Source organism: Solanum dulcamara, chromosome 7 (assembly GCF_947179165.1).
Source record: "Solanum dulcamara chromosome 7, daSolDulc1.2, whole genome shotgun sequence".
NCBI classification, from domain to species: domain Eukaryota; kingdom Viridiplantae; phylum Streptophyta; class Magnoliopsida; order Solanales; family Solanaceae; genus Solanum; species Solanum dulcamara.
In genome coordinates, this window is record NC_077243.1 from 11,009,075 (window position 1) to 11,150,967 (window position 141,893).

At 33.8% G+C, this 141,893-nt stretch overlaps 16 protein-coding genes and 1 long non-coding RNA gene across 18 annotated transcripts; 11 read left to right on the forward strand and 6 right to left on the reverse strand.

The window, feature by feature from the left end:
- The first annotated feature begins 10,625 nt into the window (after window positions 1-10,625).
- LOC129895397 (cytochrome P450 94B3-like) lies at window positions 10,626-12,283 on the forward strand. The gene has a single exon (XM_055971111.1). It carries the CDS (start codon window positions 10,676-10,678, stop codon window positions 12,167-12,169), a length of 1,494 nt encoding a protein of 497 aa, XP_055827086.1. The 5' UTR covers window positions 10,626-10,675; the 3' UTR covers window positions 12,170-12,283.
- A 6,898-nt stretch (window positions 12,284-19,181) lies between these two features.
- Window positions 19,182-20,833, forward strand: LOC129895546 (cytochrome P450 94B3-like). Its single transcript, XM_055971271.1, has one exon. The coding sequence runs from the start codon at window positions 19,224-19,226 to the stop codon at window positions 20,715-20,717; it is 1,494 nt and encodes a 497-aa protein (XP_055827246.1). The 5' UTR covers window positions 19,182-19,223; the 3' UTR covers window positions 20,718-20,833.
- A 6,644-nt stretch (window positions 20,834-27,477) lies between these two features.
- On the reverse strand, window positions 27,478-33,538 carry LOC129896400 (uncharacterized). The gene is made up of 6 exons (XM_055972288.1): window positions 33,361-33,538; window positions 32,189-32,234; window positions 31,607-31,733; window positions 31,423-31,499; window positions 28,096-28,193; window positions 27,478-27,826 (listed from the first exon to the last, which is right to left on the reverse strand). Exons 1-6 carry the CDS (start codon window positions 33,478-33,480, stop codon window positions 27,791-27,793), a joined length of 504 nt encoding a protein of 167 aa, XP_055828263.1. The 5' UTR covers window positions 33,481-33,538; the 3' UTR covers window positions 27,478-27,790.
- Window positions 33,539-34,645: 1,107 nt separating this feature from the next.
- LOC129893990 (ribonuclease J) lies at window positions 34,646-49,017 on the reverse strand. Its single transcript, XM_055969465.1, has 18 exons — window positions 48,640-49,017; window positions 47,784-48,012; window positions 47,334-47,457; window positions 46,875-46,931; window positions 45,753-45,944; window positions 45,556-45,633; window positions 44,368-44,550; window positions 44,188-44,268; window positions 42,034-42,099; window positions 41,865-41,957; window positions 40,676-40,801; window positions 38,677-38,790; window positions 37,598-37,693; window positions 37,394-37,491; window positions 36,866-37,314; window positions 36,156-36,241; window positions 35,791-36,069; window positions 34,646-35,376 (listed from the first exon to the last, which is right to left on the reverse strand). The coding sequence occupies exons 1-18, from the start codon at window positions 48,746-48,748 to the stop codon at window positions 35,281-35,283; spliced, it is 2,556 nt and encodes an 851-aa protein (XP_055825440.1). The 5' UTR covers window positions 48,749-49,017; the 3' UTR covers window positions 34,646-35,280.
- A 1,068-nt stretch (window positions 49,018-50,085) lies between these two features.
- On the reverse strand, window positions 50,086-52,762 carry LOC129896143 (SWI/SNF complex component SNF12 homolog). Its single transcript, XM_055971976.1, has 2 exons — window positions 50,964-52,762; window positions 50,086-50,544 (listed from the first exon to the last, which is right to left on the reverse strand). The coding sequence occupies exons 1-2, from the start codon at window positions 52,460-52,462 to the stop codon at window positions 50,472-50,474; spliced, it is 1,572 nt and encodes a 523-aa protein (XP_055827951.1). The 5' UTR covers window positions 52,463-52,762; the 3' UTR covers window positions 50,086-50,471.
- Window positions 52,763-56,223: 3,461 nt separating this feature from the next.
- On the reverse strand, window positions 56,224-58,041 carry LOC129896643 (60S ribosomal protein L17-2). The gene is made up of 7 exons (XM_055972576.1): window positions 57,935-58,041; window positions 57,814-57,850; window positions 57,665-57,705; window positions 56,948-57,178; window positions 56,735-56,837; window positions 56,586-56,653; window positions 56,224-56,439 (listed from the first exon to the last, which is right to left on the reverse strand). The coding sequence occupies exons 1-7, from the start codon at window positions 57,935-57,937 to the stop codon at window positions 56,401-56,403; spliced, it is 522 nt and encodes a 173-aa protein (XP_055828551.1). The 5' UTR covers window positions 57,938-58,041; the 3' UTR covers window positions 56,224-56,400.
- Window positions 58,042-62,725: 4,684 nt separating this feature from the next.
- Window positions 62,726-65,052, forward strand: LOC129895217 (putative pentatricopeptide repeat-containing protein At5g59200, chloroplastic). Its single transcript, XM_055970899.1, has 2 exons — window positions 62,726-64,655; window positions 64,738-65,052. Exons 1-2 carry the CDS (start codon window positions 62,767-62,769, stop codon window positions 64,790-64,792), a joined length of 1,944 nt encoding a protein of 647 aa, XP_055826874.1. The 5' UTR covers window positions 62,726-62,766; the 3' UTR covers window positions 64,793-65,052.
- A 3,011-nt stretch (window positions 65,053-68,063) lies between these two features.
- On the forward strand, window positions 68,064-72,841 carry LOC129895416 (adenylate kinase 4). The gene is made up of 6 exons (XM_055971133.1): window positions 68,064-68,281; window positions 70,866-71,011; window positions 71,166-71,285; window positions 71,398-71,565; window positions 71,892-71,981; window positions 72,372-72,841. Exons 1-6 carry the CDS (start codon window positions 68,164-68,166, stop codon window positions 72,468-72,470), a joined length of 741 nt encoding a protein of 246 aa, XP_055827108.1. The 5' UTR covers window positions 68,064-68,163; the 3' UTR covers window positions 72,471-72,841.
- Window positions 72,842-72,939: 98 nt separating this feature from the next.
- On the forward strand, window positions 72,940-75,530 carry LOC129895415 (O-fucosyltransferase 37). Its single transcript, XM_055971132.1, has 6 exons — window positions 72,940-74,057; window positions 74,121-74,289; window positions 74,383-74,472; window positions 74,570-74,853; window positions 74,927-75,185; window positions 75,265-75,530. Exons 1-6 carry the CDS (start codon window positions 73,411-73,413, stop codon window positions 75,478-75,480), a joined length of 1,665 nt encoding a protein of 554 aa, XP_055827107.1. The 5' UTR covers window positions 72,940-73,410; the 3' UTR covers window positions 75,481-75,530.
- Window positions 75,531-76,447: 917 nt separating this feature from the next.
- LOC129894643 (probable aspartyl aminopeptidase) lies at window positions 76,448-84,543 on the forward strand. The gene is made up of 11 exons (XM_055970317.1): window positions 76,448-76,577; window positions 76,663-76,798; window positions 76,900-76,978; window positions 77,083-77,285; window positions 77,876-77,945; window positions 79,087-79,209; window positions 79,360-79,515; window positions 82,485-82,658; window positions 83,599-83,673; window positions 83,747-83,887; window positions 84,107-84,543. The coding sequence occupies exons 1-11, from the start codon at window positions 76,505-76,507 to the stop codon at window positions 84,326-84,328; spliced, it is 1,452 nt and encodes a 483-aa protein (XP_055826292.1). The 5' UTR covers window positions 76,448-76,504; the 3' UTR covers window positions 84,329-84,543.
- A 2,023-nt stretch (window positions 84,544-86,566) lies between these two features.
- Window positions 86,567-88,058, forward strand: LOC129894499 (zinc finger BED domain-containing protein RICESLEEPER 2-like). Its single transcript, XM_055970214.1, has 3 exons — window positions 86,567-86,624; window positions 86,812-87,911; window positions 87,996-88,058. The coding sequence occupies exons 1-3, from the start codon at window positions 86,567-86,569 to the stop codon at window positions 88,056-88,058; spliced, it is 1,221 nt and encodes a 406-aa protein (XP_055826189.1).
- Window positions 88,059-97,438: 9,380 nt separating this feature from the next.
- Window positions 97,439-102,780, forward strand: LOC129896250 (4-coumarate--CoA ligase-like 9). The gene is made up of 6 exons (XM_055972107.1): window positions 97,439-98,577; window positions 100,263-100,452; window positions 100,770-100,915; window positions 101,026-101,093; window positions 101,951-102,053; window positions 102,252-102,780. The coding sequence occupies exons 1-6, from the start codon at window positions 97,555-97,557 to the stop codon at window positions 102,375-102,377; spliced, it is 1,656 nt and encodes a 551-aa protein (XP_055828082.1). The 5' UTR covers window positions 97,439-97,554; the 3' UTR covers window positions 102,378-102,780.
- Window positions 102,781-102,930: 150 nt separating this feature from the next.
- LOC129896251 (phosphoglucan phosphatase DSP4, amyloplastic-like) lies at window positions 102,931-112,676 on the reverse strand. Of its 2 annotated transcripts, none has more exons than XM_055972108.1 (14): window positions 112,537-112,676; window positions 112,388-112,457; window positions 110,828-110,872; window positions 110,460-110,562; window positions 109,627-109,703; window positions 109,473-109,549; window positions 109,288-109,368; window positions 107,831-107,963; window positions 106,623-106,682; window positions 106,063-106,119; window positions 105,026-105,121; window positions 104,449-104,508; window positions 103,794-103,901; window positions 102,931-103,340 (listed from the first exon to the last, which is right to left on the reverse strand). In XM_055972108.1, the coding sequence occupies exons 1-14, from the start codon at window positions 112,560-112,562 to the stop codon at window positions 103,209-103,211; spliced, it is 1,125 nt and encodes a 374-aa protein (XP_055828083.1). In that variant the 5' UTR covers window positions 112,563-112,676; the 3' UTR covers window positions 102,931-103,208. The 2 variants fall into 2 exon arrangements, 1 of the variants encoding a protein (XP_055828083.1); XR_008767927.1 differs by having other exon boundaries at window positions 103,202-103,340; window positions 104,445-104,508; window positions 112,537-112,651.
- A 7,033-nt stretch (window positions 112,677-119,709) lies between these two features.
- On the forward strand, window positions 119,710-123,406 carry LOC129896263 (uncharacterized). Its single transcript, XM_055972119.1, has 4 exons — window positions 119,710-120,237; window positions 120,424-120,855; window positions 121,293-121,599; window positions 122,963-123,406. The coding sequence occupies exons 1-4, from the start codon at window positions 119,803-119,805 to the stop codon at window positions 123,103-123,105; spliced, it is 1,317 nt and encodes a 438-aa protein (XP_055828094.1). The 5' UTR covers window positions 119,710-119,802; the 3' UTR covers window positions 123,106-123,406.
- An 86-nt stretch (window positions 123,407-123,492) lies between these two features.
- On the forward strand, window positions 123,493-126,786 carry LOC129896265 (malate synthase, glyoxysomal). Its single transcript, XM_055972121.1, has 4 exons — window positions 123,493-124,601; window positions 124,834-125,159; window positions 125,240-125,570; window positions 125,877-126,786. Exons 1-4 carry the CDS (start codon window positions 124,200-124,202, stop codon window positions 126,531-126,533), a joined length of 1,716 nt encoding a protein of 571 aa, XP_055828096.1. The 5' UTR covers window positions 123,493-124,199; the 3' UTR covers window positions 126,534-126,786.
- A 7,658-nt stretch (window positions 126,787-134,444) lies between these two features.
- LOC129896264 (malate synthase, glyoxysomal-like) lies at window positions 134,445-137,488 on the forward strand. The gene is made up of 4 exons (XM_055972120.1): window positions 134,445-134,948; window positions 135,386-135,711; window positions 135,798-136,128; window positions 136,571-137,488. Exons 1-4 carry the CDS (start codon window positions 134,544-134,546, stop codon window positions 137,225-137,227), a joined length of 1,719 nt encoding a protein of 572 aa, XP_055828095.1. The 5' UTR covers window positions 134,445-134,543; the 3' UTR covers window positions 137,228-137,488.
- Window positions 137,489-138,022: 534 nt separating this feature from the next.
- On the reverse strand, window positions 138,023-139,653 carry LOC129895252 (uncharacterized). Its single transcript, XR_008767732.1, has 2 exons — window positions 138,316-139,653; window positions 138,023-138,231 (listed from the first exon to the last, which is right to left on the reverse strand). It is a non-coding gene; the product is annotated as an uncharacterized LOC129895252 (long non-coding RNA).
- Window positions 139,654-141,893: the final 2,240 nt, after the last annotated feature.

The window sequence follows — 141,893 nt, forward strand, 5'->3', positions numbered from 1 at the left end:
GGCTGGCCGTGCTAAGAAAGCGGCCCAAAGCTTATTTGTTGCCTTAGTTGCTTGCTCGTCCGAGGCTCCTCCTGATGTTCCTGATAATTCCTCTTCCAACCGCAATCCTAATGGTGGGACGAAGAACCACAATTGAAGAAATAATGACGGAAAGTATCGAGGCAACAATGTTGATCGTGGAAGAGGCAAAGGAGCTGCCAACAGCGATAGTAATTTAGACCGTGGTGGTTAACTGGGAGGCGGCAACAGCTGCGACACTGGGCAGCAGTCAGCAGGGAAGAATTCTCCGCCCTATTTTCCATGGGTTGACGGGCAGCAGTGGCCGTGGATGGAATCTTAGGGTTCTTAGGCTATACCACAGTATCCATATCCTTCAACTTCTTGGTCCCGACCCAATTATGGACACCAACAGCCATCACGAGCGGGTGTTCTTGGCTCCCGACCTTAGAAGGCCTACAAGGCATCCCATTTTCCTACGGACATTGAGGCCGCTATGTATACTCTTAGGATCACTCCTCTGGATGTAAATTGGTACATGAATACCGGTGCCACTTCTCACATGACATCCACACAAGGTAACCTCACGTCTTATTTTAATAAGAGCAATAAATGTGGTATAATTATTGGTAATGATCAATCAATTTCAATTCATGGTTATGGTCACACGACTTTGTCTTCCCCGTATCTTCCCTTCCACTTAAACAATATCCTTCATGTCCCTCACCTAGTTAAATATTTGGTGTCCGTCCGCAAATTTACCACTGATAACTCTATCTCTATTTATTTTGATCCCTTTGAATTTTCTGTGAAGGATTTTTAGACGGGGAGGCTGGTAATGAGGTGTAACAGTCGGGGAGAGCTTTATCCAATCACCAATCCAGTCACTTCGCCATCTACTTTTGCAGCTTTGGCACCATCTCTTTGGTATGTTCATTTGGGTCACCGGGGAGCACCTATGTTGATTTCCCTTAGGAAGAATAAATTGATTGATTGTAATCAAAGTAGAGATGTTCGTATTTGTCATTCTTGTCCTCTTGAAAAACATGTTAAGTTGCCATTTTATGCTTTGAATTCTAGCACTCTTATGCCACTTGATATTATACATAGTGATCTTTGGACATCACCCGTTTTGAGTTTCTCAGGTCATCGATATTATGTCTTATTTATGGATGATTATTCTAAATTCTTGTGAACGTTTTCTTTATCTCAAAAATCACAAATCTTTTCCACATTTTTAACTTTCAAGACATTTATTCGAACTCATTTTGAGCGGGACATCAAGAATGTTCAATGTGACAATGACACCTTTTGGGAGTTTTATAAAGCTAATGGTCTGTCGTTTTGATTGTAATGTCCTCACACATCTCCTGAAATTGGGAAAGCCGAAAGACAAATCCGTACGATTAATAACATTGTTCGTACCTTATTGACCCATGCTTCCCTTCCTCCTTACTTTTGGCATCATGCTTTGCAAATGACAATTTACCTTCTCAACATCCTTCCTCATAAACTGGTAAACTATAACTAAATATATACAATCTGTTATAATCTGTCAGAATATATTTTCATATATTCTAACAAAACGATACTATAGCTATGGTTACGGAATGCAATTACCCAAATTATAGTTATGGAGCATAATTAAGGTATTTTTGAATAGTTATATGCGACAATTCCTCAAAATAAAATTCATAATTATTTTTTATTTTTTCCTAATCAACATAAACAACAAATTAATTGTTTTTAGTTAACATTTCAATAATTATTTCTTAATCGCTAATTAACTGTTTTTAATTAACATTTCAACAACTAAAAATTCACTAAATACGTTTAGTTTAATTTATTTTTTTCAAAAGTTAAAACTAAAGTCAAAGTTTAATATAAAGAGTTTATAGCTTTGATTTTCAGTAATTACAAAGATTTAATTTTCTTTAGGTTATTATTCAGTACCTTAAATCTGCAACCCGCCCCGCCCCGCCCCCATCCCGCATAACTTTAAACCTGCCCCATACCCGTCCTGCCCTGCCCCATTGCCATCCCTACTATTGAGGCACAAAATTATCTAAAAATCATTGTCACCACAACACATAAAATTCTTCATATATTGAAACAAGATATTTTTTTTCCAAATAATGTTCAAATATTTGATAAAATCGACTTTGAGTATTATTTAAATTGGAGTACATATGGATATGGATCAAAGTTGGTTTTCAGTTAATTTGTGTTGTGGATTGAATGATCAACTAAGAAGATAAAACACAGTTTGAAGCAATGGAAACATTTATCCAAATACTTTCTCGTTTTGCGAAGAAGACTTTATAAGTTATGAATTTTTGTATGAGCTTAACTAGTCTAGATTCTGAAAAAGAAAAAAATAATGAGTAAAAAGTTATAATTGATGATTGTCTCAAATTGCTTCAATGGTCCATCCTTGCTTTAATGGTTGTTGGAAATAAAGCAATAAAATAAAGTAGGTTTGAAATTTTTCTCTCTGTCTTTTCATTATGCAGTGCACGTATATATATACACAACAAAGTCATCTAACCTAACAAATTTGTACAAGCTAACCTATTAAACTTTGCCACATGTACAATATTATTTCCTATACAATGTGACTAAATAAATGCAAAACTGAAATTAATTTATGTATAAATTCTAATCCCTATTTTTTTTGTATGTTGACAGGTGTCAATTTTTTTGTCCACTTCCTTTTCTCTTTTGTTTCAATGTTCTCTGTAAATCTGAGTTTGTGGAAGATGAAATTCCAACACCCCCCCTCAAGGTGGAGGGGAGCTGTGCGACACCCAACTTGCGAAGAACAGAGAAGTGTGAAGGACCAGTTAACGGTTTGGTGAAGATATCGGCGAGTTGATGTGAAGACGGAAAAAAAGATAATGAGATCAAGCCAGAAAGGTACTGTTGGCGAACGAAATGACAATCTAATTCGACATGCTTGGTTCGTTCGTGAAAAACTGGGTTTTTCATGATGTGGATCGCCGATTGACTGTCGGAATGTAGCAGAACTGGAAGCGACGGTGAAATGGAGAAATCATCAAGTAAACGGACCAACCAGGTTAGTTCCCCAATAACTCGTCTCATAGATCTATACTCTACTTCAGCGGAGGATAAAGAAATTGATGATTGTTTTTTCGACTTCCAACTAATAGGACATCCCCCAAGAGTGATGTAAAACCCACTTACAGATCGACGAGAGTCAGGGCATGAACCCAAGTCTGAGTCACAAAAAGCCAAGAGATCGAGTGAAGGTGAACTGGAGAAGAGAAGGCCTTGGCTAGGAGCAAGTGTAAGATATCGAATAACCCGTAATCCAGCTAAGAAATGGGGAACACGAGGCTTGCACATGAATTGACTGAGATGATGAACGGCAAAGGACAGATCTGGGCGTGTGTGAGTTAGGAAATTTAATTTTCCTAACAGACGTCTGTAAACAGTGGGATCAAGAAGAAAGTCACCTTCATCAGATTTGAGCTTGTGAGTGGGATCCAGAGGAGAGTTGACAGTAGCAGAGGCCTGATTTTCAAATTCATCCAATAACTCCAAGGTATATTTCTTTTGACACAAAATGATGTTTTGTGGTTCACGAATGACTTCCATGCCCCAAAAAAAATGAACTTTCCCCAAGTCCTTTACTTTGAATTCAGAGTCCAAAAATTGCTTAAGTGAAGATAGTTCAGTAGGATTGTTTCCTGTCAATAATATGTCATCAACGTAAACTGCAACCAGAGAGATGAAATCCTTGTCCTTTTTTATAAAACAAAGAGTAATCATTTAAGGAAGAAATATATCCTTTGAAGTTTAAGGCTGCAGTTAATCTTGAATACCACTGCCTTGATGCCTGTTTGAGGCCATAGAGAGATTTCCTTAATCGACAAACCAAATTAGGATTAAGAGGCTGGATTCCAGGGGGAAACCTCATGTAAACTTCTTCATTTAACTCACCATGAAGAAAAACGTTGTTTACATCAAGTTGATAAATGGGCCAGTCTTTCTTAACTGCTATAGTAAACAAGCATCTGATAGTTGTCATTTTAACAACTGGAGAAAAAGTCTCAGTATAGTCAATTCCCTCTATTTGTGTATCCCCTCTTATCACAAGCCTGGCCTTGAGTCTTTCTAAACTTCCATCTGACCTGTTTTTGACCTTGTAGACCCACTTGCATGCTAAAGCCTTATGACCCACAGGTAGTTCCATAACATCCCAAGTCTTGTTGGCAATCAGATCTTCAAATTCAGTGGACATTGCCTGTTGCCAGCCAGGATGTAGTGCTGCTTGTTTATAACTTGAGGGTTCTGTTATGTTTGAAATAGAATTGAGTAGATGCTGATTAGTCATAGAAAGGGCTGAGAAGGGTAAAGTTTGAGGATGAACAATTGGGATAAAGCAAGAAGAAGTTAAGTTGGTAAGGAAAACAACATTGCAATAATAATCTTTAAGATAAGAGGGGGTGTGAGTTGTCCTGCCTGATTTAGTAGTAGAGATTGTAGATAGAATATTTTGTGGAGGTGGAGGAATATGTGAATGGTGAGGGGTTGATTCTATGGCAGGAGGCGCAATAGGTGAAGGAGTGTTGTCAAGAGGTAGGACAGGTGAAGGAGAAGATTGGTCAGAAGGAGAGGGTTCTAGGATAGATGGTGAAATAGTAGGAGAAAAGGAAGGAGAATCAGGGAAGAGATCAGGGTGTGAGACATCAGGGTCTGAAAAGGATTCTGAGTGTTGATCTAATGATGGAGTGGGGTTAAAAATATGAGAAAATATAGGTGGAGGACTAGAATGAGTAGAGAATGGAAATGAATGTTCATGAAAGACTACATTTCTGGAAAATAATTTTTTTTTAGTGTTAAGGTCCATGATTTTATAGCCTTTCTTTCCAGTGGGATAACTAAGAAAACCCCCTTTAATAGCTCTAGGTTCTAATTTTGATCTATGACTTGGAATAGTTGAAACATATCATAAACAACCAAATGTTCTTAGAAACTCATAGGATGGTGGCTGATTATATAAGATTTCATATGGAGTTTTGAATTGTAGGACACTAGAAGGGAATCTGTTTATTAAGCCAGTTGCAGTGAGGAGACAATCTCCCCAAAAAGAAACAGGAACTTTTGATTGGTACATTAAAGCTCTACAAGTTTCAAGAAGATGTCGATGCTTTCTTTTTACAATTCCGTTTTGTTGAGGTGTTCCTACACATGAAGTCTGATGTAAAATTCCTTGATTTTTAAAAAATTCAGAAGTGCTATGACTGCTTCCTAATTCTAAGGCATTATCAGACCTAATAATTTTAACTTGAGTTTTGAACTGTCTTTCTACCATTTTGAGGAAAGTTTTAAGAATGAAGAAAGCATTGCTTTTGGTAGTCAATAAAAAGGTCCAAGTTCCTCTACTATAATTATCTACAATGGTTAAGAAGTACTTAAATCCATCATAAGTAGCTGTTTTATAGGGTCCCCATGTGTCAATGTGAATGAGTTCGAAAATGGATTTGATTTTAATAGAACTTAATTTAAAAGGTAATCTTGTTTGTCTTGCTAAAGGACAAATATCACAAGGAAGTTCAGAATGACAATGAATAAAAGCAGAAATTGACTTGATATTTTTCATTGATGAATAGGGTAAGTGGCCCAATCTCTTGTACCACAGAGTTACATCAACTTGCTTAGCTACTACTGAATTGGAAAAAGATAAACTAACATCTTTCGTAGGAACTGGAATAACAGAATTAAAAGTAGGAACAACATCATTTTTCTTAAAACTTGGAAAACTAAGAAGGCTATGTTGTTGATGGCTGGACTTAGTGCTGGGAGATTTGAGTAGATAGAGACTTCCATGACATTCACCAAGAACCCGAGTCCTCTTCATGGAAGGGGCCTGAAAGACACAATTTGTGGAAGAGAACATTAGATGACATTTATATTGCTGACAAAGTCTGTTAACAGACAGAAGATTATAATTAAAATCAGGAACTAAAAGCACATTTTCTAGAATAAGATCTGGTAAAACTTTGACACTCCCTTTGTGAGTGACTATTACCTTTTGTGAATTTGATAGATTAACACTTAAAGGTGTAAGAAAAGGAGTTAGATTAAAAAAGATTGAGGAGTCAAAGGCCATATGTTGGGTTGCCCCTGAGTCAATGATCCAGAAATTGAATTTAATATGAGCAAAACAAGACAGAATATGGTGTAAGGGATTAGTTATACCAGAGCAGGCTACACTGTTGGCAACAGCTTCTGCTCCTGAACTTGTAGGACCTGATTGGCTAACTTTAACTTATTGCAAAAGATGAACCAATTGACTGAACTGCTCCTGTGAAAATTGTTGATTGTTCCCTGCATAGTCATTGTGTTTCTCTTCGGCAAACACTGCATTACTATGTGTCAAAGTCTGATTTCTTCTTGTCTTTGTGAATTTAAAATCTGCAGGGAAACCTACAATCCTATAACACTTGTCGATGCTATGACCAGGTTTCTTGCAATGTGAGCAAGTCAGGTTGTTCTTTCTTGTATCAAATTTTCCTTTTCCTTTTTGCTCATAGTTTCCATATTTCTGGTTATACTGATCATAGTTATAAAATTTTTGAATAGGCTGATCATAGGGTGTATATTTGTGTTGGTTTATTGCCAAAAAAGAGGATGATTCACTAGGGTACTGTTGATTTACATAAACCGCCCTTTGTTTTTCATCTTGAATTAAGATAGAATAGGCCACATTCACATTAGGGAGAGGTGAGATAATCAACATATTTCCTCTAACTGATGCATATGAATCATTTAGACCCATTAGAAAATGCATAAGTCTCTCATCTTGTATAGATTTGGTCAGTTTGTCCTTTCCTCCACAGCTACAATTACATCCACAATTTATGTCAGCATTAAGAGTGTCTAGCTCATCCCAAAGTTTCTTCAACTTGGTAAAATATGTTGCTATATCATTAGATCCCTGAACTAAATCACTTAGTTCTTTTTGGAGATGGTATAATTTAGCCCCATTTGATTGACCAAACCTTTCTTCAAGGTCTGTCCATAAAGCTTTAGCAGTTTTTGAGTATATGACACTATCAGAAATTTCTTTTGAAAGTGAATTTAAGAGCCAAGATAACACCATGTCATTACACCTGCTCCACAATTTGTGATCTGTGGAATCAATAGCAGGTTCTTTTCATGTGCCATCTATAAAACCTATTTTATTTTTGGCTGATAAAGCAATGAGAACTGACCTACGCCAGCCTCCATACCCTTTTCCATCAAAAGTGAAATTCACCAGATTCATACCAGGGAAATCTGATGAATGAAGATAATAGAGATGACTGGAACCCATTAACTTGGATTCATCCACCTTAGCTATCTCAGTTGATTCATCACTTATGATGGAATAAGAATCAAAGGAGTTTTAGCAGAAATTGAAAATATAAAAAAATAATGAAACTGTGAACAAGAACAGTGAAGAGAAAATCTGAAAAATAGCAGGATCTGAAAATTTGCAGAAGCTCTGATACCATGTTGGAAATAAAGCAATAAAATAAAGTAGGTTTGAAATTTTTCTCTCTGTCTTTTCATTATGCAGTGCACGTATATATATACACAACAAAGTCATCTAACCTAACAAATTTGTACAAGCTAACCTATTAAACTTTGCCACATGTACAATATTATTCCCTATACAATGTGACTAAATAAATGCAAAACTGAAATTAATTTATGTATAAATTCTAATCCCTATTTTTTTGTATGTTAACAGGTGTCACTTTTTTTGTCCACTTCCTTTTCTCTTTTGTTTCAATGTTCTCTGTAAATCTGAGTTTGTGGAAGATGAAATTCCAACAATGGTGTTGGCAAAAAACAAGCGTGAAAATAATAAGGACGAAGAAGGCGATGAGAGAATCCTTCTATTTTTGGTAAGCCAAGCCAAGAATCCTAAACAAAATTTCTATAATTAATTTAGAGTCAAAATTACCATATAATACTCTTTTTTTTTTTATGTTTATTGAAGTATTAATAATATGTGAATATAGTAAAAGAAATAAGTATTTTTAAAACTGAGCTGACTGTGTAATTTTCTTGTCCACTGTCAGTGGATAGTAGTTAATCTCTAAATTATATATAAAGAGTTTAAATTCTATATGCACTGTCAACAATATATATACATACATTTAAACAATAAAAATATTTTTTAAAAATAATTGTAAGCAGTTCTCTATAATCAATGGTGTATTAATTATGTGGGGCGTGTGTTCGTGTGTACTAAATATTTCTTTCCCCGCTAGTCCATCTATAACAGTTTTTCAATTGATGTTTAAAAGTACTTAAATATATATATGTGCAATCACTTAGTTTATAAAGTCATATGATGCAATAATTATTTGCTACACACCTCTATAAGTGAGGTTGGGAGTTGAAATCATATATTTAATTTTTCTTCATTTTTTCAAATAAAGTTTAAGCCACCACCTTTAATTTAGGCAATGTGCCTTTTAGTGTATGAGACTAGACCCCTATATTACATACATCTATTCTACATTATTATAAGATTACTGAAAGGAAGTAACCTATAATAATTCTATAATTTCCTACTACTAATTAAACAAAAGGAACTAACTAACTAACAACAACAACAATAATAATAATAATAATAATAATAATAATAATAATAATAATAATAATAATAATAATAATAATAATAATAATAATAATAATATTTCTTCTTATTGAAGGCAATTGTCATTTATCCAGTTGAAATGATTAATGTCTTGATAATTGTAATAGATATTAGTAGAAGGTGCTATTTTTAGTAGTAAATGCCATTTCAATTATTTAATATGTCACGTTATTGGCTTTCCTAAAAGGCTAAAACTAATAGTATTTGAACAGTTTCATAATTGTCTTGTGTGCCTTCTAGTGTTTATTGTGTTTTTTTCTTCCTTTTTGGTTTATTTTTTCATAATTCTCAAGCCAGACATATTGAAATTCCTGTCTTTTTGTCATCGTAATTCTTTTTATAATTTAACCAATTTTATATTAAAACTACTAATAGTGGAGAATGTAACGTATAGTAATAGTCAACCAATCTTAACATTCTTAACAAATAGTGTGAGTGAAATGTAGTTAATGGTTCCACTTTTCATAATAGTGTATTCATCTTCTTAATGTGTCGAATTTGTCAATGTATAACAAATATTGATTGCTAACTTGAAAAATAATAATAAATACATGATATAAATAGATAAATTGCACTATAGTACGTTTATTAACAATAGTGAACCGTCTAAATTCAAATTCTTCAAACATACTGTGGACCTCTAAATTTTATAGAATTGTACAAGACGAGTTTTATTTCAGCTATGATTTCTTGGAGGTTATTCTATCTAAATCATAATTCATGCCTATATAAAGGGTATTATATTCCTTTGAAAAAGTATCTCAAAAATTTTACAAATTCATGAAATATTCATAAAAAGATCAAAATATGTCAAACTCTTCTTGATAATCATATACTTCAAGAAGATCCACAAATCCTCTGATCTCATGGAGATCAAGTCCAATTCATTCTAGTTCGAAAATACGCCACTAATGACCCTCGAATCATGAAGAAAATCTATGGAAAAAAGAATCAAGGGATAAACATATTTGTACCCGCACTTTTTTCAATAAAATTATGTTTCTTCATATTTTATATATGATTGATTTATTTTCTATTAATTTAAAATTTATTGCAAACACGTACAAAAGACCCTTAAGTAATTTAATTTTCTAATCTAATCAAATACAGGGAATATCATTAAGTTGATTGAGTGGTCAAAATTATTGAAAGTTGACTTTAATACATGAATTATCATAAAATTGGATGGTCAAAGGTATTGAAATTGTTAATTAATATGAGGTGAATATTATCACATAAAAGAAACTTACAAGTGGGGTGTCATATACAGCAGCAGACACATATTGCTTTTATTGGTGCCACCTATTTTTTGGTGGAAAACTAATTCAAAATGGTAGGAAATCAAGATGGTTTACAAATTGGTACCTATTTAATAAATAATAGGATTTACATTTGAAATTATATAAGGATAGATTTTTAAATATTACTGATATCAAAATTTATGAGATTTTAAATAATTTATGTTTTACTCAAAAATTTGAGATAGGTACTGACACTAAAAAATTTAAATATATTATTGTGTATCTTGATCCGATTAAGAAATCTGCTGAATATGAATCTATAAATTTCAAATATTAAATTTATTTTTGATCTTGGTCATTGTCTTTTATAATTTACTTTTTCTATAATTATTTATTCAATGTCCGACATCTTCTTTGAGTTTTGACTAATACTAAAAAAAAAATGAGGTCTGATGTCGGCGAATTAAAATTAAAGTCTAGAAATGTACGGCAAAAACTCCTAATAAAGTGCAATGTTACATGTCGACCGGAAGAAACTTTCACGGCGCTAAATTCTCCGCCGTAGCCTACTTTTTTAGTTTCCGCATAAGAATCACGTGGTGAAATTGCTTAGTAGTGAAGTGTGGCAAATTTCTTCCCTCTGTCATTTTCTTCCGAAAATACTTATAAATAGAGCCACTTATATACCTCAATAAATCACACCTCCATTCACTTCTCTCTCTTCCTCTAAACCCTTAACATTCACTTGGCTAGAAAGATGTTTCTCTCTCTCTTTCTTTTCTTCATTTTAGGGTTTCTTTGCTTTAACCTAAAACATCATCTCAAATTCAGAAAATTCACTCCCATCTATGGCCCTTCCTCTTACCCAATCCTTGGATGCCTTATTTCCTTCTACAAAAATCGACATCGACTATTGGATTGGTACACTCAACTTTTAACTGAGTCCCCTACACAAACCATTCTTGTTCAGCGCTTCGGCGCTCCTCGGACTATAATCACAGCTAATCCGGATAACGTTGAGTATATTCTCAAAACCAATTTCATAAATTATCCAAAAGGGAAGCCCTTTACGGATATTCTAGGCGATTTTCTCGGGTGTGGGATTTTCAACGTGGACGGGGAGCTGTGGAGCGCCCAGCGAAAATTGGCTAGCCATGAGTTTAGCACAAATTCGTTGAGGGAATTTACCGTCAAAACTCTCGAAGAAGTTGTCGAAAGCAGGCTCATTCCATTGCTTCACCAGGCTGCTAAGTCTGGCAAAGTGTTGGATTTGCAAGATGTGCTTAGGCGTTTCGCCTTCGACACTATTTGCAAGGTCTCCCTAGGTACTGACCCACACTGCTTGGATGATCTCTCGCACGTGCCAGATTTAGTAGATTCGTTCGACACTGCTTCTCGAGCGTGTGCCATGAGAGGGATGGCGCCTGTCTATGCGATTTGGAAAAGCAAAAGAGCGCTCAATTTAGGATCAGAGAAGAAGCTGAAGGAAAACGTGAAACGAGTTCACTCTTGTATCGATGAGATCATAGAGGAAAAGAAACAAAAGATGGTTACTGAAAATATTGGAGATCACATGAAAAACATGGATCTTCTGTCCAGATTATTAATTGCTGGACACGAAGATGAAGTGGTGAGAGATATGGTCATAAGTTTCCTCATTGCGGGAAGAGACACTACTTCTTCCGCATTGACGTGGCTTTTTTGGCTCACTACTAATCACCACGACGTCAAAAACGAAATGATTGATGAAATAACGTCGATCAACAATGGCGATAGGCCGCTTGAATTCGATGAATTAAAAGAGATGAAGTATTTGGCCGCGTGCTTGAATGAATCAATGAGGCTTTATCCACCAGTGGTTTGGGACTCTAAGCACGCGGCTAAAGATGATGTTTTGCCCGACGGAACAAGGATTCAAAAGGGCAATAGAGTTACTTATTTCCAGTACGGAATGGGTCGGATGGAGGAAATTTGGGGAAAAGACCGACTCGAATTCAAACCGGACCGTTGGATAGATGAAAATGGAGAGTTTAAAAGTGTAAGTCCGTATAAGTATCCAGTGTTTCAAGCAGGTCCAAGGGTGTGTTTGGGGAAAGAAATGGCATTCACGCAAATGAAGTATGTGTTGGCTTCGGTGCTAAGGCGGTTCGAGATGAAACCGGTGAATGTAGAAAAACCGGTTTATGTGCCTCTTTTGACTGCACACATGGCTGGAGGATTTAATGTGAGAATGTATGAGCGTGATATATAGCTAGTCTAAGGGGAAATGAAAAATACTCCAGTAATGCTCAATTAGCATTTGCTGCTTGTTATATTTTTTTGCAAATGATAAATCTTGATGAAGGAGTATATAGCTTGAAGCCTACTTGTGCTGTTGTGCATTATGTTTGGGTTAATTAGGAATGATTGAGGTAATTTCATTGAGGTAGAAATGCTGCATTCTGATGGTTAGACTAGAGTGACGTGGGATATAGTTACTTTCTTACTTATACGGATTTAAACAATTAGACAAATTCAAGATAATACCTGGTAAATTAATAATTTCTTTAACATAATATTTTCCTAGACTTAGGACAATGGAAAAAATCACCCATTTCGATAATATAATATATTTTCAGAAGACCCTTATATAAATATATAGTCCCATTAATTTTATAAATTAATAATGATTAAAAAGTAAAAATATATATAACACAATTTAGTGAAATATGATTCTATCGTGTTTTGTTTTTGGTTAAAATTTTAATCTAGTTGAAACACATCTTTAACTATTTTTATTGCATCAAAAGTTTCGGCGTTGTCTTTTCGAACTGCACCATAAAATTGTGAAGAGTTCTAGATATGATAACTGCTTACTTACGGATAACTGGTTCCAAATGTATTGTACCATCTTCAACTTCATCATCAACATTATTTTTTTTTCGATGGTATCCACAATTTCTTCTAAGCTCTTGACCTCTGAATATGTATCATTTTCACTCAGGTAATCCAACAGGTTATTGACGTCCATTTTATTGCGATAATCGAGATCACTAATCATAATTTCACATTCATGAATAATGTTTTCATAAGTGGGTTCATTAAAAAAATGACGTTTTTTTATGAATTCTAATTTCTTCTCTATGTCTTGTATATCAATGTTAACCTTTAGTGAACTTAAAAATACTATTTAAATTAATACATATTAATTTATCGATTAAATAATAGCTCTATAAAATAATAATATTCTATGGTCTCACCTATATTAATTTAGTGATGTTTTATTATATATATATATATATATATATATATATATATATATATAGTAGTTGTGTTGAGATGGCTAAAGCAAAATGTCCATTTTTTTAGCAGTGAATTAGTCGAGGAAGATGTTAGGGTAGGTAGTACTATTTGACTTTCATATATATTAATTTGGCCAGTTTTGAGTTAGCAGTATCTCCTCCGAAATGGTGGCTTTAAACTTTAATCAATACCCACAAGTCAACATATTCAATTTCAGCGTATTTGAACCTCTACATATTTTAAACTTCTCCTGCAAACTATGGCCAGTTTAATTGACCATTTGAACATGTACATAAAATATTTTTATTAAACAGTTTCTACTGAATTGATTTTTTATTAACAAATCTACACATGTTCTTAAATATTCATCAGGTAAATAAGTTAATTAATCTTAAATACTGATTTTTTTTGTCAAGGTTCAAACTAGGGATGGACGTTTGATTTTTTGGTTCGTTTTTATCATCTTTGGTTCAATTCTTCAATTTATAAAAAGTGTCCACCGAATATCGAACCAAACTATCTCGATTCGATTTAATTTTTTAAAATAATTTTTTTGGTGTGAATGAAAAATAAAATGAGGACAAAATGAAATTGAAGAACACTTAAAAATTTAAAACCATATTTGTTTTTGTCAAGAACATTGTGCCTCTAACTATTGCTCGAGGAAAACAAGGACGAAGATTGATTCTTTTACATGACGAACATGGTTTTTAGTAGTGGATAATGTAAAGACCCGTTAAGTCATTTTGAGAACGAGTTTTCCTCCTTTTATAGAAGACCCTTTTCATAAATTTAAGTTGAAAATTTTGGACCTTTCGATAATTTCGGTTAATTAGTTGAGGGATAATTTTAGAGAATTAATTTTATTGGTAGTCTAAAGCATTAATTTATTTAATACTTATACCACTTTTCTTATATTTAATAAAATAGGTTAGTAGGATTTGTCACTTTTAGCACATGATTAATTTAGAAAAGAAAAAAAAGAAAATAAATAATAATTAATTAAATAAATAAATATATATATATATATATAATCTGATGGCATTAAGCCATCAGATGTGAGTAGAAAGCAGGGGCGTGAAAGCGGCGGCGTGAAAGCGAACGAACAAACTGGAAAAAAAAACATACAGGGGAAGAAAAAAAAGATAGGGGAAAAGAAAATAAAGGAGAAGAGAAAATAGGGATTTTCATTCCAAAGCGTTAAGATAATTATTCTCATCCTTTCCATTAAATTTTAATGTGATTATTAACATAATTTTAGGGTATATTGGTGGAGAAATAACACTGAAATAAGAAAATATGACCTTAGGGTTCTTCACATAAAATCTTGATTTGGGGGTCGAATAACGATCCGTTTTAGCTGAAATTTGACATTTGAGTTTATTTTATCATGAGTGAACATAATCGGAAAGAAAATTTTAGATTTGACTTCAATGACTCGGGATGACTTTTTGACCCAATTTTTTATCCGAAAATAAATATAGCAATATGGGTGTAATTGGATTCGTATTCTTATAAAGATTATGTATTTGAACAGATTTTGATCGTTCGGAAGCGTTACGAAAGGCTCAAGTTTTAAAGTGATTATTCAATTTAATTGAGGCAAGTGAATTTCTAAACTTCAGTTTAAGCTTGTAGATGCTTGTATTTTCGTGTTATGTGTACTGGGAGTAATGAGAATTGGATTGGGTTGTTGACTGTATGATTGCCTTAAAAATAGAGATGAGGGGTATAAAATGGTGATCTAATGACATGTATTAGTGGAATTGATATGTTGTGATTATGAGTTTATTTTGGACATGTGAAATGACTATGTTGATGTGAGATAGGAAAAATTATTGTTGTTGTCATGTTATTATTGTGAATCATATGAACATGAATTGATTGCATTGGTTCTGACATACCATGCTGAGACTGAAAATGATATGAAACAAAGGGGTCGGGCCACACGCTCCGTGGCAGGTATTATGAAAAAAAAGGGTAGAGCCACACGCTCCGTGGCAGAATATGTATATTGAGGGGACGGGCCACACGCGTTGTGGCAGGTAATATGGACAGAAATGTCCCCCATAGATTCCAGACTGTAATTCAGCAGATGTGTATCGATAGGACATACATGCATCATTTCATTGCATTGCATCGCATTTTATTGATATTTGTAAATTCGTGTTTACCACTTATTTCTCTGTATATATTGAATTTGACTTGATATGATTCACTTGATAAGACTACCGATGAATATTCGTGGACTGTATTGTTATTATTGTGTAGAGTATAGAGTTAGACTGATTTTATGCAGGTTGTAATTGAGGAGGTTTGATTGGGATGACAGGAGTACTTGTATCTATCGAGCTTTGTTTTGTTTTAGTTATCCCCTTGCTGAGTACCGTGTTGTTTGGTACTCACCCCTTGCTGCTACACTTGTGTAGGTTGTGAGCCCGGACCTGCTTGATCTTCTACTGTTTTCTACCACATCCGAGGCTATCATTTCGAGTGTTGAGGTAGTTGTTACATCCATCTAGCGGATACCTCTTACCCCTTTAATATGTTTTAGTCCTATTCTACAGACAAAAACATTGTGACTGTATTTTATTTCGTACTTTGATAATGTATTAGTGGCTTGTACACATGACAACCAATCTTGGGGGAATTTGAGTTTGTTTTATGTGTTTTTGATTTATTTTGTTTTCTTCCGCATCTACTGTTCGTTGGGTATTAGGCTGACTAATCTCGGTGGGTTGAGATGAGTATTTGGATAGTGACAGTATAGAGGGATCATTACGCTCGACCTTCATTCTTCGGGCATCGTCGTTATCTTAAAGATGACATTAAATAACCTAGTCAACCACTCCAAACCTACCGTATTCGCGCTCTTTCAAAATTCTCCAGGAATCTCGTCAGGTCCGATCGCTCTTCTCCAGCGCATCCTACGCACAGCACCCTTAAAATTAGAATAAGTATTAACTAATTGTGATATAATAATGAGAGTATATATGTCATGTATTTATAGAGTCACCGTCAATTTTGTGTTCGGATAAAAATTTTTACCGTGACGATCAATATTATTTGCAGATAATCATTCAATAACCTCATGAATAATAATTTGTTAAATTTATTTGTAAATTGTAATAGCATATTCCTTTCTTGTCAATTCAGTATATTACAAATATTCATATATAATTATTGGTATATTTGTCATGATTCCTCAATTTGAAAGCGTGGAGCACGACTTCACTTTACTCTTATATATATCAATACTTTCATATCAGTGTAATTCCAACTAATAAAATATGATCATAATTGATGAATAATTAGGCACGTGAGTACATTTTCAATAATGATTTATAGAAAAAGTCCTTACCCCACATGACTTCTTTCATCAGCATAGTTTCAACTTCTAACTTTCAAATAAGCAATATAATTCTCAATCCACTAAAATCAAAAACAGATTACTCCCTCCGTCCAAATTTTAAAAAGAGAAAATACTTTTAAAGTTTGTTGTCTAAGATAACTTATAGATATGTGTATAAAATAAAGTATTTAATATTTATTAAATTTAAATAAAGAAGTATAACTTTTTTAATTAAAAAAACTAAAAAGAAAAGCATGATATATTTTCTTCATCCAATTTATATGACATAATTTGAATGTTGAGAATAGAACTTTAACAAAGCTCTTCATTAGTTTCTTTCCTTCTCTTCCCCACCCCCAGTGGATGGGTGGGTGGGGGGTATTATATAAGTTAAATTTAAAACTGTTAACTAATGTCCAATTGTTAATCCATGAACCTGGTGGCACGAATGAATTCTTGAGAAATTCCTAAGATGGTGATGACTGATGTAACATTAAAAATCACAAGATTCATATTTCCTGCTATAATAATTCGATGTCAATGAAATAAGCTGCTCCTGTCGTACAAATTTCGGCGCTGTTCTTTCCGTAAAATTACGAGAAAACATGGAAAATCTTTGGATTAAGCTTTTCTTTTTTCTTGATGAGACTTCCACCGTCCAATTTCAAAAGGAAAAAAAACCTGTTCATTTTACAACTTGTACAATTCATGTGATGTAACATCCAACTAATGGGATACTTATCTATCCATTTTGAGTTTAAATTCTATTTACTTTAATTTTATTTATAAGCTATATTTAATAACAAGGAAAAAAAATCTATCATAATTTGTTATTTTGCATTCTCTTCATCTAATTTTATTTGGAATAGATTAATTTGACATGAAACTTAATAATTAAAAAAAATTATGATCTTAAATATATTATAATATATGTGTAGCTGTATGCAACAAATTTTAAAGTGATAGAAAATAAATTGCAATCACAAATAAAATATGAAAAGACATAATTTTATTGATAAAACATAAACGTGGGTACAAATCTATTTATCATTTGATTCTTCTCTCTTAAGATTTTTCTATGATTCAAGGATCGTTATTAACATATTTCTTCAAATGAACATATTATCTTTTATATAAGCATGAGTTAGGATTTAGAATAGAATATCATCCAAGAACTCTAACTGAAATTAAACTCATCTTATATAATCTCATAAAATATAGATATCAACAGTAAGAATGTGTCTTTTTTTAAAAAAAAAAGGGATTAATAAAAAAATAATTTCAAACAAAAACGGCATGAAGGGAGTGAACTAATAGAGTAAACTATTTTTTTTTATCACTTTCTGTATATAACTTTCAGTTGCAAAATAATTAATTGCTCCAATTATAACGTGCACCAAAATGCACTTAGTCTTGGACCACCCATGGTGGGATCGGAAAAGGCTTTATAAATTATGGTGGCTTCTGATTCTCCAATTAAAATGAATTATTAACTATTATTTTATTAATTAATACTTTCTCAACTATATCACTTTAAAATTAAAATTGATAGTTGTGAGATTCTTTGACTAATATCAAATGCAGTGGACTTCTTTGATGTCGACGAACTTATAGTCATAATTGTGAGCATCCAGAATGGGTCAAAAGGGTTTTTTCGTAAAATAATTAAGCTAAAGTCTTGATGAGGTAATTTGAGCTGAAAATCTATAAATTGGAAACTTTTGGCGTTTGTCAAACATAAATAAGCCAAAAAAGCGCTTTAAGCCTATTCAAGCACACTCTTAACATAAATCAATATTTGTATAAACATAATTATATCACTTAATCATAAAGTTAATTAATATTGAGTGGTCAAAATTGTTGAAATTTGACTTTAATACATGAAATATACTAATAAAATTGTATGGTCAAAGGTATTGAAATTATTAGTACCTAATATGAGGAGGTGTATTATCATGAAAAGAAAGATAAGCTTACAAGTGGTTTTAAGGTGTTGGTCTTTGTCAAATGTAGAAGAAAATTTCATAGCCAGTAGCGGACATATATTGCGTCATTTACTACGCACACTTCTAGGTATATATATCAATATCAATTAAAGCCTCTTGAAAATGTTGAAGGATTGTGCAGTGGTTAATATATTGCAAAATTTTATTAACGCTGCGTTTTCAATTTTAGCTAGCAACGTAATTATAATTTTTTGATATTCCTTAATATAAATTCGATCTTTGTTACTTTGTATATAGTAATAATTTAATAAGAAAGTTATATACAGTATAAGACACTGCTTTAAAAATAATCCATTTAATAATATTCCTATGACATTATAGTTACTAAAGCATTATTAAGACAGAATTGATCGTCATTAAATCCTGTAGATAATAATTAAATAATAATAGTAGCACTCTAGAAATAAAGAAAAACCTCCTTGTAGCGGACAATGTTACACGTCGATCGGAGAAATTTTCTCGGCGCTGTGATTTTCAAACTCCGCATAAGAATCACGTGATGAAATTGCTTAGTAATAATAACCAAGTGTGCCAAATTTCTTCCCTCTTGTCATTTTCTTTCCACAAATACTTATATATAGAGTCACTTATATTCCTCAATAAATCACACCTCCATTCACTTCTCTCTCTTCCTCTAAACCCTAAACATTCACCTTGCTAGAAAGATGTTTCTTTCTCTCTTTCTTTTCTTCATTTTAGGGTTTCTTTGCTTTAACCTAAAACATCATCTCAAATTCAGAAAATTGACTCCCATCTATGGCCCTTCCTCTTACCCAATCCTTGGATGCCTTATTTCCTTCTACAAAAATCGACATCGACTATTGGATTGGTACACTCAACTTTTAACTGAGTCCCCTACACAAACCATTCTTGTTCAGCGCTTCGGCGCTCCTCGGACTATAATCACAGCTAATCCGGATAACGTTGAATATATTCTCAAAACCAATTTCATAAATTATCCAAAGGGGAAGCCCTTTACGGATATTCTAGGCGATTTTCTAGGGAATGGGATATTCAACGTGGACGGGGAGCTGTGGAGCGCCCTGCGCAAAATGGCTAGCCATGAGTTCAGCACAAATTTGTTGAGGGAGTTTACCGTTAAAACTCTTGAAGAAGTAGTCGAAAACAGGCTCATTCCATTGCTTCACCAGGCTGCTAAGTCTGGCAAAGTGTTGGATTTGCAAGACGTGCTTAGGCGTTTCGCCTTCGACACTATTTGCAAGGTGTCCCTTGGTACCGACCCACACTGCTTGGATGATCTCTCGCACGTGCCAGTTTTAGTTGATTCGTTCGACACTGCTTCTCGAGCGTGTGCTATGCGAGGGATGGCGCCTGTCTATGCGATTTGGAAAAGTAAAAGAGCGCTCAATTTAGGATCAGAGAAGAAGCTGAAGGAAAACGTGAAACGAGTTCATTCTTGTATCGATGAGATCATAAAGGAAAAGAAACAAAAGATGGTTATTGAAAATATTGGAGATCACATGAAAAACATGGATCTTCTATCTAGATTATTAATTGCTGGACACGAAGATGAAGTGGTGAGAGATATGGTCATAAGTTTCCTCATGGCAGGAAGAGACACCACTTCTTCCGCATTGACATGGCTTTTTTGGCTCACTACCAATCACCACGACGTCAAAAACGAAATGATTGATGAAATAACGTCGATCAACAATGGCGATAGGCCGCTTGAATTCGATGAATTAAAAGAGATGAAGTATTTAGCCGCGTGCTTGAATGAATCAATGAGGCTTTATCCGCCAGTGGTTTGGGACTCTAAGCACGCGGCTAAAGACGACGTTTTGCCAGATGGAACAAGGGTTCAAAAGGGCAATAGAGTTACTTATTTCCAGTACGGAATGGGTCGGATGGAGGAAATTTGGGGAAAAGACTGTCTCGAATTCAAACCGGACCGTTGGATCGATGAAAATGGAGGGTTTAAAATTGTAAGTCCGTATAAGTATCCAGTGTTTCAAGCAGGTCCAAGGGTGTGTTTGGGGAAAGAAATGGCATTCACGCAAATGAAGTATGTGTTGGCTTCGGTGCTAAGGCGGTTCGAGATTAAGCCGGTGAATGTAGAAAAACCGGTTTTTCTGGCTCTGTTGACTGCACACATGGCTGGTGGATTTAATGTGAGAATGTATGACCGTGATATATAGCTAGGCTAAAGGGTGAAATGAAAAATACTCCACTAAGTACTGTTCAATTAGCATTTGCTTCTTGTTAAATTTTTTGCAAATGAAAAATCTTAATAAAGGAGTATGCATAGATTGAAGCTTAATTGTGCATTATTTTTGGGTCAATTAGGAATGATCAACTAATTCTGCCTTCTAATATGTTTTTGGACAATCCTTGAAATTCAAGATTTGAATTCAAATATTCTACTTCGAGATTAATTTCTCATTATCCATTAGTTTACCATTGAATTATTTAATCGAGTAAGAAGAAATGTTCATTTTTAAGTGTTGGGTTAGGTAGTGCTATGTTTGATTTTCACATGAGTTAGTTTATCCAGTATAAACATGTTTTTCTGATTAATAAATATAGCTGGTCCAGTTGTGTATTAGACACGTGATATATATAATTTAGTGCTTGTTCCAGTATTGTTTAATGCCTAACTAACAAGGACTTTTATTACTCTCTTCACTGATTTACTTGGCATATTTTGAATTTTCAGGTTCAAATAAATTTTTCTTAGATTTTATCTTAATACTTCGTCATTCTGATTATATTTGTAACGATATTCCTTCGCCACTGATAAATTAACTCTTTAATTTTCTTTACCTCTTTTTCTTGCCAATACAGTGCTATATTATTGTAAATATTCATTAATATTGATACTTAAATCATTGCCCCATTTTGACTACGTGGTAGGATTTGCTTCACTAATTGGAGCATTATTATGATATCATTATTAATTAGTACTGTATATGATTTATGAATTATAAGAAAAGTCGTTACCCCACTTCCATAACACTTCTTTCATATCACTGATCAGTGTAGTGCAAAGTGCCAACTAAATAATTCTCCATCCCCTATAATCACAAATCAATTATTCCCTCCGTCCAAATCTTTTGGAGATAATTTATTGGGCATTTAGAAATTATTTTAAAGAAGAAATATATTATTGATCTAAAACAAATTATAGATATTTATATAACTATAAATCATTTTACTAAGTATAAAATAAAAATTTTAAATTAAATTATTTCTAAATAATAGTGTCTGGTATTTCTTTTGCACTAAATTAAAAAAAGTATGACATATATATATATATATATATATATATATATATATATATATATTAATTGGGATAAAGAAAGTAGTACTTTAATAACATCCTTCATTATTTTCTTCTTTCATTTTCTATTTTTATGTGATATATGTTCAATTTTGAGCTAACTTTCAACTATAATATTTCAATTGTCAAGATGTGATCGAATGGATCAAATGATCATCAACTATTAATCAAAAGTCTCGCATTTAAGACCTGAGAATAAAGAGGATTTTAATAAATCAAAAAATACTTATATTCGTATATCGATGAATCGTACATGCGATTGGAAAAAATTCTCAATTCGGATACACAACATTAACGACTAGTACTACACTCTACTACCATACAAGAAAAGAGCAGCTGCATGCATGACTTTAAATTACTTCATCAGTGAATATATATATTTCGAATACCAGCCAATGAAATCAAAAACAGAAATCTACAATATAATATTATTTCTTCCTTCTAGTTTTATTGCCCATTATATTATAAATAAATAGTCACTTTTATTTGTTTAATTTAGAAAATCAAAAAATAATTTATTACTTAGTTCCTAATTTTCTCTTATTATTAATTAATTATAGTCATTTTAAAAATAATAAATTCATTATATTCAAAGGGTTATATAATAAAATTATCATTTTATTTATTATTGTGTATCAAATCAATACTAGACAAATTAAAATAAAGTTAGATACTTTAAAAAGCACATGATTCACATTACTCCATATGACAAAACTCCATTTCGGCGCTGTTCGAAAAATAACGAGAAACATGAAAACTCTCCTTAGTCGATATATTATATATTACTATCCGTTTTATTTTATGTGATATTATTTGATTTGATATGTAAATCATTTCATTAAGTATAAAAAGAGAATTTTATAGTTAAATTATTTCTAATTATAATAATTAAGGTGACATTTTTTTTGGAATGACCAAAAAGAAAAAGTGACACATAAAATAGAATGGAGGGAGTCAGTGGTGGAGCCATATGCACTTGAGGAGTGTCAACCGACACTCCGTTGTTTCCTCGGTGGGATAAAGTTGAGCCAAAAAATCTCGATTCAAGATAAATTCTTTGTCGGAAAATTACAATTTGTGCTTTGTGGGTAGGAGTATTTTTTATGTATGTAATATTACATATATTGATATTCCCTGATTTTTTCGTAAATTTACTTTTTATATATATTGACGTCATTTAGTGAAATTTTTTGTTCTGCCAGTGGAGGAAGTTCTACTTTACTTATGTCCTGTCACGACAATACTAAAACACATGATACTAAAAGAAAAAATGAAAAGAAAGTTGTCTTTGATAGTTTGGATATTAAACTTTTTTCTGTTGGAGTCCCACCGTCCAATTTTAAGAGGAAAAAAACCTGCTCAATTTTCTAAGGAATACTTAATATTTTTAAAGCATCAAATTACAAAGAGTTTAAATTCTATTCGTTGTTTGTATCCAAAATACTATTTGATGCAAAAAGAATATGCTAAAGAAAACTCTTTATATATGACATGTCTTATACATTAAATCAATGCCGATTTTAGTACTTTTAATATTATAAGATTTGTTTAATGTCTCCTATTTTTTAAGACTATAGACAGTGTCTATTAGACACCTCAATTATGAATAATATTAATTATTCAAATATAATTTATTTTAATTAATATTTTTAATAGACGTGAAATAATCACGATATATAATTTGAGACGAATGAAAGTAGATTACTGCTGAAAAGGTGGCTATAGCAGCAACAAGCAGAAATTATTGCCATTAATGTAACCTTTTGGGATATTATTGTTATATTTTTGGTCGAGTGTCAAATCTTGAATTATATGATGACAAAATAAATAAAAAAATCTTCAATTATATCATTTCATGTCGACATCCAGACATAACGCCACACATTTATCGTAATTAATTTCTCCCACTTAAAGTCAAATCTACGTCGACCAATATAAATTGCATAAAAATCATGATATTTCAGTTATAGTAATTTGATATTTGATATTTATATTATTCGATTAATTTAAATTTAATGTTTAGTATATTTATTAGGGACTAAAGCGCTCCTTATTAACAAGTTTTTTAATCTCAAAATTTTTAATTGAGAATAAAGAAATTTTAAATATCTTATCACATCTAAAACATCGGTGGCTCAGAAAATTCTACGTACTCATGATGCAGTATTAAGGATTACTCTCCAGGATCTATTTTATTTTATTTTGCTCTTATATTAAAAATAAATGTTTCTTTTATTTGTCATTTTAATAAATCAAAAGAGCTTTATTACTTTTTTTTTCCATACTAACCTTAGCATTAACTAACTACATAAAGTAGAAATAGTAATAGTAGTCAAATTTAGAGTTTCAAAATATCATTAATAAAGTTAGTTTTGTGAAATACACCTCTAATTAAAGTTTTCTTAAGGGGCGTATCAGATTAACAAGCGGCTAGTAATATGAAATAGCTGGAGTACATATTACACCCTTAGTTTTAAATTGTTTGTTAGATTTGACTTGACATGGAGTTTAAAAAAGAAGACTTTTGAATCTTGTGTTCTTAAATTACATATATGTAAAATGTACCAAAATGTCACTTAATCTTATGGTCTAAAACATGTCTTGTGGAAAGTTAAAATTAAAAAGTTGTTAAAAAATCAACTAGAAAAAGTAAGACAAACATATTGAAACGAAGGAGTTATCATAGTCTATACATATGCGTTATCATATAGGAATTGTGAAAAATGATTTCTTAAATATATAAGTTACTGATAAGCTCCACTCCTAATCGATTGGGCCATGTAGGGAATGAGCTTTGTTCGAAGTGGTGTAAGGTGGTGTTTTATACTTATTATTTCATCAATAAAATATCAAAATTTAACCAAAAGAAAACAACTGATAAGCTCCACCAATACACCATTCTATTGCATTTCTATCAATTGATTAGTTATCCAAATTTTTATCCTTATTCGTAAGGTTCGATTCCTCACCTTATAATTTCTTTATCATTTTACTTTACCCCATCCACAACTTTTGTTTCTTTTTAAAAAGAAAGAGGTAAAACAAAGTCTAACAGACACTAACAATTAAAACCAAGTACTGAAGTCACCCAGATGCACTTTCGCCCTAGTTCTTAAATTTTTGTCTCCTCGAATAAATAATATTTTTTACTAATATAAATTTATATTTTTGCATCATAATATTTTATAAGTTATGTTGTACTCTCTTAATGAACTTATACCTATTAGATATAAATTCAATTTTCGAGGACAATTTAAGGTCATTTAATTTGAAGAATAAAAATTAAAGAAAAATATATTTAAAGAGCTAAAATTGAAGACCAATTAAAAGACAATTTTTGCAATAAAATAAAATTAAAAAAAAAGTCCAATTTTATCAATTAAAAAAGGAAGAAAAGATCTCACATTTAAGATGCACTTTTTGCAGAAGTAGTAGCTTTCATACACATTTTTTTTCCTCTGGAAGAGAAAAGCGACTATAAGTCGACTTAAATAATCAATTGATTTTATAGTTCTTTATAGATTTTAGAAAATATATGTTTAATTTATTTTTACTTAGAAATTTGAAAATGACATACAAATTTTTTTGTAATCATTTTTTTTTCTATTCAAATTATAAAGAGCCCAACTGATCTATATCTACACTTTAAACAATCCTTTTCTTTTGCTAAAAAGATTTCAAAGCATTTGCTAATAAGTAGTACTTCCTTCATCTTAATTACCTATCTTGATTTTTAAGAATAATTGTCTGACACTTTTATTTAATAAATGTCTCTTAAAAATTAAACAATATTAAAAAGATGAAGTATAAAAGTATCGTTAGAAAAAAACATATTAATTTTTGCGTTTTGAATTCCTTAGATTATACCTATTTTGAGACAATATAATTTTTTATTTCTTTTTATTAAGATGACACTTATATTTTGGAACGGAAGGAGTATTATTCATCGTTTTATATGTTTAAGATAAAATTATCTCATTTTACTCTTGAAAATTATAAACACCTTAATTATGGGTATCAGCAAGCAGAAATTATTGCTGTATTTTTTGTCGAATGTCGAATCTTCAATTATATCACGAAAAAAAAAACTTCAATTATATCATTTTATATCGACATGCAGACATTAACACATTTATCGTAACTAACTTTCCCCACTTAAAGTCAAGTCTATGTTGACCAATTGCATAAAATTCAGGTCATAGTTTTTCTTTTTAAAAATAAAAATATAAAACGTGATTCTCAATTCATAGTCATTCAATATTCACAGTACTGATTAATTTGAATTTTGATATTGGATATGTTCACTGGGAGTTAAAGCGTGCTCCATATCGACAAGTTCTTCAATCTCATGATCATTATTCATTACTTAAAGATAAAAGAAATAAGAAATTCTAACTATTTTATCACACCCAAAATAGTGGTAGTTTCAAAGTTTCTATTTATGATGCATAGAAAGTGTATCAAGTATTACTCTCACTCTGTTTCATTTTATTTGCCCTATATCAAAAATAGATATTTTATTTTACTTGGCATTTTAATTTTGTCTCCTACTAACAATAGTATTAAAGTATTTAATTTAGAGTTTCAAAGCATTATTAATAAGGTTAGTTTAGTAAAATACAATTCTAATTAAAACTTTCTTAGAAAGAGTGTCAGATCAACTAGGGCGAAGTAATATGAAACAGAGAGAGTATACACATACTCCATTCGTTTCAAATTATTTGTCTGACCTTAATTTGACACGAAGTTTAAAAAAATTAAAAAAAACTTTTAAATCTTGTAATTTTAAACTACCGTACCAAATTTAGGTACCCGCAATAAAAGGTGAAGCTTTTATTAGAAAAATTCACGTATAAAATCAACTTTTCAAGTATTAACATAAGATGCAGTGCTAAATGGATTTCAGTATATTTAAAATATTCAAATTCCTATATGAAAATACTAATTGTGTAAAATATCACTCTTTGCCTTCTGTCATTAATTTTTTTGAGTTTAATCCTACAGGTAGCATGAGAGTTTTGGAGTTCAATCATAAACATAAACTAAATATAACGGAGGTTCACCCTTCCAATTGCCGACATGACTCGAACCAAAGGTGATAATCTACCGAGCCAGTTTACATGCATCTTGACAATTCTATTGAATACTCGATACCTTCCACCCGTTTCTTTTCGAAGAAATAAATATAATTTAGAAATTTTGATGTCGTTTACCGAATGATTGCTTTCAGTAACTTCTATGAAGAACACAATAAATTATTACTTATTAGACCAGCTAATCAGATAGGAATTCAGTCGAGCAACATTCATGCTTAGAGCAATCAGAATTTAAAATGCATCACTAATTGAATCAAAAGGGGTCAGAATGGGAATACAAAAATGAAGAGGTAAGGTTACCAGTTTCAAAAAAAAAATGAAGAGGCAAAATGAGGGCAATCTAAGTAGTTCAGTTGGTTAGCTAACTGAACTTTCACCTAGTTAGTAAGGTTCGACTCCCCACCTAGCAATCCCCTCCCTCACCTGCAATTATTTTATTCTATTTTTTAGAAAAGTAGGTAAAATGAGAAAGTCCAGCGGACACTGAAGCCAAAATTAGATTCAAAAGCTGACAAGAGTAGATTTTGAAAGACCAGTTTCATTGCGAATTTGCAAAGACTAGCAAAACTTTGACATGCAGTTTTTTCACATATTAGAAGTATGATACAACTATTAAGGCACAAGTGGAGTGCACCCTCACAATTTAACAAAATGCTATAGCATACAACAAGAACAAAAAACGTGCAGAGAGTTGTAAGGCCATAGGTTGACTCTTTAATTAGTTGTAATTTGTAAAGAACCCATCATAGAGAAGCAAAAGACTACTTCGCCCAGCTGCTTGGTGTACAAAACGGAATTTGGAATCAGCTGCCTCAAACTCTTGGAATATGCTAAGTCATGTGTCTCCCCTTAACCGAGCAATTAGTTCATCCTGCTAACAGAATTACATAGTGAGAACGTTAATTGAAAGAGAATGACATGCTACAAGAATAGGCCAAATATTCAACAAAACACATCATTTACAAAATCAACAACTACGCCTCAATTCCAAACACGTTGGGGAAAACACATCATACAACTACTACTTATAAAGTGTATGATGTCCTTAAGGAGGATAAGTTACGGAGTAAAAGTATAACAGTGGACCGCAATGAGAAATTCAAAACCTATATAAAGAGAAAAGGTTATGCAAATACTTGCCTTCCTTCCTCTCAGTGAAAGACCTTTCTCCTTTAACAGAGCCCGTAGCTTCTCAACAGTCAAATTTTGTATTTCAGGTGTACGAGTTTTTGAAGTTTCTGCAGGAGTTGAGACCAAGTTTAATACATAAATATAAATGATAATGCCCATTAATTTATTCTACAAAAAATAAGTAGTTTCAACAAAGACTTCAAACAAGTAAATTTGGACAAAGACAGAGTAGGAAATTTTTACAATGAAGTTCTACCAGTGTACATCTGATCTGAAAAAACATGGCGGTGTCTAACTGAGAATATACTACTTCTTGTACCCTTGCATTTACTTTTCAGGCATGACATGGTAATCAAATTAACACCTCATTGTAAGTGACTTCCACATTACCAACGGTTTGGGAATATGACATTCAATGTCCCCGGAGGAATATTTACAGAAGTTAGAGCTAAGGTGTGTTAATCGCCTTATTTCATGTCACTCAATGTCCTGAAGACACATTTCTCGAAGAAGCCGTTATTCATCATCTAGTCTCATTAGATATAGTTATACATGTACTTGATACTTGATAGTAATCCACACGACATATTATTGGTAGCAAATGGTAGGAGTATGATCTTTATCTTCTCATCCAAAATAAATTGGTCATAAATGTTAAGATCTTATAATCAGTCCAAACAAGCTTTCAGCAAATTCCTAGAGTAGTTGTGAAACCCCATGAATTTTTATAACTACTTTCGAGTTTAAGGATGCAATTTAATTAATCCTGAGTCAGGTGGGACCCACTCAATAATAACAAAGTCATCAAAACATTTGTAGTTAATATTGGTATAGCTTGAAATAGCTAAGAAAGGGATGATAAGAATTAAGGAAAAGACAAAATGAGAAGGAGAAACTGAAAACAAGGACTTTCATTTGCTGGACAATGGAATAGATGATGAAATAAAAAGGAGCGGAAGGAATTAAATTACTCCCTCTGTCCCATTTTATATGAGTTAGTTTGACTTGTCACGGAGTTTAAGAAAGAAAGACAGACTTTTGAAATTTGTGGTCTAAAATAAGTTGTTTGTGTGGGTTGTATATCATTTCATTAAGGGTAAAATGGACATTTCAAAATTGAATTATTACTAAATATAGAAATGTGTCATTCTTTTTGGGACTGACTAAAAAAGAAAGTGAGTCATATAAACTGGGACAGAGGGAGTAGATCTTAATAATAGAGACAAAGGGCAGCCCGGTGCACTTAAGCTCCCGCTATGCGCAGGGTTCGGGGAAGGGCCCGACCACAAGGGTCTGTTGTACGCAGCCTTACCTTGCATTTCTGCCAGAGGCTGTTTCCAAGGCTTGAACCCGTGACCTCCTGGTCATATTGGAACCAAAATAACCACTACTGGTAGTGAAGTCCAGAAATTAGCACCAAACTCAGCATCATTTTGCAAGCTGGACAGGTCGAACATGATGGTGGAGCGTTGTGTCTGTCCAAGCACGATACAATTGAAGCAGCCTTTTAGAGGCATTTTGGGAGAGAAAAATTATTTGTTTGGAACAAGTTCTTGGGAATTAGAGAGAAGGGAGAGCTTCTACTCCATAAGTGCTACTTTAAGTTGAGTATTAAATGCCTTTCTTAGTAGATTTGGTTCACTAAATGCATACCCTAACTCCTCAAATCATGGAAATTATAGATTTTTGAAGAAAAACTCAAGAACTCACGTCTTGAAAATTCTAGGGTTTGATAAAGAGGTAATCCTTTTACTCCAATCTTGTATATTATGTTCCATGGATATCATAAACTATACCTTTGAAGTAAGATTTGAATTTAAACACCGATTCTTGAAACCCTAAGAAAGCTAGACTTGAAATTGAAATGTTTGTTGGTAAGGGAGATGAATAGTGTTGGGTTTGCTTGAACGGTATCGTTTTGAGTTTCTAAAGGAGCAACTAGGTTCCATAACACGTGTAATGGACAAATTGGAGTTAAAACTCAAGGATTTGACTTTCGAATTGGAAATAGAAACTTTTGCTAAACTAGTGAAGTTGAAATTCCCCACTTGTAGGATTACACTGGGTTTGTTGTTGTTGTTGTTGTTGTTGTGAAGTTGGCCACATAGTTGACTTAGTTGGTAATGTTGTGAAGCATTATTGATTTATCGGAGCTCGTATATGTAGACTGTGATTGTTGGCATCTTTGGATCTTTCAAGGTAAGATTTGCAGTTCTTAAAATTACATCCCCCTCTCTTTCACTGCAAGCCCAACCCTTCTTAACTTTGTAACATATACTAGCCCCTCCTGCCCACCTATTTTTTCTTCAATTACAAACCTAGTATTCTCTCCGTATTCTGCAAATAATATTTTAGGTTAAGATTTAATTCATGACATTACCTTAAAATATCAAGATTTGACTTTTAAAATGAACTGAGGCTGTTTGAATTTAAAAAATCAACGATTGGAAGTCGTTAGCACTTAGCCATTTAAATACTAGGGCCTCTACCAACCTATATGAAACTTTCCATTTTAGGATGTCTTACAATATTCCAAGGCAATATACCTAATAAGTTATTACACATCCATAAGAACTTCTAGAATGTCAATTAAAACTTAAAACTTGATGTGATGTTCTCCAATCAAGATAAATTTTCAGTATATATGCAATATATCCTTCTACTGCTCCAACTAATGTATAATAATCAAGTAACATCTTAAATTCCTTTTTGAAACTTAATCAGTCAGTAGCATTCATTGAATCATGGCAAATTTAAGAATCAGTCAGTAGCATTCATTGAATCATAGCAAATTTAAGAAGCCTGAGACCAGACTTCATCAAAACCCGACTTACAAAAGAACCAGCAATACTAATTTAACAAAGCTATATCTCCTACCGGAAGCATACTAATTACACCACAACAGAACCACCAACCCCAACAGAAAGCAAAGCAGAACCCCCTATCTCTTAACAACCATTATGATAATTGTTCTTTTCATCAAATGGAAGGGAAGGAGCAGTCTTTTTGCAACAATAATACTGTTCTCTTTTTTGTGGACCCAAAAGTATTAGAGCTGGTATTTAAACAATGTAATAAAAGTTAAGCTAGAATTTAAGAGTCAAATTGGACAATTTAAACAGATGAAGTAATGGAAAGCTAAGGGATACTCACTTGCTTCATTCTTTTTTCAATTTACCAATAGGATGCATGAACAACGACAATAATTCAAGTACTTTTTTATGAAGACAATAATTCAAGTATCTATTCGATGAAAGACCACTTCTTTTTAAAAAAAAATTACATTTGAATGTGCCACCTACAAAGACTGCAAGTGATCGTTAATAACAGGCCCACCTTGGGTAGAGGCAACGTTGTTACTGGTGGTAGCCTTCTTGGTTGATGCCCTACTATCCAATGCTTTATCAGCAGCTCTGAAAATTAGGTGGTGGCAGGAGATACAAATATGTTAACTGGACAGAGGTACACTAGCTAGTAAAGGATAGCAATAATACTGAACTAAGAAAACATGGACAATTACCTTTTTCTACCATTGTCACTTGAGGAAACCCCCTTGCCATCTTTTGAACTATAGTCACCTCTCTGCTTCTTAAGCATGAGAGACCTAATCAATATGTTTTGCTGGTTTGTCTTAATAAGCTGGTCCTCTGAATATACAACATTTTGTAAAACATACTAGCAATCCAAATAGATGAAGAAAGCAATCTAGCCTTGAGGAAAAGTGATAAATGAGGAAAAGAATAAAATTTAAAATCTTAAAAAGAGAGAAAGATAGAAAAAAGAGACATTAAAATTGCATCAAGACTCAAGATAGAAGAGATATTTCTATGATTTAAACAACCATGTACTAAATGAGACACAATGAGAGGATATCAATGCTTTACGATGACTTAGAATAGAAGTGTATATGAAAAGTCCAAGAAACCAAAAAGTAAGCAATAAAATAACCATATGCAAGTAAATCTGTTCAAAGGAAAAGAATAACAGGAGAATTAGAGGCAACATGAATTTTCACCATATAAAAGGATTGCTCAGCTAATTTGTTTATATAGATTTACAGCTCTTTAAATAATTTAAAAGGCATCAATATACAAAAACAGACCCGGAGGTGACGTTTCATGATCGCAAACATATACTCGCATTCCACCCTGCATAAAGTTTCTAAATTAGTAGAGATCAAAAGAAAATGGAAGAAGCATTATTAAACATTTCCTGATAGCATCACTTCGCTTTCGATAGCCAAATTCTTTTTCAGCTAATGCTGGTCAGCAGATATGATGGTAGTAAACACGTAAGAGGCTAAGGCACATGGATAATATAATCTTAACGTGAAGATAAAAGAAGGAAAGGCAAAGCTGATTGTTACTCTAAAAGGTGCAAGGAGGCCGTTGAACTCAGATAAGAGGTACCACCTATTTTTTTAATCTTGCGAAGACCTTTCTGATCCTACACTGATTCATGCAGTGTTTAGCATCACCAAATAGTCATTTCTTTTGGACGTAAAACCTTATTACTGTCTAGGCTAAGCCGCTGAGGTTTAATAGTATTCCAACCAAAAGGCAAGAAGGGCCAGAACAATATCTCAATCAAAATGAACCCTTTTTCAGGTAAACATACTACTGTGTGCATAGTTGTGCTTGTTTCACCATGTTGATTAAAGACCACATACGAGGAGTTCTGTTAACATGGAAAATCCCTAGAATTGAAGGAAGACTGAATTCCAGAATAAGGATAATGAAGACCAAGTCCTGTGCAGTTGTTAATTAAAACTTCTATTATATGTACTAGTATGCTTGGTACAGGTACCAACAGAAGTAGAGAAATCAAATGAACAAAATTTTAAACTCCCCCTATCATCTCCCTCTATACAGATTTAACCTTCAAGATTATTAGCATTGAATCCCTTATATTTCAAAACTTACACGAACAGACCTACTATTATTGCAATCTTTATCATTTTTCACACATAAACTTATACTCCGCCTTGAAAGTGAAAAGGTTTTATCCGCCTCTGATCTCCCAGAACTCTATATCCAACATAAAACCTAAACTTGTTCTCCAGAATTCATCCCACCAAAGATGGAAAAGAGATAAGTTTGTCCACAATTATACAACAGTTATATCTACTCCAGAACATTAAAGAAAACAGTTATATCTACTCAATTATACTGTACAGTGAAACGCTACACTGCAAGAAATCAGTAAAGAAAAGGGGGAAGAGGGAAGGGTGCAAATGTAAATTAGGGTTTTTGGGAGGGAGAAAGAAAAAGTTACCGGAGTAGAGGAGAGTACGGTGGAGGAAAAGAGGCCTCGAGAAGGGAGGCCGGCTAGGTATTTGGCCGCACCGGAAGTTGACGCATTGTTCGGAGGAATGGATGATGAGCTATCCTCCATAGTTACCGCACTGCAAAATTGATTCAAGGCGAAAATATTGTTCCCCCCTTAATAGTCTTTCCTTTGGGGCGGTAAAATAGAATACATTAATTAGATTAGATTACTGTAATATCATTTTTATAAAAATAAAAATTGTAAAGTGGGCGTAAGTGATCATTTTTTTCTTAGGGATCTCATTTGATTTATTGAGACTATAAGTTTGAGTAACCTATTATATTATTTATATGGAATAATGTATTAAATTTCTGTTATACGTGAAATTCGAAAAAGAATTGGACCTCAAGAATCTCTTGTTCATAGTCTTATTTTATCATTTTGCAAATTATTATTTTCATAGTTCGAATTCGTGACTTTCTGATTACATAACAATAACTTTATCAATTACGTCGAAATTCCTAAGCTATCCCATGATTTTAGTATAAAAAATAATGTCGGTTTTAGCTATCACTTGGTCTTGGTATATAATCTCACTTGCTAAAATTTTGAATTTAAGAGAAAGACATTCAATTTCACTTAGCAGTGTTGCTTCTTAATATTATTAAGATGGAAAGTAAGAACCCAACTAGTTTAAGGTCTAAGGACTTAAGCTCAAAACATGAATGCTATGCATGCTTATTCATCTAATTCATTATTTATTTTAAACAGTTATATTACAAGAATATTAAATACTTTATTCTTCTGAATGACAACTTTTTTAAGGCGGGAAACAAAGTAACTCTTTCTATAAAACTAATAATTTTACAAAAAAATGATTTTTTGTCAAGCATAGTCAAACTATTTTGGGGAGCACGGAGTTAGATCTGATGGAGATGAGAAGCATAAATATGACTCAGAGTGATGATTGATGGAGTTGTTCTTTTAGCACAAAACAACAATGAAAAACTCTTTAACTGTCTGATGCAAGGAAACCTTAAGAGTAAGATAATACTCCTTCGTTTGGATTTACTCGTCAAATTTTAACTTGACACATTTTTTAAGAAAACAATGATAGATATAATGAGTTTATCATTTTACCTCTATTAATTGATAGGGTCCCAAACATATTTACTCACTACATTTTTCAAAGACATTAACTCAATATAAATAAATTGAGGGTATAATAGAGAGGAAAATTGTATTTCCTTGATTTGTCAAAAAATGACAAGTAAAAAGTAGAAATCAGTGATAAGTGAATGAAGGGTGTATATTACTGTACCAAGAAATAATTAAGGTAATTTGGAGGAATATTTCTATAAATTTATCGTCTTTTACCTTTTCCTTGATGAAGCAATGCTCCTACATCTCATCATCAAGGCATTCAATGCTATAGTTGGTGGTACAAATGCAATACATAATCAATAAGGTCTACTACCCTACAACAACAACAACAACCCAGTTTGATCCCACAACGTGGGGTCTACTACCCTACAAGTACCCCAAATCAATCGTTTGCCAACTCTTACCATCAAAATCTCAGACAACTTTCGAACCACTTTTAACTGTATGTATCCATCCACTTGAAAAGTATTACCAGCATGACAAACCTTCCAACCCCTAAAATCACTCAAAGAAAAATTGCAGAATTTACCAGTCCTTCCCCAGGCTTATAAGGACACTTAATAAATCAAAACCCTTCCCTGCCTTCATCCAAAGAGCTTGCGCAACAGCTTATCGACCAGGACAAATGATGAAGTCTTGATCCGGATTCTTTTACTTTAAGGGCGAGTTAGTATTTTTGGATAAATCTCAGTGTCCAAACGCCTGTATCCCGCCAATGAAGAATTGCCCCCACAAACACTACCCTCAAGTAGACATGGCCAATCATTTCTGGGCCGTTGCCTCCAAATCAGACAAGATTTTACTCATCTCCTCAAAGTAAGGCCATTTTTCCTGGCTTTTCTTGTCACTCTTGTTTTCCTGTTACAGAATGCCAAACCATTGTTAAAAGGAGCCTTCCAAACAGAAAATGTTCGCACAAGAATTTCAACAGGATGAAGGTGAACGGGGCAAATCTTCAACAAAAAGGAAATATACAAATATTTCATGTGTCTATTTTGATAAAATCTTATTTCTCTTGCTCTTTGCCCTTGAGAGGTCATAACACACCATAACAAAAGAGTACCTCTATCCTATCCCTGTTCTCATTTCTATGTCCTCAGATAGAATAATGTGATATCCTAAAACAAAGTTCTGAAAAGGATAGTCAAAATGCATGGTTTATGGTTCTATTGTGAAATATTGTTTCTTCCAATAAAGTTTGAGCATGCTAATCAGCACAACCAAGTAAATGAACACACACTCAAGGAGGAAACAAGAATCAGAAACACTCACCTCATACTTTTGAACCAGAGAAGCCCAGAGAGATTTACACTGTGCAGGACTTCGATCAACTCCAATAGATTGTAAATTTGAAGATATCTCTTCCCATAGTGCCATTCGTCCACGAACAACTTGGAACCTGCTGTGGAGTTCCCCGCGCAATGTAATTAATTTCTTTATCTCATCATGTTTCCATCTGTTTCTCTTCAAAGGTTTGGAAGATTTCATCATAGATTGTGGAAAGCCAGAATCAATTTGAATGCTCTCTTTTCTGGACGATTCTGATTCCTCCTGTGTTAAAGCACCAAATCTACATTCTTTTAACTGACCAAGTAGTGATGATGATACAAAGACTTTGAAGAATCATCTGATAATACCTCCGTGGTAAAATATTCATCCAGTGAGTTTGAGCTTGAAGTAGTTGCTCCGTCGTGCGTAAGTCTCTCAGTCTCCATATCATCACCTGCACTAACAAGTTAGGGAAGAAATGACAGCAAAATTTAAGCATGCATTGGATGCTTAAGATCTAATCATATCAGAAGACGAACATCAACAAGCAATTTCCGATGTAATATCTATCCACCGAATAATGAAATTGCCTTCTCCAGAAAAGAAAAGGAAACTACTTTCACGATGCAAAAGCATACTTAAAGCCAGCAATGCATGCGATTTAGACATAGGAGAGAGCAGAAATCAAGCAATCAGATTTTTCATTGTGGGGGGTGGGGGTGGGGGGATTCTGTTGAAGCCCAAAAAGGTCAAGTAGTTACACCGTGTGAAGGAGAACCAAATCTCTTACTTTTGAGCCACTAAAGGCCTTCTAACTTTCAGCACTTGTTATGCACATGACAAATATTAACCAAATTCTAACTGCAGTACAATATGTGACCCCTGACATATAGATTCAGTTCAAGTGATGTGCCAGTTCTACTCAAAATTCCTACTAAGATGAATTAACAAGATCACAAGCATACCAACCCAAAGATGATTACTTTGCCTAGCATCTTATTAGATTAGAAAACCACGTAATGCATTGGAAAGAATTACTGAATTATTTCATTGTAAAGAAGCATGAAAGGAACAAAACCTTTCACTTGCTCAGCTGCATCATCAATTGGATAGCCATGGCCATTGCCTTCTGCACGTGCCCCACTTGCCTGTCTTCTTTTCTGATCTTCATCCAACACATTTCTCAGTGATGAAATTCCAAAACCTACATGTGATTTTCCAGAAAGTTTTCCATTGATTTCATCAGCCAGGACTCCTGCAGGATTTTCAAAGGCAATGGCAATAACCTCAGGTCTTTTACTACTGTATTTCCTGACCAATTTCCTAAGAACTTCAGACACAGTTCTTTCCATGTGGGGCAATGGGCAATTCAATGGACAGCTTGAAAGTGAAGCATGTGCAGCTTTATGGAGCGCATCCAGAAGTTTCCCTTTGTCAAGCCACAAGCAGCGTGTGGTTATTCTTATTTTTCCTTTCAAAGCTTTCTCTGCCATACCATCCGTGGATTGAGGACGTAATATTTCCATACTGTGTTACAGATATCTCACACAAATCAGTATCACAAGGTGGAAAAATAAGTGATGCATCACAAGCTTAAGAAAATTACCTGACCACTATAATACCATCGGAAGCAATTCTTAGTCTCTCATCAATACAAAGTTCAGCAGCTGTACCAAATGCTTTGTCGCCATCACTATACATCAACTGCAAAAAATAATACTAGATCAGTGTCATGTCTGCACAGACCAGCTTGAACTAGAAAACAAGATGAAAGACTGCAGTCATTTTTTACACAATGAGAGTAAGAAACCTGCAACTTCTCCTTCCCTAGGGAAATGAAACCATTGGATAGAACTTTTCTGTTCCTCAAATGGGAGATTCCAAGCATCTCTCCATTCTTGATAACCTATTCACACATATTTACAATAACAGAGATCACTTAAAATCAGCATTGAGAATGAACTGAGAAGGCTTGACTACAATGCTTATTTTGAGAATGATTTTTTTTTTTGTGGAGAATGTTGACAACAATGCTTATAGTGCAAGCGATTCAACTGAATCATTCTCTCACGCAGATAATTCCAAATGCTTGGAGCCCTCTCATCCCCTTAATCATTCTTCAAGTCTATATATTCATGTATTTTTGAAAATTATCAAAATAAATAGGATTGCACTTCTTGCATCCCATAGGGAGAAGCTGGAAACTGAAACACGCGTAACAAAAGCACTGAGTGGTTGGTCAGCTTAGATCCAATTCAGTTAACTAGAAAATCAGTCGAAATAGTTGAATCCTTTAAATAGAATCTTTAGACATTAGGACCATCGGTCACAGAAAAGCTAATGAAGCAGAGAATAAATTAGAACAATTTGGAACAGCTCTTACCTAAACCTTGAAAAAAGAATTATAACATATACGATATTGGACAAACTTTCCTCAAACACTATATCTAGCTTTGAAAAAAATCTGTTCTCTGTCAAGGGAGGTATAATCTAGTGGAAAGGGCCATCAATCTCTAACCATGACGTTGAGCTTCAATTCACCAAGGAAGCAAAGTGGGAAAATCCATTATTTGACTCCTGGGCTGGGTGGGTCTGGGGGTGACGTTTACAGAATCTCAAAGAATAAGAAAATATGTGGGAAATAAAAGGACAATCTGCCACATTCTGGGCCTAAACCAGTGAGATATCTACATCTGACCATCATGATACAGTTTCCTAAACTTACAAGAATAGTAGAATACCAATATGGATAAATTCTTTCCCTCATTGTCTCAAGAAGATATGCCCCAACACACCATAAATCCAATGGCTACATGTCTATACAATTTGAAGGTACTTGAAGCAATAAGCATTATCAGTCAAACAGCGAAATAAAACCATACTACTTACAGCTGTATGCCGAATTCCAGTTGATTTCCCCAATAATTCATGCTCTTTAAGGAATAAGAGCTCGCCATGGACTGGAAGAAAATGTTGTGGCTTCACAATCCTTAAAACCTCTTCCTTCAGAACGGGAAATCCATCATCAATATTGCAGCTTAGAACATTGAGCGTGAGAATGTAAAAAGTGATTAAAAAAATTGGTAAAACAGATATACAGAATCAGAGCTGTGTCATGCTCTGGCATATAAACTGGAATTCTAGAAATGTGACACAATTTCTTCTCCCTTTCTTTCTTTATCTAAAGCCAAAAGATGCATAAAAATGAAAATCATACTCTCCCTGCCCTTCTGCTTCTCTCTTCAATATGTCTTTCATCCACGGGCCAACCATTTGGAACTTATAAATTTAAATCAGCTTAGAAAAAGTTCCCACAGTGTGATTCACTTACCCGTCCCTCAAAATTTTCCCTTTTCTTGTTACAATATGAATCTTCATTTTCTTTTCACAATATAAAACAACAACATACTCAGTATAGTACCACAAGTGGAGCCTGGGAAGGGTAGAGTTTACACAGACCTTATTCCTACCTTGGCAGGTAGAGAGGTTTTCGATAAACCCTCGGCTCAAGGAAAGCAAAAACACAATAATATGGAGATATAAGCAGTAACAACAACAACTTAGTAAGAAAACTAATGCATAAAAGACAACAAGTAGTAATAGAAAACTAAGAATGAGAAATACGAAAAATAATAAAAATACTGAAACTTATACTAATACTACTAGCAGGAGAGACAAGACGCGGACTATATACTACTAGCCTTTTACCCAAATCATCGACCTCCACACCCTCCTATCAAGGGTCATGTCCTCGGTAAGTTGAAGGTTTGCTATGTCTTGCCTGATCACCTCTCCCCACTATTTTTTCAGCATACCTCTACGTCTCCTCAAGCCATCGGATGTCAACCTTTCACACCTCCTCATTGGGGTGTCCGTGCATCTCCGCTTGAGATGTCCAAACCATCTTACCCTTGCATCCCACATCTTGCCATCGAGGCCACTTAATGGCCTGAATATCTTCATTTCTAACCATATTTCTCCTAATAAACCCACACATCCATCTCAACATCCTCATTTCCGTAACTTTCATCTTCTAGACATGAGAGTTCTTCTCCGCCCATACAAGAAAGTCAATCTAACCAATACTTTGTAGAACTTATCTTTAAGTCTTAGTAGCACCTTCTTATCACATAAAACACAAATGATAGCCTTCATTTGAACCACCTCGCACCAATGCGATGTGAGACATCCTCGTCACTCTCCCCATTGCCTTGGATAATAGCCCTAAGTACTTGAAACTCCCTTTCTTGAAGATGACTTTGAAAATCCAAACTAACTTCTACATCAGCTACACGAGGCACATCAATGAACTTGCATTCACCTCTGTCTTAGTCCTATTCTACCTGAAACCTTTAGACTCTGGGATATGCCTTCACACCTCCAGCTTTTCGTCAACTCCACTCCCGCATCTCATCAATTAGTACAATGTCATCAACAAATCACATGCACCAAGGTACCTCCCCTTGAATGTGTCGCGTCAATACATTTATCGCCAAAGCAAATAAATGCAGGCTAACTTTCTTTCTTATCACAATATGATGAAAGAAAATGCACATGATCTGATAACCAACTTTTTATTTTGCTTCTATTAAGTGGAAGCAAGAATGATACTCAGATCACCAATAAGTTAGTGAATGAGAATCGGCCAATGAAGATCTAACAGGTACAACTTCTACAAGCTTCTACCAGCAAAAGGAATAACTCAGGATAAAGTCATGACTAAATGGGACTCGAGAGGTCAATGAAATGAACCATTATCATAACAACCATCATAATGCAGTAAGATTGAGATTAGAGATTTACAACCACCCACCCCCACCCCCACCCCACCCAAAAAAAGGAGCCTTACTCTTTAAAATATAAGTGTTCATTTAAAAGAAGATTTTACCAGCTCTTCACGATGAGCATGACCAGATGTATGCAGCAGCTCATTCTTTCCCATCACTATAGTTGATCCTATATCTGATATACGGTTCAACATTTGGATTACCCGCGTATCATTACCAGGAATCACCTATAAAAAAGATTGTGTAGCTGATTATGGCAGTCCAACAACATTACCAATTATCTTTCTGCAAACATAAAGACTTCCAATGAACACCTCAAGGAATATTTCTCTAAAATAGATTCAAAAGAGCCAAAAAGCTATTAACAAATTCAGGAAGATATGTTCCTTTTACTTTACCTGATCCAAAAAAAAATATTCAATAAGATATGTTCCTAAGCATTCATCATATAAATAGGAAAGAGAAATTAAAGAAAGAAAGAAAGATATTCAAAGTTACCAAATATTGATTATCCTAACTAGTTCATCACGCAAGCAAAGGAAATAGTGCAAAGATACAAATCAAGACGACATTTGCTGTCAGCCCTCCTTCTATAGAAATTTATTCCCAATAGGACCTTATTTTGTATCTCTTCCTTACGTTTATTTCACTTTCACTATTTTTGTTTGATGTTGAAAGGAGACTCAGCAGCATGATACTATTCAGCTCACAGAGTGGGAAATTTATATTTCACATCATCTAGAGTAGATGCTCTTTGCAAAGCTACTAAACAACAAGACCAACTCCTTTCATATGGCAGAGATGTTGTAAAGCAAATAAGCTCTATCAAAATCAAAGCATATAAATGAAAGAGATGTTGTTAAGCAAATAAAATATATTAAAATCAAAGCATATAAACTCTTTAAACTAAAACATGGCTGATCATGAGGTAGTGACAGGAAGCATAAAATGGCGACAACAAAGCACAATAAGAGCTATCTAGGGAGAAGCTACAAACACCAAGACCAAAAATTCATAGACCATCAGTACATTGGCTGAAAGGAAATAAAAAAGTTGGTAGCAGAAGCAGAAGAGTGAGAATAAGATTCTTCTCTTCTGGTTGGTATGCATGTATCAAATAGTCTCTCAATAGAGTCAGAACTACAGCATTAAAAGATTAAAGCTAACATGACAAAGTCAAGACATGGATGATCTTAATTGATCAGATACTTATCCGGAGAATAGGACTCCTGAGAATGAATTTGTTATGAACGAAAAATCCATGTTGCCTTGAGTTTTAAAATACAGTACCTTGGCTGAATATAAAACTAGATCTTCTTTGTTTAATTTGAGTGAATGACTACTTCCATAAGACGCAAGATTCAACGCAGCACGTGGTTCTGCCTGACACAACAGAGACTAGGTTACACATTCTGTAATTGAAGCTTACAAAGCTGGCAAACACATCAACAATACTTACTTGAGAACCTGTTGTCACAATCAGCAAATCTTTTGGGGCATAAGCATCAATATCTTCCACCTTTACCTGAATTAGATATGTACTTATGAGTGGGGAAGAAATTAGAATATGAAGAGTAGATTTATAAGGAAGAAATTAAGGAAAATAGGCACTGTTACAAATTGAAAATATCCTTTCCGAATATCACTAGTTACACTACACAAATTAGATGATGATATCATACAAAAAATTGAGTGATAATCCTCACTCAATAAATGCCCAAGGTGTTTTCCTCCCTCTATCCTCAGATTCTAATTGAGCAAGACATTTGATCTGGATTCTTCAACTTCAAAAGAATAGCAGATCCAAAGAGAAGACAAAATTTAATGAAGTTGTACGACAAGGAAAGGCAGGAAACTCCACCTCCCCCTTCTTATTATCCTCCCTCCCCACCCACATCCCTGGTCCAGAAGATCAGAAAAGAAGAAAAAAATGAAACAAACAACCTCAAAGTGTTCTTTTTTCCCGTCAGGAACTTTTGGTGCTTGGCTAAAAAGTCATGCTGGTCTATCATGAATCAAATTCCACGTTATGGCCATTTGTTTGTACTTTTGGTGTATTGTAATAAAAATCTGGTGTAATCTGGGGGTGGAAAAATTTGTCCATTAAAACATGAACCGCCCAACATGTAATGACCTGCCCATTTATTGGCTTAGCCCAATTCAATCCATCTAAAAATTGTGGACCAAAATATTATCACTGACCATTGGCCTTGGAAGTTAATTTGGAAGACCAACTTCCACCAAAAGTCATATGCTTCAGCTGGACTGCAATCTATGAAGCCTGTTTAACCCAAGACAACTTAGCCAGAAAGAAGATTCAGATTGTGAACAGATGCTATATGTGTAAAAGAGCAGCCGAATCACATAGCCACCTGTTTTTGCAGTGCTCTGTAGCAGTAGATTCATGGAACATGTTTCTCACTCTTTTTGGTCTTAAGTGGGTAACGTAAAACACTATTAGGGAAGGTTTACAAAGGTGGAGCCTTTGAAAAGTTGACAGAACCATCAAGAAGATTAGGAAGATGATACCTGCTGCCATTTTTTAGAGTAACTGGAACGAAAAGGAATAGAAGACGTTTTGATGGACTCTCAACTTGTAAACCTAAGGTCAAAGCTAGCTGTCTTGTGTATTTATTTAGTTGGGGAGTTTTATCCCCAACGGATTCCCCTGATAGCTTTGAATTTTGTTAGCTCACTGGTACTATGATTATACTGCATCAGAGCTAGCATAGTTTTGTACACTCTTTTTCTAGATAATGTGCATCTTTTTTATGCCAGCAATGAAATCAATTACTTCATAAAATAAAAAAATGGGTCGATACATAGTCCAAATTGACCCATGAGAAACCCTGTCAAGATATTTTCAAAAAGACATTCTTTTTGTTTGATACATTACATACAACAACATACCCAGTGAAATCCCACTAAGTGGGGTCGGGGAAGGGTAGAGTGTACGCAGACCTTACCACTACCTCGAGAAGGTAGAGAGGTTGTTTATGAAAGACCCTCGGCTCAAGAATTGATGGGCCGGGTTATGACTTGCTTTTTAGCCCATTTCAGTCAAAGTAACTTTTGGGCAGGCCAATAACCTGCCTATTTATTAACTCGGACTATTTTGACCCGCCCAAACTACAGCCCAACATGTCCATTAGACACCTCTAGTGTAATCACAAAACCTTATACAATCTATTAAGCCACACCATTAAGGAAATGATCCCTGGATTAGAACTACTCTCAAGGCTTTCAGATGATCCAAGTGTCCTTCGCATATGATGTCAATTAATATAATTCAGGGGTAATGGTGGAAACAAAGTTAATTTCACTGCATAACAAATATTAGGTAAAATTCTGAATATCTCATCGTAATACAAATGAATAAAAACTATTTTTTTTAATCTCGCCTTATCTTGTAACGATTTTACACAGCACTCTACAATTTATATTTTATATCATGGTTAACACTTGCAACTATGGCTAGAAAAATATGTAAGTCGAGACTTATAAGCTTAACAGTCTTGTACAATTGTGCATGTCAATTGGCCTATCAGGTTTTTTGCCAGCAGATAAGGTATGTCCTCCAGTCAAAAGAGACAATGACAATTTAGGCCATTACCAGAGTTGATGGGTCAATTGGTGCCTTCCCATCTTTCCATGCAGCATCAAGATATGTCCTCAAGGACATGCCAACAAACACCTATCAAACAATCATGCTATAATCTGAATCTGGAAAACAGAAAAGATAGTCTAAACAAAAGATTATAGCACTCCATGTCCTCTGAAAGAAACCGGATACCAGCTTTCTGCCAGTCAAGTCAGCTGCAGCTTTCACACTGCCAAGACGATGGATATTAGATGCAAACTGAGTAGTGATAACCCTTCCTTTGGCAGCTGAAATGTGCCTCAGCAACGAATCTGCAACTACAGTTTCACTGAGCGTCCTTCCAGGGGAGAGGACATTTGTTGAATCACTCATCATCTGGAAAAAAAAAATACACATCAATAATTTCTTTTAGGTTTGCTTCAATGAACAACATATCCTCCATGTTTTTTCGTCCATGAAGTTAGACATTATAGAATGATGAAAAAATAAATTGAGGTGTATGCACATAAAGCAAATAGGGATATAGGATTAAGATAAATTGGATATCTGCTCCTGTCCCTGGGAAAAGAAGATCAACACCATATGCAAAAAATACATATATGTACACAAACATGAGAACAAGAGATTTTATAAACTCGAGCATTATCATAGTTAAGAAAGACATAACAAATGACGCATGAGAGACAAGACAGAAGATTGCAGCTCAAGAATGTAACAAGGGGTGAAAGTAACACTACATTTGAGGCAAGCGATGAGATAATTTCCAATTATGGAGCAAAGAACTAGTACAATCAAGAGGACATGGAGTGATATATGCATCACATGTTCAAAGTAAATATACCAAAATATAAAATAAAAAAAGACATGTTTTTTTCTACATAAGACATACTATTCATATCACAGAAAAGTTACAATTACGAAACTGTGGTGTTAATTTAATTCAATAGGATTTTTCAACACTTCTAGGCAAATCTGCATGTAAAGAGAGAGAGAAAGACTGAACTCAGAGCACGGTTGGAGAATATACATCATAGATATACATGTAAACACTTGATAAAAGAACCTAAGAACATCCAAAAATAACACATAATATAAAGCTGAATATTGAAAGGAAAAATAAAGGAGTTCACAGAAGATGTATCTAAGGATGTACAATTCATCTAACTGAACAGCAGTTACAGATTACTACTAGAGAAAGTAAATAGTAATTCATTTGCCGACCATACACAAATAGTAATTCATTTGCCGACCATACACTCTTCAAGACCCTCAATATGTATAACTTCACACATTACTTCAACAGGTTGAACTGAGTCATTCTAAAAGTAATACATCTAATTGAAAAAAAAAGTAAATTCCACAATAAGATACTATCCGTACCAGGGTAACACCTTCTTTGGAGAGTTCCTCAAGTGCCTCACGGTCAAAAACCTTCCCATCGAGTGGCGACTCATCTATCTGTTAAAATACAGAATACTCATAATGCTACCAATCAAAAAAGAATCTCATAGGCTAGATACAGATCATAAATCTAAACATTTTTAAGGATGACTTATAAGAGGGGCACAGTGTAATACCTTCCAGTCACCTGTATGGAGGATGGTACCATCAGAACAACGTAATACTATTCCACTACAATCTGGAATAGAATGGGTAACCGTTATAGGTTCTACCTCAAAGGGCCCAGCCGTAAATTTCCTTCTTGTTTTAAATATCTTAAGCCTAGATGGAACAAATATCCCAAACTCCTTCAGTCGCTTCTTAATTAGCTGATTACAAAACAATAGAGATACTTAGTTCAACAGAAATTGAAATGTAACACTGTTGAAAAGTTTACAGCAAAATGAACACAATGCGCTAATTAATAAGTATGCAACAGTAAGTATTGCCATATTGGTGTCTCAATTTATGTCCTATATGGGTTTTGGATCATACCCCAACAAATTAAATTAGCCTTGTAGCCTATGAGATAGTATACCAACTACTTGACCTTGTTCATTTTTTGAAATGGACCACTTGACCTTGTTCTTTAATAACAACAATAAGAAAGCCATCCAAGCACTTATAGAAAGGAGAAAGGAAAAGAAGAAAAGAGAAAAGAACAAAAAGGAAATTCCAAAAGAAGATCAGAAGGCTGGAAAAAAAAAGAACCAGAGACAAAGGTAGAGAGAGAGAGAGATAAACGATGGGCAACCCGGTGCACTAAAGCTCCCGCTATGTGCAGGGTCCAGGGAAGGGCCCGACCATAAAGGTCTGTTGTACACAGTCTTACCTTGCATTTCTACCAGAGGTTGTTTCCAAGGCTTGAACCCGTGACCTCCAGGTCACATGGCCAAGGATAACAAATAGAATAAATGAGAAGGAAGTCTCACTTATTCTATTTGATGAAGATAAAAATGGAAGACGGATGAATGCAAAAAATCAAGTAATTTCAGATTTGCCTTTGCTTGGTAGGAGAGAGAAGATAAAAAATTTGTTGTGTTACTGGATCTCAAGGATAAGCAGATTCAGTATGCTTTCAACTATTTCTCAAGGAAATATTTTCCACTTTGATTTGGGATCTTCTCCTTTTCTTATTTTGAGATAGAAGGCAGAATTAGGTTTTATGGATTTAGACTTCAAAATCCCACATATCCTTGTGAACACAGGATTACTATATAATCAAAAGTAATCAAAAAACTCATATGATCTTAACATACCTCCATTGTAAACGACGATGCAAAAATCGGTGTATGAGAATCCAGAGCAGGAATTACCTGTTAGGATAACAAATGTCAAGGCAACATAAACTGTGCAAAATACATACAAACATATTTGGATATTAAACAAGAGGAACTGGAACATCAAGGAATATGCTCCATGCATCAGAAAAGGCTAACACCAACAAAGGGGAGACAATCCATAAAGGGGCATGGCACAGTAAAGATGAGAAAATTCTTAGTAAACCTATCAAATAAAGGACCTTAGAAACACGACCTCTAGACAGCAGGATAAGTTTTGTATGACATACACTAGTTGCTTAGAAAATGTTACTATGTTAGAAGTATGATTCTTTAACTTAGATCCAGTGTGTGAGTACATTGTCACTGAACCGACTATGCAAATATATTTCCATCAATACACATAAAAATATGAATAGATTAGAATAGAAACCTTACCCACGGCAGCGCACCAATGTGGTCTTCATGTCCATGGGTTATAATAACTGCTTCAATTTTGTGGCTCCATTTCTTAATGAATGTTGTGTCAGGAATAATCTTCTGGACACCAGGCTCGTCATAGCTGGAGAGAGAATCCAATAAGATCCCAAGTCAGTCCATGACAAAGAAATACGGACAAGGTAACTAAATTCAAAGCCGAACGCAGCTAGTAAGAACTTCTTTGAACAGCTTATCATTCCCAGTAAGAACTTTTAACTTATACATAAAAGTTTAGAGAAGCTTTCAGTAGGAAATGATGACAGGTCTTCTGGACCTTCACCATTAGATTAATGACTAAAACAGAGAGAGTAATCAAAGAAGATTCATTAAAGGGATATTCCGCAAAATTTTCTACGCAGCGATATCATTGTTAAAAAGTTGCACGAATGGCCAGTTTGTAACACCTACCCTGGGAACATTATTCCAGCATCAATAAGAATATAACGATCATAATTTCCAACAAGCATGCAATTCATCCCAATTTCTCCCAGACCACCAATAGGAAGAACACGTAAAGGTGGGCCATCAGGCCCTTCATAGAATTGTTCCATCCTTCGTTGGACAGAATCATCGATGCTTCTACCAGCACCCTCCATTTTATCGGGTCTTTTACGAGGACCTTTTGATCCGCGTACACCTGAAACGACACCGACTTTCAGCAATAAATAGAATAACCAACTTTCAACGAAATTCTTCCCAACAGCATCTTCAAGAAAGCAAAGGGATGTAACAACTCAGAAGCAAGGAACATCTCCAAGCTAAATCATTTTACATTAATACTGCATAGTGTGTGTATGTGCGACTCTTACATACACGTAAGCATACAATTTACTCACAGGTAATGCAAGAAAAGATAAAATATATGTCTGTAAGTGCATTCGTAATCAGGATACATCAACTGACTTCAACAACAAAACCAACTATAACTGTAAAGGACTTGAGGGCATACTGCGAAAATCAAGGATAACATTACAGAGATTAAGTCAATCTCAAACGATACGAACTACAACCAGGAATTGGAACCAAAATATTTATTACTTATAAGGCAGCAATTCACCACTAAAAACAGTCAAGCGTTTAAATTGCTATTACTTCATTTCCTTCGTAGTTTTATTCATCGGGAAAAAAATTGTTTCATCAAAGTGAACAGATTACTTTCGAATACTCCAAAACTTCTCATTGCATGACTTCACTCTTATCATTTTTCATTACCTCAATTCAAAAATAAACAAAAAAATGAAGGCGAAATAAGAATGTCACGTACCTATAGAAGAAGCAGAGGGAGTGAAGCAAGAAATATAACTCTTTCTAGGGTTTAGCTGATGGCATAGTTTGTACGGACAGAGTGAAACAGCGCTGAAAGCTGCGGCCATTTGGATGAATATTCGGCCACTGGTTAAGAGTAATACTGTTAAAGGTATAGAAATGGCTGTTTATAGCTAACAGAGAAATCTATGAAGGAATTCGAGAGCTTACTGCTCCGGCAACTGCTGAGGGTTTCAGGGGGAGGAGCGGGAAATAGAGAATTTGCGTTACCAGATAAAGGGGAAGAGGATTTTGTTTGCTGAAACTGACCGTAAAAATATCTTTCTTATCGTTTTGGCCTCTCGTATTTGCATTCGCTTCTCGGGGAAAGGGATGATGGAAGGCACGTGACTATATGGTGTTCTATTGTATTGTTAGTTTATATACAATATTTATTTTGATTGTTACGTTAGGTAACAATGAAAGATCTATTTTATGTAATAATTGATTTGGTGTGATCCATGTCTTTATCTTCATATATTTTTTCTCATTTTGTTTTTCATTATTATTTAGTAATTTTATTTATCATTTACCTTACCTTTTTCACGCTAGCTCTACCCCGTATCCTATAATTTCTTGTAGGTTTATCACTCAAATTATGTATATGTGTTATTATATAATAATGGAAAACGATAAAATCTATCCAAATATTATATTCAATCAATATAGTATAATATGATACAATACAATACAATATGATATGATACATTATGGAACAATATATATCAATCATCCAAACAAAGTGTATGCAACATTTTATTTATTTCTCATTTTATATTCGCTTGCTACGTATTGAAGTACTACTAATTCAGACTCAATATTGCATGATTCATTTAGGTGGTATGTTCTCAACAGGATTTCTTCTATTTTCAGGAGTTTGAACTAAAAACCTCCGTAATTATTCCACCACTAATTCATGTTAATTCATTAATATTTACTTGATAAAAAAAATGCCTAAGTAACTAATCAGTGTTCGTCTACTGTGGAATATATACGGTTAGTTATTACACATGAATTCTTATTCGTCTGAACATATAAATGATTATTTATTGTATTAATAGGACAGAATTCGATCGAACTCACTTGTTTACAGACTCTATTCTATATTTGTATTTTAAAAAATCCCTGAAATATATATATCCAAAAGTTTGAAAATCAGTAAGTCATACATATCACTGGATTTTAAGAACGAAATCCAAAATTATTGAAGTTACTCACTAGCACGTACAGAAATAAATATAGGATATATGTTGCCTATAGGTTATTTTTTCCCTTAATCGTGATTAACTAATATGTATTCACGCTTTCATTAAATAATTTCACTCTGATAAAATATTTAGTGCGAGCACCTTAGTGAAATATGTAATGCTCACCGGCATTTGAGGCAAATTTATAAAGACTGAAATCACACAGTACCAATTGTCTGTCCTCCCATTGAAAGGATAAAGTAGATATCAGCTGCTTCTACCAATCACAATAAGTTGGACTACAATTTAGTTCAGTAGAAAGAACTTCTGGTTACAATTTCCTATTCCACCAGCATGCATCAAACAAAACACCACAAAGTCAAGAATGGCTAATTACAAAATGCTGACAGACTGTGAATTCTACTCCAGCCATTAACAATCAAAGCATTAATATCCATCTTCGGGTGCAGTTGACAAATCCCTAACATTCAAGCCCTGCTGAAATACTATATGCTCTTGTATGGTCTTGAGCAGATTACTGGAATGCTTATTATCTATATAAGATCCCCTAGTTTATGTTGTCCAAAAAATGGCCTGACAAGTCCTATTTTCTTGCAGAATGGTCAGCACCAGAAGCATGATTACGGTTTAAGTAGCGGACAACGGCGTCTTCAGTCCTAAAAGGTTCACAGAAAGTAGATTAGATGATCTGAAAAGCTTGTAAGGTACAAATAAATGTAGATTATCTTATAGACAGATCAACCGAGACACTTTCGAAGTTCAAACAAAAACATAAATCATAATGATCGCGAATAAATGGAGATCATGTTTTAGCCGGCTGCATTCTGATTAAAAAAAAAACTTCATACGTTAGATCAGAGATGTTCACAGCATATTCTGATTAAAAAAACCTTCATAAGTTAGATCAGAGATGTTCACAGCATTAAGGTAACATGATAACATTATATTTTTTTCCTTTTGGAAGATATAGTGACCATAATATTGAACAAAAAGAATATCATTATAGAGCATTGTGAACACAGTGAAGTTTAAGCCCAACTAATCAATAATTAGAATACTTAGGAAAGAAGCTTACCAAGTCTGATTGTAGAATTCGGAACGTCTCTCCATTTCTGAATCACGGATTGAATCATCAGAAACAAGCTTAAGATCCCTGGCTTGAGATGCAACTAATGCATTAACAAAATCGGTAGGTGACTGACTAAATCCCAGGAAGAAAGCTCGCCTTCTCTGATGTTCATGGATTTTCTTTACAGCAGTGGAAATAGTTTCATCATATGCATCAATCTCCTTGTTCTTCTCTAAATCAGATAAGAATGTGGACAATTCCTTCGGCAATGTGAAGGGAACATCAACCAGTACATCATAACAAGTGTTCCCAGCTGGGCTACTACCAGATAGTTTAATCCTGTGCTCCAAGTGAATAGGTTGAGGGGCAGTCAGATGCGGATTGATCTTTTGGGAAACCAGGGAAAATTTCATCTTTTCTTCTCCAAAAATCTTCCTCAGAGGAGGATCACAAGTGAACGAGGAGGTTTCATGGGATATCTGTAGCTTTCTAGTTTTTATGTAGTACCATAGAGCAGCTAAAACTCTAGCTCGTGTCTCAACCTCAATACCAAGAACCTCTTGCAAAGCTGGTGATAGTTTAAATTTCTCAGGCATATAATTCATTTCCAGTCTGATGATTGCAGTAAGCTCCTTATCCCCTTTTCTCTTAATCTCAAAACCCTCATGAAGTGCTGGTGATCGAGAACTATCCCACAAAATTACATGGTTATCAGGATAAAGACTCTGATCCAAGTAAACTGTTACTTTCTTGAAGAAAGATGAAAACTTTGGGCAAGAAACACCCAATTTCTGCTCCCTTTCAGATGCTAGAGGACCCGGCCCACCCTCCAAGATCCTCCCGATAATCTTAAGAGACCATGAAGCTGGCTCAGCAGTAATGCTATCAGGATTAGTTGGTGTCTGATTCGCAAAAGTGTTGAATACATAAATTCTAAGGGTTTTTTGGAAACGCGGAGGACTCTTAAGGGATTCCAACATGTCAATCTTCTTTCTACAAAGAACAGCATCAACGCGACCCTCAATTTCAAGCAACTGAGAGTAAAGTGCTGACTCAGGGAAGCTCGCAACCACCTTATCAGGTATAAACTTATCAGAAACTTTGCGCTTCTTCCTGCGCACAGCAGGGGTTAATTCCATGGTCTTTAAAGGTGAAGCAGTTGCTTGGCCATGGCTAGAGGAACCAACGGTACGAGAAGGTGGTCTATGGAGCACTTTTCTAGCACCCCCAGAAGCTGTATTGGGTGTAGGGGATGAGACACCAACATTGGTGTTAACCCCTGAAGTGATGTAATGGCTAAAGGCCTGTGCTTGACCTTGGAATTGGGCATGAGAGCGTGATTCAGATAATTGAAAATGACCAGGGAAGTGGGAAGCACGTTGTGCTGGTGATTGGGAAAAGTGACGCGTTGCTGGTTGATTATGGTTTATCGGTATAGATTGAGGAATTTGCATTGGCCCAGAATTTCCTAAACTAACATTCTTGACTGGATTATTGTTATTCATAGCAAATATCTACTTAACAAAAGCTACAAACCAGAATGCAAAATTAGGGTTCCTTTTCAAGTTTTACAAGCAAGGGCGGCTCAATCCTAAAGCAGTGGCTTTAGGCCCCAAAAAATAAGAAGCAAAAATCCCCCAAATTCAGTTCGCTCAAATATACCGAAGATGCACAAAAAAGAAATAAATTCGACCGATTAAACGAAGAACCAAAAGCACTGAGCAGACATAAGAGGAAGGAGATACATACATATATAAAGGAGAACCAGATCTGATGAAGACGATGTAATATGTTAATATTAATTGTGAGAAGTTAACAGACCATTTGTATTGGCTTATGAGTAAATGATTTTCGGCTATTTTTGAGTAAAAAAAAAATAAGTTGAGCTATCCCAATTTAATTTTTGATTTATAAGTTGTTTTAAATAAGCTAAATCAAACAGGCCCTAAATAGAATATTAAAAATGCATAATACATAAATTGGATTTTACTTGGCTTCAAATTATGACTTTGACCATGCACAAGTAGGTACTTTAATTACGCGTGATAGGCAGATGCTCTGACGTGGATTAATAAGTCAGTCAGTCACTATCAACTAAGTAAAAATTTTACCCGTAGACTTCGGTATTGAATCAGGTGTCATGCAGACATATATTAAATCGTATACCACATCGTTGCATATGGGATCGGATGCCATGCTTGTATAAATTGGATCGGGTGTCACGCTGACACACACTAACTATTGGAATGAGTGTCACGTTGATACACTAACATTTTGGGTGTAAGTTCCATGAGAAGACCATTATTGACTGATTACTTGTAAATGAATATGATTTCATGTGTGATGATTGTTGTAATTGTAATCGACACAAATGTAATTAACCATGTCCATTAATTGTAATTGACACAACTCTAATTGACCATGTCCATTCTATGTAATAATTGATGCGAAAAGACTGATAATCTGAAGGTTATTTGTGTTACTATATTTGTGGTGGTTAGATGTGTTTCCGTATTCCATTTATAGAAAAGTATGGGTGTAAGAAGCACAGTTGGTTGATATAGGGATGAAGTGACTAGGTCATGCCTTGTGAAGAAAGTCCAGTCTAGGATAATTAGTGAAGCATTGCTATAGAGCCCGTTTGGATGGGCTTAAAAAAAAGTAACTTTTATGTATGAAGTGTTTTTAGAACTTTAAAGTGCTGAAAGTTATTTTTATAAATAAGCAGTTGAGTGTTTGGATAAAAGTGCTTAAATAAGGAAAATTATATGAATTTTAGGGTTAAAAGAATAAAAATGGTAGTTTGGGAATTTAGTTAAAATATGAGGGATATAAAAGAAATTTTCATGGTCAAAGAAAATGACTTTAAGCACTTGAAAAAAAAAGGTTAGGAATCCTAACTTTTCATTTTTAACTGACTTTAAGAACTTTCTGGCTTAAAGTTAATATTAGGCAAACACGTCCAAAAGCTGAAAAGGGGCTTTAAGTTGATTTTGACCAACTTAAAACCAATCCAAACGGGCTCATAGTATATTATGTGGTCAAGAACTAGATTGTGGTAAAGAGAAACATGTATGAGTATAGTGAGTGGGTTAGACGGATTTGGGGTGATGTGTAGTCGAAAACTCCTCTATGGATGATAAGATGGGATAGGCCATGATTTGTATTAATGTTGGCAGTGGACCAAGTAGAAGGTTGATATCATGATATATACTACTCTTGTTATGTCACTTGGCATAATTTGATTGCAGGATCAGTGATATTCAATATGTGAAGACAAAAATGATTCTCAAACAGCTTCTACTCTTCCTTCCCATTGGTGGGAGCTGTGTCGTTATTCTATTTATATATTGTACTCTTGGAAGTTCTTGTACTTGTTTAGACTAGTATCCTTAGGTGTTGGAATGTTTTTGATAATTAACCTTAGAGTTTTAATTTAATATCTAGTGACTCCATAATTCTTTTAGGCTGTTATATATTTTATATTTTGTTAAACTTTCGCATGTTATACCGTTTAGGGGACTGAGGGTTTTCCTACTTAGATATTAGAGTAGGTGCCCGCAAACCTATCTGACTCCTAAGAAGTTGCTGGCTTTTCATCAGCCGTTGCGCGCTAGCGCGCTAGCCTTTTCCCAACCTAGTAAAGGGGCCGAGACAGCGACGGGTTCTCTGCCCCTACGGGGATGGTGAAAAGTGTTTGTAGCGTCAATTTGTCATCTCTGCAGCTTTCCAGATTTTGTATTGAACGCATGGCTGTTGGTTCTTTCTCAGTCAGGCATGTCTGTGCTGCGCCAACGGGGATGGAGGAGATGCCCCGTCAGGAGGTGTTAACTCCTCGCGCCGCTGCCGCCGTTTCTAGGACCGACCGACGCCTCGAGAGCAGATTTCCTCCATCTTTCAACTCTTTTTTTTTTCATTGTTCCCAGGGATTTTTTGGGGAATCTTATTTCCTCTTATCGACAAGCAAGGAGTTTTCTCACCAAATAGCAGTTGCACCGATGAAACAAGGGGAAACCTATAGTTTGTTTGATAGGCCCGGAAATGCTTCTTATTGGTTCCCTGCCCCCTATCGATGTGAATGGATTTTTAGACTAAACCCAAGACTTATTTCCTAACAATAAAATTCTTTTTTTGAAAGGCCAGTAACAATGCGATATAGATGTGTGAACCCATGATCGAAGTATTATACAATGTGGTGATACCTACTAGATACACTAAGTAAGGTTTGAATTTAAATCTAATATTTATTATTCATTTCTAAAATTGGTAACACCTCTCTAAGTGGATATTAATAACATTTTGGCGTTCTAATTAACTTACTTTTTTGAAAATTTCAAATGTATCACATTGAAAATTTCTAATGTTTCCAGCATTATAATTTTCTTAAATATAATTAAACCAAATGTATATATTAAAACGTGTAGTACTGAATATAATATCATACAATCAATGAAATCAAATAAATTTATATCTTGAATTCAAATTTTCGTAAAGTTCACTCATACTCTCAAAATCCTAGAAATGCCGCTAAGGCGAACAAAATAACCTTAAGCAAGAAAATTCTTCAACGCGATTTGCTCTCCAAATTTTTGGGAGAAAATGGAAGGATGATAATTTGATCTAAAGAAAATTTCTCTATAGAATGCTTTCTAGTGTATGAACTAAAGGATCATTTGGTTGGGGGAATAAATTATCTAAAAATTAGTTATTCCACCAAATAAAAATATCACTAGAATTTTGAAATAATTAATTTTAAAATAAGTCATACCATAATTTTTTCAATCAAACATAAAATAAACTCATCTCGTAAATTATTCCCGATATTACTTATTCTTTATTCTTCGTGCCAAAATGAGCACTAAGAGCGTCTTCCAAGTACACTCGTGCTCTTCAACTACAAAGGCCTAATTTCGAAAAACATGGCTTTTAAGTCACATCCTCTTAACAATTTGAATACTCCTTCATAATAAGAGTGTTTTAGGTCCTAAAAATCACCAATTGAAATGTGTATCCTCTTAACAATTTGAATACTCCTTCATAATCAGTGTTTTAATTTCTAAAAATCACCAATTGGAATGTGTATTTGGCAATAGCATATACTTTACGCGCGTTAAATACTAGTGTGGTAGAAGGCAACTCCTTGAATTGGTAATGCAATAGGGCACTTAATGAGCTAAATTACGTCATTACTGCACGGCCCTAAAACAACAATCAAACTACTCATACTTAAACACACACAGACGAGTAGGTATAGGAAATGAAAAACTGAGATCCAAAATTTCCAACGTTCTAAGATATAAATTAAGGTAAACAACACAAGTTTCGGAATAGTAAGAATAGGCAAAACAGCAAAAATATCTGGAGAAACAGCTGCTGGAATTGTTTCATAACAGACTATAAGGACATGAAAACTTAACACCTTCTGCATTCTAGGATTCATTGCTCACGCCTTTGTCTTTCTAGGAGCCAACTGAGTCTCCGGCTGCATCAGAATGAGGATATTTTAGGCAAATTTCCAAATAACTGGTATCCAGGTGGCAAAGAAAAACAAAAGGCAAGCTATATGCAAGTGCAAGATTACACTGCATAGGCAAGTCGTAAAATAAACAGTGACGGGGAGTAGTTTACCTCCTTCTTGACGGACTCTTCCTTCTCAGACAATACCAACTCAATATGGCAGGGGTGAGACATATAGGCTGCAAAAAGCAAAAGTGGCTCAGATTGAGATAATAATCACTAGATACAACAAGAAGCAGTAAGAAAATAAGAAAACTTGCGGTTAATTCTTCCATGTGCTCGGTACGTGCGACGTCTCTGCTTTTGTGCTTGATTTACTTGGATGTGAGATATGTAAAGTGAATCCACATCCAAGCCTTTAACCTAAATAAGTTCGAATGAACAACAAAATCAGCTTAAGGAGGTGTAGAACAATCAAGAAAGTTGTGATTACTCCTCTTTCTAGGAAAAAACACAACCTAATCAGGCATTACCTCAGCATTGCTCTCAGCATTTTTGAGTAAATCTAGAATAAACCCTGCAGATTTGACGGGCCAACGTCCTTGGCCATTTGAATGGCGATTCTTTGCCTGAGCAGTACGACCAACCCCACGACAAAAGCGTGTGAAGGGAATGGCTTGTTTGTGGGCAAGAACATCCTCTAGATATCTCTTGGCCTTGTCCAATGGCATCTTCCTAAGAGCATGTGCTGTCTCTCGTGTATTCTGTAAGTAGACAATGCATATATATATATTTAGGTCACACACTTGGGTGCAACGCAATAGGCAATCTTGCTAAGTTCAAACTGAAATTTGCCCCCACCACCCCACAATTCAATCATATATCTGCTTAAGACAAAAGTTCAAACTTGTAAATCTTTTATTTATCCATACCAGTTATTGCTCGATACTCATCTTGACATTGTACTATGGCAAAATAGAATCCAAAATTGTATGTCGTTTACTCATGCCCACTTGCTCAAATCATCCAAGTTAAGGTATAGAATAAAGTTACCCCCAAAGTGCAGTTGATGAGTATGCATAGCTTATCTACTTACAATACATTGTGTTAATCTTTGGGTCAAGTAAAGTCTAGTTTGTAAATAATTATTGTTACTTAATTACTTTAAAAAGGCACCAATTCTTACAATCATATATGTAACAAAAACTAAAAGCTCCAAGCAATCGATAATGAACAGAAAAATTACGCACCTTGAAATGAACTCGGAGACTTGAACCCCTGGATTTGCAAGCTAATGCCAGAACACAAACAACCCTCAAAATTATATTTAAAAATAACTCGGATCTACACATATGAAGATATTATAGCTTATTGTATGCAAATCAAATTAGGTACTCACATTTGGTGGGGTTATCGGGTTCCTTCGAATACTTCACCTACATTAACCAAATGATTCCCACGTAAGTAAAACTTATAAGGTTATTCCACGGAATGATTCGACGGTGAATTTGTTGGCTTACCATGGCTTCCGGCGATTGCTGCTGCTACTCACCTCCAGCTGCTTCCGTAGGTCCTTTCTTCGTTAACCCAACAAGAGAGGAAATTAACAATAGGGTTTTCAATTTAAATTAGACGAAATAGGGTTTTACATGTCAATTGGGCTATGCTAGTCGGCCTTTTAAAGTAATGGGCCTTCCAACTTATTTGTTCCCCAAAGTAAATCACAAAGTAATGGGCCTTTTAAAGTAATGGGCTATGCTAGTCGGCCTTTAGATATGCTGAGTATTCCTAAACTAAAGTGGTAGAGAACAATAGTCCTTATCTAAGAAAGGTAATTTCATTTCTAAAGGCTTAAACGCATGATTAAGAAGGGGTGTCTCGCCTATTTAACTTATGTTCCTGATGTTGTTATTGATAATCATCCTTTGGAATCAATGTTAGTGGTAAATGAGTTTCCAAAAATGTTCATTATTAATCTTTCAAGCATTCCGCCTAATGGAGTAATGGTGATATGTATTTGGTATTAATTTGGAGTTAGACACTCAGTCAATTTATTCCCCTTCATATCAAATGGCTCTCACAAAATTGAAGGAGCAGATGCAAAATTTGTTAAGTAAATATTTATCAGGCCAAGTGTTTTCCTTAAGGTGATCTTGAAGAACAATGATGACACCATGAGGTTTTGTATTGATCAGAGATTTAAAAAACGTTTTTGGGGCGAGTTTCGGGGCGAGCTCCAGGGCGGGACGTATCAAAAACGCTCCGAGTGCAAATTAAAGGCGTAGATCCATAGGGCGTAAGTCTTAAAATTAAAATTTGGGGCGTAAGCCTCGGTCATAAAAACGTAAGTCCTACGCGTAAAAACGCACACTCCGAACGTTTTGTTGGAGGGGTTTAATCTATTTTTGGTTTAAATCACTTTTATTTTATTGTTGGTGGAATAATATTTATATTTTATGTTATCATGTTTTTTTAGGTTGTAGTGATTATTCTAAAATGTATAAATAAACTCGTATCGAAAATGACATTGCTATAAAAAAAAATTTAGATAATCATGTCTGCAATTAATAGGATATATCTTTCATAGCATTATGTTCTTGAGACAAATTTATTCATTTTTTCGTCACTACTCTTACACTTTTTATCTTTCTTCTTCTTTAAAGTATATAAATAATAATAAGTGCAAATATTAATTGAGGGTGAGAAGAACTAGTAAATGTGAAGATGAATAATAATTTAATTTTATCTTTAAAGATTATTTTGGCTATTATCATTTTTTGTTTGTTGTTAGTTGTTACCTTTCACAAATAGTAATTATCATACTTTTGTTTTCTATATTAATAATTATGAATACCTTTCTCAAATAATAATTATGATATTTTTTTCTATATTATTGGTTATTTATTAAAAAAAATTTGTAAAATCATTGAAAGTTTTACTTTTTCTTATTTTCTAAGTAATAAAATTATAAAATTGAATATATATGAGATGTACGCCCCATGGATTCATGGGGCTTATGCCCCATTTTTCATGGCTTACGCTTTGCTCCATACTGCATAAAACACCTCATCATATGCCTCCGTCTTTTAAAACACTAGTATTGATTATAAACAATTGAACAATGTGGTCATTTAAGAATAAGTATTTCATTTTGTCTATTGATGAATTGTTTGATCATCTCTAGGAAATCTCGATTTTCTTTATGATTGATTTGAGTTTTGGTTATTGTTAACTAGGGATTAGTGTAGATGATATCCATAAGGCGACCTTTAAGAACCATTATGATCACTATGAATTTTTGATTATGCATTTCAAGTTGACCAACGCCGTAACAATATTCATGAAGTTGAGGAATATGGTTTTCAATCCTTATTTGACTTCACTTGTTATAGTCTTTATCAATGATATTTTGAGAAAAGTATGTGCAACATTGAGAACTGTGCTCAAGACTTTGAAGAAATGACTTTGTGCAAAGTTTTCTAGTGTGAGATCTGGCCTAGTCGTGTTACATTCTTAGAGCATGTGGTTATCAAGATGGTATTATGGTAGGTCCGACGAAATTTGAGGTTGTTTGAGATTGGGCTAGGTCATTTTTGCTTATCATGATTTAGGATTTCATGGGATTGATTGGTTACTAAAGGAGATGTATAGAAGGTATCTCTTTTATTGCATCTCCATTGACTAAACCAACTAAGCAGAATGCCACTTTCGAGTGGTCTAAAAAGTGTGAGATGAACTTTTAAATGATCAAGACATTGTTGACTCTAGCCCCGATTTTGACCTTGTTGGTCAAAAGTGAAAGCTTCACGTTGTATTATGATGTTTAACCTATCGGTTTTGAGTGTGTTTTGATCCAAAAGGGTAAAGTGATAGCATATAATTTGAGATGGTTGAGGGTTCACGAGAGCCTACTCATAACTTGAAATTGGCAATGATGGTCTTTGTTTTGTAAACTAAAGGCACTACTTATATGGGGTGCATTGTGAGGTGTTCAAAGATCATCGTAGTTTTTGAATTTATTTTATATTTGAGATATATAAATTTGAGGTAAAAAAGATGACTAGAGTTGCTTAAGGATTATGATGTCATTGTCTTGTATCAGCCGAGAAAGATAAATATGGTAACAATGTTTTGAGTTGAAAGTTTGTTAATACGGGTAGTTTGCTATGCTACAGGAGAAGGAGCGTCTTTTGACCATGAAAAAATGTTTAGTTCATGGCTAATAACTTCATAAGAATAAAATATTTGGAGCCTGATACTCATCATGTAAAGTATGAGTACGAAAGACTAGGTGGTATTGTAAACAATAAATTTTTGAGCCGAGAAAAATAAATAATCGAGATCAGAAAATTGAAGTAACAAATAGTAATATTTGATTTCAAAATATAGTACGTGTTACAATCTTTATGATAATCCTCTGATTCTTCAAATAATATGGAATATGTTGAACTTGAATTTGATTTAGAGTCAAGGGCTTAAATAATTTGATCTTGAATCTTCGTCTTCAAATTTGGATTTGAATTATTCGTCACGAACACTTGTATGGTTATGACGTATAATAAATATGAACAAGTAAATTGATCTTGAACTTTTTGATAGTTTCCTTCGTTCTTAATCTTGAACTTGAGCTTGAATTTGATTATTTGAACTTTGTAGCTTTGTAGAAAATTTGTGACATTTGATCCACGAGCTCTCTTTTTGATTCTTGTTCTTTTAACCCCCCCTCCTCTAAGAATAATGAGAACTCCTATTTATAGTTGTAGGGAGTGGTATGAGAGTGTAATTTGATTGGTTGGTTTGACTGACCAATCAGATTTCCTTGGTGAAGAGCTTTAATTTGATTGGTCAAAATATGCCACATATACACATGACATTATTATAGTGACTCATTTAATTTGACTTAGATTGCCACATAACTTCGACACGTGACATGATTTTAGTAGCTTATTTAATTTGATTTGGATTGCCACATAATTTTTATTTAATTTGACTTGAATTATTACATCGTTTGAATTATTTTCTTACATTTAATATAATCCAAATTAATTTACGAATTTAAATCAAATATAATTTTAATGTTTACAGGTACAACCCAGAGTTTGGTTATACCTGAGTGGCAATAGAAGCGAATTGCTGTAAAATTTCAATTGAAATAATACAGAGTTTGGTTGACTATATAACGAAAAATTATCGCCATAATCCACATAATTAATTTAGTGTTTTATTGGCAATATTAAATAATATAGTGCGTTAAAATATGCATTATTTTTTCGGGAAAAATATAAAATAAAAATATTTTTATTACAATACAAGAATTAAACTAAAAGAATACCATTTTAAAAGTAAGATGTTAACGTACACAAATAATTTCAGAAACCTATTTTGTTTTTATTGATTTTTTTAAAAAAAATTGAACCAAATTTTACAAAATTCAAAAATCATTTATTGTGAACATTAAGTAAGCGTTTGTTCATGCAATTTTATCTCATGATTTCAAATTACGAGATGAAATCAACGTTTAAACATGCAATTTTACGTTAATTTAATCATGAGATGAAATCTCAAATTCACCAAAAATCATGATTTGAGAATTTCAAATCATGATATGAGATTTTTCAAATACAAAAATTGACCACAAGTTTATATTTTGTAAAAATAACTCATATTTATTTTATATATATCTACTAGGCATTTGTTTCATATGTAAATAAAATTTATAATTCATATCATTACTTTTAAAACCGTTATATCTCATATAACGATTATTCTCTCCAATATAAAATTTATTTTTACTTCAAATCAATTCTTGATCAAATTTATTACTACTTTATTCAAACCGATGTTTAATAGAGTAATAAAAAAATATCATTATTATATTGAATGGAGAAGACTAATTATTGTGGTCAGTGACATTAATTACAAAAATAGTTTCTTTAGATACTAAGAACTTGAACACTACAGCTTATGTTTAATTTTATTTTTTATTATTAATTAAAGTTTAATCTATAAATATTGTATTGTTTTTAAAATAGCTTTGTAACAATGTATAATGCGATTTTATAAAAAATTTCTTATTTGACAAAATTATATTAACAATTAAGACAATTTTAATAATTTTACAAGATTTTTATATTCATAAAAAAATATATAACATAAAAAATTCAAATCATATATTCAAACAAAACTTTATCTTCTTCAGGTAATTTCATTATGATAATTTCATTTATATTGCATGGCCGACAAACGGGCCTAATGATGTTTTCTCGTGAACATGTTGGAAATGCTGTAAGGAGTTAACATCAGTTTGTTTTCCCTCAAACCACCAGTCTCCTTTCGGATAATTAGCTCCTTCATGCTAGGCGCCGCCGTCACCGCGGCGTTACCACCTATTTCTCCGCCATACCCGAACTCAAATCCCGTCAGTCTCCAAAATCGAAAGCAGCTTCTCTTCAAGTTACAGAAATGCAAAAGCATTCAACACGTCACTCCAATTCATGCTCATATAATCAAGAACGGCAACCCCAATGACCCCTTTATTCTATTCGAGCTTCTTCGCGTTTGTTCCAGATGCTTCTCCATCGAATATGCTTCCAAGATTTTCCGACAAACCCCGGACCCGAATGTATTTCTCTACACTGCTTTTATTGAAGTGCTTGTGTCTTCAGGGGCTTACTCTAATGGAATTAAAACTTATTTTCAGATGATTAAGGATTTCATTTTACCTGATAATTATATAATCCCTTTGGTTCTTAAGGCATGTGAGTCTGCATTAGATTTTGAGAGCGGCGAACAAATCCATTGCCAGGCCGTGAAATTGGGATTGAGTTCGGACAGGTTCGTGAGGGTAAAGCTAATGGAACTTTATGGAAAATGCGGTGGGTTTAATGATGCCAAAAGGGTGTTTGATGAAATGCCTCAAAGAGATATTGTTGCCTCCACGGTTATGATATCGTGTTATCTTGATCATGGATTAGTGGGTAAGGCAATGGATGAATTTCGGCTGGTTTCTACTAAGGATAATGTTTGCTGGACAGCTATGATTGATGGGTTGGTTAGAAATGGTGAGATGAATTTTGCATTGGAGTTGTTCAGGGAAATGCAGATGACGGGTGTAAAGCCTAATGAAGTTACGATTGTTTGTGTTCTATCTGCTTGTGCGCAGTTGGGAGCACTAGAGCTCGGTAAATGGGTTCATTCGTATGTGGAGAAGTATAACATTGAAGTTAATCATATAGTTGGTTCAGCTTTGGTGAACATGTATTCAAGGTGTGGTGATATTGATGAGGCAGCTAGCCTTTTTGAAGACTTGAAAGCTAGAGATGTAACCACTTATAATTCTATGATTGTGGGATATGCATTGAATGGGAAGAGTACAGAGGCAATCAAAATATTCCAGAGAATGAAACATGAAGGAATTAAACCGACGAGTATTACCTTTTCTGGTGTTCTGAATGCGTGCAGTCATGGCGGGTTGGTGGACATTGGATTTGACATCTTTGAGAGTATGGAAACTGAATATGGAATTGAACGACGAATTGAACATTACGGATGTATGGTTGATCTTCTTGGTCGTGTAGGACGTCTTCAGGAGGCTTATGATTTTATACAAAAAGGCAATATTGCTCCAGACAATATAATTTGGGGATCGTTGTTAAGTGCTTGTAGAATCCATAAAAATTTCGAACTAGGTGAAAGGGTTGCTAAGATTCTACTGGAGTATGGTGCTGCTGATTCTGGAACATATATTCTTTTGTCTAATGTCTATGCTTCGCGGGGTAAATATAAGGAAGCAGCACAAGTGAGAGCAAAGTTGAGAGAAGAAGGTGTCCAAAAGGAACCAGGTTGCAGTTCGATTGAAGTGAAAAATGAGATTCATGAGTTTCTTTTGGGAGACATTAGGCACCCAGAAAGGGAAGCAATATACAGTAAATTGAAGGAGCTGAATCATATACTGAAAGAGGAAGATTATGCTCCCGCAACCGATGCCATCTCACAAGATATCGAAGAACACGAGAAAAGATGGGCCTTGAGCATACATAGCGAAAGACTTGCAATATGCTATGGCTTGATCTCAACCAAACTATGTACAACAATAAGAGTTGTAAAAAATCTTAGAGTTTGCAATGACTGCCATTCAGTTATTAAGCTATTATCGAAGATTACACGGAGAAAAATTGTTGTAAGAGATCGGAATAGGTTTCACCATTTTGAAAATGGTGTTTGTTCTTGTGGTGACTATTGGTAAACATAACATGTTTTTTCTCTCTACATTCTTGATATGATGCTAGATTGTCGATAATGGCCATTTTTGAGTCCATTTCAGGACTAATCCAGGCAGACAGAAGTTGAGAAGTAAGAGTAGAAGCTGTAACTACTGAGGTCATTGGTACAAGCAAAGTGAATGAAGAGAGTAGCATGAATATTTTATGTACAGTGTTGCTCAGTTACTGGCAAATAGGCCAAACATATTACCCTTCTACATTGCATACATTGGGGAGGATTTGAGCCTGTTATCTCTGTATTCAAAATTATATATTGAAAACAGATGAAACATTAGATTAATTAAGTTTCCGAGTCCAATGAAAAACTATATTTGCTTAAGGAATTTTATCTCCCCACAATTATCCAAGATTTGGATTAATTCTTCCAAGGATAGAACTGAACACTATTCTGCAATATGGAGTATCTCTTCTCAACTCCTTAAAAGCTAGAATGAGTTCTTTTATATTTATATATAAGCAAACTAGTCTTTCTTTCCCTATCCAATGAAGGACAAAATTCTCATGTAAAAAGAACTTCATTCAAATTTAATTTCTCACCATTTCACACTATCCCATGACTTTATTACCCACCAAATAAGGGTCGTGGTAAAGTAGTAAGTACTCCTTTATTCTTAACCAGATGTCTTAGGTTCGAGTCCGTGGAGTCGCCTTATTAGGGAGTGCTTTTACCTATCAATGTGGGACTTCTCGACTCGTATTTAGATATAATTAAGCTCCAATATCGTACGCCAAATTTCTCTCTTTGTGATGACGTTGTACCTTGTACTGTAAGATTACGTGCTGAAATTTTGCCTTATCCATCCATTGCTTCTGGTGTTTGCCAATGTATTGTGATTCCTTATTATAGTAGATTGTCTTTGCTTGAGTTATTTTAGAGTAGTGTTCTGTTATTGTTAAAGAATACAACAATTATAGTTATTCTTTCGTACTAAATAGTTGTTTTCAATCAATTAATTTGTTATCATACAAATTTCATATTCAAAACCAAGTACGAATGAATCAAGATTAATATATAGAGCTTCGTAGAAAATATGTCATATATATAATTTTAAAAAGGTCAGACGAATTGATCCGTAGGGACTTTTAAATGTATATTTTCTATATATTAGTTTATAATATAAATATTTTATATATAATTAATTTATATTTGATACATATTTGGCTAGTGAATGATTTTTGAAAAAATTACACAAATTCCATAGTGCTAAGATCTAATTACATCCTATCCCTACTCTTTTCTAAATTACAAAAATTCTTTAAATTTGGTGGAATCCGGATACATTCAAAACGTCCTGGTATATCACGTAAAGTGATGTATATGACTGATAAATCGCGTAAAGTGATGTATCTGACGTTCCTATACATCGCATAAAGTGATGTATCTGACCGATACATCGCATAAAATAGTGTACCTGAAAATAGGAAGGAATAAAAAAATTTATAATTTTTTCAAATAATAGAATTTTTTAAAAATATAACAAAATAAATCATGTATTTAGATAATTTTTCCATCGGGCCAAATATGTTAAACCCCTTGATCAAAAGCATGTTACATTGAATTATAAGAGCCGAATTTTTTGGGACCAATCAATAGAAAAGTGCACTTTTTAGTTGAACTTCAATGTTAAATTATTATTTTTGTCTATGCCAAAAATAATTTGTTATCTATTTATTTGTATTTATTTGTTATCTATTTGTTATTTGTTTGTTGTTTTTCTCATAAAGCTTTTAATTTTCTATTCTTATCTAACATTTTTTATGCATTTATGCTTTTACTGAGCCGAGGGTCTCCAGGAAACAGCCGTCCTACCTTGGTAGGAGTAAGGTCTGCGTACATTCTACCCTCCCCAGACCCCATGTTGTGGGATTTCACTGGGTTGTTGTTGTTGTTGTTGTTGTCTATGCCAAAGTAGTGTCCACTCTTTTAAAAAAAGAATCTTCCTAAAGCATATAATACTCACAAAAAGTTACCATATGAGACTACCTTTATGCTTCTATATCTTAACTTTTTCTCCATATATGCTCTAAAGATTAATATCAAATGTGACCCTACATATTTTCTCGATTTTGAAATTTCCAATTATCAAACTTACTAAATTAAGACCACTCGATACAAAGAGAGAGAATGATATATTGTGACAAAACATTGATTTTATCCTTGGGGTTCAAAATATATTTTGATTTTTTATTTGTCTTTGATCAGGTCCTTCCTCGAATCTTGCGCATAGCGGAAGCTTTAGTGCACCGAACTGACTTTTTTATTTGCCTTTGATACTCATTTTGAATCTTAATTAATTATTTACATCAAATAAAGTTTATTTAAAAAGTAAATATTCAATAATATTTTATTTTGAGAAAATCATACTATATAACTATTTAAGACATAATATTACCAAACATATATTTTTCCATATTACCTAACATATATTTTACCTAATGTACCATAATTATAAAGATCATTACTCAATCTTTTGTCGTTGCCATTCACATTCACATTCAAACTCACGTTCTCTATATCCAACCCCATCTGTTGTTGTTGTCATTATTTCACTAATAAATTATTGAACTCTTTTAAAAGAAGTTCGAGCACTCTCTACATTATCGCTGTTATTGTTTCACCAAAAAGTTAGCATAATTTGTTAAAGGAAGTTCAACGACCAAATAATTGAGTTACTTGACGTATAAAGTCACAACTTTAACATTATGAAATTGTAATTATTTGATGTGCTATCCATATGAAACTTGTTTCCCAAACTCAAGGCATAACTTGAAACAATGATTCAATACATAGGCTATAAGATTTAATATTGGAGAATCGTAAACCGTTGAAAAATTAAAATTTTAAGAGAATTTTCGCAAATAATCACTATAATAAACTTAATCAGGCTCTTTAGCTATAGTATGCATATTTACGTGCTGTAGTTATAGTTTAAGTTGTCTCGTTTATATAATTTGCCGATTTGTATAATTTATGAGTGAATTTGTATAATTCGCGGGTGCGTTTATATAATTGAGCTATTTTTGTATAAATTCGAAATAACGAATTTATACAAACACAAACATCTGAACTTTAAACAGTTATACAAATTATATTATACAAAATTACATTATACAAAAGTTATACAAATTTCAAATTATACAAATGTTTGAATTATACAAACTCAAACCGTAATTTATATAAATATTATGAATAAATTGTATAATGTATCTGGTCTTTTTTCTTGCTTAATTTTTATTTATTGTATGAAAATTATTTGTAATTTGTAGCCTGATCTACGTAATTAAAGTGGTAAACAAGGGCATAATAGTCATTAGGATAACACCTTACGTTGGTTCGCTTCCATTTTCTCAAGCGTTGGAATCTCCGAAATCCAACACCCGAAAGTGTCTCATCTCTCTGTTTTTTTTTTTTTTTTTTAAAAAGCTCAAAAACAGCCATTGCAGAGAGTTGGTTGAGGAGAGAAAAAATGTCGACATCTGCTGCGTCAGTGAACTTAGAAGATGTTCCCTCCGAGAGCCTTATGTCGGAGCTCCTCCGCCGCATGAGGTGTTCTTCAAAGCCTGACAAACGTCTTATTCTCATTGGTAATAATAATAATAATAATAATAAGAATACTTGCAGTTGTTTGTCTTCTTTATTCTTTACATCTGCTTTCTTTGTTATGATTTGTTTGTGTATATGCGTGGCGTTCGCTATCAAAATTCTTTCTTTTGGTTGTTTATATGTTTTTTTCCATTCAAATGGCTATCAGATCCACATTTTTTGCCATGTTGTTGGAGTGGGATTTTGTGAATGATTAGCTTATTACTTTGTTGGGTTTTGCTTTTTGCCCCAAAATTGCTATCAGATCTACAGTTTTTTCTAGTTTAATGGAGTAGAATTTTGTAAGTGGGTAGTTTATTTCTCTGTTGGATTTTGCTTCTTGGGGTTCTGGGTAGTGAGGGAATTTGTGTTTACTTGGAAGCAAGATGAAAGTTCTGGAATTTAGGGGGATTTTGTGGTTTAAAGGATGAGGAAGGTTTTTCTTGAAAACAGTGAAGAAATTCTAGAATCTCTGCTTAGAATAGGTTTGCATTTGTTAATTTTGTAAAGTGAAGAAGTGATGGACGAGTAAAATTGCTTGTCTTAATGGGGAGAAAATGGATTACTGAATCATGGATGTAAGAGTTTGAAGCCTTTGGGTTAATATTTTTGTAATAATTGAGAAATTCTTTGTGGTTTGAAACTTGGGAGACGATGGGCCTTCCCTCTTACCCTGCTCCCACTAAAATACCAGGCTCCTTATTAGTGGCAGATTTTGAATTTGTGACGGGCGCCTTATCTATACCTCCTGCATTGATTCCTTACCATTGAGCCAAAGTCCTAGGGGCACATTTGGGTTAATATCCTGTTTATTTGGGAAAACAAGTTGACATAGAAATAAAGGAACTTCTAGGTACTATAGATGCGTCTGATGTTACTTATACAAAAATAAAATTGTCTGATGTTGAAAAGTTTAGAAGATTGGTTATGAGTACTAGGGAAGTAAAAGAAAGATACTATAAAGTCAGAAGCAAAAAAATAAGGAAATTGAGGTTGGCACGAGAAAAAAAAAGTGATACTAAGAGGCATCAAGATGATAACTATAATATGACAAGCCAGTAGAAATGCCACGCTTTGCCTTTGTATTGATATAGGAATGCAGAACGCTTCATCTCAAAGGTGTGCGCCTCCTTCTGCAGCATTTCTAGAATTGGTTTGGAGTTGGATGACATGGAGGATATTGATAGAAGATTAAATATTACGAAAATAAGAAAATTTTGTGTCTCTCACTCATTCTAGCAAGTGCTTCTACATGCTCTGAGCTTGTACATAATTATGCTTATTTTTAATATTTTTGAATTCTTGCTGTTGAATTTGGTTTCAAGTCTAAACAAATAATATGCATAATCAAGCTGCAATAGTATTTCTTAAAAGGAGTAACGAGTCAACCATGCTTTCAAGTTAAAATAGGTATTCTATCAGAGCAACTGGTTTCTTGACTATTTATTGGTTATTTGAACAATACAATCCTAGCTTTCACGATACAAGACAATGAAAGTTCCAGTCAAGTGTACATAAATCTGAAGGTGATTTCCATATTCTCTTGTTTAGTTTTTGCTAATATTGGGAGGAAGTAGCAATACCCTTCTCCAGTAAAGCACTCTCTCTATATGCTTATATTCCATGGTGATTTTCCTTTTTGGAATCTCTTTGTAATCCAAGTTATTACTTGCTCAACCCTTGCAATGGTAAACCTGGGTTTCAACATACCCAGTGAAGTCCCACAAATGGGGTCCTGGGATGGGGATATAGCCAGACCTTATCCCTACCTTTTTGGGTAGTGAGACTGTTTCTGATAGACCCTTGGCACAAAAGAAGTGTAATCAAAGCTGGAATGTTAATATATATTCACGTATGCTGTATACAAAAGTATTCCGGTCCACTAGTGTTTCCTTAAGTTGACCGATGGGGGTAATTGTTGCTCATCCAGCGTCAAAAGATATCTCCAAAAAAAAGACCTCAAAAAAATAAATTAGCTGTTATGTTTTTGCATTTCAATGATTAAAGACTTGGATGTCTTCTATGCATAACAGAAAAAGTAGCTTACCTGGTTGGTAGCATATGACCTTTTAGGAGCATTGTCCGCAATAATGTATGTAGAAAGGAAAAAAACTTTCCTATGGATTCCACATGCTTCGAAAAGGAGACTAGACAATAATTGGCCTCCAATCTCATGTTGGGTCTTTTGGTCTTTTTTTCTTTTCTAAGCTTTTTGCATAATGCTCGTAGGGGGCTGATGTGTTGGTGGTTCGAAAGTTTAGCCAAGGATTTATATTTGGATCTGGGTTTGGAGCTGGTTTTTCCTTAATGAGTTATAACATTTTCCTTTTCCCAATTGCCTAGTATTTATTTCATGGCAGTAGTGTTTTAAATTATTGTTGTAGTTTCTACGGACAAACAATGTCATCCATGCGCTCAAGCTGAATTCTTTTGGGTGTTGACTTGTCATCATATGGACTTATACATCGAATTATGAATAGTTCTGTCATGCTTTGCCAGATTTTTGTGATAGATAAATCTATAGATTTTTCTTCTCTCCAACTATTATAGTGTTAAGATCTCTAAAAACTTAAAAATATTCTGCAGGCCCACCTGGATCAGGGAAAGGAACGCAATCTCCTATCATTAAAGATGAGTATTGCTTGTGTCATTTAGCCACAGGGGATATGCTGAGAGCTGCCGTTGCTGCCAAAACACCTTTGGGAATTAAGGCAAAGGAGGCCATGGATAAGGTCATATTGAGTGTTCTTTAACTTATTATTATTATTATTATTATTATATATTTCTGACTTATCCTGCTTCGTTCAAGTTCCAACTAGAGAGTATAAGGGAGAACACAATTGGTTTTCCTTTTTTCAGTAAAACTGTTTTGTACTATCTTTTCAGGGAGAACTTGTTTCTGATGACTTGGTTGTTGGGATCATAGACGAAGCATTAAAGAAGCCATCATGTCAAAAAGGATTCATTCTTGATGGGTTCCCTAGGACTGTGGTGCAAGCTGAAAAGGTTATTTTCCTGTTAATCCTTATTTATGTTTATGTGAACTTTATGTGCAATTCCTGTCAGCTTCGATTGAACCCTTGTAGTAGGATTATGACGTCTCTCTCTATTATTGCAGCTTGATGTGATGCTTCAAAATCGAGGGACTAAAGTTGATAAGGTCCTTAATTTTGCGATCGATGATGCCATCTTGGAAGAAAGAATTACCGGACGTTGGATCCACCCAGCTAGTGGTCGGTCATACCATACAAAGTTTGCACCTCCTAAAGTACCTGGGATAGATGATGTAAGATAATAGAATCAAAGTTTATTTATTTTTATCTGTTTCGATAATACTCTCTTCCCCTGTCACTTGTCAAAAAATAAAAAAAGTACTGTAGTTTTTGTTTGCTGAAGGTAGTTCATTGTAATGTGTCTACATACACTAAACAACTGATTATTTTACAATTTTAGCAATTTTTTTGTCTGCTATGCAACTTAAATTCTGTCAGACAAACTTAGCTTCACAACTTTCTCTATCAAGGACTTTGTCAACCAAAAAAAGGAACATTCTATATTAAGGATAGTTCTCTGACATCTGACTCTAATTCAATTTTATTTGTCTACATGAAGGTCACTGGAGAGCCTTTGATACAACGTAAAGATGATACTGCTGCTGTTCTCAAGTCAAGGCTGGAAGCCTTCCACAGGCAAACTGAGCCGGTAAACAGCTGTTATCTCTTACTTATTGAGGGGAAAGGGAAAGAAAAAAAGAAGGAAAAACGTGTGTGTATCTAGTTTGCTCTGGTAGAGAGTTGGGAAAACTAGGAAATGCATTTGGAAATCTGACATAATCTATAAGATGTTTGGCAACATTTTGCGACTTTGACATTCAAAGTGTTGAAAAGAGATTTTTCAGTTTGCAATTGAAATTTGAATATAGCCCTTTCACTTTAGGACAAACATTATATACACGGTATAACTGTCATTTGACCTAATAATGTTTATTTGATTTGTTCCAAAGATGTATAGCCAATAATCATTTTTGTAGTCTGTTTGGGCTCTTTGTTAGTTTATGTCCTTCATGCTAAGCTGTATTGGATTAATGTACAGGTCATTGATTACTATGCCAAGAAGGGTAATGTAGTGAATCTTCCTGCTGAGAAACCACCACAGACGGTCACAGCTGAAGTCAAGAAAGTTCTCTCCTAATGGAAGGATGCCAACTTATTGAAAATGGAACTCTGAATTTTGGTCAACCAGTTATATTTCTATTTCACTTTTATGGCACTAGCTGGTTCAACCCATTTTGAACATCAAGAAGTGTTGGTGAATTTATTTTACTTTTGACATTTCTATTTAGTGAGTTTTTGCAGAGCATGCACTAGGAAATGACACAAAATTATTACCCTTACCCAACCAGAATGAATTCAGAGGAGACACAATCAGGAGCCACCATTTTGAGTGTGTAGGAGGGTAATAGAAGCGGTTTCTGGGTTCTGGAAATGCTATTTTCATATGTCGGAAACATTAGAAGAATAATCCATGTTATGAGAAGAAATAGAAGACACTTTCTGGTTTTATACTAGTCGTCTCGTGATTTTTAAGCTTCTTTAGTGATTAAATCTTGTAAGTGCAAATTGAGCATTCGAAGATAATAGCTGTTCCGCCACATGCTTTATGAAACACACAGAGATCTTCTAAGTTGGAGAATGAAATAGATAAATAAAGTGTATGTTCCTATTACTAATTCAGCGACAAGCCGAAAATTGAAAACTCCCACCATCTTAATAAAAAAATCTTGACTTCGCCACTATTTTATTCCAACTTTTCAATCGGGACTGATAATCCCGGATGATAATGTCTGGGCCAGGCACTGCAATGAGCTGAAATCTCACTCACGGGCCTAAACGACGAGCAGCAGAGGGATCTCTCTGCAATTTGTGGGAAAAAAAATAAACAGAGGAAAACTGCAATATACATATGTTTGAGTTCTGGCGGGAAAGGACGAAAAGAATATTGTAACCAACTTTAACTGTTTATAATATCTCCCCCCTTCATCACTTCTCTGAAAATTTTCGGTTATTTCACAGTTTTCTCTCTAGAAAACCAAATCTTCCATTGAATACACAGAGAAAGCTCTCAATCTTCAATGGCGCGAACAAGAAATTCTAAGAGCTCATCATTCATCTCTCTGAACCCATCATTTTTCATTCATTTGTTCTCACTACCTCCATTCAATTCCCTCCATCACTACTCACCCAGGAAGAACCCAAGAATCACCCAAACATCCCCATTTCTCTCTTTTTGTTTCATATCTCTCCTCATTACCCTCACTTTCTTTGCCATTTTGTTTATCTCATTCACAACCCTTTTCCAAAATTCAGTCTCGTGCTCCGATACTTCTTCTTCTTCGTCTCCTCTGTTCTTAGCCTCTGTTTTGGCTGCGGCATCATCAAGATCAGGCTCTGTTCAAGATGAACCATTTACTCTGTCCACCGGAGCGATGGTCCCCTTACCATCTCATGGGGCGGTTGGGAACTTTTCTGAGGAGGAGAAAGAGTTCTGGAAGCAACCAGATAATCAGGGGTACATCCCTTGTTTGGATTTCAGTCTCAAGTACCGAAAAGTCTCTGCAAAGATTTCGAAAGAGAAGATGAAATTTTTGGTTGTTGTGGCTTCTGGAGGATTGAACCAGCAAAGGAACCAGATTGTTGATGCAGTTGTTATAGCAAGAATTCTTGAAGCTGCTCTTGTTGTTCCTGTTCTTCAAGTGAATCACATTTGGGGAGATGATAGGTAACTTTTGAATTTCACTTCAAGATTTTGTCATTTCACTGATCTAACTTTGGCTGTCTGCAGTGAATTTTCGGATATTTTCGATGTTGAGCATTTCAAGAAGACTCTGAAAGCTGATGTTAGAATCGTGGCGTCTTTGCCATCGACACATTTTGTTTCTAAGCAGACCATCAACCGTGAACTTCCTTTTCACGTATCGCCACTCTGGCTTAGAGCCAGATTTCTCAAGCAAGTAAGAAAAATTGAACTGCTCCTTTTTCTGTATTACTTCAGTTAACTGTCTAGAGAATTGGTTAAACTTTGTGTTAAATTTTTGTTTGTATAGCTAAACCAAGAAGGTCTACTTATATTGAAAGGATTAGATTCTAAGCTCTCCAAGAATCTTCCACCTGACTTGCAGAAGCTCAAATGCAAGGTAATATAAAAAACTGCAGCTTGTTTTCTAAGCTAACTGTTTGACAGGAAGTTGGGAAGAAAAGTAAAATCACTGTTTTTTGTTGCAACTTGAACAGGTTGCATTCCATGCACTAAGATTTGCAACTCCAATTAGGGAGCTAGGTTATCAGATCGCTAGAAGAATGTGGATTGAGGGTCCTTATGTTGCGATCCATCTCAGGTTAGAGAAGGATGTGTGGATCAGAACCGGATGTCTTACCGGTTTAGGCAGGCAATATGACAGTATTATAAGTAGTGAAAGGGATTCTCATCCTGAATACCTCTCTGGCAAATTGAACATGACTCATGCACAACGGCGACTTGCTGGAATGTGTCCCTTAAATACATCAGAAATGGCTAGGTAATACCGTAAAGTCCTTGAACATATCTTTTGTTTATGAAAATCAAATCTCAAATGGGGCATTATGTTGCAGATTTCTGAAGGGGTTAGGAGCACCAAGCAGCGCTCGTATATATGTTGCTGGAGGAGAACCCTTTGGAGGCACACAAGCTATGCAGCCTCTACAAAAGGAGTTCCCAAATTTAGTGACAAAGCATACATTGGCACGAAATGGAGAGCTCACTCCATACTTGGAGAAGTCTTCTACATTGGCAGCCATCGACTACATTGTGTCTCTGAGCAGTGATGTTTTCATCAATTCCCATGGAGGTAACATGGGTCGAGCTCTCGAGGTATATATCAGTCAGTCATACCTACTTACAGCCATGAATGAACTTGTTGTAACATTGTACAATTCTGATTGTTGGTCAGGGACATAGGGCATATGTAGGACACAGAAAGTACATAAAGCCAAACAAGAGAATGATGCTGCCATTCTTTGAAGATACATCTGTACCTGAGCAAGAATTCAAAAGGTTAATGAAGAAACTGCATAGGAAAAGTCAGGGGCAGCCTGAGCCAAGGGCAAAAAAGATTGATAGAGATGTAATTGCATACCCTGTCCCTGAGTGCATGTGTAAGCAATAATATAAACACTTTTTGTATGCAAATATTCATACTATGGTGAGTTTGTTTCATATTTTAATCTTTCCACTTTACTATACTGAGCGAAAAAAAGATCATTTGCAATCACCCCAGAATATTGTAGAATCATAGAGTAAAACATAGATGTGAGAAATATTTTAAACTTAGCCTATCAACTTCTAAGAGCATATATGCCTAAAGATGGGAAATACCTATAGTGGCACATATGCTTAATAAAGTGTATTCCATTCGATTTTAATCTTTTACCATAATCACATTGCACTAACTATAGCAAAATGCATATATTCTTGGTGTCAGAAGAATTAGCAAATAGAAACGAAGTGACTAAAGTATCATCTGTTTATTCAAAATAGTAAGATTTGGGCAGCCGGATAAACTAAAAGTTCCGCTATCATATGGAACAAATTAGTAAGACATGAACATATGAGTTATTCATAGTGAAACATCTAATATTTCGAATTCTGAGTTTTTAATTTCTTTTTCTAATGTGCGTAAGTGATTGCAACCAAAAAAAATAATTAATAATGAATTTTATTAGTATCTTTTTTCCTCCTCCATTATTGTAATTCTCCAAAGTAACAAGTGAAATTAAAAGAAAAATAAAAAAAAGAATAAATAAAAGAAGAAAAAGAGAGTTGCGGGGAATTAAAAATGTCAATTACAAACAATTAAGAGACGTTTGGTAGCCGATTAGAATTATGCAATTATTAATATGTAATATATGAATTAATTACGAAAATTTTTATATATTATTTTATGTAGAAATTAGTCATACAATATTACTTTTTTTTTTTGTGTAAAAATAATATATAAATTACTTATTACCTTAACTTATACATATATTAACCATATAATCAAATATGGTATTAGTTTTTACTCATGCAAAATTTGACAGCTACCTTAACTCATTTCGAAATAGGAAGCCAAACAACCCCTTAAACCCTATGTAAATGTGATAAAAAGTCTTGGTCCAGTAAAGAGTGTGCAACAAACAAATCAGAGAAGAATGGAGAATTCAGCAGTAGCAGCGGATCTTGTGGATTTCTTGAATACTTCTCCTACAGCTTTTCATGCAGTCGGTATGTACAAATACTTGATTTTGTGAAATCAATCTTCAGTTCGTTAAATAGATTTAATTGATTTTTCTTTGTGGGGTTTCTCTAGATGAAGCAAAGAAGAGACTTAAAAGTGCAGGGTATGTACAAATAGATGAGAGACAAGACTGGGATTTGAAAGCTGGGAACAAGTATTTCTTCACTAGGAACTACTCTACTATTGTTGCTTTTGCTATCGGTAAAAAGTACGCCCCCAATTTTTTATTATGTTTTTCTATTGGTTAAAGAGAAATGAATCATGAAATTTTTGTGTTTATTCTTAATAATGGGCATGAATTCTTTGTAGATACGTTGCTGGAAATGGATTTCACATAGTTGGTGCTCATACAGATAGTCCTTGTCTGAAGCTGAAGCCGGTTTCAAAGGTAATTATGATTCTTTTCCGGGACGAAAAAAAAAACCAAATTTTGAAGCTTGTGGCTTGTCGAATCTTTGTCTACGCCTTTTATTTGATTGGGATTGTTTCTAGGTAATTAAAAGTGGATTTTTGGAAGTGGGTGTACAAACATATGGCGGTGGTCTGTGGCATACTTGGTTTGATCGTGATCTAACAGTTGCTGGAAGGATGATCATAAGAAATAAGAAAGATGGTTCTGAATCCTACTTGCACAAGCTTGTGAGAATTGAGGAGCCCATAATGCGAATTCCAACTTTAGCAATTCACTTAGAAAGGTAAAACCATAAGAAGATGAACTCTTCTTCAGATGGTTGCATGTTTGAAAATTCATCTTGGGTGTCAGAGGTGCTTGGAGTTTCAATTTCTATTAGGAAATAAATAAAGTTTTGAGCATCTCTTTAATGTGTGTTATTGTCATGGTAGTTATGAACTGCAGTTCATACTACTGATGTATTTCATAAGTTATATTACTTCTCGTATCAGTTGTAGTTTCATCAAATTTAGATGTACTTATGATGGTTCGTGGTTTGGGTGTTTGAGTAGACTTGTAGAGAAAAGATCTTAGCTTAGCTATTGAGTTTTATGTAGCACGGTTGTGCCGTTTTATGTGAAGTGACATACGATTGGGATTATAAGAATAATTTCCATAGGTGCTAATTGTTTTTTTCTTGTTGTTCAAATCTTCTAAATCAAAAAGAGGGATTTGTATCACTGTATTATGTGCTAACCATATTCATCAAAACACATTATCTGGTCATCATGTGCATTGTACCTTCAATGAGTCGGAATATCTTTTTCTTCTCCAAAGTATCTTCACCCATGGCTTACGAGAGTATTATTATAGTCTTTTTTACTATATTTACAGAGGTGTGAATGATGGATTTAAGGTGAACACGCAGACCCATCTTCTACCAGTATTGGCTACATCAATTAAGGTAATGGTAAATTGCATATGTTTGATTGATGCTCGTATATTTTTTGTTGTGTAATTCTTTGTTTCAAGATTGAGTGTGACTGGAAGTTTTGTGATAACAGATTATTTCGTCTACTTTGACGACACCTTGTCCTTTTCTCTGTATTACTTTCCTTATCAATTAGATTCCTTTTCTCTCTGAAAAAGCATTTAATGCATGAAGACTCGTTTGTGATATGAACTAATTGTTTTTCTCCTCTATTTACATTAGTAATTTGTTAGGATCTTCTAGAAAATTCTAGCTCTTGCCTACAGGCATATGTACCGTCATAATTCATATCTCGACTATTCCACCATGTGGCTGCTACCTCCCAGCAACACTGGTACTGGGTAACACTGCCCATCAAAATTTGGACATATGTGAAGAAATCACAATGTTTTTTATTTTTTTTGCTTTTGTTGGAATGGGAACCTTGAGATCTCATTGTTCTCCACCCACTTCATTGACCACTCAGCTAGACCCTGACCCTTGAGTGCTTCATGCATTCTTCTATCAACCCTTATTCCAGAAATTCTTTGGCTTGATAATCTTTTGGTATGTTGATGGGTCTTCTCATTTACATGCTCTTCAGAAGAACTTTGGATTAAGTATACTGTTTTATTGGACATAATGCATCCACAGATATAACCTCCTTTTTATATGCTTGCTTGAACTTAGTTGAAAACCCACTTTGGACATTACACATTAAATGAATTGAACTCACCACAAGAAAATAGAAAAAAAAGAAAAAAACGACTCTGTAGTTGCATTTATTTGACAGTATATAACTTTATATGGAGTTAATGGGTGAAAAGTTAGTTTGATAGAGAAACATTGCACGAAAGTTTAAAAGTTGAATAGTTAAATGAATTTGTAATCTTCTTTAAAAGTTCAAGTTGTGCCAATCCAATGAAAACTTGGGAAAGTTCACTAGAATAACATTATTAGTGCAATGGAGTCATATTTCAGGACGTCTCAAATGGAAAGAGTGTCATGTAAATTGGGTCAGAGGGATTATTATGAAACAGTAAAATTATTTATAACTTCGTGTGATTCCTTCTTTGGAATAAGCTTGTGTCCTGTTAAGATACACATTCATTATCTATCTGACATTGGTTTGCAGGCTGAACTTAATAAACCAGCTTTCATTGATGATTCTATTGGAAATGGAGCTCCAAATGATGGAAGTAAGTCCAGTAAAAGGATAAATCCTGGTGGTGTGCAGCATCATTCCCTTCTTCTGCAGGTACCATAAATTGCTAAATTGCAATCATTATCGATGTTAATTTTCATGAATCTGAGTGCTAGATGATTTACTTACATTGCGTGAAGTATATTTTCAAGATCTTTACCGTGCTACAGTTTTGTGTTCATGCTATTTTCTTTTTTCTTTCAGCTTCTTGCTGCTCAGGCAGGATGTGAACCAGGTGACATATGTGACTTTGAGCTGCAAGCATGCGATACTCAGCCAAGTATTATTGCTGGTGCCATGAAGGAATTTGTTTTTTCTGGAAGACTGGACAATTTATGCATGTCATTTTGCTCTCTAAAGGTAAAGGATGCATGGATACAGAAAGCTTCATTGGAGTTATTCATTTTATTAGAAGAAGGCATCATATTTGCAAAGTGTCTTTGCTTCATTGCTTTGCTTTATATTTTTGGTTCACATTTTTGTTGCTTTAGCAAAACATTTAGTTCAGGTCTTAGTGCACGACTATGCTTTTTTGCTCACCTTTGAGGTAAAACACATAATGCCATTTGTAGCCTTTTGCTCGTCATGTCTTTGTGTTTTTAGATGTAAGGTTGTGGGTGATTGAGATAAGTTACGGTGTTTGATTGCTTTAATTCTGTTTATAAGTCTCATCAGGATGTGAACAAGAAAGCTTCGCAGTGTATATATCTGAACATCGGTTTTGCTTATTGCTATATGTTTCTGTGAAAATGCTCTTGCAAGTGTTACATATTTTCAGCCTCTGATAATTCTATCAACCTAATAATTAAGCGTTAGCTCACAGTATTCTCAAATTATGCTCCATAAGCTTGTAGTGAGATTGCGACTTGCTCTTTCATCTAACCAATATTTATTAACGTGCAAGTAATGAAAACCACCATGGCGTAGTAGTATGAGACCCCCTGCAACTGAACTTTTATGTTCTAGTGCATAACTAGTGAGAGGGTAATTTTCAAATAGCAGAGCAGTGGGACAATAATTCCTATAGCAATTTTTTTGTTGTTAGGGAGTCGAGCTCCTTTCTCTACTGGACTGGCCCATTCAACACCTGCTACAATCCTGCCAACTGTTACCAGGAATATACAGATTAAAAAACAGAATAGGTTTTAAAGCAGTGTTACTTAATAACGTGTCTTTTACTAGGTTATGTCTGCCTTTTTCTCTCTCAAGTATGGCAGGAGGTGTGATATGGAATTGATGGTGGATACTGATTTACAGAGGTCCACTTACCCTTGAGTGTCACCTTCTGCTTGCTAAGGTGCAGCGCTGCTGTGAAGAGCAACTTTCCAGTTCTAGTAAAGTTCTAAACAATTTCAGAAGAAGACATTAGATTGGAAAACATAATTACTTTTCTTGTGTGGGTTCGTCAGAAACCTAGTAACAGTACCACAAATAGAGTAATGGTCAATATGTAGATGCAGCACAATCACAGATTTGTGAAACTGCACTTGTAGTATAAGATCAGTATGTTTAAGAAATGGAAAGTGAAAACGTTTGAAGGCAGAAAGAAAAGTTCAATGTAGTCACTTTTTGTAATTGGCAAGACTTCTTATCCTTACCTTATTTTCAAACATATAGCTATGCCTTTAATTGGAAAGCTGAAAATTTCTTTTTTAAGTTCTCCACTACTTTTCATTTGTTAGAAATGGGCTAAATACATAGACGGCCCCTTAAGTATCTAATAGGTAATAACCTTATTAGAGGTTATTACCTATTAGATACTTAACGTATATTCACTTTCTACCTATTGGACACCTTACTCTAACATGGTGCATGGGGTGCCCTTCACCTCTAGGTGAGCGCGTGATGAAGCTGTAAATAATTTTTTTTCCAAATATTTTTTCTACTTTTTCCTCCCTATTCTCTCTGCTTTCATTTAGCTTTTCTTTCCTTGCTGCTGTTTATTCTTTTCCATTTCTCTTCTTCTTTTTGTCAAGTCTTTCTCTTCGATTTTAATAGATAATAATCATCTCTAGTTGACAAATCCGAGAAAAGGAGTCTGCAACACTTGTTCGACTTACCCTTCTTTTACTGCTCCATTGAGCTGAAAAATGAAAACGCATTTCCTGGGAAGGCTCAAAACCTGAAACAGTGATTCCTTTTTTTATTCTTTCCATTTAATCTTTTTGCAATAATTATGGCTTCACAAGTTTCGGATATAAGAAAAAGGGATTGAACGAGAAAAGTGTTATTAAGGGTGATAGTCAATTCATGTGGGGATTTTTCTGAGGCAAAGCTTAATCCCAAGACCATTCCAAATTTTCAACGTCAAATGATTTCTCCCCGTCCAAAGATTCTGACCCCCACCCACAAAAAGAAAAACAAGGAACAACCTTTACTCCTCTTGAGCCTCAAAACGGAGAGCACCATGAATCATACTGGAAGTAGGGGATGCGGAGGTTGGTGTCAATGTGATTAAGGAGGTGAGAGAAGCGGAGATGGCAGCTTTAGCTTTACTTTTCTGATCAAGGTGGTGGTGGAGGTGAGGAGGAAGATGAGAGAGACGAAAGGGGGAGTTCGTGGATTAGTGGGTATGTTCTGGAGGGCCAAAGTGCTTTCCTTTTTCTTTTTTTTTTTTACCACTGACGTGGCTTTCTTTCATTGGTTATGTTGCCAGCTAGTTGGCGTTTCACACACCTATTTGGTTTTGGGACTGAGCTTTTTGTGTTCAATAGACACACTTTAACAATAATTTAAATGTCTAATAGGTAATAGCTTTAATTGCAGTGTTTAAATGGAAAAAGTGAGACAACTTTACGGGGCCGCCAACGTATTAAATACTTCCTGGAAAAGAGAGTAGGCAGGTCATGCTATGTGCTTTCTAGTTGGAGAAAAAATTGAAAAAGTTTAAGTGGAGACTGGAGAGTACATTAAAACAGAACAAAGCCTTAGATTTCTTTTTTTGGGGTTTATTCAACTTCGTGATGGTGTATATTGACAAAACAGCAGCACAACAGGAAGTGGTTTTACTTCAAATCATGTTTAATACCCTCGTGTATCGAAGGAAAATGAAGGGAAAAACCTATGAAGGGTACTTTGGCGAACTAGAAGTCAAAGAGAATATGAAGTGAAAAGGCAAAATATTGTTAATCAAAAAAGTTGAGTACTCACTAGTTGTCTATTGTAACATGATTACTAACACATTTAACAGGAATTTGTTTGTCCCTCTGTTCCTGCATCAAATATTATGTGAACTTGCATAATTTGAATGGATCAACATGGAATGCAATAATGGTTCTTCTTGTTTTAAAATTCATGCAATGAAACTACTTTGGTGGTGTTGATGTCAGGCACTGATAGATGCTACTTCTCTCGAAAATGGTCTTGAGGACGAGGTTGGCGTAAGAATGGTGGCTCTGTTTGATCATGAAGAGGTTGGGTCTAATTCAGCACAAGGAGCTGGATCGCCGGTCATGTTTGATGCTCTCTCACGAATTACAAGTACATTCAGTCCAGATTCAAAGGTAGTTAGATAGATCTATCTCACTACTCCATATTGCTGCAATATATTCAACTGTCTATTGTTGTTTCATGGACACAGAATATGTTTGGTACCTGGTAAACAGAAGCAGTAGTGCTCCTCTTTAGATAACTCTATCCTTTTGAGAGAAGATGTGGAAATTTCTGAAGATATATTGAAATTGGACTTGCTTTTTATTCCTAATAGTACAACAACAGGTGCTTTACTTATATTCTGTATGAAGATATTTATATTTAGTTGAGATTAACACGTCTCTTTATTGTAATGTCTGCTATGTTTCCCATCTGTCCACTTATTTGAAAAAATATAAGATAACACTTCTCTTTATTGTAATGTCTACAATGGTTTCCCATTTGTCCACTTACCTGAAAAAATAAGGGCGGGGTCTTGCCAAAATCCAAATTGTGTCCACAACTAGATTGTCATGTTGGACAAAAATGCCCCAATTTTAGCCTTTGGCCCTAATGAAATACTTCGTAAAATGATAAACCAATTTAGTTTCAATTCCTAAACCCTAAATTATCTGTCAGAGAATTTCTTTTTATAGTATTCTCTATTGAAAGTAAAAAAAAAGTGAAATATGTGGATTTGAAATATTCTAATAGAATGATAGAGATGGATAGCCTGCTTTTACTTCAATAAAATATTATAATGCTTGAATCTTCTCGCCATAACTTTCTCTTTGTTAGTTCTATAATCTTATGACAAAAAAAAACATTTATCAGAGCTTAATTTAGTAATTTTATTTTCAGAGCTTAAATTAGTTTTTTCTTTCCGGAGGTTATTTTAGTGAGTGCATGTAAATGTTGTGTTTCATGGATAATTGACAAAGGCTTATCTGTAGTTATACCTTCATTACATTCTGGTAGCTTGACTGAACTTTATTCCTTGGTTTGCTGATATTGTTGCACATGGCACTTCAGTTAATACAGAAAGCAATCCAGAGGAGCTTCCTGGTCTCTGCTGATATGGCACATGCCTTGCATCCTAATTACCCGGTAAGTTTTTTCGTGTGGTGGTCTACAATGTAATTTCTTTTGGCTTTGATCTTAATTTGAATTCTTTTTTCAGGACAAGCACGAAGAGAATCATCAACCCAAATTTCATGGTGGGCTTGTTATCAAACACAATGCCAATCAACGCTATGCAACCAATGCAATCACTTCCTTTGTGTTCAGAGAAATAGCTGCTAAGCACAACATTCCTCTTCAGGTCAGTTAATTATGGTGGACCCTAAGCAGTTCATAACAAAAACTGCTTAATATGAAGATATCATGGTTGACGTTTTTCCAAAGATCAATCTGTCTCTTTCTGAACCTTTTTGTTTGTCAAATCTTTACGTTCTGTTATGGGGCTATCTGTTTGGTTTTATATCATCACATATAATTAGCGTAGTTTTTTTTAGATGTTTGAGAGAGACTTGTTTTGCAGGAGTTTGTGGTACGCAATGATATGCCATGTGGCTCAACCATTGGACCTATATTGGCAAGTGGTGTAGGTATTCGAACTGTTGATGTAGGAGCACCACAGTGGTCAATGCACAGCATAAGAGAAATGTGCGCGGTGGATGATGTGAAGCATTCGTACGATCACTTTAAGGCCTTCTTCCAAGATTTCTCACAACTTGATGGGAAGATTGCTGTTGACATCTAGGCCATATATGATTGGTAATCCGTTGTACTGTTGAATTACATAGGAAAATCAAACTTATTCCCTCAGCTAGAATTCAACAATCAAAGGTTTGACAATGGACAATGGTCCAGGAAGTGTTATGGAGCTGATGCTTGTTATTCACCTTCTGAGAACTAATTTATTTGTTTTGAAAACTAGTTGTGTGGGAATGGGCAAGCAGCATAGAGTTAGGTTGATTATTGTCTAACAAATATAACATATCCAGTGTAATTCTACAAGTTGGGGCTGAGAGGATATACACAAGTTAATCCTACTTCATACATATAAAGTGGGTATTTCTGATAGTTTGAAGTTGACTACTGTCTAACTTCAAGATATAATCCGTTTTATGTTTTTGACAAGCTTTTTCTCCGAAAATATTTGATTTTTTTACAACTCTATTACTGCTCTTTCCAAATCTGTCCTTGCCGCTCAAATTAGTGGTGTGTTAGTTACATCATAAATGCTACCCTCTGTCCCTAATTAAATATAACTACAGTAAAAATGTTTTTGTCCCAAAATTTTCAATTATATTCTTATATTCTATTCTATCTTCTTAATAGTTTTCAATTCTTAAGAAATATTTATTATATAAGAATAGTTTAGTAAACTATATATTATATTTTTATTAAATTTTTAAGGAACGTGATTTCTGCTTAAGTCGATATTTATTTTGAGATGGAGGAAGTATTAACTTGAATAAATACTCTTATTAATTAATTATTTTTTTTGTATAAATAGCAAGGATAAAAAATAGAAACTTATTATGCTAGGACATGAAACAATCAAACACTAATGAGCATCCGAATGTGATGGATCTACAAAGCTAGTAATCTATTTTTTACATCTTGTGAATTCAACAACGATGTAGCGTCATCTAAAGACCATCTACTCCTTGTATAGTTTATTTTAAGTAATGCACGTTTATCTTTCTGGGATAAAAGAGAGGAAAAGTTGGTCCCGTCTTTCCTAATTGTTTAATTATTAAATTGGCTTGAGGTCGAAAAACTGATCCGAATCGATAAATCAAGTCAAACCGATTTAATAAATTGAAAACCGGCTCGGTTTGATTTGGTTTGATTTTAGATTTTTAAAAACCGATAACATTTGGTTTGATTTGATGTTACCCATAAAGAAAACCGAACTAAACCGAACTGAATCGATAAATATGTACATTTTAAAAATATTATATATATTTATATATGTTTATTAAACTTTATCTATTTTTTAACTTCTTCATAATTTAGGACCATTCCAAGAAAAAACTCTAGCCCATGTTCCCAAGCCCATTTACGTTTAAAGTAAAATAAAAAACTCTTAAGGAATAATTAGCATAAATAATTTTTTCCCTCGTTAGATTTTCAGTTCCCTCTTATTTTCTTCCAAACCCTATAGACCTCTATTCTACTTTCAGTCTCTCACGATAACAATTGAGTAAGTCAGTAACTTTTACTTTTTTGGTTACTTTTTGTATTTTTTCTACTCTTTGTTTGTGTAATTATTTTTGTGTCTTTGAAGTTTTACTTGAATGAATTGCTTCTCTAGTCTTTCATCTTGTATATGTTTTTTATTTTATTTCTCCGTTATTTTAGATTTTCTCCACTGATTTAGGTTTTTTCTGTTGATTTAGTTTTTATCTAATGATTTTGGATTTCTTTAATTATTTAGATTTTCGAATATTTTTTTCAGATGAAAACTACAACTACTCAAAAGGAAGTGGAGCCAGTGGAGGTAACCAACAAAGTATCTCGAATTATTTTGCTGGAACCTGAGCTTGACGGTGATAAAACTCGTGATATTATTCTCAATCATGCTAAAATGCGGAAACAAACAAATCTTTGCAACCCTGATCGTAGCCTTGTGAGTAGTGATAGGAGAACATCCGGCGTTTGGAAATACTATACTGAATATCTTGATAAATAGGATAAGAAAAAGGCGAAATATAACTACTGTACTAGTAACTTTGCTTCTGAAAATACGAATAAGACCTCAACGCTATGCCGACATTTAAATGAGGTATGTCCTAATTCCCCTCTTAGAATTATTGACAGAAATCAATCAAGAATCAAGGTAGTTAAAAAATGGGAACAAGCATATAGTACATGTATTATAAAAAATGTTGTGATTAACGTTAATGAGATTAAGAGAGCGATTGTTGAGTTTGTCATTATTGACGAATAACCTTTTAAAATTGTTGAAGGGAAAAGTTTTAGGAGATTAATGGCAGTTGTTTTGCCTAATTTTCAATTACCTTCTCACTTGACTGTTGCTAGACAATGTTTGAAAATATATCAAGAAGAAAAAGAAAAGCTTAAAAAGCTTATTCATAATCAACGTGTATGTGTTACTAGTGATACGTGGACATCACTTCAAAATCTAACTTATATGGTTGTCACTGCCCATTGGATCAATCGATGATGAGTGGAATCTGAAAAAGAAAATTCTCAACTTTTTTCAAACATCAGATCATAAGGGTGAAACAATTGCTGAGTGGATTGAGGCGTGCTTATTTGATTGGAAAATTGATAACATATTCACGGTGACCTTAGATAATGCAACTGCTAATGATTCTGCAATTAAACACTTGAAGAGAAGAATTGAGGATTGGAAAGGAGGCATCTTAGGAAATGAGTTCTTACATGTTAGATGTAATGCTCATATTCTAAATTTGATCGTGAAAGAAGGACTCAGTGAACAAAATGAGTCTATTTCTCGGGTAAGAAATGCTATCAAATATGTTAAGTCCTCAGCTGGAAGGTTTGATTCCTTTAAGTCATTTGTCGAGAAGGTTAAGATTGACACTCATGGTCTTTTGACTTTAGATATTGAGATTAGGTGGAACTCCACATATATGATGCTAGATACAACTGTAAAATTTGAAATGGCATTTTCAAGAATGTATGATGATGATCACAAGTACCTCAAGTATTGTTTAGAAATAAATAATGTGGGAGGGCATCCATCGATAAATGATTGGAAGAATGTTAAAGTTTTCATTAAGTTTCTTGAGATTTTCTACCAGGTAACTTTGAAATTCTCAGAAACTTCATATGTTATTTCCAATTCTTTCTTGCATGAGATCTTTAATCTTCAAAAGATAATTTGTAAATATGTTCGTAGTGAAGATTCTATTTTGAGTGGCATGGCTAAAAAGATGGAGCTTAAATTTAACAAATACTGGGATACTTTTGAAAGTATGAACAAGTTATTATTCATTGCTGTTGTTTTGAATCCTCGATACAAGTTAAAATATGTGGAATATCTATTTAAAAACTCTTATGGTTGTTTGGTGGGAGCCGAAAAATCAAAAAAGGTGATGGATACTTTGAGTCGCTTGTATAATTACTACATGAGTTCTTTTTGTGAGACTCATATCGATAAAATTGATGGTCAAACAAGCTTGAATGATGAAATTAATACCATGCATAGTGACGAGATGTGGCAATCACAATGGGAGAAATATTTGGCAGATGAAGACTATACTGAAAATAAATCAGAACTTGAGAAGTACTTGGTAGATGATTTGGAAAAGACCAAAGAGTTAGATATTTTGGCTTGGTGGAAAGTTTCTTCGGCTAGTATCCAATTATTTCTAGGATGGCAAGAGATGTTCTTTCTATTTCTATTTTTAATGTTGTTTCTGAATCAGCTTTTAGCACCAGTGGTCGGATTCTTGACTCTTATCGAAGTTCTTTATCTTCAAAGACAGTAGAAACTCTTATTTGCACTCAACAATGGTTAAGATCGACTTCTAAAAAATTCAAGCTTGAAGATCTTTTAAAAGAAATTCAGAAACTTGAGATAGTTGAAAAAGATAAATTTACACATTTAACTCTTTATGAATATGTTTTTTATGTTTTAAAAAGTTTTAATGCCTACTTTGTTAAACTTTCTTCTTTCTTTTTTCAGAATATGCTGGCACAACCTTGAGCATTGATTAGTTTGGATGTTGCAATTGAAATTCGTAGTGCAACTGTTTTGCTCTTTGATAGTTAATTTTCAGGTTTTTGTTGTTGCTTCACTTGAAGTACTTTTGGATTATGCTATTGACTTATTTTTTGTATTTAATCACACTTTTATGTAAGCAATTAAGTGATCTTTCTCTGGTGACAGTTGGGTATGTGGTTCTTTTGTGTTGAATGTTGATCATTCGGAGGACTGTTTAAAGACCTTGTTATTTTTCTCAACTTGATTAATGAAAAAGTAATGTATATAATTAACCTTTTATGGGCTAGCCTTCTTAATTTTATTGTTGTGGAGGTTGTACTACTATGCATTAGTTGTTATCTTCCTCGTGGTAGAAATTTTGTAATTTCTTTTTAGGCTATTTTTGCATATACTGTTGTGCTGATCCGTGCTTTCAGTTTTCTTTCAAATAGTTTCATCTTGGAGCAAGGTAAAATAGCAAGTTTTCTATTGGCCACGACTTGAATGCTTCAATTACTTCATGCAATAGTGAAAAAAATGATGCTTCTTGAAGGACTTCTTTTTGTTCTGATGGTTCCTCTTCTCAGATTCGATATCGAACTTGGACAGTCAAAACAAGCTGTCAATTCTTTATTTTTGAAGTCATTTCCTTCGTGGACAGTAGGAGTTGAAAAATCCACCAACTTATGGATTTATGTTGCTGATATTTTGCTCTTTTTAGAGCTTATCATTTTAGTTTATATACTTTACAAGAACATCAGACATAGTTTCATTCAGGACATATTCAAGTTTGTTATTATTGGAACCATATTTGCTTCTCTCTTATAGCTCTAGCTTGGACTTTAGATGATAACTTATTTAGCTTATATATTTTTCTTCTGACTTCACTATCTCTGAACGAGTTCAGGTATCTTTAAAAATTAATGACAGTTATTTTAAAATTCTATTGATTTGCAGTATGAAGGTAGTAAATAAGTTTGTCAATTTTTTTGCATTATAAAATATATTATTTCAACTCGTAAAAAATAAACCAAACCGATAAAATTGACAAAATCAAAACCGATAGAATTATACTATAATGATTTGATTTGGTTTGAATATTAAAAAAAATTGCCTTAATTGATTTAATTTAATTTTAAACAAAAATCCAGACAAATCGGACCATGAATACCCCTACTCACCACCTACTACTACTACTATATTATAAAAAGTTAAAAACTTTTTGGCTATAAATTTTGTGAGTTGAAACATAAATATTAATTAAAATTAGTAAATAATTGGTGTTTTTATAAAATATAAAAGTTTGGGATAATTTTTAAATTTTTAAAACTTTTCAAATATTAGAACTTGATCCAAGTTCTAATTTTTTCTACAACTTGAGATGTTTGCCAAATAATGGCAAATTATATGACTAAATATTAGTTGCCAAGTTTTTTTTTAAAAAAAATTTCCAAAAATTATTTGGGATCAAATGACACCTTAATTTTCTTTCCAATCAAAAGAAAAAATAAAATAAAAATAAAAATGTTAAGAACTGTTCATCTAGAGTATACTATTTTATCAAGTCTTGTCTTGTCTTGTTGTCTTCAATTATTGAGAAAGTTCACGTGCCAAAAATAGTAAAACACTTTATACCTGACTTTTAATCGACCTATTTATTAAAATAATTTATTTTGACCCATATATTTATTAACACAATTCACTTGCTATCCTAGAATTGACAAGTGTAGTATTGGATAGAGCACAATATTCAATGACAATGAAATATTAGGTACACAAATAGCAAAAATGTCTGCGCAGTCCAAGGCAACAAAGTCTGCAATGTAATTGATATGAGTTAGTGGTGTATTGATAAAATTATTTTATTTTTAATTAAATGTTTCAAATATAATTTTTGGATATAAATTTTTTTATTATTAGGAACGTCATATTTGAATGAGTTTTACAATGTGCAATTTAAATTTAATCGAAGTTTCAATACAAGCTTTGAGCACTGGATTAAAAAAAAAATCTGCAATGTGGACAAAGCCAAAATATATCTGCACAGCCCAACTTACATCGGCATTTTAATGTGAGTGGGTCACACTTTGGAATTTATGGATCTTTTGGCAGGAAGTATTAAGAGAAATAGTTCATATATTATTGTAGGGTACTTTTTTTATTTTATTAATTGAATTTGTGAGGCAATATATATATTAAAAAAATATTTAAGGACATAATTTGAATTATATTTTTTATTATTGTTCTTTGTAAAATCATAAATATAATTTTGCAAGTAGTGTGATTTATCTTCTAAAAAATATAAAACTTCAATAAATGAAAGGGCAAATATGAAAAAAGTTTCAAACACCCACCTTGAACTTTGAACAATTCAATTATTTTGAACAAGAAAAAATTCCTCAAAAATTTAATTAATATGAAATAAAGGGAGTATTATTTAGGAAAAATTACCCAAAAAAATATTTTTTAATAAATAATTACTGATTTTAACGATATTTTTTATTTATTACCATTTATAGCAATACATAACAATATTATGATATATCTTTCATGTATTAAAAGTAAATTATGCACGCAATAAAAATGTATTATAAGTGTTTTAAAATATATTATACTTGTTTGGTAAGAAATTGACACAATGTATTATAAGTATATTAAAGTATGTGATAAATATATTATCCATCAATAAAACTTGTATTATATGTGTTTTATAAATTATTTTTGCTAATATATATTAAAATTGTATTAAAGCTGTATTATAAATGTATTATAAGTGTCTAGTGAAAAAAAATATTATCGCTACAAATGATAAATATTTTCTTAATATAGTATATTTATATAAGTTTTCCTATTATTTAATACTATACTTGATACGAATTTTTTGCCTATGTATAACTAATTCATGGAACAAGTATATACCCTACATGGTATTAAATGATGAATAACTAATTCTTGGTACTAGTAATACATAAATTTAATACCATGAGATTAAGCTATGTAAAGACAAAAATACCCCTCAAATCCTTTTAATCATTTTTTTGTTTCTTGATTTTATGTTTTATGTTTGTACTAGTTAATTTATTTAAATAAATTAGCTTGCAAATTTTATTATTTAGAGAGTTTTGTTTGTTGCTACATAAATCAAATAAAATTAATATAATATTAGAAATGTGAGTTATTTAGCATTTACTAATTGAAAAGGCAAATATATCACCACACACATGACATTTGTGATTTTATTTGAATGTATTATTTGTTGATATATATTTGGTTTTTTAATTATTTATATTTTGAACAATTTATAAAATTGCATACATATTAAAACTACAACTTATAATTTTTAGGTGTAAACATAAATGGTATATTCGATTTTACAGCCATTTACCATTTTTTAAGTTTCAAAAGTAGAGGGTCTATCTTTTTTAAATTGAAAATTAACGTTTTGTGAGTGATCAATTTATTAAGATGACAATTATTTATCCTTATATAATTCAAGTGAGAAAATAACAAATATAACAACAAAATTATTTTTTTCTTAGCTAGTTAGAAGACCACAAAAATAATAATCTAATTCAACATTTATTTATCTTGACTCAATTACATAAAACAGTGTCACACCTCAGGAGGGTACCTTAGACGTGGCCGATACTTGAAGATCATTGTTGCTATGTTCTGTAAGTGGATGATCTTCTGAACCTCCTGCTCACATATGCAGATACGTGGATCAAAATGAGGTAGTGATGAAATATTTCATGCAATTTCTCTTACGGAGTCCTTTTTCTCTCCCCCTAATAGCGGAAAAATTATTTCTTCAAACCGACAATCTGCAAATCGAGTAGTAAATAAGTCTCCTGTTAACGGTTTAAGGTAGCGAATTATGAAGGGTGAGTCAAACCCAACATATATGCCCAACTTTCGTTGATGGTCCATCTCTGTACGTTGTGGTGGTGCTACAAGCACGTATACCGTATAATCAAAAATTCATAGATGGATTATATTTGGCTCATGACTAAATACTAGTTGTGATGGAGAATATTTATTATAATATATCTGTCTGAGACGTATAAGTGTTGCTGCATGTAAGATAGCATGACCGCAAACACTAATTAAAAATTTTATTTTCATTAGTAGAGGTCTGTCTATCAATTGTAGGCGCTTAATAAATAACTCTGTATGGCCATTTTGAGTATGAAAATGAGTTGTTTAATTTTTATCCCAATTAATAAGCAATAATCATCAAAAGCTTGGGATGTAAATTCTCCAGCATTATCAATGCGAATAGTCTTAATTGGATAATCTAGAAATTGCGCTCTTAATCTTATTATTTATGCTAACATCTTTGCAAACGTCAGGTGCGAGATGATAAGAGGCACACATGAGACCATTTTGATAATGCATCTATTAGGACCATAAAATATCTGAAAAATCCACTAGGTGGATGAATAGGTCTACATATATCTCCATGTATACGCTCTAAAAAATCAAGAGATTCGATGCCAACCTTCAGGATCGATGGTCTAGCAATTAATTTACTTTGATAACAAGCAGCACATGAAAATTCATCATGTGTAAGAATCTTCAGGTTTTTTAACGGATGTCCAGTTGAATTTTCAAGAATTCGTCTCATCATTATTGATTTAGGACGACCTATTCGATCATGCCATAGCACAAATGTATTTAGATCAGTAAACTTCTGGTTTACGATCATATGTGCTTCAATTGCACTAATTTTTGCATAATATAGGTCAGACGACAAAGTTGATAATTTTTCCAAAATATATTTCTAGCCTGAGACAGTTTTGGTTATACCAAGGTATTCAGTATTCATTTCATTTAGTGTCTACACATGATATTCATTTCTGCGGATATCTTCAAAACTTAACAAGTTTCTTGGATTTAGAAGAGAATAATGCATCTTTTATAACAATTTTTGTTCTATTAGGCAGAAATATAGTAGCTCTTCCGGAGTCTTCTATCATTTTTGAATTACTAAAAATTGTAGTAACATTTGCTTTTCTTCTAAGCAAGTTGAAAAAATATTTCTCGTCTTTAAAAATGACATGAGTTGTTCCACTATAAATTACACAAATATCCTCGTGATTGATCATTGATCCAAATAAAATTTGAGGCATATCCATATTTTTCTTCAAAAAGAAATAAAGTAAATATTATAATTAAAACATGGTCCATTATATAAATTTTATTTATTTACATGAATTAGAAAAATACAAACATATCATTTAGTACAGACAAATAAACATGGAATTATTTAAATATTATTAGGCTTATCAATAATCATATTGTCTTTTGAAAAATTAAAAATATCAGCTACATCCAGATGCATACGCTCAATATTATCTTTAGAGATAAAGTTTGTCACTGAATTATTTTTTGTCCTCTTCAACGATGCCTGATATAGCTAAATCAGCGTTTTGATGACCGGCATGTCCATAACCAGTGCCCCATACCTCCACATCTATGACATATACTTTCTGAATTTTTCTTTGGTAAAGCTTCTGGCTTTTCAGTCTTCTTTTTATACTGCTAATCATTTCTCGGTGCCAGCCGAGCATCATGATTATAATTTCTTCTTCGACAATGACCATGACCACGATTAGGGTCATGACCTCTTTCTCGTTGGTTATAATTTGTCTGATTCACTTCAGAAAGTGGCAAAGAACCAACGGACTGATTATCATAATTTTTTATTAATAGTTCATTTTGGCGTTTAGCAATAAAAAGGTAAAAAAATAATTCAGAATATTTTTTAAATCCCTTTTCGCGATATTGCTGCTGCAGGAGCATATTCACGGGTGGAAATGTGGAGTATGTTTTTTCAAGTTTATTTTGCTCCGTGATTTCTTCTCCGCATAAATTTAACGGAGCTATAATTCTAAATAAGGCAAAATTATATTCAGTTATATTTTTAAAATCCATCAATCTTAGATTTAGGCAATCATGATGTGCATGTGGAAGGATGTCCAACTTCAAGTGACCATATCTTTCTTTTAGATTCTTCCACAATTTAAGGGGATCATTTAATGTAAGGTACTGTAATTTTAATCTCTCATTAAGATGGTGACGGAGAAATATCATGACTTTGGTACAGTCTTGACTAGATTCCGTATTGTCATCTTTGATGGTGTCTGTCAGACCCATCGATTCTAGATGTATTTCAGCTTCTAGTGTCCATGATGAGTAGCCTTTTCTAGATATGTCAAGGGCAACAAATTCAAGTTTAGAAATATTAGACATTTTAAGAAAATAAAATTCTTACCCTTTTGTTACCTTCTTAAAAACATAGCTCAAAGCGATAGAGACTCGTGCTAATAACGTGTTATAATATAAACTAATTTAGCAAATTAAAGAGAAGAGATAGTAAGAGAAAGAGAGAAAGGAGAAAATGCAGAGAACTAAGTGCATCTCTTTTTATTTTACACTGGCTTATTTATAGATAGAAGATAATAATTGGGAGGACAACGATGAGTGGAAGGAAGGAAAACAAGAAAGAAAAATGAGAAAAAGGGGAAAGGGACCCACTTTCATAACATATTCTTGTTTTTGCTCTTGATAATCACTGCTTCCTCCTCCAAGCTCTCAGAATTATCTTTGTTAGGGAATATATTAACCCTTAATATAAAATTTTCTGTATTTAAAATTAATTAAATTTCAATAAATAAAATGATAATAATGAATAGCATTAGCTTTAGTGCATGTGCATCATCCAGAATTGCTGTAATGTACAATTCCTTTAATATTCCCCGAGAAACTTGGACCAATTTTAGTAAAATACTCATTTTTATTTGTTATGTTTTATTACTCTATAAGAATCATCTAATTTTAGAGATAAACTAAATTAATAAATATTTAAAATCTAGATATTCAAAAATTATATTAAAATACGTATATGTTATAATATTTTTTATATTAATATAATAAAAAATACATCTTAAAATATCGATCAAATTTCATATAGTTTAACTCTCGATAAATGAAATGTGACAAGTAAAAATGAACACTGAAAGTAAATCTGTTACTTTTAGAAATTTGAAGATATTATTATTCTTTCTTTTCATTTTTACTTATCCATTTTGAATTTTACACGCTCCTTAATAAAAAATAATTAATATAAATATTTTAGTGCAATACTCATATTAATTAATATATAGGTTTAGATCTTAGAAAATTATTTAAAAAATAGTAAATAAATAATATATATCTTTTCTTGATATATTAAAATAACAAATAAAAATAAAAAATATTTTAAAAATACTAAGTGTCTGTTTGACTTAACGTATTTTAAACAATTTATAAATTGGAAAAAATAAGTTGGGATACCTTTAGATAAACTAAGTCAAACAAGACTCAATTATTTTTTGAACTTATTTTAAATACATAATAACTTTATGTTGATTAATTAAACATTTCAAAAAGCTAAAAACAGACAACTTATAATCCAATTCAAACTAGGGCTGCTTATCGGACGGATCAGACGAATTATTATGCTTAACGGTTTGACTTAACGGTTATCGGCTTTTAAAAGCACTAATCCGCTAGCCAACCTTTAAGATATCGGTTGGTTCGGTATCGGATTAGCAATTATCGGACGGTTATCGGGCGGTGTATCGGTGGTACGGTAACATGTAAAATTTCTGCCATTTACTTCAATTCCCCTTCTCAACAGGAACAGATTAACAACAACCCGCCACTTAAACTTCACAGTATATTCATATATAACTACAACCAGTCATCCACCATGGCAGTCAAGAAGAGTACACACAACTTAACACTCATCTTGGTAACAGTAGCTTCAATAGAGAGGAAAATCTTGACATTAATATAAGGCTTGCGGCAAAGGTAAACTATACTGGCAAGGTGAAGCACTAGAACAGATTGAGCTTTTACCACACCGACCAAGCCATGGCCCTTGCTAGAAAACATAAGAAGCAGATATAGCGACAAGCAGAAGGAGAGTACAGATATATCCCAATGCTAAATCAAACATAGCATATGTAAATAATTAGAATTTCTGTTCTACATGACTAACAACCACATAAATTAGTAGGAAATGAATTTGAACTAGAAGCAGAGTGAACGGAAACAATAAAACTGAAAAAAACATATATGAGCTCAAGCTTAATCTCCGAAAACAACAGCACAATGAATCTTAGTAACATAACATCCGGTAGGAACAGATTTTGAACTGCTGTTATCCCTTCTCTCCCTCTGTAGTGTTTATACCCAGCTTTTGGAAAGAGAATAGAGGCGGAGGTTCGGCGGCCTAAGGAAAAGGAGAGGAGGTCTGGTGGAGGAGAAGACAAGGTGGCGCCACCTCTTGGCCTCGCAAGAGAGAATGAGAGAATGAGAGATGGAGAGTGTGAGACAGAGGCGGCAAGTAGCCAAATAGGGTTGCTTCTCTTATTTAAGTTTAGGTAAAATTAGGAATTTAGATTTTAGGGTATAGTAAATTAGTAATATAGTCTAAATGGGCTTGAACTGTGGGCTTGACCTGTTGAAGCTTATTTTTAGATTTGCAAATTATAATTATCAATATCTTACATATTTTATATGTTTAGGGATAAAATATATTAAAATATAATAATTTTTTAATGGATTAACGGTTTACCCAATAACAAAATTGAGTAATCCGTTCCCCACACCGATAAGCCGTTAATTGTAAAATTTAAATCCATTCTCCACCCGCTAATCCGATAACCCAATACCAATAAGTCAATAAGCCAATTTTGCGATTAGATTATTGATAACGACCGATTTTAAACAGCCCTAATTCAAACGGCCTCTAAATAGGTAAGTAAAATTGAAAGAGGAGTTTTTTCAGAAGCCATTTATATATCTAAAAAAAAAGAGAAATGAAAGATGAATATTACGTGTATTATAAGGATCCACTGCTTTATTCAGTCTAAACTCTGCATATACTGCCAGCAGCAATCAAGCCAAGTCATACTTCTTCTCCTCCTCTCATATTTAATACGTAAACTTCATTATACTCTCTTCAATATCGTCGGCTTCTCGCTTCAATTTATTTGTTTTATTTTTTAAATTTCAAAAATTATACACATCCCAAAATAGTAGCGTTTTAATTTATTTGTTTTATTTTTTTAATTTCAAGAATTACAACAGTAATTAATATCTGTCCATATTAGTAGTCAAAAAAATCATAATTTTGATCCTGCAAATCTCTCCTATACATATCCTCCTCCTCCTCCTTTCTTGGTATTTGAAAACAAAGTTTGAACAGATATAGAGTTGTAAAAATATCCATGGATCCAAAAAATGGCTATTGCCCGGATACTAGAACTTTCAAGAGCTTAAGACCATCTGTTCCATTGCCGCTATTAACGGAGCCTCTTTCTATCGTCCAATACACACTCTCTTTCCTCAACTCACCCACTACCGGAATCAATGTTAACGCCACCACTTTCCTCGTTGACGCCACCACCGGCCACCGCCTATCTTACGTCGATTTCCTTCGCCAGACCCAAAATCTCGCTTCTTCTATCCAAACTCGTTTCCCTTCCCTTTCCCAGAACGACGTCGCTTTTGTTCTCTCTCCTACTTCAATACATGTTCCAGTTGTATACTTCGCACTCCTTTCCCTAGGCGTTGTCGTTTCCCCTGCTAATCCTCTATCTTCCATTTCCGAGTTAACTCATATGGTTCAACTATGTAAACCCCTCATTGCTTTCGCTACTTCCTCCACTGTTGGTAAACTTCCTTCTTCGTTAATTCCCCTCGGTACCATTTTACTCGATTCCCCTGAATTCCTCTCTATGATTCAAATCTCCGTTTCTAATCCCATCTCTTACCCAATCATTCGTCAGTCCGATTCGGCAGCGATTCTATACTCGTCTGGAACTACTGGGAAAGTAAAGGGTGTAGAGTTAACTCACCGGAATTTAATCGCATTAATGGCTAGTTTGTACCACAACAAATACTCAGATATCGTTGATGAAGGTGAAAAGGCGGAGCAAGAGGTTTCCTTCATGACGTTGCCGTTGTTTCACGTGTTCGGATTCTTTATGCTGATTAGGCTGGCGAGTATGGGGGAGACGATGGTGATGATGGATAGATTTGATTTCGAGAAGATGTTGGCAGCGGTGGAGAAGTACAGTGTCACGTACATGCCGGTGTCGCCTCCGCTAGTGGTGGCAATGGCGAAGTCGGATTTGGCCTTGAAGTATGATCTCAGCTCACTGAAACTGCTGGCGTGCGGCGGAGCGCCGCTGGGGAAGGAAGTGGCAGAGCGGTTCAAGAGCAGGTTTCCTAACGTGGAGATTTTGCAGGTATGCGTTTGGTATCACGCGCTAGAGTTGGAGAGTGTGAGTGTGTGTGAACGGAAACTGTAACCTCTCATGGGATTTTTTTCTTTTCCCGGAAATATTTTGTCGTGAATTAAAACTGTCCTTAATCAATATACGTAAACAAATAATAAACGTCAGGATATTATGTTTTTTATTGAAGTACTACTTAAAAAGAAAAAAAAATAGAAAGTTAGGTGGATTTAAGCTTATATAACTAAAAAAAATAAAGTGCTACTTATGCTGTCTTGACCATGTGAAAGCTTTTGAAAAGCTCAAAAATTTTTGTGAACAAATTTGAATTGTGTATTAATTGTTTCTTATTTTTTTAATTATTTATGATTAAAAGTAGAGTATTTTTTCTTATATAAATCTATATTATTTTATTTCTCTTTAATCCTTTTCAATTAAAAAAAAATACTGTGTCTTATATTTTGTCCGCTAACACTCACATTATTGTATTCTCTTTTGTATACTTTATATAAATCACATAGTGTAAAGGGCTAATTACCATTTTTCCCTATCCTTTTTCAATTTATAGAAATTTCTTAAAAACATGGTAATCCGGATACATTAATTAGGATTTTATGTATCAAATGTAACATTTAAAGCATGATACATTGAACATAGAGATAATTTATGAATTCGAATTAATATATCCGGATTACTGAATTAATGTATCCGGATGGAAAGAAGAAATTTTTGATTTTTTTTGAAATTGATGGGAGTAATGAAAAATATGGTAAATAAAATAGGATAATTAGGTGATTTTTCCTTCTCTTTAACTCCTTCCGTACTCCCTTTCTTCAAATCTCTATTAAATTAGAGTAATACTATGAAAAATAAGTGTAATTAGTTGAAAAATATTGAACATAATGAATTGCAAATTCTTATTTTGTTTCCTCTTGGGTTTTCAAGCATTGCAACAAACATATTTAAGTGGGGTATACAAGTTATCAACTTCTTGAATAAGAGTCTAGAATTTTAACTTCATCATTTGTATCTAAAATTGTCAGCTTATTGCTTATAAAATTATGTTCACAGTTTCTGTAACAATTGACTCAGTCGAAGGATATTTTTCAACATAGATAAAATTTTACCTAAAAATTAACAATTTGGAAGGAAAAAATTATTCGAAGAAATCAATTATAAAAAAATATTAAGTAATAATTTTGTATCTAAATAAAGTTTAAAAAATAGATTTCATAAAATTTATATTAACTTTAGACCTCTAATTAAAATTTTGATTTATGCTTGTAATTCTGTTGAGCCACTCCTATTGGTGCCTTGCCAACCAAATGATCTTTGACTGCTTGAACCTCTGTAACTCCAATGGCAACATTTAAAAAGTTGTTTGTATGGTTCATTTGCTCATATGGAGGGAACAACTACTAATACTCTCCAGATAAAAATAAGAGAGTATATACGGTTTTATGATAATCGCAAAATCTATCATTTCCATTTTTTAAACTGGGGATCTGCCCCTTTGCACTTCTCTACTTAACTATCTCTTAATTTAGGAGGGACCGGGTACATCCAGAAAATACTTGTACAAGTAATCATGTTTGAACTTATGTTAGATGCCACACACTGTATATACATTTTGTTCCTGAATGTAATGATTTGACACTACTTTCTGTTTAATTGTGTTCAATTGTGATACATCATAGGGATATGGTCTGACTGAGACTACTGGAGGAGCAACAGGGATGAGTAGCCCTGAGGAATCAGACCGGTATGGATCTGCTGGTCGCCTTGGTGTGAATGTGGAAGCTAAGATTGTTGATCCTGAAAGTGGAGAGACCTTGCCTCCTGGCCAGCGTGGAGAGCTTTGGTTACGCGCTCCAACAATCATGAAAGGTGATGCATGCATATACTCAATAACATACAACTCACAGCATTGAGCTTTGGTTCCTTTAAAAATTTTACTAGCATAGTTTACTACTATACCACAGATGAGGTTTCCTTCTGATACTTTGGATTGATATTTCATATGAGTCAGTCTTATTGATTTCATTCGAGGAGCCAAATATGTAAAATAATACTCATAAGAGATTGCAAACATTTAGATTCTGAAACATACTGTTATATGATTACTGGTAAATTTGTTTCCAATTTGGCCTTTAGAGTACTCTTCAGTCACACGAATTCTGAAAGAGAATATTGGTGAATGGCAGGCTATGTTGGAGATAAACAAGCTACCTCAGCAACACTTGATCCAGAAGGTTGGCTGAAAACTGGCGATCTCTGCTATTTTGACGAAGATGGGTTTCTATATGTTGTCGATAGGTTAAAAGAACTGATAAAGTACAAGGCTTATCAGGTAATTATAGCTGTCCCTTAATAAATTGTTACCACTACTATGCAAACTTCTTATCTCACATCTCTTACTATCTTACTGCGTCATTATCTTACAAATGGATGAACTTTCAGGTCCCCCCTGCCGAACTTGAACATTTACTTCAGTCAATTCCTGATGTTGCTGATGCCGCAGTTATTCCGTATGTGTTCCTCTCTGTCTTCTTCCATCTCCCTATTCTCATCACGTTAGAATTCATGTATCATTATGATGGAAAATCCCAGTACTAATTTTTTTTTGGTACAATTTACATTTGATGTCATAAATACTGCATTTCCTGCAAAACAACTTAACCAATGTACATTGCTGTACAAAAACTTGCAAACCAGTCTTCCTCTACAAAGAGGCTACTTTTTTGTCATATTCCCTCACTAATATATAACTAGTATCTCATGTGCACTGAAATTTTCTTAATGCTTGCAATCTCTTTACAAAATTTTGGTCTGGAAAATTCTACTTTCTCTTCGACAATCCTCATGGTCGTATAACTTCTATTTGTCATAGCATGCTTTTTAACTTTCTGACCCTGATGCTTCAGAGAGGCTTTTAGAACATCAGGTGTATCTTCAGTCCACTGTGTAATTGCATCTGTTTCTTAGAAGCCTGCGTTGTTATACTTATCTCAATGTTATTTCTACATTTTTCGTACTTATAAATGATAAAAAAAAAAAGTAGAAGCGTAAGATTAACATTTTATAGACTAATTCAAGACTAGTATTTCAATATGTGCTTTGTTGTCTCTGACATGGGAATACTGTCAACTAAGCAATGACATAAGCAATATCAACAAATTGTTCTGCCTTTTCAAATGCTCTTTTTCTAGCTCTGAAGGTGACAGTAAAATATAAATGAGAGACTGATGTATAGTATTATAGTACATATTTGAGTATTTTGGCAGCCGCGGAAATGATAAGCTTCCCAAGCAAATCTTGAGTCTCAATTTCTGATGATTTTTTGACATTCCAAATCTTAATACACTCTTTTCTCACCTGAATCCAGATATCCTGATGAAGAAGCAGGGGAGATTCCGATGGCTTACATAGTCAGAAGACCTGGGAGCACTATTAGTGAGTCACAAATTATAGATGTCATTGCTAAACAGGTACACCTCCAAATGAATAAACCAAAACCATTTTGCTTGATCATTGCATTAGTGTGTGTAAGAAATATATAAATTCTTTGATTGTTCATATCATCTGTTTATCCTATTTGCTTTGATGTGCTCTGGCATAGGACTGTTCTGAACTCTCACATTCAAATAAACAACAGATACATATTGTAACCAGAAAATACCTTGCAGGTCTCACCATACAAAAAGATACGGCGCGTTGCATTCATCAATGCAATACCAAAATCTCCAGCTGGAAAGATCTTGAGAAGAGAACTCGTTAATCATGCGACAAATGGTGCTTCTGCTAGATTGTGATGGAACAATTAGAGATATCTACATAATCTAAACTACCAGTTGAATATGAACGTACAGTATGTTGTTTTAAGTCTTACACCACCTTATTTGCTTCAGTATATTTTGCTATGAAGCTCATGGCATCTCTTAAGCGGGTTGAACGAATTATATTTTTATGGGCTGATTATATCGCCTTGCGGCTTATGCATTTCGCCCAGTTGGGGTGTGCGTTCTTCTAGAAACATGTTATATTGGTCCTAAGTTTATAAAGTTATTCCAGAGGGAATATACAAACTTTTGGGTGGTAGGTAGCTTTAGCAATGCATAGGTATTTTTGAGGTATAATATTCTAGTTGCAAAATTAGAATTTAGGTACCTCCCATATATAAAATTTACCCAATTATATTTGGTCGGGTTTTTTAAAGTCCTATTGCAGATGTGGTGTGTTCGATCTGTGATGGTTTGATAGATTGTGCTATCATCTTTTCCTCATTTATGCCTAATTTATTTTCATTAAATATTTACGAGGTAGAACAATTATTATCAAGAATAGAGTTATCCTCGTTAAGTAGTGTTTTACCCAAAGTGGGACTTTCTCACGCGCAAATCGTGATTAATCATACGCAAAACAAGTAGAATTCCAATAGAAAAGAAAAAAGATGGAGCATGTTGCTTCACTACAACATATATCTAACTAGTGTTTATTCCCTGTAAACGTATCATACTACTCTTATTGATACTACAAACAACTACATCCTAAATACACTGCATGAATTATAGCAGATTATTGGCTTTGTTTACAATTTGTGTATAGTAGTAGTAAGTAATAAGTATGCTGTGCATTCATTTCCTTCATTCTACGTCTGCATAAGCTTCGAGAAATTGTCCAATTATGAGCCTTTCATTTGAAGTAAGATCAGGGTCATCACCGGTGAGCCTCTTCCATACCGCTGCACCAGAGATGTCTGGATTTTCGTCAAGAACCTGTTGGAACGTCCAAGTTGAACATTAGAGGAAGAGATGATAACCGTGAAGCCAAAGAATAGCAGCTCTAGATTGAACGGTCAGTGTCAAAATTAGACATAAAGGCTAACCACCCTTAGTGTAGCACAATGAGATGTCCTGTTTAAAGTATGGATAACACTTCTAGTTATCAGTCGCTGATTTGTGTTTATGTCTTGTTCCTCAGAAGAAGATATGTTGATGGGAGAATGAAAGTAAGTTTCTAACGAATGAAACAACAACAAAAAACCCAGTACAGTAGTCCCACAAGTGAGGTTTGGGGAGGATAGAGTGTACGCATACCTTACCCCTACCTTGTTAGGTAAAGAGGCTATTTTTGCGCAAGACCCTTGTTGGAATAACAAATGCATAAGTAGGATGAAACGACAGGAGAAAGGCATGACACCTCCCAACCAAGTGAAATTAGTTCCTTACCTCTACATAGTTGTTGACATGTCCATCTTTGTTGGGAGAAGCAATCGGCTCAAACTCATTGCATATCCATTCACCGTCAACAATGTACTTGTATTCATAGTGTCCTTCCTGTAAATGGAGAACAAAGGCGGATTCAAGAGGAATCGAACACCTCATCAAAGAGGGTAGCAAAGCTTCAACAAGTTCTATTTTTATCACTAGACCAAAGAGACTACTTTGTTAATGAGTTCCCAATAAATATTTTCTTACATATTTAATAGATTTCTCAACATAAATACAAGATATGCATGAAAATTATTGGGTTCCCGGGAACCCACTCCCACCACCCTAGATCTGCCCCTGATGGAGGAGACATTAGGATTTACAATCTTTACGGGAAACATTGGTTGTAGGTTCTCCAATTAATTTATAACAATGTATTTTTTGTTGTTATACATCTACAGCAATTTCTTTAGATTGTTAATCCTTGCTAATATAAGGGATTGAACCATATAAAGATACACAAAATGTGTGGAGTAAAAGATATATATTAAGATCATAAAAAAACGATATTACACCATACATGCTGCAGAACTTTCCAATTATGTTTCTACACAATTTCCATCATTGAAAGGAAAAAGGAAGAAACACTGCAAGCCTAAAACAACTTACTTACAGGCAAATCCCTCTGGAGACTCCACAAACCTCGTTCCTCGTCAAATTTTAAGGGTATTCTCTGAAAACATAATAAGAGTTTTTAAATGAGCTCTAATATTAATCATGAAACAAAACAGAGTTGCATCAAAGTGAGAAGAATAGTCCATGAACCTTCTTTACGAACATGTAAAAGGCAATAAAACGCTACAATAATGGAAACCCATTATTCATACTCCAGAATGTTCTTTCCCAAGTAGTAAGAGCTCTTACCAAATCGAGGACAGGGAGTGTGGTTGTTATAGAATAATTCTACCTGTAACCAATGCATTGATATTTGGTAATTTAAAAGACTTAACATTATTGAGACAATTTTCTCAAAAATAAACGGTAACACTCATCTGACAATTTAAATTATTTATTATTGTTTTAAAATTATTTGACTTCATTATAAAACAGTCGGTATATCCTTGTGCCTCCACTGAAGTTTATTAATCAGGTTATGGGCAATTGACAGTCGAAATTTGAAAATGATGAACTTCAGTATATTATGGTCAGCTGAAAAAACCGTAAAACATTCTGAAGAACTTGACTATTACCTGGCCCCAGCCAATATCAAGTCCAGATAATTCCACTGTAGTACAATTATCACCATGCCATGTCAATGTGACAGGCATCTTTTTAAGGCCTGTAAGCTTTAAACAGGAAGATACTCGGTCGTGAACAGAAAAGCTATATGAGAATGACCACCAATCATAATTAGAAAGCATGCAGAATGTGAAATGAAAAATAGATGTAAAGGTAGATGGGGAACAACACTGTTTGCAAAGACATATCAAGCTAAAACAAAAATGAGAAGTCGTCCATGCTCCATGGTGTTGTAAAATATTGTTTCTTTCTGCATGTCATAGAAGGATTGACCTGATTTTTGTTATTTTATCTCCAAATATCTGATAAACCACCACGTTCTTCCAATATTTTCCAATTTGACTACAATCACAAGAGATGCATCCCTCTATAGAAAACAAATGTACAAGTGAGCATGGCAAAGACTGTGGGGAAGCATGGATTGCATCTCTTCTTCAATTTTCAAAAGTTGTTTAAGAATGGAGAATATGCAGAAAAGCTTGTTTTATTCATATTCCTACCCTATTAAAAATTTACTATCAACCAACACGGTGAAATAAACCCATATGTAGAACAGTAATTAATTACAATATAACAACTCGAGAGTCTTGTACACAGTTGCACTAAATATTGACATATTTGAGAGGACGAAAAGAAAATTTAGATGTATTTGCTATTTGTATTTTTGGACTAAAAGGAAAGTAGCTAATGACATTGAAGATAATCTGCTAAAGAAAGAATCCGTTTCAGGTTTAGAGGTACACTAGGAATCTTAGTAGAGACACAGTTTCTCCTTGAATTGGTTTTTATTTTTTAAAAAATTGACCTTTAAACAAAATATGTTGTTGTCAGCTACAAGTAATAATATCGACCCTAACTAACAATACAAATTTCAAATTCACTTTACTAAGTGACAAAGTGCAACACATATACCATGCACCCCACATCAATGCCAAAAGCCACAAGAATTATGGGAATGATAAATTGTTAATGCGATAATAGAACTCACGATGTCTGCTGTTGCACTTTTTATGGCATCTAGTTTCGGAAAGCAGGAACGTTTGCTCTGCAGGAACATACAAAAAGACATGGTCAAGATACACAAAATCAAGTTCGAGTTGAAAAACAAAAAATAGAAATAGAATAAGCTAATATAAAAGGGGGGACTAGAAAAAAGAATCAGACAAGTTTCAATGGTTATATCTCATAAAATATTGCGAGGAGATCTTTATAGCAAAAAGCTCTAAAACATGTATTACTATATCTTCAACTGGCAATAATCAGCTTTAAAACTTTGCTACAGATGCGACCACATAAACTCTTTACCAGGTCACTACCATAAGGATTTTTAGTGCAAAGACCAAACGAACATCGTCGTCTTCAACAGATGATATCAACTTCATTGTTTGGCTACTGCCTACTGGAACCAAAAAGGCGAACTCTTCTTCCTCACGGACCATAATTCATGGTAAATATTCTCAAAGAGCACTTGGTGTAATAGCAAGCCAGAGAGAAACAATAATATTTTCAAAAATTGAAACAACATAGCCATAATAGGGGGTAAATTACCATGAGTAAACTGAAAGCATCACTAAGCTTATAGCCTTGAACCCAGAACATATATGTCAACTGCAATTCAAATTTCCAAAAAGAATATAAGTTCAGTCACAATGTAAATGAAATAAATAGAAAAAAATACTTCCAACTAACCGTGACTGCATTTCAAGTCCAAGACACTTTTTCAAATAAGAAATTACAAAATAAATTTGATAAATAAAACAACATAGTGTTCCAGGGAGGTGCATATCTGTAGAAATCTGACAATTTGCAATTTCTTATCAAAGATTGCTTTCTCCTTAAGTACTATAATAACACATGGTTTTGCTTGCATGCAAAACCTCAGTACCAAAAAAGTCCAATGCCTGCTAAGAATTGTTACGAATCGTAAGCAAAGTGAAGTGAGAACATTTTAGGAATCATTCTGCAAGTCCTAGTTCATTGAGGACGTACAAGGAAAACAGTCGATGACTATGAAAGAGCTTTAGCCGCAAATGCTTCAGGCTATGCCGCACGCTCACAAACTCAACTTGTAAATGAGATGCAAGTTCACCAATTACGAATAGTTACACAAAAAGTAATATTCCCCTGATCAAAGCAAAGAACAAACACAGAGATGAAATAATTCAGTAAACAAAAGTGTACCTCTATAACAACTTAAACTTTGAGATAGGTGATTCAGTTCAACATGTTATCAATAGAGGTACTAAGTTCAAGTCTCACTAGCTTCCTTAATTGAAAAGAAATTTTCATATGCTCGACTCATGAAAGAGAATCTAGCTAGCACGTGAGGGAGTGTGCTGAAGACATAAGAAAGAAAATAAATGTGTCCTCTCTAACTGCTTAAACATTTGAATGAGGTGTGCACATGGTTCAACACTGACAATTGGCCAATGTTCTAAAATGGAGTATGACCAACCATTGAATGGTCTGTTCTCCTACTTGTTTTTCACTTCCCCTGCTTAATTGTACCTGCAACCAGTGTGCAGCCAGCAAGCACCAAAGAGGCCATTGTCCAAGACGACTAATCACCACCCTACATCTTTGAGGCCTAGATGAAGCCAGAACATGGACCAATGCACACAGAAGGACTGTGCTATAGTTATAGCAACCTTCTTCAATTCAACAACACAATTTAAGATCTTCCCAGAAGCCAGACAAATAAGTACTTCAATGCAATCGCATCCGCCAGGCGACATAAAGAAACTCAAAGCACATACCGCAACTGCAGGAGCTCTGCCAAGTCCAGCTGTGCAGTGTATGTAAGTCACACCCCCATTTCTATTGATGGCATTGTTCAGTATGCTTATTACAGCTGGAAGCCGCAATCTCAAATCAAATGCATCAAAATCCCTGCTTCATCAAGTATCAACACACTTAGGAATTAACTTTTGGAAATGCCGCATGCATCACATATTGTAAAAATCATATATTTTATAAAGCCATAATGCAAGCTGCTTGTCGAATATTTGGAACTTGTATGCACAACAATTGACTTGCAATCGGCAATCACTGAGATTTTCTCTTCAATTACAGCATATTGACACTTTCGGAAAAACGTTTTCTGTTTTCACCTAAGCTTGAGGTACATCAGACCATGCAATGAAGAACCACTTTTCTAACATCAGCAAGTGAGGTAATGTACATTAAGCAAATATTGTTGAAAAGGAAGTAACTTCTTCATCTTTTAGTACTCTGCACATATTTCTGCTCGGAATCAAATTCCAAATCCTTTTTATTCCTTGTTCATATGGGTTTAAGATAAGAATGCGAAAACAAAATTATCTCACACGGTATAATATTATGTTGAAAGTCTGGTAGACATAACGTACTTATCACAAAAAGTGTATACACCCTTGCAGGTATATTTAGCAGCCATAATAAGAAGTTTTAACAAGTTTGGTATCTGTAAAAGATTTCCAACTGCCCATCCAGCGATAAGGAAACAAAGAAGTGTGTTTACCTTTAGTAATTGCATTTCTATCAATTGAAGGAAGAAAAGGAATTGATTCATGGCCTATATTTTCCATAATAAATCTTTTGCACATGAATGCAAAACTTAGTCCAGTAATAGATGTTCTCTTTCTTGTCCTTTAAATTTGCCTACCCATGTTCCTAGGTTCATATAACCTGTTATTTCACGTTCAAACCAACTCTAATCTTTGATTCATTTCTTTTAGAACTAAAAAGTAACAGAAAGAAAAGCATTGTCTTTCTCAATTGCATAAACTTCAGCACTATTTGTAACATCACAGAAGTGATTTTTTTGGGCAAATTCCACCCAGTGGCCATTCGACCAAATTAATTACCAAAAAAATGGCCATTCGCTGTATAGGCATGTATAGTCAATGTATATTTAATGTATAGTCAAGCTATATTCAGTTTTTGAGTGTATCATAATGTATATTCAGTGTATAGCTCATGTATAAGTAATCTATATTGTATAGTCACTGTATATTTCCTATGATTTTGGCTATTTTTTATTTAACAAAACATGGCTATATTTATTGTAAACTAATTAGTTTATTGTGTATATATTTGAAATTGTCCCATTTTTTTTTAAAAAAAAGAAGTGGTAACGTTACATTAAATGAAAGATAGAGATAGGAATACAGAGAGAAAGAGAGAGTTACAACCACAAAACAAGGCACTGCTGACTTTTTTCTCTTAAACTAACCTTATTTCGGCACGCAAGTGTTCAATATCACCACATTTGTTGGCATATTCAAGAATTGCATTGATATCAACCCCAAAATATCTAGAGAACACTAATTAAGGACTTAAAAAGTGTCTTAGATTGATGGTGAAACAGATTTGTTGATCCGACATGAAATAAATAATCATGACATGTTTCATGGATACTCGAGATCTGGATTTTGTTGTAAGCAAAAAATAGTTTTTACTCCAATGCTGCGAAGCTTGTCCACATCCTCAGGAGTCTGCCATTTTATTGGAGTCGAAAGAAAAAAGGAAGTGAAAAGAATGATATGTTTAAAGAAAATGAATTACTCATTACCTGTAGACATGAACCAACAATCAAATCTGGACGGATGAAGTTGAAGTTCATTCCTAACTCATGCCTATAGGTTAAGACTGCATTAAGAAAGTCAGCGACGATGTGAGTGCCACACATATTTAGTTAGTTAATAGGTCTATGCAAACTTTTCTTGATTAGTTACTCACTAAAAGTGTATGTCACTAAGTTAGATAATCTGAAAGTTATGCTAATACAACTAAATCATGTTTTTACATAGAGCAAACTTGGCTTTGCAGTTTGCACAAAGAAAGGATGTTCTACAACAAAGGGGAAGGCAAGAAGGAGAAACAAAGAAGAGTAAATAGTAGAAAAAGATCTGCATAAATTAACCTATTAGCTAGCATGTAATGTAGTTTTATAAAATTGCTGGTGAGTAATAAGGACCCGTTTGGCAAATTATTCACTTTTTTCCGGAATAAATTTCACTTTATTTGAAATTCAGTGTTTGGCCATGAAAATTCTAAATTCAGCTTGAAGTTGTATTTCAAATTTGTAAAACAACTTATAACATGTTTTCCAACTCACTTTTCACTTTTGAAGTTGTATTTAAGTACATTCAAGCATGAACATTAATCCAAATATTCTTTGCAAAAAGTATAACCAAACACAACTCCAACTCCATAAATTCCAAATAAAGTGAAAAATATTTGGAATCTATGTCCAAACACCTAAGTTTTCTTTGATAAGTCAAGCAAACTAATAAGTTTAATAGCTTTCTTGTTCACATAGGAAAAGTATATACCAGAAAACTCCTCAAAGTAAAAGAACATAAAGTTCACTGAACTAAAAAATGTGTAGGAAGATAGGCTAACCAGCTCCCATAGCTGCAGTCATGTTATGACTGTATGAATCAGATTTTCCTGCATCCTTCTCTGTCTCGTCCTTCTCCTCAGTAGATTCAGGACCAGATACTACCTAGAAAGAGAGAAAGTAAGCTAATGGCAATTCAGAAATGGATTTCATATATTAGAGAGAGAGGGAAAAGGAGACACAAAGGCAGGCACATTTTTCGCAATTTAAGCTATTAATGTGCAAGACCAATTGACATTGTACAGAAAAAGAGTACCATGTGCATATAAATAATATGATCAAAGAATGTAGAATTCAAAAAAAGAACCCCAGAAATAAACAAAAAGGAAATACCAATGAATGATTCATCAATCGCTATTTCAAATATTACCTGTGCCACAATACTTAGACGCTGATCAGCAAATTTTGTCATCCTCTGTAAACGAAAAAAGAATGATCATGATAAGGTTCAATATCAATCACAACCAGTGAAAGTACAAATTACTGCTCCTGCCATTTCAATTTGTATGACATTTTCTCTAGGATGTCTCAAAATGCTTGACACCATTCAATTTATATACCACTTTCTCAACTTTGAAGACATGTTTCTCCATCAAACTAACTTTACAACCGTAAAGATATGGCACTTGGGCCTAACTCAACCTCAAAAGCTAGCTCAAGAGGAGAATTGTCCCAGATCATATAAGTAGATCGCCAGTCCATTCCCCAACTAATGTGAGACTTAAACCCACTCTAACACCCCCTTCACGTCCAGGTCTAACTGAAGCGTGGACCGGGAGTCCAAACAGGAATGGACCTGACTTTGATACCATGTAAAGATATGGTACCTGAGCCTAACTCAATCCCAAAAGCTTGCTCTTGAGGGGATTGCCTAAATTCATATAACCAAACCACCAGTCTATTCCCCAACCAATTGGGACTCTAACCTACTCTAACAACAACCATTACTTAAATATTTTATTGTGAATAATATCACCCAGAAGATAATACTCGCAGTAACTAATAGCAATATAAACAAATCACCTTGCCACACCAAGATTTTTAACGTGGAAACTGCGGGTCAAGAGGAGCAAAGTATAAGATCTTAGGTTCAGGGAAAAACAATGTGATTTCCTCCATCTGTCCAAGACTTGGTGTACTCAGTTATATGATACTTGTGTTGGTGGGAGGTCTCAGTTAACCAGCGAGTAGTCGAGGTGCACCAGGACACCACAATTATTAAAAAACAATAGCCTCTTTTTGATTCACACATATCTCTGCTTCTTTTGCTTTTGTGCAGTAAAATGAGAAAAAGAGCTACCCCTTTTATAGGAGCAAAACCATGAGCTCCCAAGTAGTAGAAAAACAAAAAGAAAAATTGCCAAGACTTTCTCGACAACACCAACCAAACTTGGTCCCTAAAGATAATTCCTTTTTCCTATAACTATAATGTTTGGATCAACTTACATGCATCTCGACTAATACCTCACAGATACATGCTAGCTCTCACCAGCACAAATACCGAGTAACTTTGTCCAATCTTCAAGAAAGTAATTTGATTTGGTATAGCCAATTTCTACCAAATGTGGTATTCGGACCAACTTACATTCACCTTGACTAACTCCACATGTACCTGCTACTTTCCACTAGTACAAGTACCAAGTAACTCCGTACAATCTTCAAGAAAGTAATTTGATTTGGAATAAACCAATTTCTACCAAATGGGGATGGATGTAAAGATATGACACTTGGCCATAATTCAACCCAAAAGTAGCTGAGAGGAGAATTGCCCCAGTTCATATAAGCAGACCTTATTCTTACCTCGTACACATGGAGAGGTTGTTTCCATACACTCAGCCTCAATATCACTAATATAATACATAAATCAAATTAAGGGTGGGGTCCAACCAATTCTAATGACACAATACCCAGAAGCGAAAATGATCATTACCAGTGAAACAACAGTGGGATAAGGCTTTCTTGAATTGCCTGTTAAGCTTCTCAGTGGTAAACCAGAGGATCTGAGAACCAAAATTAATGAGGAAAAAATTGGAACTTTAACAGAAAAAATTCAAAAAAAGAAAAGAGATAGAGTAAAACCTGGGAAGATTCTGAAGGCAATTCATTTTGGAAAAAATGAATGGATTTGTAGAATAATAAGAATCTGATGAAGTGTGATGCAGAAGTGATCTGAACAATTCTTTTATCAATTCAGTCTATTGCTTTATATACTGTTGCTGATGCTTTTTTATTTTGCGTTGTTTTAATGGCACAAAAATAAAAAACATATTTAAGATCATAAAATTAAAAAATATTTTAATATATTTTTATTTTTTTAAACTTTCTAACAATTCATTTTAAGTTATTCTTTTTTAAACAAAACAAACGAGTAACATATAACTAACTTCCAAATCAGAACACGAAAGAAACTTTTTCAAGATTCTCTATAATACCCTTCAGATATTTATTTTTGATTTGTTGGAAAGCAGCTTGGAATTATTATAAATAGAAATTGCAAAATAATCACGTTTAAAGTGAAAAATGAAAAAGCTAAAGTAATCACCAGTTGTTATGAAAGTGGATGTCAACTCTGTGACGTCCCTTTCTCCTTTTTACTTTTTCATTCGCAATGGTACAATAACATAGAATTCTGAAAATTCTTTTTTTTTTATTATCTCACTTTCTTATTAATTTGCTAAGTTTGTTTATTTTATAATACGTTATCAGCACGAGCCTTCATTGCTTTGAGCTATATTTTTAAGAAGGTAACAAAAGAGGTAAGAATTTTATTTTCTTAAAATGTCTAATATTTCTAAACTTGAATTTATTGCTCTTGACATATCTAGAAAAGGCTACTCATCATGGCACTAGATGCCGAAATACATCTAGAATCGATGGGTCTGGCAGACACCATCAAAGATGACAATACGGCATCTAGTCAAGACCGTGCTAAAACCATAATATTTCTTCGTCACCATCTTGACGAGGGATTAAAATTACAGTACCTTACATTAAAGGACCCCCTTAAATTGTGGAAGAATCTAAAAGAAAGATATGACCACCTGAAGTTGGTCATCTTTCCACAGACACGTCATGATCGGCTAAATCTGAGATTAATGGATTTCAAAAATATAACTGAATATAATTCCGTCTTGTTTAGAATTATAGCACAGTTAAATTTATGCGGAGAAAAAATCACTGAATATGCTCCTGCATCAGCAATATCGCGAAAAGGGGTTTAAAAAATATTCTGAATTATTTTCTCACCTTTTTATTGGTGAACGCCAAAACGAACTATTAATGAAAAACCATGATAATTGGCCCGTTGGTTCTTTGTCACTCCCTGAAGTGAATCAGACAAACTATAACTAACGAAAAAGAGGTCATGGCCCCCAGTAGTGGTCGTGGTCGTGGTCATGGTCGAAGAAGAAATTATAATCATGATGCTCGGCTGGCACCGAGAAATGATCAGCAGTATAAAAAGAAGACTGAAAAGCTAGAAATTTTATCAAAAAAAAATTCAGAAAGTATATGTCATAGATGTGGAGGAATGGGGCACTGGCCGCGGACTTGCCGGTAATCAAAACGTCTGATTCAGCTATATTAGACATTTTTGAAGAGGGAAGAAAATAATTCAGAGACAAACTTTATCTCTGAAGATAATATTGAGCCTATGCATCTGGATGTAGCTGATTTCTTTAATTTTCCTGAAGGAAATATGAATATCGATAACCCTGAAAATATTTTTAAAAAACAATTATGTGTACTAAATAATATATTTGTATTTTTTAATCCATGTAAATAAATAAAATTTGTGTAATAAGTTATGTTTTAATTATAATATTTACTTTATTTCTTTTTGAAGAAAAATATGTATATGCCTTAAATTTTGTTTGGATCAATGATCAATCACGAGGATATTTGTGTAATTGATAGTGGAACAACTTATGCCATTTTTAAAGAAGATAAATGTTTTCCAACTTGCTTAGAAGAAAAGGAAATGTTACTACAATTTCTAGTAATTCAAAAATGACTGAAGGCTCCGGAAGAGCTACTATATTTCTGCATAAGGGGACCAAAATTGTTATAGACAATACACTAATCTCTTCTAAATCCCAAGAAACTTGTTAAGTTTTAAAGATATCCGTAGAAATGGATATCATGTTGAGACACTAAATAAAATGAATACTGAATATCTTGGTATAACCAAGAGTGTCTCAGGTCAGAAATATATTTTGAAAAAATTACCAACTTTGTCGTCTGGTCTATATTATACAAAAATTAGTGCAATTGAAGCAAATATGATCGTAAATCAGAAGTTTACTGATCTAAATACATTTGTGTTATGGCATGATCGAATAGGTCATCCTAGATCAATAATGATGAGACAAATTCTTGAAAATTCAACTGAACATTCGTTAAAGAATTAGAAGATTTTTATGAATGATGAATTTTCATGCGTTGCTTGTTATCAAAGCAAATTAATTGCCAGACCATCAACCCTGAAGGTTGGCATCGAATCTCCTGGTTTTTTAGAGCATATACATGGAGATATATGCGAACCTATTCATCCACCTAGTGAATTGTTTAAATATTTTATGGTTCTAATAGATGCATCATCTAGATGGTCTCATGTGTGCCTCTTATCATCTAGCAACCTGGCGTTTGCGAACTTGTTGGCACAAATAATAAGATTAAGGGTGCAATTCCCAGATTATCCAATTAAGACTATTCGCCTCGATAATGCTGGAGAATTTACATTCCAAGCTTTTGATGATTATTGCTTATCAATTGGGATAAAAATTGAACATCTTGTTGCTCATGTTCATACTCAAAATGGCCTTGCAGAGTCAGTTATTAAGCGCCTACAATTGATAGTCAGACCTCTACTAATGAAAACAAAATTGTCAATTACTATTTAGGGTTATTCTATCTTACATGCAGCAGCACTTGTACGTCTCAGACCGACACATTATAATAAATACTCTCCGTCACAACTAGTATTTGGCCATGAGCCAAATATAACTCATCTACGATTTTTTAATTATGCGGTATATGTGTCTGTAGCACCACCACAACGTACAAAGATGAGCCATCAACGAAGATTGGGCATATATATTGGGTTTGACTCACCCTCTATATTTCGCTACCTTGAACCATTGACAAGAGACTTATTTACTGTTCGGTTTGCAGATTGTTGGTTTGATGAATAATTTTCCTGCCATTAGGAGAAGAAAAAAAGAACCCCGTAAGAGAAATTGCGTGGAAGGTTTAATCACTATCTCATTTTGATCCACGTCCCCGCACATGTGAGTAGGAGGTCCAGAAGATCATCCACTTACAGAACATAGAAAATCAAATGCCAGATGCATTTACTGATTTGAAACTGATAACTAATTCACATATTCCTGCAGTGAATGTGCCTATCCAGATTGATGTCCTAAAAGGACCATCTACTAGTATCATAACTTCTGAATCTCAAACACGCCTGAAGCATGGTAGACCATTGGGTTCAAAGGATAAAAATCCTAGAAAGAAAAGCGTAAGGAATAACAAAAATGACAATACAAAAGAACCCCCGAAGAAGGTCAAGATTTGAGTAATCCTGATATTTCTGAAAAAATCAGTGAACCCGAAACTCAAGTGAATGAAAAAATTTCAATAAGTTCTACCGGTGATGAGATAAATTTAGATCGTTCAAAAATTATGGTGGATAATATTTTTGCATATAATATTGCAATTAACCTCATACAAGATAGTGAAAGTTTTGAGCTTAATTCCATCGAAGAATGTTGACGTAGATATGATTGACCAGAATGACAAAAGGCAATTCAATCAAAATTAGACTCACTTGCTAAACGTGAGATTTTTTGACCTGTAATCCAAACCCCCGAAGGTGTAAAATCAGTTGGCTATAAATGAGGTTTTGTGCGAAAATGAAATGAAAGAAATGAAATTGTAAGATACAAGGCACGCCTTATTGCACAAGGATTCTCTCAAAGACCCAGGGTCAATTATGAAGAAACATATTCACCTGTTATGGATGAAATAACATTTCTATATCTCATCAGTTTAGCTGTACATAAAAATCTTGAAATACATCTAATGGATGTATTTACAGCTTACCTTTATTGTTCACTTAATAATAAAATTTACATGAAGATCCCAAAAGGATTAAAATTGCCTAAAGCATGTACTAAATCTCTGGAGATGTACTGAATGAAACTGCAAACATCATTATATAGTCTGAAAGAATCAGGGCGTATGTGGTATAATCACCTTAGTGAGTACTTGATAAATGAAGGTTATATAAATGATGTCATTTGTCCATGTGTTTTTATTAAGAAAACAGAATCAGAGTTTGTTATACTCGCCGTTTATGTTGATGACATAAATTTCATTGGAACTCCTGAAGAGGTCCAAAAGGCGATTGAATATCTAAGGAAAGAATTTGAGATGAAAGATCTTGGAAAGATAAAACTTTGTCTAGGTTTGCAAATTGAACATTTAGCAGACGGGGTCTTTGTCCACCAATCTGTCTTACACTGAGAAAATCATAAAAAGATTTTATATGGACAAAACACATCCATTAAGTACTCTGATGGTTGTTCGATCACTTGAAGTGGAAAAAGATTCATTTCGACCTCCATAAGAAGATGAAAAACTTCTTTGTCCTGAAGTACCATATCTCAGTGCTATTGGTGCACTTATGTACCTTGCTAACGCAACCAGGCCTGATATAACATTTTCAGTTAATTTGCTGGCAAGGTATAGTTCATCCTCAACGCGAAGTCATTGGAACGGTATCAAACATATTTTGCGATATCTAAAAGGTACTATTAATATGGGTTTGTTTTATATTAGCAAAGATTGTGTAGACCTTATTTGTTATGCAAATGAAAGTTATTTATTAGATCCACATAAAGCTCGATCTCAGACAGGCTATCTATTTACACACGGAGGAACTGCTATATCATGGCGATCTATAAAGCAGTCTATTGTTGCTACTTCTTCAAATCATGCTGAAATAATAGCAATTCATGAAGCAACTAGAAAATGTGTGTGGTTGAGATCGATAATACAGTTCATTAAAGAAAGATACAGCCTAAAAATGATGTCAAAGTACCCACAATTATATTCAAAGACAATGTCGCGTGCATAGCTCAATTGAAAGGTGGTTTCATAAAAGGAGATAGAACGAAACATATTTCACCAAAATTATTCTTCACACATGATCTCAGAAGAATGGTGATATTGATGTACAACAAGTTTGTTCTAGTGATAATCTTGCAAATTTATTCACAAAGGCATTACCAACATCAACTTTTAAGAAGCTAAGATATAAGATTGGAATGCGTCGTCTCCAAAATATCAAATGAAGTTTTCATCAGGGGGAGTAAAATACGCGCTGTACTCTTTTTTCCTTAATCAAGATTTTGTCCCACTGAATTTTCCTGGTAAGGTTTTTTATGAGGCAGCACTCAAGGCGTATTCCAGATGTGTGTACTCTTTTTTTCTTCACTAGGCTTTTTCCCACTGAGTTTTTCTTAATAAGGTTTTAATGAGGCCCAAGATCTATGAGTGTTCATGATAACTATGTATATTGTTTCTTGTAAAAAAATTTAATTAGGCACACTAGACGTGGACATCCAAGGGGGAGTGTTATGAAAGTGGATGTCCACTTTGTGGACGTTCCTTTCCCCTTTTCACTTTTTCTTTCTTTTCTCCTCATTTTCCTCCACCAAATTTTGTCCCCTCCCCCAACTCGTATACTTCTTTCATTCGCGGTGGCTATAAATAGCCACTGCAGTTATACAACAACAACATAAAATTCTGAAATCTCTCTTTCTTTCTCTTATTATCTCTCTTTCTTATTAATTTGTTATGTTAATTTATTTTATAACACTAGTATTATACATGTGATATCCAAATGTTAAAAGTCAAATATTGAACCATCAACACTTGATGGCAGGAGAAGAACCTGTGCCTTTTTGTTTTTTTTTAATATAATATAGACAAGATGATTTGAAAATTAAAATATAGAAATTATAATATAAGAAGACATTACCAAAAGAAGCTGGAATTATAGCTTGTAACTAAACATTTTGTTTAATTATTGGATATGTGTTCTTGCCTTAGTCGTTTGAACGGTGTAACTGATATTCGATGTATGTTCTTGCCTTAAGTCGCCTTAGTCAGTCAAGATGTGATGTGTCATCGGATCCTGTCCAGCTAGTTGTTAACTCATGTCAGTTATTCTTTTACGTATCACAATCTCAACTTTGCGATTTAAAATAAATATATTTTTATTAAAGAGTCGATACATCATATAAATTCTTTGATTGTTTATGGCACAAGGAATCAAAATAATAAAACTATCAAAATATGTTTACCATCTTTGCTTTGATGTGCTTTGCATGGGATTGTTTCTGACTCATATTTAAGTATACAACATATACATATTGTAATCAGAAAAATTATACTCTCATATTTAAGAATACAACATATACATATTGTAATCAGAAAAAATAATTTTTAGCTAGGCATAAAAAAAATTAAGAACAAAAATGTTTCTTTTGAACTTCGTAATATATTAATAGAGCATTTATGAAAGCAATAGAATTATCTTGAAAGTTGAGTATTTATGTAAAATCTAAAATAAATTGTATAATAATGTAATATTTATGTAATTGTATTTTAACAATGATTTCACTAAAATTTGAATTGTTCGTTAATATGTATAATATATAATATTTGCTTGCAATTTGTTATTTAAAAATTTTTGGTAAAATATTATTTTATATTGCATGAAGATTTTGAAAAGAATAAGAATTATATGAGATGATTATTTGGAAAACAAAGAAAGAGTTTATTTTATGAAATAAGAAAATATAAATAAAATAAAAATAATAATATAATATTAATAAGAGAGAAGGGTTTTTTTTTGAGTGTAAAATAAAGAATCGGATTGAAGCTGATTGTCTCCAAATATAAAAGAAATAGAGGATTTGATTGGAGATGCCCTTATAGTTTCTCTTATTTTTAATATTTTTGTATAGCTTAGTTAAACTTTTGATGTGCAATTTTAGGTATTTTTCTTTATTTCTATAGTCTAGTGCATTCGTTTGTGTTGCATTTTTAAAGATTTGACGAATATTTTTTGGTGTTTAAAGTTAAACTTTTTTACTGTTTTCATCAAATTTAATGAACATAAATTATTAAATATTTAACGAAAATTAAAAATGTCATTTTTGGATAAATTTAAAGAACCATTTTTGAAAAAGACTGACGAATCCAGAATTTTGTCAAACCTCCTCCGCAATTACTGATTCAAATCTTGCACTTTTTCAGCAGCTGTCTCCGGTCATGGCCGCCGCGGAATCCCGGCCGGCGGAGCCCGGAACCGACGATGACAACTCCATTCACGTCTCCCTCATAGACGCTATTCAAAACTTCACCGATCTCGATATTTTCTTAAATAAGCTCGAACGCTTTCTGCGATTTTTGGGTTTCTGCCAGTATTCCATCTTCAGCGCTGCCTTATCCTGGCTGGCTTTTGTTGTCTTCTCCATTGTTGTGCCTCTTCTCGTAACTTACTTTGGTTACTGCTCTAACTGTGAGCTGTATCAGATTAATGACTTTGAGCGCGAGGTTTTTGTATGCCAATCTATTGCCGCTTTCATATCGCTGCTGTGTATCTCGCACAATCTCCGTAAATATCGCATCAGGAAATTGCTTTTCGTGGATCGATACCATGGTCAACTGACTCAGTTCAGTGAGCTCTATCTAAAGAAGATACGTGTAAGTGTTCAATCTCACATCAATTGTTTCGCCTTACATTGAATCCAAGTGAATGTTCATCAGCTATATATTTGTTTAGCTCCTTCTGTAAAATCAAAATAGTTACGGCAGTGAAGTCCAATTGGGGATAATTCCCTTTTTCTTTAGTCTTGCAATGTCTGATTTTGGGGAACTTGTTGCTTTCAGGTCTTTTATTATTTGGTGGTTTCGTGGATGACAATTTTCTTTTTGATGAAGATTGCTCGTGAAGTCACTAGAGCTGTGTACCTTTATGATGGTTCTATATGGTGGTCAATTGGAATTGTGGTTGCTTCACTTGTATCATGGGCATATTCTACCATGATCTTTCTAGTGGGAACTGCTCTGTTTCATCTCGTGGGCAATTTGCAAGTTATACACTTGGAACATTTTGGCGAGCTTTTGGAAATGGATATGGATGTCTCAGTTTACATCAATGAACATATGCGTCTGACCTGTTATGTGTGTAAAATTAGCCACAGGTTTAGGATGTTTCTCCTCCTGGAGTACTTAATTGTCACAGTCAGTCAATGTATAGTTCTATTGCAGGCAACAGCAAATCAAGGAATCGTCAACTTCGTAAATGCTGGTGATTTTGTGGTAAGCATCAAGTTCTTAATTGTCTGTACGCATCTACAGATGCTCTAGACTTTTAAGCCTCAGTTTTGTAGATCTTCATGCGTAAAATCCATGTCATGATTGGCTTACAGTAACTCAATTGTACCATGTCATGATTGGCTTACAGTAACTCAATTGTACCATGTCATGATTGGCTTACAGTTACTCGATTGTACTGGCATTTGGTCTTCTATTCCCAGGTGAATGGTTCCATGGTGATTCTACTTTTGAGTTTCTCGCCAATTTAGTTTATATGAAGGGCTGAAAAGTGCATTCGATATCTTTGAGACTTGTGTATCTTGACCATCAAATCTTGTTCCTGTGTCTTTTCTTTGTGATGTTAGTGGATATTCTCTATCAGAGCATTATTAAAGCTGTTATTGACTGATTGTATCATTTTCATCGAACTTCATATTCAGGTAATATCAATTGTTCAACTGGTTGGACTACTTATATGCCTGAATGCAGCTGCAAAGATATCGCATAGAGCACAAGGCCTGGGATCAGTAGCCAGTAGATGGCATGCACTAGTTACTTGTAATAGCAATGATGCTTCTGTCTCCGAATTTTCATCTGATGGTAGAAATGTTGAAGCACCAAAAACAGTGGGCGAGTTATCTGTAAATTATTCAGAAGGTGATTTGGAGTCCATTGATTGTATGCCTCCACCTGCAAATATACAACTCACTTCTACTATGACATCATATCACAAGAGACAAGCATTTGGTATGTAAACCAAACTTCTGCTGAAAGTTGCACTGCTTATGCTTGTATTATGTTCCTATTATTCCCAAATGGCAAGATAATTTTTTTGCTACTTTAATTATTTGATTCACTGAAGCACTAATATTTGTAGTACTTCATTTTCAACCATATAGGATGTCTGTTTGTTCAACAAATAGTAAACTGAAATAGTAAATAGTCGAAGTTGTTAGAATGGTTGATATACCTGTATAATGCATATGCCATAGTCTTTTTGAGATCCATTCCTTTGTTACCTTCCTGCATTTGATTGGCTGTGTGAGTTCTCTTGCTGGAATTATCTACAGATGACAATACAAGGAACAGTGTTGGTGTGCCTAGTTCATTTATTTATTTCACATGTTTCCTGCCCTGAAATCTTTATATCTCTTAGGATACGAACCTGTCCTCTGAAGTGTCTTGAAATGCCTATCTTGGTCTTAAAAAGACATAACACGGTTTTCTGATAGTCCATACCTTCTCAAGAAACTTCAGCTTAACTGTTTGAGCTCCTACAATAGAACCACTTCGGCAGTATCTCATCTATCTACCTATTAGTAAAGTGCTACTCTGATGCTTTACATCTAATTCTACATTTTTTGGGATGTCATATTTTCACAGTTTGATGCTTCTTACTGAAAGTGCATTTTCACTGAACAATTACAAGATCATGTAATCTTCTTGCATCCTTGTAGCAAAGACACTATTTTGGCTAGAACTTGTTCCCTCATTTAGATAATTTTGGTCAAGTATCTTCTATTGCTTTGGAGTTTAAATCCTGCTGATCACGAGCAAAGTCAGGTGAATTGAGGTTTTATACTGCCAGAAATACTAGATTCTTCAGGACAAACTGCATTTAGTAATAATCTCTATTGTCTTTACTACTCCAATACAGATTACTTAGTTATCAGTACTAGTCTCTTGTCAGACAGGTGGGTGAAGCCTTAGGCAATGGGAGTCTCATAAGATTAAACACTTCAAGTTTTTTAGAGTTGGTAATACAAGCGCAGTGGGCATAATATTTATGATCTTATAGATGTAATGGGACTGACAATGCATCACTTGATTTATGGCCGTGGGACCTCTAGAGAAGTAGATTTGGAAGCATGGTGATATGCTATACACAATACCGGCAATTGTATTTTATGTATCTTATAACAAGTGACCATTTTGATTCATCTTCTTAGATCACCCAATCTTCCATTACATTCTCCTTTTTTTTTGGCTTCATATGCATATCATTCTTGTTATGTTTCCATCACATCTACACGAAATTCTGCAGTACAGTCTCTTAACATTCTTTTCCACACAGACAGCAAATAATGTCTACTTTGCTTCATCTTTGCAGTGGCTTATGTGGAGTCTAACCCTGGTGGTTTTAGCATTTATGGATGGAGGGTTGATCGATTACTCATTAACACACTTTTCTTCGTTGAGATGACATTGGTCACTTTTCTACTCGGGATGACTCTAACAATAAAAGTTAGGTGACATATACCAGACTGTAACAACAGCTAAATGGCACATACTAGTAACTCCAATTGGTACTTCACAATGCATTGCAGCTCTCCTTTGGTTTCTCTTCGGGGAATGGCTAGAGCCTGTAACCTTTATTTCTTCCCAATGAAAATTAATTACTCCCCTGATTCCCATATATTTTGGATATCACTTGTCATCATGGTCCAAAAACATGGAGATCTCTGTATGAACACTACAGCTAAGTTAACATTAGCTACATTCTTGATAAGAGCAATGTTGTACAACCTCTGTAATACAAACACTAGCTTTTATAGATTGCCAAGTGTGAAACTGCAGCAGTGCTTTTATTTAAAAAGAGTTGCATTAACTTATTTTTTTCATGTCAGGCACAAAATGGTTGTTATTTTCCTTTTTGCCTGTCTGTCTTGTCTTTTTTTAACACTTTGGGGAGAGTGGGAGTGGTGGTTGTTTATGTGATCCACATACTACTCAGTTTATGATCCAAGTTGATGGCCTGATGAGTCTCTTATACTATGAACCTTTGTTCCTATCGAAACAATCTACAGTTCACCTTTACCTCAAAAACTAAAAGCTCCGATATTTCCAATAAAGCAAGGCACTGTAACTAACAGGATCAACCTGGTTAGTCTTATTTATTTCTTAAAAGATTTTTCTAAACTTGGCTTTTTCTTAAATTTCGTATCGAGATATAAATTATAACCGAGGGAGTAACATAAACTATGCCACTTGTCAACGAAGTGATTATAATACTTTCAATATACCTAACAAATTGCAGCTCCCGAGGCTGGCACAATTATCAAAAAACCATTATCCTTGTTTTGAACATATCAAGAAGGAAGAAAGGGGGAGATTATCTGCAGCATGATCCTTTTATCATCTGACGCACATAGCGCCATGGTATATCTAATTTTAGACCCATAACGATAAGCTTTACCCCCATTAGAATATACTATTCCATTAATTAAAAAAGAAAAATCAGTAGCTATCCACATACTATAAATTTCTCATCAATCTATAGCTCTTGTATTGCAGCCAGCTTGCTAACTGTCCGTTGAAATTACCAATAAACAAAAGAAGAGAAAAAAATGGTCAGCTTTGAGACATTCCTTCCACCCAATAACTCTGTTCAAAGAAAGAACAGTGGAATTATGGGTTATGATGTACCTGAAGGAGTGGACATTAGGGGAAGATATGATCCTGAATTTTCAAAGATTTTAACTAGGGATGCTTTGCAATTTGTAGCTGATTTGCAGAGGGAATTCAGGAACCATATTAAGTATGCTATGGAGTGCAGGAGAGAGGCCAGAATGAGGTATAATAATGGCGGTTTGCCGGGTTTTGATCCGGCAACCAAATATATTAGGGAAGGAGAATGGGTGTGTGCTCCTGTGCCGCAGGCGGTGTCTGATCGGAGGGTGGAGATTACTGGACCTGTTGAGAGGAAGATGGTCATCAATGCCCTCAATTCTGGTGCCAAAGTTTTCATGGTACGTCAATCCTCTCTCACGAGTTTAATTTTTATGTACTGACAGTGTAAAGTAAGGTAAGTTACCTGCTATAACGTGTTAAAATAATGATAAATTGGACCTTTAGCCTTTAGGTAAGTAATTAACCTCAATTTGGAGTGGAAGTATATACAGAATATGTGTATTTTGTTTCTTTCTTTAAACATATCAGAGTGATGGAGTTCATAAACTTCACTGATCTAATATTCCACAGGCGGACTTTGAAGATGCACTGTCACCAAGCTGGGAGAATTTAATGAGAGGCCATATAAATTTGAGGGATGCAGTGAGTAGAACAATAACATTCCATGATCAAGCTAGAAACAAAGTGTATAAGCTGAATGATCAGACAGCTAAGTTGTTTGTGCGCCCAAGAGGGTGGCATTTGCCAGAAGCTCACATCTTCATTGATGGTGAGCCTGTCACGGGTTGCCTAGTCGATTTCGGCCTCTACTTTTTCCACAACTATGCCAACTTCCGTAAGACCCAAGGACAAGGATTTGGACCCTTTTTCTATCTTCCCAAGATGGAACATTCTAGGTTAATGGTCTTCTTATTAGTAAGTAGTTTTGAGAATTATATTTCAAGAGAATTTAACAATTCTTGTTTTGTTTGGCCAGGGAAGCTAGGATATGGAACAATGTGTTTGAGAGGGCAGAGAAATGGGCTGTAATTGAGAAAGGAAGCATTAGGGCCACTGTCCTGATTGAAACACTTCCAGCAGTGTTTCAGATGAATGAAATCTTGTATGAATTGAGGGACCATTCTGTAGGCCTCAACTGTGGTAGATGGGATTACATTTTCAGCTACGTTAAGACTTTCCAGGGTCACCCTGATCGATTGCTCCCTGATAGGGTTCAAGTTGGCATGGCTCAACACTTTATGAGGAGTTACTCCGACTTGCTCATCCACACCTGTCATAAGCGCGGTGTCCATGCTATGGGAGGCATGGTATGCCAATATTAACTCCTTTTTACCATCTTATGTTCTTTTAGTTCACTGTGGCATGTTGATCCGTGATTACTAACGACTCCAACTTTATGTTTCCGAGTTGCAGAAACAACCTGAACTTGGGCAATATTTATGGATTAGCTTTAACTTTACATATTTTTATTACTAAGACTATGAACTCAATAAAATGACATAAATGCCAACCATATGGACAAGGAAGCATTAGCATGCATTTGGTTAATTTGGAATCTTTTTGGTATCATGATCAATTTGATGCATAATGGCTTTGTTGTATCTTTGAAACAGGCAGCTCAAATTCCAATCAGAGATGATCCAGCAGCTAATGAGGCAGCATTGGAACTTGTAAGAAAGGATAAGCTGAGAGAAGTGAAGGCAGGGCATGATGGAACATGGGCAGCTCACCCTGGCCTAATTCCAGCCTGCATGGAAGTCTTCACTAACAACATGGCCAATGCTCCTAATCAAATCCATTCCATGAAGCGTCAAGATGCATCGGTCCTAATTGAAGACGACCTGCTGCAGAGGCCAAGAGGTGTCCGAACCATGGAGGGCCTCCGGCTGAACACCCGAGTGGGAATTCAGTACTTGGCAGCTTGGCTGACTGGGGCTGGTTCCGTCCCACTTTACAACCTCATGGAGGATGCTGCCACAGCTGAGATTAGCAGAGTCCAGAACTGGCAGTGGCTGAAATATGGTGTGGAATTGGATGGAGATGGGCTTGGGGTGAAGGTGAACTTGGACCTTTTTGGAAGAGTGGTTGAAGAAGAAATGGCTAGGATTGAGAAAGAAGTTGGCAAGGAGAAATTCAAGAAGGGAATGTATAAGGAGGCTTGCAAATTATTCACAAGGCAATGCACTGCAACAGTCTTGGATGATTTTCTGACTCTTGATGCCTATAATAACATTGTCATGTATCATCCTATTGGATCGTCCCGGCTCTAAATTTCGCAGCTTATGCTGTGAGATAAATCAGGTGGCTCTGTATTGTGACTACTGCTATCTTCCCAACAATAATGGTAGGAAATGGAATTTTTCCTTTGGGGAGAAAGCCAATTATCCAAAGGCTCTCTTATTCAGCTTTGCTTTTTCAATCAACCTGTCATCAGTATTGTGAGTACTGCTATCTTTCTTTGTAATAATAAAGACGATTGTTTCATTTTTTGTCCTTTTCTAGTACATGTGAACCTTCTATTTCAAGGGCCTTGTCTTCTATATGTGCATAGAATAAGCACATGCATATGTCTTCTTTGATACTTGTGTTAAATTTCTGGCCCAAATTTGGATTAATCGAGCCTCAAATAGGTATCGGAACAGACAAGAAACTTAAGTAAAAATAAAAGCATAGTAGGGGCTTTGGATTTCTTTGAACCCAAATTTTAAAGAGTTCTAAGCAAAGTCATGAGGAAAATGTAATTGTAAGTGGGGAATATTTTCAATTCATAAATCATAACTTGATCATTATGTGTTAATGTGAGATTCACAGAACTTTCGTCATTTAATTATGGCTTTAACACATCAACAACCCTAAGTTTGTCGATAAATTCATTTAAACATTTGAACTATGGCTATTTCAATTGAGCACATGACCACATGGTAAAATGTTTTTACTAGACAATTTTAAATTAAATTTCAGAAAATTTATTGTGTGTGATCTCAAGTGTCCATTACGTAGATAAGTTAATCACATAATATATTACCTCCTAAATTATACACATCATTCTGAATTAGAACATATTAAGATTTACTAAGACTGATTTGTGTAATTAAAGTAGCTAACATGTTTTATGTTAACAACTTATCTACGTAATGCGCATTTGAGAACATGCACAAAAAGAATTCAAAATTTGAATTAAAAATATTTATTTGAAACACTTTATCATATGGTCAAGTGCTCAATTAAAGAAAGCCGTAGTTCGAAGTTTAAATAAAATTTACTGATAAATTTAAGGCTTATCGATGAGTCAAAACCATATTTAAACGATAAAAGTTTTGTGCATCTCATGTAACACTGTGATCCTATTAAAGCATAATGAATATAGAAGATCATCAACTATTATCGGGTTATCGCTTAATCTATTAAGAAAATACACTAAATCGTTATGAAATTAATAACTCAAAATAATATAAAATTTTAATTGTTATCGAACTAATAAACCAAGAATATTTTTTTATTCCGAGTCATCAGATTCAATTTGATTTGTAACAACTCTATATATAACATGTTGTAATAAGATCATCTCCAACTCAACACCATATTTACATCAAATTCTATTTTGAGGTAAAATTTGGTGTTGTTGGCTCCAATCCAACACTATTTTTTACATTATTTTAGTGTGTGAATAGTGACACCAAATTTGGTGCGACACTATTCATCAACACTAAATCACTTTTCGATATTTTATTTATTACTATTTTCATTATACAAAATTTTTAATTTTACATTTTATAAATTGTATGTTTTTAATTAAGTCCCTAATATACTTAATTATTTTTTATGTAATATTTTTATAATATTAATTTTAGATCTTAAAGTTGGCATATAATGTTTATAAATTAACTTTTGTATATATGATGTGTGGGAAGGTCCAGCTACAACGGTAGAAATGACAGTAGATGAAAATTATCAATTTAAACAATTTTTAGCTCGATATAAAAAAATTAAAGACAGATGCTCATTTTGAACTTCGTAATGCATTAAATAAGCGTTTATGGGAGCAACATACTAATTTTGAAAGTTGAATATTTACGTAGAAATTAAAATAAACTTTACAATTACATAATATTTATTTAGTTGTATTTTCATCAATTATTTCACTTTTATTTCTATTATCCATATTATGTATAATGTATAATATTTGCTAGCAATTTAATTATATTATTTAGAAGATTGTGGTATAAAATAATTTTATAATTAATGACTGTATAAGAAAAAAAGATGAATTATATAGGATAAATATTTGATTATAGAATTTTACACAAGTGCATCTTTTTGCACAGTGTGGCTAGTTATCGAAAGTCAGATACATATTAAGTAATTGGTTATAACAATAGAGTGTTCAGAAGTTTGTAAAACATGTCCAATGGATCAAGAGAAGAAGATGGGAACAGTTCCAAAAGGAGATAGTAGCATCAGTCTGGGGGCAATGATATACTACACAAATAAGTGTACAATCTGAGCTTGTCATCACACAAATACAAAGGGAAATATGTCAAAGGGTGTACATGTTGAAATCAACATGCACAAAGATGTCAGAGTTTGATTTCAAAATTATGTAACTAGTTGGTTGTTTTCCTGAGATCTAGAACCTGTTTGGATGGGCTTTAAGTTGATCAAATCAATTTATAAGTTTCTTTTTAGCTTTTGGACGTGTTTGATTAATATTAACTTTAAGCCATAAAGTTCTTAAAGTCAGTTAAAAATGAAAAAATTAGGATTTCTAACTTTTTTTTTCAAGTGCTTAAAGCCATTTTGTTTGACCATAGAAATTACTTTTATATCCCTTATATTTTAACTAAATTTCCAAACTACCATTTTTATTCTTTTAACCCTAAAATTCAAACATTTATTTTCAACATAAGCACTTTTATCCAAACACTCAACTGTTTATTTATAAAAATAACTTTCAGCACTTCAAAGTTCTAAAAGCGCTTCATACATAAAAGTTACTTTTTTTAAGTCCATCCAAACGGGCTCCTAGTCATTCAGGTGGCCGAAAACACTAGAGACTCTTTAGGTTGTAAATATTTGTGTTGCTACGGTAATATTTCACATTATATGTATATAAATGAAATAAAAAATATTAATGAGAGATAAGAATATAAAGAGAATATTCATTGTAGTGTAAAATTTAGTATGGTTGCTCATGGTTATGATTAAAAAATTAAACTGAACTGCAATTCAAGCCAAATAGATTAAAAAATCGATATTTGATTTGGTTTGGTTTTAAATTTTAAAAAATTGATATTTATTTTAGTTTGATTTTTATTTTACTAAAAACAAACCGCAAACATAACCAAATTGAATTGAAAAATTATATATATAAATTTTATAATTATTTATATATTATTCATAAATAAAATATAAATATTTTGTTAAACTTTAATTAACTTAATTCTTTGATTTTATCATTTTCTCAAGCCCAACAATTAAATTTTGATATATAATTTTCTTGTACCCCTCCTTCGGGTAGTTCCTCAATTGTTGAGCTTGGGTTATTCATTTGGTATAAAGATTTGATCTTTTGATCTTTGGTGTATAATGACTTTAGTATTGCTTAACTAAATCATTTTATTCGTGTAATAATAACTCTAGTATTGCTTAATTGAATCTACAATAACTTTCCCGTGGATTAATTGTTCATGTACTAGATGTTTGTGTCTATCGAGATGCGTATGCCCTCAACAAACTTATTATTTTCAAACTGAAAAAACAAAAAAAAAATGAACCAAACCGACAATAACCAAACTTATGGTTATTTTTTTGGTTTGGTTTAAGAAATTTTAAAACTGACTTAATTGATTTGGTTTTAGTTTTAACCAATAACCAATCTAAACTGAATCATGAACACCCCTAAAATTCAGTGCAGTGAATAAAAGTTAATTTACACTAATAATACTAATATTGTTTTAATATAAAATTTAATGTTATAAGTTGGAGATGCCCCAACAAATCCATGAATATAAAACAACAAAACCTCAAAATAAAGTAGTAAATGAAGAGGACAACTGAAAGAAGACAAGGGTCTTTTGAACCAAGCACACATTGATAAGCTTCTGGTCTTTTGTACCAAGCACATGCCGATAAGCTTTGCCAAATATATACTTATAAAGAAAATCATGACATTATTAGCTATCTATCATACTCTCTCCGTCTCATATTAGTTAATTATTATACTAAAAATAATTATTTCATATTAGTTGTCCACTTTACTAAATCAAGAAAGCTTTAATTAATTTTTTTTTTATATTACCTTTACAATTAATTCTTTTTAAAAATGTTCACATTTATTTGTAAAGTTTTTCAGAAGTTTTTTAAGGGGTGAATTAGTAAAATTATTTTCTTATTTATGATTTTTTTAATTACCATACAAAATTAAAAGTGATCAACTAATATAAAACGGATGGAGTATTATAAAGAAAATTATGAAATCATTAGCTATCCATATATTATAAATGGAAGAACCGGACACCCATAATTAATCGTCTATGGTACTTTTGTTATCATAAAGGATTGAGCTCTTAGTTAAAGAATGAATTAATCCTCCACAATATTCTGTCAGTATAAGATATATATTGAATTGTTGTCATAAAGGACTAACCTCTTGTTTGAAGGAATGAATCAATCATATAAAAAAAACCCTGTGAATATCAGGTTGTTATCATAAAGGATTGACCTCTTGTTTGAAGGAAATAAATTAGTCCTCTATGATGCAATGTCACTATATGATACATACAATGTCCTAGAGGATTGAAGGGTGCTTTTTTTTTTCTTTTCTTTTTTTTAAAGAAATGAACCAGTCTTATACAATATCAATATATGATTAAAATCATGTGAGTGTAATAAAGAACTGAGGAGCTTTTTTTTTTTAAAAAAAAATATCATCTATCGTATCTTGTTAGTATATAATATAATATCAGATTGATAACCTTGAAGTTTGAACTCCTTTTTGACTGAATGAATCGATTATCTATAATACCTTATCAGTATATATGACATATACCATGCAAGTATCTTTTGTTAAAGACTGAATCAACCCTCTATAATATATATATCAATATATGATACATATACCATGTGAGTGTCATTATACACCAACAATATACTTCAACTGCTACAGATATAGTATTATTTTTGCGTCCTTGTATTTGTCTATAGGTCCGGTTTCGTTTCTTGTCTCAATCAGACGTTCTACTTTGTGAATTCAGTGGACTGGAAACTTCTTAGCAGCTGGCATGATATGTTCATGGCCCACATTTGTGGGTACTTATTCCTTCTTCACCATGTTTTTCTTCTATATATCTTCCAACAAGACTTATCTTCTTATTATAATTGGACTGACATATCCACCTCCCCACCCCCATACCCTAAGACTTATTTTCTTATTATAATTGGATTCACATGATCTTCTATTTTTTGTTTTCTAAAGTTGACATCAACTTTCACTTAGATACTTTAATTATGCTTTATTTATTTTAGACACTTCATGTCATGTCCCGTTATATTATTTTGATACATTTTTACCAATCAGCTAAAACTACAAAATATGTGTAATTCACTCATGGGTGACATGGCATGCTGACTAATAAAAGGAGGACATGTCAATTGGTTCACAAAAAAAAATTAATTATAAGGAGAAAGAAAAACTATTTAAACTTATTTTAAAAAATTATATTTCAACAATAAAAGAAAAAAAAGTTATTTTCTAGAAAATTTATTTCAATTAATAGGAACTCCTCCTTACCGAAAAAAATGGAGTTTCGCCGAAAAAATTTATGAGATCTGGTGGATCTCCATCTTTGCCGGCGAGTTGTAGATTTTATTTGGAGGAGTATTTATCGGTAGTAATTTTTCGGTGAAATTTATTTGTGTTTTATTCTTTTTACGTTCTTGTAAAGTTTTTCAAAATCAGCATAATGATTTTTTTTTGTTTTGTTTAAAATTAGTGCATTACTATGTTTTTATAAGATTTTATCAAATTAATGTGGTAGTTGTTTGATGAATGGTGGTGTAAGGTAGAAGGAGAAAGAGAGAAGAAGAAGAAGAAGAAGAAGAAGAAGAAGAAGAAGAAAGGGGGAAAATTATTTTTCACAAAAAATATGTTTTTCACGCGCTCAAAATAAGTGAACACATGCTAACTCACTAAAATGTGTTAAAATGGCACAACAGTGCATGACATGAGGTGTCTAAAATGAACAAAACTTAATTGAGGTGTCTAAGTAAAAATTGGTGCTATATATGGCCTCCAGACTTATTTTCTTCCTATAATTGAATAATTGGAGATAAATTTAATTTTTTTACAACATGGGTGCACTACTTAAAAAAAAGAGGAACCTCTAGTTAAGGGAAGAATTGTTAGTAATCTGTATTGCTAAGATATTTAGAACAACAATTATGGAGAACTTGGTAAGAAACAATAAAGTTTAAATAATATTTTCAAAACATGAAATTTAAAACCAGCAAAGAAAATAGAATCTGAAACTGATCAGAGATAGCATAACAAATATTTTTTCTCGAAAAAGAAAATCGAGCTCACTGAATGCACAGTGTCTCATTGAGGAAAATTTTCCCCTCAAATATGCGAGGTTAATGGAATATGTCCTCCTAGGATAGAACGATTTTACTCACCCATGTATCAGTATCTAAAACCATGGTATAAGCGAACCACTCAACAACAGTAAAGTACACTAGAATTATTTGTGCAGAATTAGAAGAAGTACAGAAAATTTATTGTTAGAAATAAGAGAAAACCCTTCTATTTATAGACAATAAAGGGTAATATGAACATGTGTTTATTATGTCTTATCGAAAAGGTCACAACCCTTTAAAAAAATACAACCCTTCATTTTCCATTCACACCTTTTAAAATCCAACAAAAGCAGCCTCATCCACCGCCACACCTTTTTTTTATGGTGAAATACTGGATTATATAATTTATTATCGACGAGCTACAACCCCTACTGGGATGGACGAAGGGAAAATGGTTATTCCCTATTTAGTAACTTTCCTATGGTTATTATAAAGGCTTTAATCTCTCTATTTTACTTTACTAACTTGATATTTTTCTTTAGAAAGTATTTATTATAGGTTTATTTCACTGATTTGATTTTATTAATTATGCTTTAAAATCTAAATTTAATAATGATATGTTATGTAGTTATATAATGATAAGAATACTATATTGAAAGAAAATAATTATTTTATCTTGCTTTGCTAGAAAGGAAAAAAAAAATTGTTAACATAGAGGCAAAACAAAATGAAATGGAAAAGTATTTATAACAGATGTGATAAAACATTGTAAGTACTAATTAGGTGGATGTGAGGAATTTTGGTGGGAGGAAGTGGTCTTTATCAGTCATCAAAGCAGGAAATAAGTATTCCACTAATTTACTACTTGGCTCCTTGGATTTGGAAAAGACAAAAGTTGAAAATGAGCGATCCATGCCTTAAATATATAATTTTATTTTATATTTTATAAGGTATTATTTTCACGGTTTAAATCCATGACATTCTGATTACATGAATGAGCGATTCATGCCTTAAATGTCTATTGTATACAGTTTTATTTTATATTTTTATAAAATATTATTTTCACGATTCAAATCGATAATATCTTAATTACATGACAACAACATTATCAATTACGTCGAGCTTCACTAAATGACCAAACATCAAAATAATAAATAAAGGGGACACAGAAATGGAAGATAAGGGCCTTTTGAACCAATCACATATTGATAAGCTTTGCTAAATATATTATAAGGAACTCATGAAATCCTTAGCTATTCACATATTATTATTCTTTTATTGGACCAAAAAGAATAAAGAAAGAAAATCATGAAATCATTAGATGTCCACATTAATGACACTATTATAAATTTCATTAACGTAAGCTTCTATTTGATCATAAATTTTGAAATTAAAATTTAAAAAATTTAGTTTTTTAAGTTGCGTTTGAACATGCATTTCAATTGAAAAAATTTAAAATTTTATGAGTGAAAGTCTAAAAAACTTAAAGATGATCTGAACAATTTTTGATAACTTGAAAATATTTGAACATCAGATTTCAAATTTTATAGCCAAACAAATAGTTGAAAATAAAATTTAAAAATTTATGGCGACACTCTGGCTAAAGCTCATGTTTCCCCCTATAAATTGCAGTCATCGGCTACCTAGATTGTTGAGAGTGAGAAAAAAAAAGTACGTTAACTGTTTGTTGAAATTAAGAAGAAAAAATGGCTAGCTTTGAAGAGACATTCATTCAATCCAATAACTCTGTTCCAAAAAAGTTGAGTGGAATTATGGGCTATGATGTGCCTGAGGGAGTGGACATTAGGGGAAGATATGATCCTGAATTTTCCAAGATTTTAACTAAGGATGCTTTGCAATTTGTAGCTGATTTGCAGAGGGAATTCAGGAACTATATTAACTATGCTAAGGATTGCAGGAGAGAGGCAAAAATGAGGTACAATAATGGAGGTTTGCCGGGTTTTGATCCGACAACCAAATACATTAGGGAAGGAGAATGGGTGTGTGCTTCTGTGCCGCAGGCTGTGGCTGATCGGAGGGTGGAGATTACTGGACCAGTCGATAGAAAGATGGTCATCGATGCCCTTAATTCTGGAGCCAAAGTTTTGATGGTATGCCATATCCCTCGTCACATTTCTCTAACATAATAATACATGAAGGTGGTATGTTAACAAATATCAGTTTTTTATTTTTCCTATAATGTTCATGTCAGTAGCTTTACAACACATTTTTGGAAGGGCTTTTTAAGTAAAATTTCCATTTTCTTTTTCTTGGCTGCTTCTCTTGATCCCGGCTTTGCATCTCCCTTCCCAAGTTAATAGTTGGAATAGAAGAACTCTCACTTTTATATAATTAAGAAAAACGAAAAAAGCCAGTGTGAATTACATTGAAGGAAACAATTTGAGCAATGGTAGCAGTGGACCTTTATGTAAGTAATTAACCTCCTCAATTTGGAGCGGAAGCATATCCATAATATGTGCATTTTGTTTTTCTTCCTACATATCATAGTGATGCAGTTCATAGATTTCACTAATATAATATTCCACAGGCGGACTTTGAAGATGCACTATCACCAAGCTGGGAGAATCTAATGAGAGGCCATATAAATTTGAGGGATGCAGTGAATGGAACAATAACATTCCATGATCAAGTCAGAAACAAAGTGTATAAACTGAATAATCAGACAGCTAAGTTGTTTGTGCGCCCAAGAGGGTGGCATTTGCCAGAAGCTCACATCTTCATTGATGGTGAGCCTGCTACTGGTTGCCTTGTCGACTTCGGCCTCTACTTTTTCCACAACTATGCCAACTTCCGCAAGGCCCAAGGACAAGGATTTGGACCCTTTTTCTATCTTCCCAAAATGGAACATTCTAGGTTAGTTGTGTTCTGGCTAGTAAACTTATATAGTCTTGAGAATTACATTCCAAGAAAATGTATCAGTTTTTGTTTTGTTTGAACAGGGAAGCTAGGATATGGAACAATGTGTTTGAGAGGGCAGAGAAATGGGCTGGAATTGAGAAAGGAAGTGTTAGGGCTACTGTCCTAATTGAAACACTTCCAGCTGTGTTTCAGATGAATGAAATCTTGTATGAACTGAGGGACCATTCTGTTGGCCTCAACTGTGGTAGATGGGATTACATTTTCAGCTATGTCAAGACTTTCCAGGGTCACCCCGATCGATTGCTCCCTGATAGGGTTCAAGTTGGCATGGCTCAACACTTTATGAGAAGTTACTCGGACTTGCTCATCCACACTTGTCATAAGCGTGGCGTCCATGCTATGGGAGGCATGGTATGTCTATATCAATTTAGTTTCTTTTTTTTAATTCTATGTTGTTTTAAATAATTTTACACAAGCATTTTTGTATAATTATGACAGGAACTCAAATAAAATGCATAAATGCCCGATGTATGGACACGAAAACATTAGCATGCTAGTAGGATGTTATTGATGTTAGGAAGTATGTACATGATCGTTCCTACATTGGAGCGATGTAGGAGTACAATAGGAAATACAATATGAAAGATCCTAAGCCGGTTAGTGTGTTGTCTTCAATATTGCATCCTTTGATACTTGTGTGATTATCAACTCTACACCAATTTATTTATTTTTTATTAGTTTTACAATATTTGGAAGACCCCACATAGTGGATATTACTGGGTATGTTCTTGTTGTTGTTGTGTTGTACATGATCAAATTGACACATAATAGCTGTGTTGAATCCGTGAAACAGGCAGCTCATATTCCAATTAGAGATGATCCAGCAGCTAATGAGGCAGCATTGGAACTTGTAAGGAAGGATAAGCTAAGAGAAGTGAAGGCGGGGCATGATGGAACATGGGTTACTCACCCTGGCCTAGTTCCAGCATGCATGGAAGTCTTCACTAACAACATGGGCAATTCCCCTAACCAAATCCATTCAATGAAGCGCCAAGATGCATCCATCCTAGATGAAGAGGACCTGCTGCAGAGGCCGAGAGGGGTCTGTACCTTGGAGTGCCTCCGGCTGAACACCCGAGTGGGAATTCAGTACTTGGCAGCCTGGCTGACAGGGCTTGGATGTGTCCCTCTTTACAACTTCATGGAGGAAGCTGCCGCAGCTGAGATTAGCAGAGTCCAGAATTGGCAGTGGCTGAAATATGGTGTGGAATTGGATGGAGATGGACTTGGGGTGAAAGTCAACTTAGACCTGTTTGGAAGAGTGGTTGAGGAAGAAATGGCTAGGATTGAGAGAGAAGTTGGAAAGGAGAAATTCAAGAAGGGAATGTACAAGGTGGCTTGCAAGTTATTCACAGGGCAATGCACTGCCCCAGTCTTGGATGATTTTATTACTCTTGATGCCTACAATTACATTGTCATGCATCATCCTATTGGATCATCCCGGCTCTAAATTTTGCAGCTTTTCTTTTCCTATTAATTTGTTGTCTCTGTATTATTATTATTGTTTTTTTGATATTGTGAGATAATTTGTTGTCCCTGTATTGTTAATTAGTATCGCCATCTTCCCCAGTAATGATGAAAAGAAATGGAATTGCCTTTGAGGGGATTGCTGATTATCCAAAGGCTCTCTAGTTTAGTGTTGGTTTTCAATTTATCTGTTATTTGTATCTTTCCAATGTAATAAAGGAAATTGTTCATTTTGTAGTCCTCATTAATTTTTTAGTACATACCGCTTTCAAACATCTTTCAAGTGTTTTGTCTTCTATATGAGCATAGCACTGTCGGCTAAAAACATGCATTTTAACTTGAGCTAACATTGTCTAAATTCAAATACTATAGTCTACACAAATTTTTAGAGTTCCACGTGAAGTCTAGAGGATTTTCAGCTCACAGCCTGATTATGTGTGTGTTGTGTGAGATTGAGAACTTCTAATATTGTTCAAAATCGGTATATCTGTGAATTCATTGCACAATTCTGACAACACAAAGGTATATGTATAAACGAAGGTGTTATTTTCACCCAGTAGCCAGTTTCACCATATTATTTAAGTTATATTCAGTTTTTTCAAATTATTTAATTGGTTGTCAGTGTTACAAACTTGAGGCAAAGCACAGACTGCACTTGAGCTCTTGCCGAAGCATTAACAAACATTAAAACAAGGTTTCTAGACAGGTACATGCAGTGGCGGAAACAGTATTTTCAGCAGGGAGATTCAAAATATAAAGAAGTAAACAAACAAAGAAGTCGAGAGGATTCAAGTCTACTATATAATAAAAATATGTTTGACCATATATACACTATCTTAGAAAATAACATCTGGGGTTATTGGGTACAAGTGAACAACATTAAAGAAATAAAGGAAGTAGAAAAGAAAAGAACCTGCTTGAGCTCTTGACGAGGCAAATTGGACATGGCAAATAACTTGATGGCATCTCCTCCAGTGAGGCGTTCATCTACATATGTACCCAATAACCCCATTATTCCAATCCCTTTGTTCTCTTGTTTGAATAACACATAAAAATGAGAGAATTTACTACCTGAATTAGCGAAACTGGGCCATTCTTGATAGATCTTCTGAAGTGAAAACTTAAATGCTCAACAACAGGGAACCAATTCCTTTGATTGAAAGCTCAAACAAACTATTACAACGAAAAGCTTAAGATCAACAAGGTAGTTGAAAGGATAAAAAGGAATTGTAACAAAGGATAGAAGAGAGATGAGAAGCATAGACTCAGAAAGGAGGTGAGAAAAACAGATAGAACGAGAATGAGGAGACACAGAAACTCCAACAATATTCGCATAAACCTATTTATCACCTACAAGTAGCTATATATCAACTCGGATCCCAAACATAGCCATTTAATCTGATATTGGGCTGCTTTGCCGATACTGGTAGAGACTCATTCATGACATTACCTCCGGCCCCAATAAGAACCTTGTCCTCAAGGTTCGAGTAGTAAAGCCTTACATCAACAACATCATTGTCAAAATCCCATAGCTGAACATAGGCAAAGAACTTCCTCACATGCTCTGAATCCTTGATAGACCTTGGGACACTACTTTGGTGTCCAAAGAATCTCCTTAGCGATATCCTACTAAGCAATTCCATAAGAAAAGTTTTGTAGCCTGCTACTGCTACAACATTGGCTCCACTAGCCTCATAGAGAGTTGTAGATGCTTGCATTATTTTGTCACTCTCCTGATGGCCACATGATAGTATTTCCATATGAGAAGGCAAAATATTTGACTCTACTTTGTTGCATTCCCTTACTGTTAGGTCATATACGCCGTTACGAATGCACTCATGGGTAGTCCTAGGGAAGTGATATTCGTTAACTTAGGAAACATTTTCTGCACCGAACTACTCAAAAGCACAAGGGATGAAAGTCGAGGAAGAAGTCTTGTTATTGAGAGAAACCATCAGAAGAAAGTGGCATGTATTGAACATAACAGAACCCCCACATATCCATGTTTTATGCTCGTTTATAAGCCTTGATCCATCCAATCCAACAAACAACACATCTCCTTGGTATTATATCCAACACTGTATGACAATCGGCAATGCTCTGACACATTACAATCAGAGTAAATAGGGGACAAAAAGCTTCAGATGTGAAAATTGTCATTGTAGCTCAAACTCATTTCGCTGGGGAATTGCACCAAACACTATGTCCGTAATATTTCATATTCCTCCGCAGTTGATTATCTTAATTGTGTATCATAATCAATTCCAGTGCACCAATTGTAGATTTGCTTATCAGCTGAGTTACCAAATCAAATGCAGTGTCAAATTTGGAAGTGATGGAATTGGACTGTGACTGCAAGAAATCAGTGGAGAGAAACCATTTAGATGTTATCTTTCTAGTCTATATATATTTGGGTGAATTTACGTCAATGACTTCACCAATATATGCTTCACTCATATATACACAACTTTAGACAACTAACAGTTAGGGTAGCCTCGTAAGAGTGTATTAGTTAAAATAATGCATCAATTAATATTTTGTATTATTAAGCTAAATAGAGTATATTAGTAATGCATATGTATTAGTTATACTTGCATTGTTTGATTTGACACATTAAAAATAGTATGTATAGCATAAAAAAATTACAAGATACTCTCCACGGTTATTGTGGAAAAGATGTAAAAAAGATTTTGAGGGACAATTGAGTCTTTAATCATGCTAATACATGGATTAAATCATTGCATCACTAATGCAAACATTACTAATATACTTTATTTAACATTATTTTTATACATTCTACCAAACAATCCCTTTACGTTTACCTATGAAATTTTGCTAGCATAAGCAATATGTTAAACTTTAGTTAAAATTTATAATTTTGGACGAAGGTCTAAGGTTAATTTTGAAATAGTTAAAATTTAAAAACCTGGTTAGGGCTTAAATTAGGGTCCCAAAATGAAGGGAGCTTAAAAGAAAGGATATTAAATATATAGGTTCGACCAAAATTGGCCCAATTTCCAATACAAACAGCAAGCCCATTAATTAAATTGATCGTTTAGGCCTATGATGAACTTTAGGTAAACCCCAAACTTCAAGTTCGGCCTGGGAGATGAAATTTGACTTAGTACTATATAATGGATAAGGCGGTAGGGTACTAATCTATTGGACTTTTTAAAAATGGGAAAATTACACAAAATAGATCCTTTAAATTCAAAATATTTACCACTTTATATCTTTTTCCTAAATAATTCCTTTATATACCCCTTTGTTCAAACCAATTACCTTTGTACCCCTTTTAATTATTTTTAAATTCTCGCGCTGATGTTATACTGATGTCAACGTCTACCCTACATGATACCAATAGGGTATCGTATACCTATGGAGTATCACAGAGGATTAAGCTCAATTCTATATAATACCGATATGATATCAACAAAAAAATATGTGAATTTTTATTACTAATATTATAAAGTGACTTTTTAATAGTCGAAAAGCATTACAAAAAATATATTTACTAATTAGTTTAATAAATACAATTGTGATTTTAATAATTTTCTCTTAATTGTTTTATTTTTTATTTCTTAAAAAAATAGTTCAATCCTATATGATACCCATAAGGTATCAATATATTGTTATGGTATCATTGAGGATTTTTAAAAGTGTCTCGTTAAGAATTTTCAATATCATTATAATATACGAATATACTGTGGTATTATCATTCATGTAATATCGAATGACTTAGGAAAACCTTTATGATATCATAACAGTATATATATACTATGATGGTATCATTCATCATTTGTATGAAACGATCTTTAATGATACCATGTCAGTATATGATGGTTTTTATTAAGATATAGCTGAATGATTAAAGTAGACATCAATGATATAATGACAATATATAGATATATTGTGATGGTATCATTAAGGACTGAAGCAGTCTCAATGATACCATGTCAGTATATTGATACTGCGACGGTATCTTGATCATGAATCTTTTTTCTTGGATGGTATGAATTGTAAAGGGGTATTTTGTTTGTAATTATTTTGCTTTTACGGGGCATGAGCTTAATTTTCTCTTTAAAAAATTTATTTATTAATTGCACAAATTTATATAAAAAAAATGTAACACATAAACTATAAAAAGGGTTTTTGGGTTGGGGGTGGGCAACGTGGTGAGCAACGTGGTGGGGGTTGGGGCAGTGGCGGAACCAGTATTTTTAATAAGGGGGTTCAAAATCTGAAAAAGTAGACACACGAACTAGCCGAAGGGGGTTCGACATCTACTATTTATACATAAAAAAATATTTCAACCATGTATAAATAGTATAATTTTTCGTCGAAGGGGGTTCGGATGACCCCCCTTGGACACATGCTGGGTCCGCCACTGGGTTGGGGATGGTGTGGGGGGTGGGTTGGGAAGAGGCGCGTGGGCCTGCAATTTAAAGGAAGTGGCATGTTGTGGTGCGACTTGTAAGTCGCATCCTGTCATGCGACTTCCATTAACGGTTAACTTACGGACGTCAAGTCACAAAGGAAAAGTCGCACCCCAGGGTGTATTTTTACCCTTTTAGTTTCATCCTAAAATTAATCACCGTTTTTAAATTTTCGCAAAAAAATTGCCCTGTCGACTCTGCACTCTATTAATT

What these genes read in the sequence shown, in the direction of transcription:
- LOC129895397 (XM_055971111.1), top strand. Translation starts at nt 10,676, where the DNA reads ATGTTTCTCTCTCTCTTTCTTTTCTTCATTTTAGGGTTTCTTTGCTTT.
- LOC129895546 (XM_055971271.1), top strand. Translation starts at nt 19,224, where the DNA reads ATGTTTCTTTCTCTCTTTCTTTTCTTCATTTTAGGGTTTCTTTGCTTT.
- LOC129896400 (XM_055972288.1), bottom strand. Translation starts at nt 33,480, where the DNA reads ATGGAGGATAGCTCATCATCCATTCCTCCGAACAATGCGTCAACTTCC. An exon ending in CAACGTTGCCTCTACCCAAG is followed by an intron (nt 28,194 to 31,422) that starts GTGGGCCTGTTA and finishes CAACTCCTGCAG; the next exon opens with AAACTTCAAAAACTCGTACA. An exon ending in TTTCACTGAGAGGAAGGAAG is followed by an intron (nt 27,827 to 28,095) that starts GCAAGTATTTGC and finishes TTCTGTTAGCAG; the next exon opens with GATGAACTAATTGCTCGGTT.
- LOC129893990 (XM_055969465.1), bottom strand. Translation starts at nt 48,748, where the DNA reads ATGGCCGCAGCTTTCAGCGCTGTTTCACTCTGTCCGTACAAACTATGC. An exon ending in TAGGGAAGGAGAAGTTGCAG is followed by an intron (nt 37,492 to 37,597) that starts GTTTCTTACTCT and finishes TATTTTTTGCAG; the next exon opens with TTGATGTATAGTGATGGCGA. An exon ending in ATGAATATTTTACCACGGAG is followed by an intron (nt 36,070 to 36,155) that starts GTATTATCAGAT and finishes GCTTTAACACAG; the next exon opens with GAGGAATCAGAATCGTCCAG.
- LOC129896143 (XM_055971976.1), bottom strand. Translation starts at nt 52,462, where the DNA reads ATGAATAACAATAATCCAGTCAAGAATGTTAGTTTAGGAAATTCTGGG. An exon ending in GAATTCTACAATCAGACTTG is followed by an intron (nt 50,545 to 50,963) that starts GTAAGCTTCTTT and finishes TGAACCTTTTAG; the next exon opens with GACTGAAGACGCCGTTGTCC.
- LOC129896643 (XM_055972576.1), bottom strand. An exon ending in ATGCTGAGAGCAATGCTGAG is followed by an intron (nt 56,838 to 56,947) that starts GTAATGCCTGAT and finishes GAACTTATTTAG; the next exon opens with GTTAAAGGCTTGGATGTGGA. An exon ending in AAGAGTCCGTCAAGAAGGAG is followed by an intron (nt 56,440 to 56,585) that starts GTAAACTACTCC and finishes ATTCTGATGCAG; the next exon opens with CCGGAGACTCAGTTGGCTCC.
- LOC129895217 (XM_055970899.1), top strand. Translation starts at nt 62,767, where the DNA reads ATGCTAGGCGCCGCCGTCACCGCGGCGTTACCACCTATTTCTCCGCCA. An exon ending in TGTTCTTGTGGTGACTATTG is followed by an intron (nt 64,656 to 64,737) that starts GTAAACATAACA and finishes AGTCCATTTCAG; the next exon opens with GACTAATCCAGGCAGACAGA.
- LOC129895416 (XM_055971133.1), top strand. Translation starts at nt 68,164, where the DNA reads ATGTCGACATCTGCTGCGTCAGTGAACTTAGAAGATGTTCCCTCCGAG. An exon ending in CTGTGGTGCAAGCTGAAAAG is followed by an intron (nt 71,286 to 71,397) that starts GTTATTTTCCTG and finishes CTATTATTGCAG; the next exon opens with CTTGATGTGATGCTTCAAAA. An exon ending in TCCACAGGCAAACTGAGCCG is followed by an intron (nt 71,982 to 72,371) that starts GTAAACAGCTGT and finishes ATTAATGTACAG; the next exon opens with GTCATTGATTACTATGCCAA.
- LOC129895415 (XM_055971132.1), top strand. Translation starts at nt 73,411, where the DNA reads ATGGCGCGAACAAGAAATTCTAAGAGCTCATCATTCATCTCTCTGAAC. An exon ending in GAGCCAGATTTCTCAAGCAA is followed by an intron (nt 74,290 to 74,382) that starts GTAAGAAAAATT and finishes TTGTTTGTATAG; the next exon opens with CTAAACCAAGAAGGTCTACT. An exon ending in AATACATCAGAAATGGCTAG is followed by an intron (nt 74,854 to 74,926) that starts GTAATACCGTAA and finishes ATTATGTTGCAG; the next exon opens with ATTTCTGAAGGGGTTAGGAG.
- LOC129894643 (XM_055970317.1), top strand. Translation starts at nt 76,505, where the DNA reads ATGGAGAATTCAGCAGTAGCAGCGGATCTTGTGGATTTCTTGAATACT. An exon ending in ATCATTCCCTTCTTCTGCAG is followed by an intron (nt 79,210 to 79,359) that starts GTACCATAAATT and finishes TTTTTCTTTCAG; the next exon opens with CTTCTTGCTGCTCAGGCAGG. An exon ending in TGTCATTTTGCTCTCTAAAG is followed by an intron (nt 79,516 to 82,484) that starts GTAAAGGATGCA and finishes TGTTGATGTCAG; the next exon opens with GCACTGATAGATGCTACTTC.
- LOC129894499 (XM_055970214.1), top strand. Translation starts at nt 86,567, where the DNA reads ATGGCAGTTGTTTTGCCTAATTTTCAATTACCTTCTCACTTGACTGTT. An exon ending in CTTGACTGTTGCTAGACAAT is followed by an intron (nt 86,625 to 86,811) that starts GTTTGAAAATAT and finishes TTCAAACATCAG; the next exon opens with ATCATAAGGGTGAAACAATT. An exon ending in ATATTTTGGCTTGGTGGAAA is followed by an intron (nt 87,912 to 87,995) that starts GTTTCTTCGGCT and finishes TTTCTGAATCAG; the next exon opens with CTTTTAGCACCAGTGGTCGG.
- LOC129896250 (XM_055972107.1), top strand. Translation starts at nt 97,555, where the DNA reads ATGGATCCAAAAAATGGCTATTGCCCGGATACTAGAACTTTCAAGAGC. An exon ending in CTAACGTGGAGATTTTGCAG is followed by an intron (nt 98,578 to 100,262) that starts GTATGCGTTTGG and finishes GATACATCATAG; the next exon opens with GGATATGGTCTGACTGAGAC. An exon ending in CGCTCCAACAATCATGAAAG is followed by an intron (nt 100,453 to 100,769) that starts GTGATGCATGCA and finishes GGTGAATGGCAG; the next exon opens with GCTATGTTGGAGATAAACAA.
- LOC129896251 (XM_055972108.1), bottom strand. Translation starts at nt 112,562, where the DNA reads ATGAATTGCCTTCAGAATCTTCCCAG. An exon ending in ATCCCACTGTTGTTTCACTG is followed by an intron (nt 110,873 to 112,387) that starts GTAATGATCATT and finishes TTTCGTTTACAG; the next exon opens with AGGATGACAAAATTTGCTGA. An exon ending in GTCTCCAGAGGGATTTGCCT is followed by an intron (nt 103,902 to 104,448) that starts GTAAGTAAGTTG and finishes CTCCATTTACAG; the next exon opens with GAAGGACACTATGAATACAA.
- LOC129896263 (XM_055972119.1), top strand. Translation starts at nt 119,803, where the DNA reads ATGGCCGCCGCGGAATCCCGGCCGGCGGAGCCCGGAACCGACGATGAC. An exon ending in TAAATGCTGGTGATTTTGTG is followed by an intron (nt 120,856 to 121,292) that starts GTAAGCATCAAG and finishes CTTCATATTCAG; the next exon opens with GTAATATCAATTGTTCAACT. An exon ending in TCACAAGAGACAAGCATTTG is followed by an intron (nt 121,600 to 122,962) that starts GTATGTAAACCA and finishes TCATCTTTGCAG; the next exon opens with TGGCTTATGTGGAGTCTAAC.
- LOC129896265 (XM_055972121.1), top strand. Translation starts at nt 124,200, where the DNA reads ATGGTCAGCTTTGAGACATTCCTTCCACCCAATAACTCTGTTCAAAGA. An exon ending in CTGGTGCCAAAGTTTTCATG is followed by an intron (nt 124,602 to 124,833) that starts GTACGTCAATCC and finishes AATATTCCACAG; the next exon opens with GCGGACTTTGAAGATGCACT. An exon ending in CCCAAGATGGAACATTCTAG is followed by an intron (nt 125,160 to 125,239) that starts GTTAATGGTCTT and finishes TTGTTTGGCCAG; the next exon opens with GGAAGCTAGGATATGGAACA.
- LOC129896264 (XM_055972120.1), top strand. Translation starts at nt 134,544, where the DNA reads ATGGCTAGCTTTGAAGAGACATTCATTCAATCCAATAACTCTGTTCCA. An exon ending in CTGGAGCCAAAGTTTTGATG is followed by an intron (nt 134,949 to 135,385) that starts GTATGCCATATC and finishes AATATTCCACAG; the next exon opens with GCGGACTTTGAAGATGCACT. An exon ending in CCCAAAATGGAACATTCTAG is followed by an intron (nt 135,712 to 135,797) that starts GTTAGTTGTGTT and finishes TTGTTTGAACAG; the next exon opens with GGAAGCTAGGATATGGAACA.